General features: G+C 42.6%; 1 protein-coding gene across 3 annotated transcripts; it reads right to left on the reverse strand.

The window, feature by feature from the left end:
• Positions 1–8841: 8841 nt before the first annotated feature.
• On the reverse strand, positions 8842–97854 carry HDA2 (histone deacetylase 2). 3 transcript variants are annotated; one of them, XM_087699876.1, is made up of 13 exons: positions 97631–97843; positions 97479–97534; positions 96910–97027; positions 96762–96824; positions 58857–58925; positions 30695–30861; positions 30518–30582; positions 30314–30360; positions 30138–30182; positions 29871–29921; positions 29586–29672; positions 29373–29460; positions 8842–9103 (listed from the first exon to the last, which is right to left on the reverse strand). In XM_087699876.1, the coding sequence occupies exons 1-13, from the start codon at positions 97811–97813 to the stop codon at positions 9018–9020; spliced, it is 1125 nt and encodes a 374-aa protein (XP_087556002.1). In that variant the 5' UTR covers positions 97814–97843; the 3' UTR covers positions 8842–9017. The 3 variants fall into 3 exon arrangements, with proteins under 3 accessions (XP_087556002.1, XP_087556001.1, XP_087556003.1); XM_087699875.1 differs by lacking the exon at positions 8842–9103 and adding an exon at positions 9111–13021 and having other exon boundaries at positions 97631–97854; XM_087699877.1 differs by lacking the exon at positions 8842–9103 and adding an exon at positions 18546–19513 and having other exon boundaries at positions 97631–97849.
• Positions 97855–144179: the final 46325 nt, after the last annotated feature.

Consider the following 144179-nt stretch of genomic DNA (forward strand, 5'->3'; position numbering starts at 1 on the left):
TCAGATTGATATTGCTTTTCTAGATGAGGATAAGTGAGATATAAGAAAAAAAAAATCACAAATTGAGAAAGTACGAGGAGTCTATTTATGAGGTTAGAGGTAAAGAATTGAATTTTTCCAACTTCTTAACCTACAATTGAAAACCTTATGTACCATCAATCATATTGTTTGAAAAGGATTATGAAATTAATTTTTTGGCTATGCTCAAGGATTCAAAGGTTCAAGAAGTGGATAGTTCTTGTGCTATAGTGCTTGTATCTTGGTAGCTATTCTAAGAAGAATCCCCTATCGCAAGGCTACATGAGGCAAATATGCAAATAATAAAATCATATGTTTGAGTGGGGAGGCATGTATGAGGATGATGTTTACTTCCTTACCCTCACCAACGGTGGTCTAGAGTCATGCTCATAGCTTCCTGAGCCTCAACATGATCCCTTGTGACTTCTCTTGTCCCTTGATGGTCACCTCATAAACAAACTCCTCACATGTTTTTACCTTGTGATTTGTCCCTTTCTTTCATCACACTCATCCTCATCTAGAAAGGCGATATCAATTCAAGTATACCTAATTTGTGGAGGTGGGATATATTTGCATGACCATCTTCTCTTCTCTCTTATTTGGCTATATTTTACTTAGACTACAAGTATGGGAGTTATGCCAAGTTGTAACATTTTATTGAATTGCTCATCTAGCTCTTTAAAATATCGTTAGAATGACAAACCCCTCTCAATAGCTTCTTCCTTAGCCATCTCACTTAATGAAATTCTAACATGATTAAGTTTGAGACTAAGTTGTGATTTAGATTTGACAATGCTTATATGGCTTCTTCACACCTCTTTTCATTTTTTGTTATAGCTATTGTAACTTCTTTGATTGTTTGGCTTCCAAGAGATGGTCAAGAGCACAACTTAAACCATAGATGAGAGGGTCAACATTTACCTTTATATATGTGTCCCCACCGGACCCTATGGTGCATGGAGGAGCCCTTTCCACAACCTCGTATCCCATATCCACTTACCCTATAGGGTCTGAATGGGGAGGCGTGTATGAGGGTGATATTAGGATTTGCATCTTGTGCTTCGTAGAGTTTTAATGTAGAAGATGATATGGAAAATTACTTTCACATTGATAATTAAGATACACATTATAAATTCACATGCATCGAACGAAGAAACACAAATAATAAAACTTGGATGAACTAATAGAATGAAGCTAGTTTTAAAGCCAAAATTTGAGATACAAGGTAAAAACTAGAAGAAATAAGAGAATCCTTGATGCCAAATTTTTATGGTGACGTTTTTCATCATTCTCAAGTCATACATGCACTCAAAACGCTAGTACCAATCATTTCAAGTACAAATATGATCCCATTCTGAGTAGTGGAGTGAAATTTATGGCCTTTTTGGTAGTGCAGTCTATCCCAGACCCTACAACATGCGTAGGAGCAATCCAATTGATTGGAAGGGCCTTTTGAGCACATTTATGACCTAAGAATGATGAAAATCCTCACCGTAAAAAATTTCCATCAAGGATTCTTTTATTTCTTCTAATGTTTGCCTTGCATCTTAAATTTTAGCTCATAAACTCTCCTATTCTTTTATGGAGATGTGAAAATGTAAGCGTGCATTCTTTTTTAAATAGTACAATATCTCCACTATTTTGTGGATCCCAATAAATTTCTAAATAGGTTTCAAGAGGAGTGTGAGCTATTTTAAAGGTGCCTTAGTTAGAAAGGAATAAATAAATAACTTAATACACTCTTCAAGTTTCTCACAAACTAGACAAAAATACTTGTGGTTGGATGGAGTAATAAAGAATGCAAAGGGTTACACCAAAAAAGAATCAACCATCCCAAAGAAAGACTTAGAAGAACAACATGCAAGGAGGCACAAGATGGGATACCCCATAGGAGGATCCTAAAAGGGCCCCAACAAATGATCTTTGATTGAACTATTAGAAAATCATGTTATATTTTTATGTTGACTTTTAATTATTTTGAATATTTGCATGGATATTTTGAGTTGGATAGTATTTCAATCTTCATGGATTGAAGGTATGGATGTGCCTATCATCAAGCATATCCCAATTTACAAGCGAATTAATATTAAGTATAAAAAGTTCTTTCCACCTTCCACATATTTTTTCCTTTCTTAGAACACTATATATTGTGGTGCAAAAAATCAATTCTTTTTTACAAAGAAGAATGAATGATGGCCAAGGTAAATAAGGTAGTCAAATTCGACATGCATGATGCTCAATGCACTTTTCAATGACTTCAATGTTTTCCACTCTCACATTTGTTCATGGGACTTCATCTCCACAAAATTCTCATTGTTAGCCCTATATTTTACTTAAGCTAAAAATAATGAAAGTAGCTGGCACAATCATTACCTTAGAAGAAGGTAAAATACGCGATTGAAATAAAATGCACTAGATGAAGATATTTTATAGAATATACAAGTTAAATGTTTAGGTATCTTTTTTCACCCCATAATTAAAAGCTCCAATCCATCATTTCTTGTGAAGGTTAATATTATCTATTTTTTGTTTATTGATCTTGTGAGAACCATTGTAAGAGGGATTCATTGTTATCCAATCATGAATCTTGTAGGTTATTGTATTGCATACATCCTCTCTCTTATATTTTGATAAGGGTATACCCATATAGAGCTATATAATTTCCTAAAAAAACCCATGGAAGAAGTTTAAGGTATTAGAAATAAATAATATACATTGAAACTCAAAGCTAGTCTACAAGCTGAGTGAAACACTAAAAGAACACTAAAAGCTAAACTAGAAAGACACACTAGATATTAAACTTCCTTGAAATGTAAATTTCATTACCTTACATTGAGGTAGGATGTTGATTTATAGAAGGTGAACCAAGTGAAGATCCTTTATAGAATACGTGTGTTGAATGTTTACATATGAAATTTTCACATGTAACTTAAAAACTTGAGAATCCGTCCTTTCTAGTGAAATCTCACATTTTTATCTTCTATTTGTTGCTCTTTTTAGGACCTTTACAAGATAAGAGTATTGTTATCCAATTGTGAAGCTTGTATGTTGTTGGATACCACATATCATTCTCTCTTATATTGTAGCATGTACTTGCCTATACGAAGTTAGATAGTAGCCTAGAAGAAGCCATGGAAGAAGAAGCTTTAGAGTTTTGATAACAAATGAGGTTGGAATAGTGCAAAGGTAATGCAAAAAGGAGTTTGGAGGAGATGAGATACCATAACAATGAGAGCAATGAGATGAATGTACACAAAAAGGGTTTTTTATAAAAATATATCTTAGATAAAGATAAAAGCTTTTTAGTTTTTAAATTTTGAGGCGACTTAAAAGAATCCCACTTTTCAAAAAGTCATATCAAGGTACTAAAAGTAAGCTTTTTAGTTTTTAAATTTTGAGGTGACTTAAAAGAATCCCACTCTTTAAAAAATCACATTAAGGTGCTAAAAGTGAGAAAAAAAAAACAAAAAAATGTCATTATCAAGGATAAGTCTTTTAGCTAGAATTGTCTCATGGAGGATAAGTTTAGAGACTCCTTTTCACCTTTTTGCTAGAGGCAGATGAAGTTTGGCCGAATTAGTAGAAATTTAAATGTTACATTGGACTACACATGATAGTGTTCCATTGGCCTATTCATTAATCTTGCCAGTAGTGAACACTAATTAAAAGGCCCATTTTCCCTCAAAATTTGCCATAATGAGTAAATAGATTAGAAGCAAGAAGAAGAAGGGCTTCCACTCAAGTTTGATGCCCATCTCTCCTATTTGGCTTTTGGTTGGCGTTTCCTGATTTATGCATACATATTTAGATTACAATGACTATCACGAAAGCAAATGACAACTAATACTCACACCCTTGCTAAGTTATGAGTCTTTATTCCTGATAAAAAATATTAGAACTTGCATAGGTGTTATACCTAGCTCTCAAAATAGCATTACAATTAGTTACATGATTGGGGACATTGACAAAAAATGTGTGCCTTTGTGCCCTTCACTTGATTCGCACTTCTCCTTGCTTTTGCCACCTTTGTTCACCTTTCAATATACTCTACCATTCTATCACCTTTCCATTTTACAGTTAATATTACCCCCTCCTAGTAGTCAAGTGCTAGTCCCATGGCACTCTTTGTCAGAGGTAGCATGCTTCAACTTACACTGAAGATGCATTAGGGGAAATACAGACTCAAAAAGGGCCTCATAACAATTTGATTAGGAGAGGATTACTTTTTCTAATTCGGATAAGCTAGTGAATGTAGATGTCGTGATGAGCACCAAGAGTGGTTTTGACCAAGAGATTGGTGATTTTTTGTTAAAAAGGGAAAAAGGGGAGCTTGAGTTTATGTTTATATTTGTTGTTTTGAGCTTTCTTAAATGTGATTGGCTAGTGATTTGATGGATGGCCTATAAATGTGACACCCTAGACTCACTTCTCCATGCTTGTAGTAATGATAGTAGTGGTCCCCCATTTATGGGGATACTCAAAAAGGTGAAGGGGCTATGTACATGTGGTGCTCTCCTAAAGTTGCACTTGGGTGGGTTGCATAAATTCAAAATTTTTAATGAAGTCAAAAATTCAATTTTGAATTTTGACTTTTTTCCCATCAATCTTTACATGTAGCAATCAATGAGCTACTTCTTGAGATATATCATCTCTTTAAAATAGAAGGCCAAGATTTCTTTCGACAAAGCCACTCTAGTTTTATGGAAAACCAAGAGTGATGGGCCCAAGGTGGAAAAAAAACTAGATAAAATGTGTGCACCACCCCCTCTCCTATTGGTCCACCTCAAATCTCTTGTCATTAGGAGAGTCCTCAACTCTTAATCTAAAGGTCTAATTTTTAGTCCATATTCCCCCTAATGGAAATGTTAGGAACAGTGTGAGTTGTGGGATCAGTGTGAGGAGAGTGGTGGTTGTTGTTGGAACTTGATTTAGATATTGAAGTTTTCAAAAGCTCATTGTGGGAATCAAAGTTGTTTTTTGCATTGGATGATAAGCAAGAAGTGGTAATGGGGAGATAGATGTAGCTTATGAGATTAGGATTTTTTGGTGGGAGGCCAATTGAGCTCAAAAGAACTGGTTGAAGTTGGACACCATAGAGGATGTTAGCTTCAGTTAGACCTTGCAAGTTGCTAGATTCGCTTGTACCTATACAAGCGAAAACCTCTTATACTCTTCCCCTAAGGAAGTGCTAGTTTGTTTGTGTTCATAGGACATATGTATGGATTGGGAGATGGGTTGAACTCGAGGCAAAAGCCAAAGTGTTGTCCCATACTTGAGGACTTGATCCATGTGTAGGTTATGGTGCAATGGGTTGAACTCGAGGCAAAAGACAAAGATGTTGTCCCACACTTGAGGACCAAATCCGTGTGTAGATTATGATGCAATTACTATATGAGTGCACATGCTTACATAGTTAAAAGACAACATGATGGCTCTCATTTGTTGATTGTCTATGAAGTAAAGCACCACTTGATGGTGGATGCCTCATGGGAAGTATTGTCATTGTTGAGAAATAAAGGAGCTAATGGGGCATCATGAGATGAACCTCGAAGTGTTGTGTGGTCCATAGGGTTCACAATCATGCTTCCTTTTAATGAACAAAGACTACAATGGTGAGTAAGAATGCAACATTGAGTGATGCCTCGTTGACTTGCTGGTTGTTGTGCTTCCTATATTGTTACCACAACCATGAGGGATTGGAAAATATTGGAAGAACTTGTTCGAGTGACTTAGGGAAATAGGCCTACAAAGCTGAGAGGGGTTTAGGGATGGAGCCAACCAACCAAGGCCAGTGTGTATACGTAACTTAAGGAGACCTAGGTGCGATGCCATATTTGTGCATGCATATCTTTTTATTTTCTTCTTTTCTTTCTTTTGAAATACAATGCATTACAGAAGGACTTTTGAGCCTCAATGACAAGAATATAATGGCAAGGTCAAGAGACTTAAGGAGGCTCTTAAGGAGGGATAACCCTCAAAGAAGTAATCATGGACTGGTACCTGAGACTTGAAGTGGGGTATCACTGATATTGTGGCTTCATTAATGAAGGAACTTCCACCATTGATAAAGTCTTGTTTTCTCATTGGTATTGTGCCTTGTTTATGGAAAGAGAGAATAACTAAGAGAATGCCTATAGGTACACTTGCATATGGAGTATGATCTTTGCAAATGTAGTGTTTGATGTCTCTTTGGATGAGATGTTCCACATAGGTCCTCATTGCTTGGTGGTAATCCTTAAAGGGGATGGTAGTCCTCCTTGGTAGCTTTAAACATTCGATTGACCAATCAATATAATCATCTATACTATCCTACATTCACTTGATAGAAATATGAGAGTACATGCCATTGACATGCTTCAAACACCATTGATAGGGCTTTGTTGGAAGAAGTACTACTTGCTTGAGTCCAATTGTGTTGACCTTGATTCTAGTTACCTCAGCTTGATAGTCATTACTTGTAAGGTGTGCAAAATTTTTTCTTGTTTACTTTCACATACACAATAAGGTGCCACATGATGAAGAATGCATTATGCTCTTCTCCACACCAGCTACACTGCCTCACAAAGACCACATGCAATGCTTTGGGGTTTCCAAGCACTATAGTGGACAATGCTTGTAGACTTCATTATATTGCATCTGAACGGACCAACTCCCATAACTACCAAGCCTCCATGTGCCAATAGCCATAGGAAATAAGATACCATTTGTGGCCTCTAGCTATCACACAAGCATCACTAGATAGTGCATCTCAAAAAGCCTCTATAATGCTTTGTTCCACCCAATGCCTCTACTATGCAAGGGTGCCCAATCCATGTCCTCCTACATCAAGATGTGCCTACCAAGCGCCGAGTTACCCAAGTGCAAGTTAGACCAATACATTATGCATGTTGTGAGCGAGCTGAAGCACAGGAGGGATGTCTAAGTCGTGATGGCCTATGATGCGATACAACACGGAGGATGCATGTTGTGACATGATGACATCTTCTTGGCATATCTTTCAAGTTGGCTTTTGTTGCATGACATGACACGGTGTTGCATGCCTTGCGGACCATGTTACTTGTGTGGGTTTTCACACTGTGAACTCGTGGGATCAAGTAGTATCCATAACATTTCATTGAATAATACAAGAGTACACCTTGATTTCACATATCATGTTATCTTTCTGTCCCATGTCAAGTGAGTGATTGAGTGCAGGTGCATCACTTGGTATCAAAGCAACTCTTTCTTAGAGTGAAGAAGTGCTCATGGAAGTAGAAGAGGAGATCTAGTGTCTCGAAATCGTATCGTGCCGACCTATGTCACGACACCCCACATCTCGTTGTCCCACGTTGCATCGCCCCACATCACGTTGACCTCCAATGCAATGCCCCTCAGTGCGATGACCCCCAATACAATGACCCAATACAAGTCAACATGGGCAATGTTACTCGATGCTTTGTGAAATTGATGATATGAACTTTATGTTCCTTCACATTTGTAAGCATGTTTCAAGCCCTTGAGCTTTAGCTCGATTTTATCTAGCTATTGCTACATTGAGGGATTGTGTGAAATCAATGTAATAAATTATTATCCTTAATCTAAAAGTCAGGAAAGTCCACTAATTATACATGAGAATTGCAATCTTTGGGTTAACTTATTTGACACAAATGTATCAAGTAAATGCACAATGTTTTATCTATTGGTGCACACTACATTTGAATCAATCTTAAAAACATGATTCTCAATCATTATTTGAAACCATTCTACATAGATACCAACTATTACTAGTCCTAATTGGACATCTTTACTAAAATAATTTTGCACTACAAAGATGACTTGTTAATGCAAAACTCAACTTTGCGAGATTTGTAAGGCCAACAAACTTGGATAACTACACATCAATTCATACGCCAATCTAAGAGAATCACCAACATTACATGGCACCCTAGACCATTAAGCATTGCACAACTTGCCAACCCACAATGAAGCAAGCAATATATGGACATCCCCAAATTTTAAAGCGACATAATAACAAAGCAATATCTCCTAAAATATAAGTTAGCATTCACAAATATGCAAGTTCCAACTCACAAAATGAATCCAAAAGAAGACTAAAATTGCACATTTGTTGGCAGTGTTGTCCTTGAGTTAAGAATGGTGACATAATTAAACAATATCTCCTAATCCATAAGTTGTCATTCACCATTACATACACTACCACCCACAAAACGAATCCATGAGAAAAGCAAATGTGCACAATCACTAGCATAGTGTGCTCTTATGCTAAGAAAGTATTCATATTTGTTGCTTTTCTTGCCAACACATGATGAAATATTTTGTGAATCTCCCATCCACCATGTATCTTTGGAGAGTATATCTTTTTAGAGATCATCAAATGTGAAAACTTTTATTCACATATAGTCCTTTGCAACATTCACATATTGAAAATGACTACATTTTGGACACAATGATTTATTGGACCATTCACAACCACACATGTTAAGGCCATTCCAACGCACCCAATATTCCTATTTCACATGTGGGTTTGGTGGATCGGAAATGTATCTTGCAAAAATAACCATAGCCAAAAGGCCAACATATTTCAAAGAACATATAAGAATCCCTTCTTTCTATGCATTATTGAACCCCTAAGAATGTTTGTTCCAAGCTTTGCATAGTTGATACATTACCTAGCAACTCCCAAAATTGAGTTTATAAGCAGCCCTTGATAAATCTCAATGCCTTAAAAACTTTTGTTCAAAACTTTCCATTGTTTATCTCTACCTAGTAACTCTCAAAATTGAACTCTAAGAATCACTTAGAAGCATTGATCGAAGATTTGCATTGTTGAAAATATAAAATGTGCTCTTAAAAGAAACAACTTAGAATTACATGAGGCTCCATGTTCAACAATAGATGCTAGTCTGTTCTAAAAATACATTTTAGAATTGATGGTAAGGGAAATTGACAATAGGTGCTATCTAATTTAACTAGACTTAGTTTTGTTACACACATCCCACTCATGATTGTAAAGTTATTAATCCTTTTGCTGTGAGGTTGATTATCGAATTTGATATGACTTCAGCACTCGTCCTCATGTAACCACCTGTTCGACAAATAAAATGTATAAGTGATGCACATACTTGTAGCAACACCAATGCTTTCCAACATCAATGCTTGAAGGACCAATAATTTCAGAACCTATCTAAGAGGGCCAAAATCTCAACATGATCGTTATGCTGTTTGGTCAAAACAGTGAACAAATCAAGATTAAAATTGTTACAGCTTCTCAAATTGTAAGCCCCAAACCAATCCTCATCATGCCATGCAATTGCTACCAACAGCAACGAGAGCTGACAGATCTAAGGAGCAGAGAGATATTCAGTGTTGTCTATGAGACCACATGAGCAATGCAACACTAAAACCATGGACTCTCAGTACATTAGATCTGGTTCAAACAATGCAGCTCTTGAATGCACCCAGTGGTTTGCCCGCTCAATTTCATACAGTGACAAAACCTCATCTTTCATATGTAGTCCTAATCATGAACATTCTCTTACCCTTTCCAATAACAGTATGTGACTGAGTATCGAGATTCAATGCCTGCAGTCTTAAGACAAGTTCCTTGAGAAGCCATGCTTGTTTGAACCATATTCTCTTAACCCCCTTTCCCAACAAATACATATCATCTCTTACCGATCTTTCCCAAAGACAGTATGCCATAGTACTTCTACTTCAGCTGCAGATACAACACCATTCTAGCTACAGGCCATGAGAATGTCCTTGATAAGCCAGCAGACAGCTGTCCATCCTGAAGTACTAAGATTCATTGCCATCAATCTTAAGGCAATGTCCATGAGAAGGCAGGTCTTTTATGTATGTTTGGACCCTCAAACATGAAGTAAAGTAATCAGATTAGACATGCTTACACTTACATGGACATGGCTGGCATCCCTTCAATTCACAAGGATATCTTCAGTTTTTGCTCTTCAGTGTTCTAGTTTCCATACCATAGGAAAGAACTCAAACTACTGATGAAGAAGGCTGATACAAGGAAATCCCGTACATGTGCAAGTGTGTGGTCTATTTGGTGTCACTGGGCTAGAAGGCTGGAGATGGACGACTAAAGAAAGTCATGGACATGACTGATGTCATGTCATCCCCTACTGACAGGCTGCCCAGTGCCTAGGCCCTATAAATATACTCATGACCCAGAACACGAAAGCATGTCCGAGGTCCAATAAACTCATCACTCCATCACTGTTCTGTCAATAGCCTACAACCCTGCAAAGATGACTAGAAGCAAAATTCACTCCTCCTTACAAGATATATCATTCACAACCCCTGGCAGTGGAAATTGGAATAAGGAACACATAAATAGGAATGCAAGAACACCGAGGAGCAAAAATGAAGAGGATGAACGACCCAAACTACCAAGGAAGAAAGCCGATACAACACAGGCCCTATAAACAGACTCATGACCCAAAATATGAAAGTGTGTCCAAGGGTCAACGAAACTCATCACCCTATATCTGTCAATAGCCTACAAGCTCCACAAAGATGATTAAAAGCAAAATTCGCCTCTTCTTACCAGATATCATTTGCAACCCCTAGCAGCAAAAGAAGGAACACATGAATAGGAAGACAAGAACACTAAAGAACGAAAATGAAGGGGACAAACGACTCAAACTACTAATGAAGAAGGCCAATACAACGTAGGCCCTTGCACGAGCCACTGTGTGCAATGATAGTGGGGTTGTTAGGCTCGAAGGCTGTAGATGAAAGACTAGTGGAAGTTATGGACATGACAAATGTCACATCATCCCTACCGACACACTATCTAGGCCCTATAAATAGACTCATGACCTAAAACACAAAAGTGTGTTCAAGGTCCAAAACCTCGTCACTCCATCACTCTCCTATTGGTAAGCCTGCAAGTGTCATGAGGACGTGAAATTTTGAGATACTTTAATCTTGCTGATTCAGATCTAAACCTAGGGTAGTGATTTAGCCAATAAGTGTCAGTGGTGACACTAGGGACTAGCATTAATTAATGAATTAATTAATTAATGCCAATGTAAGGGTCAACAGAGGTTGGAAGCCACTCCAAGTTACAAATGGCCGAGCCAATTTAATTATGGATGGGCACAATTAATTTTGGGCAGGGTTAGAAGGGTTAAATTTAATTTTTTGAATTACTCAATTCTAAAAATTAACTAAATGTTTAGATAATGCTGAAAAATGGGTTTAGAAGACTGCCACTTGGCAAAAATGCTCGTGCAAGATTGAAAAACGTTTTCAGAGGCTAGAGAGAGAGATTTAGTGTATTCAAATTGAGGTAAAGAGAGAGAACATGCTGCTGGTCTGAATTTTCTATTGTGAAGGATTGTTTGCAGGCTGGAGCAGCAAGAATCAGGCCATTTAATGCAAGTGACAGCAATTCTGGGACCTCCAAGAGCTGTCAACAACTGATTGGGGTAGGTGACAGCAGTTTGAGGCCTCTTGGCAGTTGGCGGCAGCATTAAACACTGTCTCGTACGGGAGACAATCAGATTTCAAGCCTTTCTCGCATGAAAATCAGAAATCTCTCTCTTCTAGCATTTTCTCACCTTCTCCAGCTTGTGCTCAGTCATTTTCAGCATTTCTCAGCCTTTGGGATCAGATTTCAGTCAAATTTGGTGGACAGTAGAGAGACCTCTTCTGTAAACCCTAAATTTCTGCAGAAATTAGGGTTTGACAGCCACCTTAGGACCCGTGACAATTGGTGAAGGCATTGTATATAGAATTCAGCACCTGAAATTTGTGTAATTGTTAGGGGATTCAGATGCTAGCCCATTCATTGTAATTTGGGGCAGCATTTGGCCAGTTGGAAGTTCCATTCATGCAAGTCTTGGGTGAAAAATCAAGGGGCAATCAGCCCAAATTGATTGCTGATTGTTGCTGCAACAAGGGGCTTTTGGATTCCATTAGCAATTAAGTTAAAGGAATACCAAAAGGGGTGCCAATTTTGGGGCCACCAAGGTATCCAATGTCCAAGATTATGAAGGTAATTTGTGCATTTCAAGTTATGTTCATTTGCTGATTGCTGTAATTAAGTGCTTAATCAGGGAATTACCACCCTTTCCGAGAAGGAAGGCTCGTTGCAACAAGTCCTCCACAAAAGATTAGCAACTTCTTACCACATATCATCCATGACACTCAAATAGGCATTGCTCAAGATTGAAGCATCTTCGACAATAACCACACTTTCTTCAAGAGCACAATGCCAATCAATGTAACTAACAATTCAATTCTTGTATTGCCACTGTCTAATCTATTAGAGCGTTTATTACGATCTGAGAAACATTTTTCGTCAATTGGTGCCTTAGAGCAGACCACTCCTTACTGCACAGCCTGTTGTGGGTGTGGGGGCACTTTCCCACAGTGCTGTAGAGACACCTGAGCAAACACAAACCAGAGAATGGCCTGGGAATCATAGACCCTGAGTACCAAAATGAAGCCAGCCTCTGGATGAATAGAAGGGCAATGAATCTTAACTTTGCAAGCACTTAATCTTAAATACAAAAGTTCAGCAAGAGAAAAGCGAAACAAGTAGTGGGTCTAGAATGTTCCCACACCACAAAACAATGACAGATTGGCTCCAAAGCTTGGCACCTTTGTGGTATTCTTAATCCTTAGTAAAGATCAACACAATTATTCATGGATGTGTCATGCTTCTGCACTTGTCTCCAATTGCTCTCATCAGCAGCCAAGAGCAAAAGCACCTTGAACCAAAATTGCTGAGATTCCATAGAGGCTACATGAATGCCAAGCTGCCTGACACCAGATCTCATAAAAAAGACCTGATCTGATAAAATCCATCATGATAAACTCTTGAAAAAACCCAAACTTCAGCAAAATGCTAAAACCATCCCCCAGAACTTCTTGAGCAACTCTAAAACAGCTTCACCCAGCTGTAGACAGTAGAGCACCTCCACCCTGCCACAAACAGCTCCATCTAGCTTGCTATCGGCTTCTCCAGGCCCTAGCATAGCACGGACAGCAAATAGGCACCCTGGATCAGCTTTTGCATATGACTATCCTCCTTGATCAGCCACACCTTAGCTTTATGACAGCCATTGGTAGGAGAAAGGTTTTGTTCTTGCCTAACTTTTGCATCTTCCACCTTTTCTCTTCATTAAGACAACTTTCCAAAACAATAATTAAACAAAATTAATTTAGTTTTTTTTTTGCAAATAAAGTGTGGCTAATTATATTACTTCAGAAAAAACCTGAATACAAGGGCTCATGCTCAATAGACTAGCTGAAGCTGATGCAGAGTCACAGATATATCAGATGTACAAGCCTCTTAGGGCGGTCTAGGGGGGATGGGGGCAAAGAAGACGGAGGTGGGGGGGGGGGGGGTGTGTCCATCTGGGGCTGCCTACCTGTATCATAAAAAACGGGTCTTGGCCACCCCAAGTGCGCATGAAATGACAACGGAGCTCTTGACGAGCCCTGGACTCGCCCTGCACCTAGTCCCCTCGGCCGCAAAGGGAGTGGATGATGGAGATCCAGAGCTCTGCTAAGGTCACCTATATTGAAAGTCTCTCTCCACCAAAAGTCTCTTGACACCGCGCATTCTAGATATGCCATCCACTAAGACTCCCTATGATCTCCCATATCTCAGAGCGGTCTGCTATGGGCTCCAGTACCTGGTGGATGGGTAGAGCCTCCAAACCGACCACTGCGCACAACCTTGCGCCTTAATAATGAATATCGTGTCCTGCATCCTAGTCTCATATAGAAGGTGATGGCCTTGGCTGACTGTCTGCCAACAAAAGCTCCCCATGAGATACATCCAAGGTTGGGTGCTATACGGCGGAGGATGCAGCACACTCCTCTCCACACAAGCTATGCCGCCTCACACGACCAAAGGTAGTGCTTTGGAGTTTCCAGAGGCTGCTGTGTGCAGCGCTTACAACCTCCCTTCTGCATCTGGGCTAGCCAAAAACTTCCCACCGCTAGGCCTCCATGTGCCACCAGCCATAAGAAATACGATACCCTCCTCGGCCTCCAACTATCCCATAGGCGGTGCCAGAAGCTCCGTCGGAAAGCCTTTGTGATGTTGTGCTCCGCTCAATGCCTACTACGTAACAGTGCCCACTCCATGTCCTCCTTCATCAGTACGTATCTACCAATCCTGTTTGTGTACTCGAGGAACCTCGGTGGCTTCTTGGCGACCGCAATGGCCAGCCATAGCCACTCACTCGGATCCCACTCTAGCTTATCAAGTGGCCTGCCCTCCCAAATCTAGAGGCGTTACTCCCTGAGCTTCTCCCAGAAGACAAAGGTCCATTCGCTATGTCTTCCCCTGAAGGCCAATCACTGGAATCCTCCTCCATGAAAGGACAGCCATTCCCTCATCCTACTGCCCTCTCTCAAGGGCCAGACACCCCCCCTTCTGCATGGTGAAGAAGTCTCATATGGAGCGCCGCCCACTCTACCTGTCACCTGTAGGGGGATACCTGCTGGTGAGAACCTAGCGGCCCATATCTCACCGGGCGCTACCGGCTCTCGTATCAGGGGAGCAAGCCACTCCTCAGGTATTGCTGCGTCTATCTCCCTTCTCCTCAACTCAACTCCTCTCTGGCAGCCTAATACTCGTTGTAGCACATCCTTGTCCACCATCCTGTACACCTTCTGCTGTGTCCTGATGGAACGAGCCGGGCAAGCCTTCCAATCAGCCCACGGGATGTAGGGGCGCTCGCCAATCTGTGCCCTATGCCGATCTGAAACCCCCCAGTTAAGATGTCCTCTAGCTAAGGGTGTCTCACGCTGGAAAAGGTGTCTGTAGTAGCCGGTGGCAATCTCCATCACCTCGTTTGGGCTAAAACGAATCCTCCCATACTGATCCCGAAGGCTGCGTATCTTCTATTTTTAGGTACAGGGCTGGTGCACCTAGAAAAACTCCTTGCACAATTGTGTCCCCCCTTCCGCGCCCAAAAGGCTGCTGAGGTACGGAATGAGAACTCCGAGCGCCTGTCCTCTAGGCTGGCGATGGCTACTCGTGCGCGTGCTTCTTGTGCGTGGAGGGTGGAATCCCCTTGTGCCTCCTGTAATAATCTCTGCGTGGCTGCAAGGTCTCGCCGGACTGCTCTCTCCTCCTCCCAACTCTGCTACCTGGCTTGTAGGGCAAATACTACTCGACTCGGCTAGGACCTCTGCAACCTCATCTGCGATCCGGTCCCTTCTGCCCCACTCCCAGGTCCAAATCTGTTCAATCTGTCTCTTCACCTCCTCCCTCCTATAGATCGAGTTAGGGATCCGACAAGATCGTGTGTCTAAGGCAGATGCTGGGAGATCAAGTGTCAAGAGAACCGGGCAATGATCAGACAACATGGTGCCCAGCAACTGCCCTACCTGGCCTCCACGAGAGCATCCCCACTCTCCCACATAGAACCTGTCCAACTGCTCCAACAGGACTCCACCTAGCCGCTTGTATCCCCAAGAGAAGTCCAACAACCTCTCCCTCCTGTGGAAGGCAGGGTCTCTCCAAGCATCGCATACTCCTATTGCGAGTAAAAATACCTTCCATGCCTCCTGCTCTTCCCCAGCCATGCCCTAGTAGTTTCTGTCTTTGCCCTGCTCGTCCTCTAAAGTCTCCAGGTTGTTGAAGTCTCCTCCAATAATCCAAGAGTCCACCTTTGGGAGTCCTGCTACGATCTCCACCCAGAACTTGCTACGTACCCTAACCTCAGTAAGGGCATAGACATTGAGGACTCCAAGACACAAGTCCCCAATATCCAATCTGATCCATGGCACGATGAGTAGGAACCCACCGATGAGTAGGAACCCACTGATCCATAGTCTCCAAGACACGATGAGTAGGAACCCACCAATGAAGACCACACCCACTCATCATGACAACATCCTTTCCATGCAAGATTTGAATAAAAAGTAGGTTTGGGAGCATTGTGGTGCTTTGGCCATCACCTAAGGTAAAATCCCAATTATTAAGTAATATAGATAGATACATGGTGCTTGCCAAAGGCCAACTAATAACCCCTCTCTCTAATGGATGTCCATTCATCCACATTTGCACACGACTCTCATCGCCGAAGGCCTAGCAAGCACCAATCAAACTTGAAAATATAGAGGTGCATATGCCTCCACTCCTACTGTGGGCACCGATGGCGTGCTGCCATTAAGTATGAGAACTGCCCGAGAGTACCTTCCCTATCCGTTGGGCCTAGGCGGGAGTGAGCTTATGCTCTTGTTGTAGAAGTAAGATGTCAATCCGTTTAGCAAGGGCAGGCTGTAGCTCCTGCCGAACAATCAACTTTCTGGAACCACGTGCCTCACTATAATGGAGGCTATTCACATTCTAGGATGCAAGGTGTAAACTCATAGGGAGACTTGTGACTGACTGAACAAGCACGTGTTCGGTGTGGAATCTGTTGGCGAGGAGGAGCTATGAGGCATGCATATATGCTTTGTTGTCGACCTGGACAGTGAATTCCATTTCCCCATGGTAGCCCTTGGGCAGCCGGACCATGGGGGTGATGGATGTACCTAGTGGTACTACCAAGGCATCTATCAACCAGGCTAAGAGGCGAGACTCCGTACATTGGTAGAAATGGGCCGCCTATACCAGGGGCCACTCAATCACATCCATTGGCACTCTCCACTGCGGCGGGGCTTGAAAGATAATGCTTAGATGAGGGACCTCGGTCCCAACCCTCTAGTTAATGTCCATCATGCAACCTAGCCACTGCTGGGAGAAAAGTGCCAGTCCATCTTCTCCCATCCACTAGGAGATGTGGTTTGCCACCTAGCTCTTCACCTCCTCTATCTAAGTCGTTGTCCAGTCTCCTGTGTGAGAGGTCTGAAGGAAAAAGGCGTAGTTTGGTCCATCTGGTGGTGCTAGTAGATGGGCCTTGCCGCTCCTAGACTTGCATACCACGAAGATTCCCACCTCTAGAGGTAGTGGGAACTCTCCGCGCTCTGCAACTCTCAGGTAAGACCATGGCCCACTACGAAAAAACTCCTATGGTAGGGGGGGCTAGACTGCCGGTGAGTGGATGATGTCGGTGTATAGGGCTTTGCACCTCCTATGAGAGGGAGGGGGATGGGTGGAGGGGGGGTCACCTGTGCTGGGTGGGGATCAGGGGGGCTGGTCGTCGAGGGTGATGGTGGGGAGGGGAAGGAAAGGGATGGGGTGGTCGGAGACACACGACGGGTGTGGGGGGGGATTTACCCTTGGGTGAGGCGGCCTGTGACGCCTCCATGGGGGGTGGATGTGTAGGCTCGTGGTCCTATCAGTAGGGCGAGGGGGGGGGGGGGGGGCTGTGTGGTGCTCTACCAGGGGGGCGACGCTCGCCCTCCTGCTCCCTGTTGCCGTGGCTATGTCTAAGGGGCTGCTTGCGCCCCCCCCTGTCGTCTCTCTCTCTATCATCTCTATACCCGTGTAAAGCCATCCGCATCCACCTATGGGCCTGTCGGCGAAGCCGCCTTAGCTCCAAAGTGCATGCACTCTGTTGCTCGGTGCCCAAAGTCATGGCACCGTAGGCACTGCCCTGGCTGCCCAGTCACAATGACCTGCTACCTGAGAAGGAATGTCCGCCTGCCTCGATCTCTAGAAACTGTGGTATATTCTTTGTCTCTTTCATTGCCACCCGTACCTTTAGGACTCCTGCCGCTGTCATTGCGTCCGCAAAAGAGGCGGGAAGGATAGTGCCAAAGAGCCGTCCAAAGTTTTCCACCAACTGGTGGTCCAAAGTCTTCCACGAACTGTTGATACTCTATCGCTAGTCCGGGAAAGAAAAAGGTGACCGGGTGTCTAAGGAACCTATTGTGGAGCGCAAATGCCTCCACTATGAAGGCACTGTACCAAGGGACCATGTAAATGACCCCCTTCGTGGAAGCATAGGGTAAACTGGCCAATAGCTCACGGGCTATATCTACCGAGGTGATCCGTACCATGAAGATCCCTTGGCCCATAAGACCACCTCCACGATCTGTGCTATGTCGATGCGCAGCATGGAGTGAAGCTAGTCCCGAAGCTGGGCCCTGGATGGGGAATGTCCTACTACCTGACCAATGATCGCTGTTTCTTGTAGCTCCAACTCTGTGGCACGGATGGCTAAGAGTTGTTCCTCAGAGAGGACGACGCGCAAGGTGTTTGACTGGGAGGCACTCGCAGAATGCACCGGCGTCTGACCAGAGGTTTCCATTGCGCATCCCTACTGAGAACCCACCAATCACGTTGCAATGTTGCCAGTGGGGGGGTGTTGTTGCAAAAGGAGGGAGCAACAGGAGGAGGGGGGGCGGGGGGTTTCTGTTTTCCTACGGTGGGTAAAGTGTTGGTATCCACTGGTGGCCTAATCCTATCAGTGGGGGACCTGACGGGCTCAGCCACAAGGCGAGGTATGCGGGGGTAGTGTGGGGGGGGGGAGGGAGACAGTCCATCACGATAATGGAGGTGCGCATTGCAGGGGGAGGCACCAACGCGAATAGGAGGGAAGAGGGAGACGCAGTGGCGGGCAGAAAGGGGGGGGGGCACAATGGCTGTTGGGAGGAAGGAGGATCGTGATGGTGGCCAGATGGGAGGAGGGAGGTGCAGTGGGCCCAATGGCGAACAGGCGGAAGGAGGGAGGCGCAGTGGCGGCCAGGGAAAGAGGGGGACCATGGTGGCTGCAGGGAGGGAGGGGAGCGTGAAGGCGGCCAGATGGTAGGAGAGAGGCATAGCGGCGGCCAGGGAGGGAGGCGCAATGACGGCCAGAGGAGGGGGGAGGCGCTACGGCGGCAGGCAGGATGGGGGAGATGCGATGGCGGGCATGCAATGCGTCGGTAGGGAACAGTGTTATAGAGTATACTCTTCCCATGTATGGCTATAGTTTTGTTATTCTTAACTAAATTAATTTACTCATTCAGCCTTTAATTCATTAAATATAGGTGTCCCAGCCCAAAACTTTGGCCTGCATCCAAACTTAATACTTTTGATGAAATTTTTTGCATTAAGGCCCACTTAACTTGAATTAATTACACATGCACACAAACCTACACATCAATTAATTCATAGTTACTCTTGGAACCTTAAGCACTGATGGACCTGCCCATGCCCAACACAACTTGTGCAATGAACATGCACAAAGAGGAAGATATAAACCACATCCTTGTGATGCACCCCCCTCTTGAAAAATGGCAAATGTCATTGATTGCATCTAAGTGTCCAACTCATGGCCCACATTACTTGGACGTACATGCAGCCCAATGATCCCCATAATGCTTGCAACCATTGTCTCATTAGAGGCCACATCCATGTACTCCAAGCGCATGCAGTGGATTTCTCTAAGGTATAAGGTTGCTTAAACCCAAACACTCATTCAGTGGCTTGTCTAACCTTGTGGGCACTTAGACCTGTTTCCAGCATATAGTTTCTGGTTTTGTCTACAGATTCCTCTTAACCTTTGACCTTTTATCTGTGGGAAGCTCTAAACCCCTTCTCAAATACATTATGGTACTTGAATTCAGCCTGCAAGAATCAAAAGCATAGTAAACCACAGTTTAGCAAACACTTGATTCAGCTGAAGAGTAATTCAGCAAGAAAAATCCATAGACAATTGGAACTAGAATGCTCTTGTACACCACATGACACTTCTTGGCCCCAATGCTTGGCTCACGTTTTGGTATTTCTTTAGATTTGTTTTTCCCGAGAATCTATTACTAACACCTTGGAGAAAATCCCCCTGAGGTAAAATACTAAGTACAAAGAACTCCGTAAAGAGCAGTCAAGTACATCACAAATAAAATGGTTGCATGAACAACCAATCTGGTGGGGTATAATGCTAGACCATCTAAGGGGCACTATGGAAAAGTGTGCTAGAGTCCTAGGTCTGTAGGAAGGCCTCTCTCCTCCTCACCCTCTTAGACCCACCATATTCTCTTCATCTCCCATGGAGAGTGGATGACCTCTATCAAAATCCTTGAAAGAGTCTTTGCCATGGATATATCCAGAAGGTCTATATCATGGCTCACCTCGTGGTCCAAATGTAACAAGCTATGATACTAGCAATCAACTCCCATCTATGACATTGTCCTTGGGTCTACTATGCCTATGAGTAATTTGGAGTTGGGATTATGCTCAAATACTATCCAATTATTAGGAAAGCAAGGATCCCCTAAGCATCCTCATAGCGACATGTTGGGCCTTTGTCTACGACCCAAGCTACAACCTCCTAGGTCACAACCATGGCCTCTACAATGCTGTGTAAGATCATCTTTAGGGCTCTCCTCCATACCGCCTAAGCTCTAGGAAAATCCCATAGGTAGCATCTCGATGTCTCCTCTCGCTCACCACTCTCGACAAATCAAACTTGACCATGAGCTCCAAGAGTTCAAAATCACTGAGGGGTGATTGCTTGTTGATTTCACCACCATGGGCTTACCCAAGTTAGCTAATGATCAAGTCATTTTGTTCATGAAGAAATTGCTGCAAAGATATTTAAATTTCATCTAACAAGTCATCTCACAACCCTAGTTACCCACCTTCTATGAGTTTAAGTGTCAACTACTACATTACACTCAACTATTTGATCAATTTCATAGGAAACCTCAATATTCAAAGGGGGCCTTGTCTTCCCAAAAGTTCTTCCTATTCAAATGTCAGCAACACTAGCCATAGACCTACCACACCTCCAACTTGTATATTTGTTAATTCTTACAAGGCACACTCTAGTCTACCTTCTCTTTGTTGCTACACATTTCTCCTCTTACTTTCCTACAGCTTTAGTGTGCCTACCTTTTAGCAGTGGGACCATCTTCAAAACCAACCCTTTGCACTCACAAGCACTTCTCATTGAAGCTAAGACATACATGTTTTATAGACTTATGGAGTATTTTTGCTCCTAACTTGTCTTTTGCAAGTTGGCACTAACCCTTATAAGACCTACCAATTGATAGGATGGAGACTTGTATCATTTGGCACTCCTTTCCTTGGTTTCCCTTCCTTGATGGGGCATTACGCATTGGACCAACAAGGAGTCTTTTCCTCCTAAGGTTGAGTTCTGATCTTCCTCGAGACACCCTTGGAGGCCATTCATTTCACAAGTTTTCAACTGGACCTGCACTTACTCTTCTTCCTTGGATGCTTCTCCTTTCCCCCATCATCAACGACATTTTGTGGGGAGAGAGATTGCTTACGTATCCTTCCGCCGTCCAACAATAGAAGGGGGTGGTCTTCTATTCTTGGTGTCTATAGGATTTTGATCACTTCAGAGACATTATTTTTGTACTTTGATCATTATTTGTATCATCAGGATGATTATGATTGTAAAAGGGCGCTTGGACAAGTAAACAATTTTCCTATGAGAGCATTGTCCAAGAGGCACCATTGCATAGTATTTTGCATGGGCATGACACCTTGTATTACTCCATGCATTGGAATTTTGTTCTTATTAACATGCATCTATGCACATTTATCCCTTTTCGGTCGGAAAGTGGTCAGCTATAGATTCACCATATCCGTGGCAGCTCCCATGATAGTCTCCTAGGGAAATCTCTCTTATTAGCTTCTTCACATACCCCCTCTACTCTTTTCTTCACCACCAACCAATACTCACAAGTGGTCGACATAGCTTACCTATTTTTATGTTATGTTGGATCTAACCATCCCTTTTACCTCCCCTAAAGGGGATAGATTACTTAATAGAATGAAAACTATTATTTAAAACATTTAAAAAAAAAGTCAATTGTGGTTCCATCCACTTTTGTAGACCTTGGCACTGGGCAGCTGATGAGCACCCTCTTTGTTTGGTGCCTTGGTCTCTCTAGAGTGATCAATTGAGCTCCCTTGGTAAGATAACCATCGCCTCTATGGTCTTCGTAGGTCATTGCCAACTAGGCAGCCTTCGTGCACCCTTTGCCTGATGCCTTGGTTGCTTTGGGGTGGTAAGCCTTGGTTGGCGTAAAAGAAAATTTGGGCTTGAGCTATCTTGACAATCCCTCCCTCACTCTAGTTTGGGCCTAAGAGAGGTTGTTGAGCTAAAAAGTGATTAGCTCTTTATTACAGCGCCAAAACTCAAATTAACCAAAGTTCCATTGAAACGGTGCGTGGTCCTAGAGAGTGTCTATGTCCCATAAGCCAAACCCTAATTTGGGAGGATCCACAACTTCTATAAATAAATAGACTCTGTCCACCACTCGGCCCTATCTTGTTTTGCATATTGTTGGTGCCCTGTCTTTGCTGTCCACACCTCATCTTTCAAAGGATATTGAGCTACTATCTACAGCTCCGCACCTACATCTAGCCCTCTAGCACCAGCATATAGTTAATGGTGGCAGATTTCAGCCTGCTCCCAACCATCGCCATCAACTGAATGATCTACTACTGTGTTTGTTGCTGTATGGTCAGTCTCTTGTCTGCATTTACCAGCTTGCGTTTGCAGCCTCCAGCTTATAGCCAATTGCCATGTCATTAACAATAGTTGTGTTTTCAGTCTACTACAGCCGCCCACCTCATTCACACTTTTCAGCCAGATGCCTATTGTTCGAGCTGTCCCAGTCACATCCATGCATTGATCCAGTCTTTCCAGACCTGCATTTCCTGCTGACCTACATATTTTGAGGCTGTCTACAGCATTTTGGAATCTGTTAAAGTACAACACACTCTCCAGATTGTACTTTTGCTGCAGCCCTAGAGACAAGGGAGTTTGAGATTCAGTATTTCACCTTTGCATGGTGTGTTTGCTGCATTGAGCATTGTGTATATTCAACATTCATTCATTTAGCTTTTGTGCTCATTGTCTCTGAGTTACCCTAACCCTAACTGTGTTCTATATCAGTCTGTGTTTTGTCATACAATTGTGTTGTTATCTATAGATGAGTATTTATTTACAAAGAAATCATTGAAAATACAACTTGTCTATTATACCTATACATGGAGGACGATTGCAGTCAACGTTCACTAGATTTTTCAAAAGACCAAGGTCAAAGACTCAGATTTTTCAAGAGATTAGGACCACAGACTTAGGGAGGAGCTTTAAGGTCAATTTTGCAACTTATATTATCAAAGCATGGAGATCTATTTCATCTTGCCTTCATCAGCTACCACTTACTATAGCTGAAGATTAGAAGAGGTACCCTCTTTTCTTCAATCACTATTTGAGATCATGGTTAGACCACACTCTTCGACAAATGAATTACCTACCTTGGGGGAGGTCCTCTAAACAAGTTGTTGCCTTATTGGGAGACGACCTCACATTTCAGAAGCTATGTAGGAAACTCAAAGGCAAAGACTACACGATCTCAAGGGATAGGAGGCTATGATTGAGCTCGTGATAGAGGAAGTACTCCCAATTGGAGGATAGATATTGACACTTCTCAGACTTGGGTTGGTTTCTTCTCTAGAGAAGACATTCTTTTAGCATTCATTACAACTAGCAAAGACAAGAAATATACTTCTTTCATGGTTGAGGAGGATGATCGCCTCTAGTGAGAGGATTTGGACCAAACAAAACGATGCTCCAAACATAGGATCTAAGTAGTGGCACATTGTGAGAGGAAGTGATGCATATAATCGAAATCAGCCATCTTCATATTAGATGAATTGAGATATTGGTTTTATTAGAGACGGCCTCTCTAGAGATTACTGTGGGGTCTAGAACAATAGACGTGGAGGGATCCATTTCTTGATAGGCCATGTGATGTGGCCACCTTTGGCTACACTATTAGGCTAGCAAGGAGGGCTCAAATGAGCAAGATTAGAGCACTATTAATAGCCACCTCCCATTGGCATAGACAAGGCATCTCAAACCATTTCTTATTAGATTTTTGGAGGAGGCTAGATGATACAACTTTAGGCCTAGAATATATCCCTCTTTCTATGGCTATTAGCTCATAGGAGCTTAGTAGTTGGCACTTGGCTTGGATATGATAGGGACCCAGTGGCATGGTGTGTCATCTTATGTCTCTTAAGGCGAGAGCAATTGTTTGCCAAACCATCCAAGTCCTTTTGTGATTACCAAGAAAATAAGTAGTGTGTTCTATGAGTTGGACTTACCTTTGGAAATTCGAGTTCACCCTTTGTTTCACATGAGTCATTTGAAAGAGCGATTGAGGCAAGGTGAGAAAATTGTTCCGGTTGAGGACGTCCTGCAACTTGAGAATACTGCCCATTATGTTCCACTCAAACCAAAATTGGTTCTTGACCTTAAGACTAAATGATTTCGTCGAACTGTTTATCCCGAGTATTTGAGTAAGTGGAAAAACTATCCAGAGGTGGGGGCTACTTGGGAGTTGGTATGCTCATTGAAAAGTCGTTTTTCTCACTTTGTCCTTCAGGATATTGCTGAGGATAGAAATCATTCATAAGGAGGGAAGCGTTATGTCCTTGGACATCCGGATGGGCATCAATGGTTACAAAGTGACTTAGTACGAATGCACCAAGGACACTTCGGGGTTGGGGCAACGAAGTCCTATTTATAGGTCTTAAGGCCCTATTGTGCACATTCATTGTGTGATCACCACTCTTGGACTCTTGGCTCATTGACCGATGCATCCGTACACAGGGATAGTGTGGGTTGGTGGTATGGATACCAACCCTAGGGATGCAATCCTGACCCAAGGTGCTACTAGCTCCCATACTTGGAGGTGAGAGCCCGTTTGGCTCTATCGCTGGATGTAAGTCTAATGTCTAGTCCCTTTTATTGTTAGTTCAGCTTACGTTGTGTCTCGTGTGCAAGTTAGATCCTAGGGGAACATTTCACCCTCTAAAGTAGAGAGCATAGTTGCCTCCATACGTCGTACGGTATGAATCATACCGTAGAGTGACGTACGCATCCGTACGGTTTTGTACGAGAAAACAGGCTGTTTCTCACCACATCCTCCCGCATTCCACTAGCGTGGCACCTTTTTTTTTGGGGGGGGAGGGGGGGAGCCTTGGATACCTCATCTCATCCCCTTTTCCAGCTATACACTGCTCCCCCTCCCAAGCCTCCTTGGATTCCATCTAGCTGACAACCCTCTTTGGCTGTTGACCCCTCTTTGACTGTTTGACCCTTCGCTCATCTACAAAAGGTGCTCCTCTCCTCCATTCTTCCACACCAATTCAGCAAGCATTTGCCATTCTCATCTCCCTCTCTTGGATCTTGAATTGATTTGTGATTTGTCATTCTCATCTCCCATCCCCTCTTTCCCGCACCCTATCAAAGCATTTGCCATTCTCATCTCCATCCCCTCTCTCTCATTCTCGCTCTTTCAACTTTAACCCAAGGGCCAACCCTCGGGTCTCTCCCTCTCCTTCAACTTTCAAGTTCCAAGAGTCAAGACTCAAGCATCTCACTCTCCCTCCCTCTCTCTCTCTCTCTCTCTCTCTCTCTCTCTCTCTTCCCTGAGCCTCTCCATCCGTCATCGGCACCATGACTCATGAGAAGCACAAGGCCTTTAATTTGCACACAATCCATGTGGAGAGGGACACAAAAAGAAGTCCAACTCCCACATTGGACATGCAAGTATTGTGGGAAGCACTATACAAGTGGTGCAACCCGGCTTCTCCAACATCTTTCCAAGATGGGGGGCAAGTTGCTCCATGCAAGTTTCCTCAAAACATCTTGGATGAGATTCTCGCCAAGATGAGAGGGACATCCACAAGAGGAGAAGGAAGTGTCTTATCAGCACCAACTCCTATGCCTACTAATGAGGAAGTATTGAATGTGGGCATATCTTCAACTGATGCGGGAGAGACCTCTACCATTGGTGGTGGGGGCTCCACATCTGCATATGGCTCCAGTAAAAGACAGAGTGAAGGCTCATGCGGCATCGGAGAGACAATCCTCTCTCTCTAAAGCTCCCAGTCATGTGCGCGGATCGATTGTCTTTCTTAGAGAAAGGCAACAACTTGTAGACATTGAAATTGCATGCACATTGATTGAGTGCAATCTAAGCAAGAGCAATGGAAAAAGATAGTAAAAGCCATTGCCAATGTGGGTCCATGTGAAGGATGGACCAGTGTCACATACAACGACATAAGGACAAAAAAGATTGATAGAGCCCTTGATCCTATTCGGGCCGCATGGATAAAATATGGTTGCTCCATTCTCACTAGCGGATAGAGTGATTGTAAGAAACACAACATCATGAACATACCTGTCTCATGTCCACTTGGCACTCACTTTCTTTCATTATGATAATTGATTTATGCATAACAGTCTATCTCCCTATTCTAATTTCTGTCTAATATCTATCTCGATTCTCTCTTTTCCCCCAGGCACCAACCCCCATCTCTCTTCATTCTTGAATCTTGAAAGTTGAAACTTGAAAGGCTCAACACTCTCTTTCTCTCTCTAACCTCCAAGTATTGTTACTTGTAATTTGTAAATTGTGGTTGTAGGTGGGCCCCTTGAATGTGGAGCAAGTTGTTATCGACAATGCATTGAATTGTCGCCGCATGGGCTGTTTGCATGAGGCCGAGTTTTCCACAATTGTGTGGACTCCATATGTAAGTTATTGTTTGGACTTGCCCATAGAGAACATTGGGAAGCTCAAGTGGGTGAAGAGGGTGGTTCACAAAGCTACATCAGTTGTCACCTTCTTCATGGTAAAGGTAAAGGTTCTTGCGATGTATTGTGAGCATAGCACACTTGAGTTGAAGAAGCCTTCTTCAACTCGGTTTGCTTACATGTGGTTGTTGCTGGAGTGCCTTTATGAGGTGCGGTCCGACCTTGCACCACCAAACAGTGGTGCCCACTCTATGGAATGAGTGGGATGAGCATAAGACAAAGAAGGTCAAACATGCAGTGCTTGTGCCTTAATGAGTAGTTTTGGCAGAAAGTTCATACTCTTGTCATTGTCCTGACTCCCTTTTATAGAGTCTTACGTATGAGTGATTGCGAGGGGTCCACTATGGGCCTTTTCGTTCACTTCTTTAGAGCAACATTGATGGAGGCACGTGCTTGTACAGTGATCATAGAGACACAACATACACATATTTAAGAGATAGCAGAGAGGAGATGGACATGGATGCATAAGCCCATCCATGGATTTGCTGCATTGATACATTCGGCATACAAGTCGCCGGCGGTCATGAATGATAGAGAGCTCCATTCAGACCAACTTGCTTATTTGACTCATGTGGTCCCTATGGATGACCACAATGTAGTGCCGGAGGAGCTAAGATATTATGCAGATCAGAGAGGGTATATAGCTTTTACTTCTCTCTTTTGTTGGAGGAGAGAGTCGCTTGTCAAGCCTTTATTTTGGTGGCAAAACTTTGGAGACCCTTCAGCCCTTAGCCATGAGAATCCTTGCCCCAGATTGCTCTTCGAGTACATGTCAGAAAAACTAGAGTGCCTATTCTCTCATTCACACAGAAATTTGCAATCAGCTTAGCACACGACAATTAGAGCAGCTAGTCTATTGCCGCACTAACTTACGCATGATGAGGGCTATGATGAGCATGGATAGTCCGAAGTAGGTAAAGTTTAAACACTTAACTATAAAATTTAAAATTTATTGTTTTAAACTTTGAACTTTGAAGTTTATACTTTATAATTTAAACTTTAGTATTTACAATCTTACGTACATTGTGTAGGTGAATATTGATACATTCAAGTTGACGGGCAACACTCTTTCAAGTGTATATCAAGAGGTGGACAAAGAGGAGGAGATGATTTTTACAAAGCTCTATAGAGATCTTATAGCAATAGATACTCGTGACACTCGTAGTCAACGTGCTCATGGGCAAGGAGTTCGAGTAGGTGGTAGCAAGGATATGGTCATTCGACATCTTCAACATTGAGGAGGGGTGATTCGAGTGGCTTGTAGACATATGTAAGGTGGGGCTCTAATAGCTCACATCCTGTGCCTTATGATAACATCCCCCCCTTGCCTACACAACCACCATCTAGGGAGCTATCATTTGATAATGATGGTAACCTCATCAGTGAGGATGAGTATGAGTGTGTCTCATCATTCAATGCTGAGGAGTCATCTTCAATCTCTCTTGACGAGCACTCGGATGGTTCTAATAATGATGATGATGACGACGATAGTGATGCCTCATCATAGATTCATAGGTCTCTCTCTTTTTTGTATCTACTATCATTATATCCATATGCATGATGCCAATATGATGCACTAGACTCTAGTTGTATTGCATATTTTGCGTAGCCCATACGACTGCAATGGTCACCCTCATGTATTCATCTTATTTTGTAATGAAATGGCTATTTCGACTTTAAATATGTATTCTATCATTTAATGATTTATGGTTTTTTTTTTTAAATCGCGTTTTTTTTTTGGGTACTAATATCATACCGTACCTTATAAAATCATAAGGTACCATTTAGTACCGTATTTTATCATACCGTACTATATCGTACCTAATAACTATGGTAGAGAGGGAGTCCTTTCTTTTGCACTTGATCAAACAACCTTGCAAAATGCAGGAGTTGACACTTAAACTCATAAAAGGTGGATAACTAAGACTATTGTAGAAAGTTGAAATACTTTGGGGGAAGGTTGTTAAGAAACAAAGTGATTTAGTCGTCATCTAATGTTCAAGGGCCAGTAGTAGCAAATTCAGTGAATAAGCATCAATATTCAGTCAACTTCACTATCAAGTCATCCATTTTCTTTAACTCTTGGAGTTCATGGTCAAGGTTTATGTGACTAGTACAATCACAAGCCATAGAGAGATTAATCAAATGTAACCAATATCATGCCAGGTCAAAGTGTTGGAGTTGGGGATAGAATTCAGGCATAAGACCCGCATCAACTCAGTTATAATATTTCAGTTCTTCAATGAGTACCTCATATGAACACCATTGAGGACCATGTTGAGGTTCTTGTCTTAAAAGTAGGTCCTGTAATTCTTGGGAACCCAACACATGCCACTTTATGTTAGACCACGTTGTATAATTTAACCCATTGAAACAACTCTTATCACTAAATGTGTGCTTAGCCATAGCAATAGGGTGGGATGAAAAGTGAGGTGGGGGATGTCCAAGAGGCAAAACATAATCAGGCTTTCCATGTGGTACCAAGGTGCTTGTCATAGACACTCCAATATTGTGACCAGAAATGGAAGGAATTGCAAAAAATAAGCCAAATGGCAAGCTACGTGGCCAAGTGAGTGATACTCAGGGCTTGATATATGTGGGATGGAGACCCTTGCCTTTGAGCTCCAAGAGTTCATGGTTTGGAAGCAGAGCTCCCACCATCATGGCACCATTAGCACACAGCTAAAATATGGGATTTTGACCTACATGACTTGTGCCCAAGTCAATAGGACCCCTGCAAAAGAGTCTCATTGCTGCATCCCATTCTCTTGAGATGTTTTTCTTTTTTTTAATTATTTGATTTTCCTCAAAGAGCGATAACATAATATTAGCCCAAACCTGAGGTGACCATCAAAATAGGAATCTTTCGATCAGCTGCAAAGCGAAACACCATCTCATCACGTTGTTTGACTCCATCTGGAGATACCTGTGAAGTGTGAGATAATTAGCTCATGTTCAAATAAATCAAGGTACCATATTAGTGTCCCATTTAGAAAAATGGATGAGGGTTGTAATTAAGTCAAAAAAAAATTATTGATTGATTTGACTGACCAGCATTCCACCAAGAGGATCCCCAGATAAAATATCTGTGCCTGCATTATATACTATCAGCTGTGGATCAAATGCATTTCTAGCCACCTGCTCAGGAAGCACAAGCATGCCATAAGGAGTTAGCACATTGAATACAATCGCAATCTCAACATTGAAACATACTGCCTGGTGTTTATGGTGAAATTAATCGTCACATCCAACATGAAGGCTCCAAAAAGTAAACAATTTGTATGTTGTCTGAATTGTTGCACCAAAAACAACCACACCACTAAGATCGTGCTATACCTTCAATGCTTCTTGCAGTCGTTGCAAATAGACTTCAGTTGTTGTTCCACTCTTTGGATCACAATCATTTCCAAAGTTCCATATAATGGGCACAACGGAGGCCAAGAAAAGACAGTTAGAGAAACAGAAGTGAAACTTCTAGCCAAAAACTACATAGACCATGACAGACTGTTCAAAAAGTGCATGGCTTAAAGCACAATGAAGCTCAAAGTACAGGGATTTAAAAATGCACTGCCATGAACTCAACATGCATTAGCATCGTCTTACTTGCAGCTCAACCTGATGGTTGATCCACTTCTTTGCTGCTATATCCTAGAGACTCCATCCACCAATGATAATGAAAGGTAAGGATAACGAGATCCCAATATTTGCATGAAAGGTAAGGATAACGAGATCCTAATACTTGCATAGAAGAACTATTAAATCCTATCAGCATACATTACCTGAGGATAGATCTGATAATTGTACATGTCTAATATGTAAACTCGTTCTGTGAAACAACTAAATCACATCAACAATTTCTCAGTTTTCTCAAGATTTGAAAAGTTTTCTCAAGATTTGAAAAAGAAACATAAAAAGATGTCAGAAGGGGTTGATTGATGCTGTGGCTGATTTGGAGTTGCAGTACACAAAAGTTTGAAACTTACTATCACCAGCAAAATCTGTCTCGTGACCATTTCCTTGGTGTGCATCAAGATCAATTATCATTGCCCTGACCAATGATTGAAGATACCTCAGTGACAAGTTTCCATCAAGTTTCACACCTCTTCATCCTGATTAAAAAGGTTCCAGAAAAGAATGGATTGAATCAAAGAGTTTCTTACCTTGATATAGACAACTCGCTAAATGCAAACTGCAGGCAGAGTGTGATATCTGCATAGGCACAAAATCCACCTCCATTGGTTCCTGAACAATGATGAAATCCACCTCCCAAGTTTATGGCCCAACCCCGCTCCACTGCTAGTTTCCCTGCAAGGACCGTCCCACCCACCTGTCACATAGAATCAGTTTAAAAATTATATCTAGAGTGTAGCTGCTGTTTAGATGAAGGCCAAACATGTTTAGACCTTTATCCCACCATGTTTTTTTTTACCCAAGAAAAGAGAAATCTATTAGTAACACCTAGGAGAAAAATCCCCTTGGGGTAGATACAAAGTACAAGGAACTCTGTGAAGAGTAACTAAGTACATAAAAAATACAACAGTTGTATGAACGAAGATTGGTGGGCTAAAATGCCAAAACATCTGAGGGGTAGTATGAAAGGTGTCCGAATCCCAAATCTGTAGAAAAGCCTCTCTTTTTCTTCCTCCTCCTCTCAGAGCTGCCCTGCATCCTCTCCCATCTCCCATGGAGAGTGTGGACTATCTCTGTTCAAATCCTCAATAAAGACTCCTCAGTGGATATATCCCAAAAATCAATGACCTAACTACATCTTGCAGTCCATATCAACCAAGCTTTAATGCTGGAAATCAGCTCCCATCCATGACAATGCCTTTGAGTCCATTGTGTCCATAAGTAGTCTCGGGTAGGGATCCTGCTCAGATGTTGTCCAATGATGCGAAAATAAGTACTCCCGTGAATGTCCTCATAGCCATATGCTGGACCTCTGTTGATCACCCAAGCTACAGTCCACCCATGTCACCATGGACCCAGCAGTGCCATGAAATACTATCCTCAGAGCTCTCCTCCAAACCTCCTAGGATCTAGGACAGTCCCATAGGCAATGTCTTTGCATCTCCTCTAGCCCACCACATCGTGCACATGCCACTCGGTCCCTGCCATATCCAAGCTAAAAGCCAATTGCTAAACTTCTATGGGCTAGAAGCCATAAGAAGAGAGAGATCTTCCTAGGCCTGAAGCTGTCATGTAGCTGTCTCCAAAAGTCATGTAGGAACACATCAGAGATTCTTGCCAATGGGGGGTAGCTGCTAGCAATGCTCCAATCCTACTCATTTGTATCCTCTGCCCCAATGTAGTAGTGCAGCCAAAATAGTATGCATGACATAGTCTGTCAACGACGGGATCCCTTCATACCCACTCTGTTGGATCCCATTCTCTGTAGAGGCCTCCTATTGTATGCCTAGTATCTCAACCCATCTATAAGACAAGTGGCTAGGTCTAGGTCTATGTGCCACTACTCTGATCCTTTGCTTGGAGCAACCACCAAGTGCTATAAGGTCAAGATCCTCTCGCTGGAGGCGGCCATCCTACTCGACTATGAAAGTGAATGTCTTGTCTCTCCTAGGTAATAACTGCTAGAAGGATATCCCCTCTGAAATGCAAACCAATCCTCCACTAACGTAGCGACATGTATAGGGAATCTCCCCCATGACAATTGTATCTGGCCTGGCTCTAATTTCAAATAGTGTAGTCAAGGGGAGATGGTAAAGCCCCAAAGATGCAAATCTCCATGCTCTAATAATGGCAACCACAAATTTGACCTCAAAGCTCCTCCCCAAATCTCTAGTGCTAATCTCCTGAAATATCCAAAGAATGCTACGCTGCCATGGTCGTCGATGTGTAGGTGCCATACCCTATAGCCTCCCCATCAAAAGTTTCTTCCATGGCTCCTTGCATGTAAGCAAACCACTAAAGGTAAGCTTAATCAATAAGGCTTTGCTCTAGCTATTTGGGCCTATGATCCCCAATCCTCCTCTGGATCTAGGTTGTATAGTGACATCCTAGAACACCTTCATTCTAGCTAGACTCCCATCTCCCCCCAACCAAATGAAGTTCCTCATGAGGCGCTTCACCATGGCCGATGCACAACCTAGAGAATGCCCAACAAGAAGTGATGTACCACATGGTCACCAGAAGAACTTAGTTGGCAACCACTACTCTCCCGGCTAATGAGAGTCTCATCAAGCTCCGATGTAGAAGCTTTTGTCTAATGCTCAGAAGGAGAGGTGCCAATTGCTGCTCTAAGGTAATGTTAATCCTCGCTTGGCATCTAAGATATCTCACAACTGTCCTGCAAGGAACCCACATGAAACCCTTAGGTGGTTGTCACGGGGACGTGAAATTTTGAGATGCTTTAATCTTGCTGATAACATTTGATTAAGTTGTTTATCAAATGTGCAAGGTTATTTAGCACTTGTGATGCACATGGCAATTATTTCATGATAATAGGCCAAGGACTCTGAGAATGCAGTGAGTGTCAAAGGCAAAAGTTGTGATAAATTATGTGAGCTAGGCTTTGGGGGTTAGTTGGTGTCAGTTTCGACCCTAGGACAATTTTTTGGCCAATAAATATTAGTCATGACACTAGTAGGGACTAGCATTAATTAATTAATTAATGCCAATCTAAGGGTCAACAAAGGTTGGGAACCACTCCATGTTGCAAATGACCTAGCAATTTTAATTATGGATAGACACATTTAATTTTGGGTAGGGTCAGAAGGGCTGAAATTAAATTTCAAGATTATTTAATTCTAAAAATTCATTACATGGCTAAAAATGCTGAAAAATGGGTTTAGAAGACTGCAACTTGGCAAAAATGCCCATGCAAACTGAGAAAACGTTTTTGGGGGCTGGTTCTCAGCCATTCAGTTAGTTTACAGCTTGAGAGAGAGAGAGAGAGAGAGAGAGAGAGAGAGAGAGAGAGAGAGAGCTATGCTGGTCCATTTTTTGATCAAAGAACAACAATTTGCTACATAAGACAGCCATCTGGGTGCCTCAGCAAGCAAGGGACAACAAGGAGCCACCTTTCAGGGGCTGGCAACAGCATTGCTAATCAGGTGATAGCATTTTGGAGGTGTCTGGCGATAGGTGATTGCATTAGATGCAAGCTGGAGTAGGTGGCAGACAGCATTTAGGGTTTTCTTGCGAAGAAAATCAGATTTCTCTCTCATCTTGGCTTTCTCTCACCTTCTCCAACCCATTCTCAAGAGATATCAGCCATTTCAAGCAAATCTCAGACAAATTTGATGGACAATAGAGAGATCTCTACTGTAAACCCTAAATTTTTGCAAAAATTAGGGTTTGACAGCCACCTCAAGACCCATGCCAATTGGTGAAGGCATTGTATACAGAATTCAGCACCTGAAATTTGTGTAATTGTTAGGGAATTCAAATGCCAGCCCATTCATTGTAATTTGGGGTAGCATTTGGCCAATTGGAGGTTCCATTGATGCAAGTCCTAGGTGAAAAATCAAGGGGCAATTGGCCCGAATTGATTCCTAATTGTTGTTACAGTAAAGAGACTTTTGGAACAGCAAAGGAGATTGTAAATCTCAGCTTGTCCTCATTCCATTAGCAATCAAGTTAAAGAAATACCAAAAGGGGAACCAATTTTAGGGCCAACAAGGTGTCCAATGTCTGAGATTATTAAGGTAATTTGTGCATTTTAAGTTATGTTCATTTTCTGATCACTGTAATTAAGAGCTTAATCAAGAAATTACCAATCTTTCCAAGAAGGAAGGCTGGTTTTAGTGGTCATCACTCCAATGATCTAGTGTGGCTCACCCAAAATCCGTAGGATTTGCGCCAATTAATGAGGCCTCTTGATGCTCTACAAAATGTCTCCACAGCCATAACAAAGGTACTAAAGTTATCCTCATCCCCATCCAAAGTAAACTGATGTATCATCAGCAAACTCCACAACATCAAGAAGCTCCTCAAACTCGAGGATGGGTAGCTTGATGCCTTTGATACCTATGGGTCTCTCTCTCAAAAAGGAGCTCATGGCTGTTGCCACAAATAAAAACAAGAAATGAGCTAGTGGATATCCTTCTCTGATTGATCTATGAATGTTGAATCTATCTTCTCTCACCCCGCTAGCCATGACCTAGTTGTGTATTGAAGAATAGAGAGCCATTACTCCTCTAACCCACTACTTTGGAAAGTCCATCCTCAGCATTGTGCCCTCCAAGCACTCCCAATCCACACACTCATATGCCATCTCGATGTTGAGGAGGACAATAAAATTCTTGCCTCTTGGATCTAGCCAAAGTTGTGATCTCCCAAAAGGTAAAAATATTGTCCAAGATGCTACACTCTTTGGACAAAATTTGTCTAAGTGGGGTGTATAATATTTGACATCAAAGGTGCTACCCTAAGACTAATTGCTTTGCGAGAATCTTGTAAGCAATCCCAAGCAAGGTGATTGGTCTCCACTATGTGATCTCCAATCTATCTCTATTTCTCTTGGGAATGAGATGAATCAGCCCCTTAGAAAGTCTCCCTGGCATAGCCCCTAATGCCATAATCTCTTGAAAGGTTGAGTGAAGGCCTATACTAATAAGATCCTAGTAACTCACAAAGGACTTATCTAGTCCATCTTCCCCTAAACACTTGCTTGAGGACAATGCTCGAAGTGCCTCCTGTAATTCCTCCTTTGTAAAATGAGCCATCAAATGTATGCTCATCCTGTCTGTAATCGTCCTTCAAGTGCTCTACGAAACCGGTCTCTCCATCTCTCTCATATCCAAGGGGTCTAGTGGTGGATCCTAGTAGGGCCGTGTAATATTGTGAAGGCCACTTGTCTCACCTCCAGAGAGCCCTGTGCAATGGATCCATCAACTCTCATGAGTCTCTAAACACCCTATCTAGAATGTTTAAGCCCTATTGTGAGGAAAAAATCCCTATAAACCCTATTGCCAAACTGAGTCTAGAAAGAAGCTCTCGCATGGAAAATGTACTTTGATCTAGCTTCCTTCATGGCATCAATCTCTGCTCTGGTAATATGCATTCTCTCGGTTGTCCATTCACATCCTGGCCATCTTGCCTCCTTCATAAGGCTGCCAATGATGCTCTAGCAGCTCTTTCCTTCTCTTAAAGGCTCTATCTCCTCCTTGTAGCCTCTGTAAATAAGGAAGTAATCTTCTATAGGCTCTCCTCCAAGTCATTAGCTGCCCGCACAACTAAGAAGGGTCTAAATCTCCAACTCTATGTGACTCTCTCTCTGAGATGATCCTCATAAGTGCTCTGGAATCCTCACATTGGAGTGGGATCCCCCTACTCTCTTAAAAAGGAGTATTTGAATCAGTGAGTGGTCCAAGAAGGTTGTGCTAGGTATGATACCGATAAGGTCGCCTCTAACTCATAGGCCTCCATGGATAAAGGGAATCCTGATAGTACAAGGAAGGGAGTGTAGGGACTCTCTGCACTTGTGTCAAGCGACCTTTCAGAACTGACGTGTTAGAACTGTTGAGAAACCACTTCTTTTTTACACACTTTATTTAGGGTTTCACACTAACAATCCCAAAAAGGGTTGGTATCCACATTTTGGCCACTTTTTCAGTGGACACCCACACAATGATGTGCCACCATAGACAACTTATGCCTATAAATAGACAATCACTTCATTCATACTTCTACTACCCCACCACTCTCTTTAATCATTCTTCACTATCTTCTTCGGTCATCACCACCACCACTTTCCTTCCCTTCACCAACCCCTTTCGCTGCCCTTACACCCCTTCGGGAGGACATTGCAGTTCTGGCTTGTGGTTGTCTTCAACCTCCCTCTTCTACTTCAGGTGCCCTATTCCATCATTAGGCCTTGCGTTTGGAGCATCTTTCACCTAGTGTCACCATCATCAGCTTGGCATCAACATCCTTCTCCATCAGGCTCCACCTTCACCTATGTTTTTCAACGTGGAGATCTCCTTGCCTGGCATCATCATCTCTAGCTTAGCATCAACATCCTAGCCTTTGAAGATAGTCTACATCACCAAGCGTTAGTGATTTCATCACTCGTTTATCACAGGGGCTGCTAGGACCTGCATTTTGTAGCCTAGCTTCTCCTCCATTACCTAGGGTCACTCATTTATCACAAGGGCTGTTGGGACCTACATTTATGTAGCCCGGCTCCTTCTCCATCACCGGCGTCACTCATCTATCACAAAGGCTATTGGGACCTGCGTTTTTGCAGCCCAGCTCATCCTCCATCATCTGGTGTCATCATTATCCACCTGGCATCGGCATCTGGACTGCTCTTCCTGCGTCTGATAACTCCGAAACTTTGGGATTTGCATTTTGCTGCCCACGTCACTCCCCAGCATCAAAGAACTACGGTTTGCTCCCTCGATAGCTGGTGATCGCCTTCCACACCTCTGACGACATCAGAGGACTGCGGCCCGCTCCCTCAACAATTGTCTTTCACCTTCTAGTGATTACTTTAATAGCCCACTGATCTCAGAGGACTACATTTCTCTCCCTTCACTATGAAAATTTCCCAAAGATACTACCGCCTGATTCAGACAGGACAATGCAGCTATCTTTTGAGCTTCGGTTCCAATGTATCAACTTTTCTTCTCATAGCATGATTCAGTGCATCATCACCGTATTCTTCTTATGTTTCTAAGTTTCTAAGTTTCTCCTCTCTCAATGTTTGCCATGCATCATCACCATATTCTTCTTGTGTTTCTAAGTTTCTCCTCTCTTAGTGTTTGCCATACACACACTGTGTTACTCTCCGCAAACCCTACTATCTCTCTGCACTGTCGCTTATTTTGACATGGTATCAAAGCATACCTATTATTTTTTACAAGAACTTCACGCGATGATTGTTTTGGATTCAAACTAACTATACACTAGAACAGAAGGAGCCAAATTGTCTCTTTATATTCCTCTGTTGTATTGTGCACACATCAATTTCATTTTACATATTCATTGCTCCCTCCATCTTTCTTAGTTAAGTGTGAGTGAGTGTTCCATCACTTGGTTTTCTTTCAGTATGCAACACATCGATTTGAGCACTTTTATAGATTGTTTTCCTTCCATTCGCCATCATCAACAAAGCTATTTCTTAAGGCATCTCATTGTTCGCAACCTTTGGCACTGCCCTCTATTCATTTGGGGCTAAGAAGTGAAGAGTGGAAGATATCCTGATGTTGAAGGGATTTTGTAATGTGATGCTTGGAGCTTGTTTGCTCCTATGATCTTAATTTGATTAGTACATTATGTCAAGAAATGAGGTATGCTTTGATACCACATCAAGAAATGACTGCTATGAAAGCAAACCAGAGAGACAATAGGGTTTGTGGGAGAAATACAATGTGTGTACGACAAACACTGAGAGAGAAGAGAAACTCAAAAAAACACAGTAGAAGAAGGTTATGAAGTACTGAATCATGCTAAGTGAATAAAGCTGATACAGCGCAGCCAAAGCTTAAAAGATGATTGCACTATCTTGTCTGATTAGCCATCAGCACCTAAAGGGAATTTGCATAGTGAAGAGAGTGAAATGCCTATGGCAGTAGGATGTCAAAGATGTATACTAAAGGTGAAAGACAACTATTGAGGGAGCTGAACACAATCGCTTGATGCCGTCGAAGTTGAGGAAGAAGATCACCAGCTATAAACACATACTCTTGAAGATACGGATCAACAGGATGGCCTACTAGATGAGGAAATCCAACCCCCTCATGGAGCAAGAACTGCAAAAACGAAGGTATCTGAGGTAGTAGGTGCTTGCCAAAGCCGTCCTGATACCAAGGAGGTGTCAACTTGTGAAATACAGCCTAAGAGCTTGACACCAGGTGGAGAGCACTATTGCTAGGTAGAGAGAGGTGATTTGGTAGCAAAACACAAGTGTCTACTAATGCTGAATGGAGATGATGGTCACCAAGTGGAGGAAGAGAATCTGAAGTCAAAAACACAGGTACAATCTAACAGTAGATGGTGGAGATGGTTGGAAAGTGGAGGAAGAGAATCTGCAGCCAAAACATGCGACCTAGAAGGTATAGAAGAGAGGGTCCCCGGTGCAAGGAGAGACAATGGTGGAAGCTGACCACGAGCCACAATGTCCTCTAGAGAGGTGAGTAATAGTGGAGAAGCTAGAGAGAGATGATGGAGAGAGAATGTCAGAAGGAAGAGTCTGAGGGTTGAATGAATGGGTGGAGTCAATGCGGTATATGTATGCATAGATTGTCTAGAGTGTTGCCCACTAAAGTCTCTTGGGTGGCACCCCAACTCTCTCGAAAGGCACCCAAAAGGCCTTTTTGGGATTGTAAATGGAAACCAAAAATACAAATGGAGGGAAACTATACTAAATGTATAGTTTCTCGGCACCCCCTCTTAGGCCCAAAAAGGAGCACAAAAGAGGAGTGAGAGAGAGATCAACTCAAAAATCCCAATATTCCATATGTAACGTAACCTGTAGTGAAGAACAATAGACATGATGAGCTAATAGAGCTTGAAACTCAACTGCAGGAGAGAAGCCACAAGATTTGTTACTCCATACTGGAGCGTATATACAAGCCATGGCTGAAACAACCAAAGCCCCAAACTAGGAAGAACCTATAGATCTTGGATATCATTGGGAAGTAAGAGAAAGGGAAACCAATGGGTGAGATGGCATGGAGATGTCAATCACACTAAGAAGGTAAGGGGCTGTCAACAGGTGGATGAAGAACTGCAGGATGAGGAGGGACCCCCTCTGATGCTGAAGGAATGGGATCCCCCTCTGAAGTAGAAAGATGAGCCCCCTCTAATTCCCCTATTGAATCCCTCTCGGAGAGAGAGAGGGAATCAAGAAGCTCATGGATCGTAGCCTCCAAAACATCGAAAGATGAAGGAAACGCTGGTGGTGGTGGCAAAGAAGGTATCTGAGGCTCCAATGGAATAGAAGCTAGGCAACTCCCAAAGGTGGCCTCTTGAACCTGAGGAGAAGAGGGAGTGGAGGGAGATGTATCACACAAAATCTCCTCAATGCCTAAATCAAAGTCACTATCCGTGGAGCAATCCAAGGGAGAGGAGGTAATAGATAGCTCCTATGGAGCCATGGGTGGATAATAGGTAATGTCTCTCAGTGGAGTGAGTTGCGGAACAAAAGAAGAGGGAGTCGAAAAGCCTCTGTCTCTCTAAGGAGTAGATTGATGAGACAATAGTATCCAACAATCATTCTCTCTCAGTGAAGTGGATTGTAGAACCATAGGCCGTGGCTGTGGAAGCCATTGGATCTAATAATAGGTTGGGAAAACTGTTGTAGTGCATTGTGGCAATCTCTAGGAGGTCATGGCGCTTACTGATCCTACTTTTGCTTGGAAGAACTTAGTGCGCATTGAATGTGTGCCTTGAGTGTAATACTCTAATAGCCTATGCATAACAATCTCTATGGCCCAGAAGTGAGATGTGGCACAAGGAGTGCTTGGTGGTAGATACATATACTCTAGTGGTGTGGGGAGCAAAGGTCAAAGTTGATAGTCTTCGGTAGTATGACACTTCTTGCCACAATAGAAGCACCCAATAGAGTTTCCATTTGTCAAGGGCGAGGCTATGGTACCGGTGTCAACCTGGAAAAGGGAGGGTGGAAGAGAGAAGAAGAGAAGGGTATCTCCCAATGATGCAGTGGAAATAAGGGGGAGAATCAAAAGATGATGTTGAACTTGTTAGAATTTGCCAATTCTATGGGTAATGCCCAATGCTTTAGTCTTTAGTTCTTTTTCAGTTCTTAGTGTGAACATAACTAAAGTTATAAGTTGTCACCACTCTTAGAGTTTAGAGTTAGTTAACTCTAGTTGAGTTAGAGCTAGGTCTATCTTAGACCTATCTTGTACTTTTCATTCTCATTCATTCAATTCAGCAAGTACACTCTACTCTTTTGCTTCATCACACCCTCATTGTCTCTTTTTTTTCTCTCCTCCATAGCTGGCTATCATTTTCCAACATTTGGTATCAGAGCAAGTTCTACACACAGATTCAGTTCAACCACTGTCAACCGGTGACGCCTCGCCTAAGATCCTATTCTTGTCAGTCAGCTCTTCGCCCGAGGAAGTGAAGAATGAGCTGCTGCTGTTTTCAGCCTACGTGCAGTCCTACATGCAGTCCCATACACAGCCCACACATAGCCCAAGGAGCTACTGTTTTGGAGGAGCTGCTGCTTTTTTCAGCTATGTCCCCTATTTTCTCACCTCTGCCTGCCATATTCTCAGCCCTGCCTGCGATTTTTTGCAAACCCTAAAAAGTGCAGAAACCCTAATTTTCAGATTTGGGGTTTTTTCCAAATTTCTGCAATTTCCCATCCATTTTGGCCATCTCTTTCCGAATCTCAGCTTGTGCTGCCCAAAATTTGGGGCTTTTGTCAATTTTCGCTCCCAGAGTTCAAATTGACAACCAATTTGAAGAAATTTCATAATTTTTTTGACATGCCTGCCAAAAATTTTGGGCCTTTTGCCTGATTTGCAATCCCACATGCAAATCTTCATTGGAAACGCCGACATTGCACAATTTCATTGACATTTGTGCAAGAAATTCAGGGCTTTTTGTGCTACAATCTCCGGCACATATAATGAGGTAGATTCTAGCTATTGTTCGCTGTTGGCACACACCCCGAGGTGCATTACTGTAGAAATTCAAGCTATAAGGTACAAATTTATTCAATTTCCTTGAAATATAGGAAGAAATTTGGGGCTTTTCCCAGACACACATTCCAAGGCAGCAAACAAGTGGTACAACAGCATTTAATTGCTCTTACAGTCAGATTGATCCGAAAATTTTGAAAAAATTCAGTAAATTCTGGTAAGAATCGGCATTAAATTGCTATAATTTGTACATTTGAGGGCAAGCATCATGAGATAGGTGTGGTACAACAGTGCATTGCTATTATTTCTTGGCTGAGAGTGCTGATTTGGGCCAAATTGAACACACTTTGGCATTTGTGTGACAATTTGGTACTTGTTGCATAATCCTGAGGGGATTTTTGATACTCTGAGGAGTACAATCTATACTTCAATAGAGAAATATTTAGCTACAGATTTTTGTCCATGACTCATAACATAGCACGTTAGGGGACTAATGATCAGAGTAACATCCTTAGTGTCCTCATTCAGGAGGACAAACTTAATGGATCAAACTACCCGTTTTGGAGTTTTATAGTTCACAACCTTCTTGTAGCGAAGGACTTGTGGGACTATGTTATAGGTGATTTGTAGTGACCAGGAGGTCTTGCACCTCAAACACCTCAACGTAGCGCTAGAGGACAGGTTGTTGGTGCTACTGCCTCTCCTCCCCCTCCTACTAAGAATCAGAGAAGATGGAACTCCAAAGATACATAGGTACTTTCTTTGATTGCCTTGTCAATGAAAAAATCAATCGTTCCACACATCCGGTCTTGTAAGACCTCAAAATCGGCATGGGATATACTTGAGCATATATTTACAGCACATAATGAGGCCAGAATATCTTATCTCTATAGAGAGTTGGCCAATGTGAACATGGATGAGGATGATAGCATGACAGATTATCTTACTCACATACATGATTTGCACGAGCAGCTGTCCAATGTGGATGAAATCATTCAGGATGCTGAATTGGTAAACATCACATTGAACTCTCTTCCAAAGTCGTATCTTGGTTTTTACACCTCTTTGATGTTGTCTTTGAGGGGGGGGAGGGGCAATAGCCCCTTACATTTGTGGAGCTGGAAGGTCCCTTATTGCAAGAGGAACAGACTCCGAAGAATGTTGAATTGCATTCAGGAGGTGTGGCTATGCTTTCCAAGTTCAAAGGCAAAGAAAAAAACAAGAAAAATACAAAAAATCAGCAAAAGGGTGATGTTGGATAGCAATCAAATAAGGTTGTCCAAGACATAGAAAAGTCTAAAAAGAAAGAGAAATGTCATTATTGCAAGAAGTCAGATCACTATATTGATGAATGCCATAAGAGATTAGCCAAAGAGAGGAAAAAGGACTCCGGTTCGGCTGTCCAAGAGACATTAGCCAACAAATCTACTGATGATGATGCTTCAGCCAACTTTGTGGAGGAGAACTATGCATTTCTGACTTGCAGTTGTGATTCTTCAATGGTTGATTCAACATTTAATGCTGCTGAAATGCACCAAACATGGTATTTTGACAGTGGAGCTTTAAAGCACATCACTTCTAGGAAGTGTTTGCTTTTCTTTTTGAATTCAACCCCTGTGGGAAAGCATGTTACATGTGCAAACAGCAGCAATTATGATGTTTGTGGCATTGGGATAGTCACTATTACTGTTGCAGATGGTTCTAACTTCATGCTTCTAGATGTCTTGTTTATACTTGGCATTACAAAGAACTCATTGTCTATCTTTGCTTTTAACAAGCATGGTTTTCAGGTCATCTTTGAGGATGAAAAATGCGTTGTCAGAGACAGGGAGATGAATTATGTACTCAAGCTGTCTGGGACCTTGTATAAGGGTTTGTTTTTATTGGATACCTATGATGCACAGTCTCATGATGCTCTGGCAGTCACTACTCTATCGCTCACTATGCAAAATGCGGAGCTATGGCATGCCTGCTATGGACATATGAGTTTTGGGAGTTTGATGACCCTTCAAAGGTGTCATATGGTAGATGCATTGCCTCCACTGGAGACTCCACCTCCTCATGCATGTGAGGAATGTATTTTGGGCAAGATGCACACATTTGCCTTCAAAAAGGATGTAGTGCGCGCTGTCCGAAAATTGCAGCTTATTCACTTGATGTTTGTGGTTCCATGAGGACATGTGCACTTGGAGGTCATCTTTACTTTGTTACATTTATTGATGACTACTCTCGGTATACATGGATGTATGGGCTAAAAGCAAAATCTGATGTGTTTATGCATTTTAAACATCTTGTTGCAAAGCTTGAGGCTGAAGTTGGCTTGAAAGTGCAAAGCCTTCGCATGGATAGAGGAGGAGAATACATGTCTTATGCTTTTGAGACATATTTGCTAGATCGTGGCATTATGCATCAAGCCACTATTAAAATGACTCCTCAACAGAATGGTATTGCTGAAAGAAAAAACTGCACTCTTATGGTGATGACTTGTTGTATGCTCAAAAGCAAGGGGCTGCCTCATAAATTTTGGTTAGAAGGCCTTCAGTGTGCAAATCATGTGTTGATTGTGCACCCACTTAAGGCACTAAAAATGATCACCCGTTTGAAGCTTGGAATGGCAAGAAACCCAAGGTTGACTACTTTTCGATGTTTGGTTGCATAGCCTATAAACATGTTTCAAAAGAGCTTCGTGGAAATCTTGATGACAAGACTATAAAATGCATATTTACTAGCTACAGTTTGGAAAGCAAGGGCTATTGCTTGTATGACCCACGCATAAAGAAAGTTTTGTCAGTAGAGATGTCATATTTGCTGAAAATATTGCATTTTCACATTATCAGTTTCAAATGCCAACCACCCATGACATTGGTGATGTCTTTGAGGGTCTCTTGCCACTTTCTTTGGAGTTCGTGCTTGCTGTAAATGGCCGGACAGACATAATACAACAAGTTGTTGCTGCACCATATGCGCCTAAATAGCAAGGTATTGATGATGGTTTTCCACATGCAGTGCAACATGAAAGGGCTGCTGTAAATGCAGCAAAAACAATCCTGAGATGGCTGTTACAAACTCTCCAAGAGAGTAAAATGGATGCTCCTTAGCTCAACACACTAGAAGGGTTGCTTGACATGCAACACATGATGCAAGGGGAGCCCATTTGGCTGATTTTACAAAATTAGATAATTATGATGAGCATATATTTATGAGCTCACTGTTGGATGATGATGAGCCTACTTCCTTGGACGAAGCTCAGCAAGATGTACATTGAATATAGGCCATGCAGGATGAGTTAGAATCTATTGCCACTAACTCTACATGGGATCTTCTAGATTTACCACTTGGCAAGAAGGCCATTGGAACAAAATGGGTTTTTAAACTCAAACGCAAGGCTGATGGTACCATTGACAAGTACAAATCACAGTTGGTAGCAAAAGATTATGCATAGAAGAAGGGCATAGATTATGAAGAGACTTTTGCTCCTACATCCCGTATAAGTACGGTGAGATGTATAATTGCTATGGCTGCAAATTACGGTTGGAAAGTACACCAGTTGAACATTAAGACAGCATTCTTGAATGGAAATTTGCATGAGGATGTTTATGTGTCACAACCTCCAGAGTTTGTGGTTAAGGGAAAAGAGTATATGGTATGTAAGCTAAGCAAAGCTCTTTATGGTCTCAAACCGGCTCCTCATGCATGGTACTCTAAAATTAATGACTATTTGGTCAACAAAGGGTTCAAAAATAGTCCAACTACTCCCACTCTATACATTAAGAATGAAGGGGAGGGGGGGACTTGCTAATTATCATTCTTTATGTAGATGATATGCTGCTCACTAGACCTTCAAAATCAAAAATTGCAGATTTCAAGGCTAAATTAAAACATCCACTTAATATGTTATATATGGGTTGTCTACACTATTATTTGGGGATTCAGTTCACCCAAAATCAACATGGTATCATCATGTCACAGTCATAGTATGTGGATAAGCTGTTACATAGGTTTAATGCAAGATTGCAAACCTATATGTACTGCTATGGAGCCAAGCTTAAAGCTATCTATGCATGATGGTGAAAAGATGTCTAATGTTGCAATTTACAACCAAGCTATTGACTATCTTATTTATCTTTGCAACACATGCTCTCACATTCAGTATGCAATATCTCAGGTGAGTAGATATATGCATAGCCCATGGACTATACACTTGCAAGCTATTAAGCGGATCTTCAAATACTTGCAATGTACTCAATCACATGCATTATTATTTTGCAGGGGAGGAGACTTATAATTACAGGCTTACAGTGATTCAGATTGGGCTGGTGATGCAGACACTAGGCAGTCTACTAGTGGACACTGTTTCTTTCTCGGCCATTCATGCATTTCATGTCTAAGCAAGAAACAACCTACAATGGCTACCTCGTCCTATGAGCCTGAGTATAGGGCAGCCTTCACAGCAACAATGAAATGTGTATGGTTGCGCAGATTGTTGGCTGATTTACATTTACCATTGAAGGGTCCTACACCCATTCTTTTTGATAGTCAGAGTACTATTGCAATTGCACAAAATCCTGTATGTTTCATGCTGCTCGCATAAAACATATTGAGGTGCATTACCATTATGTCAAAGAGAGATACTACGTAGTAGAGATCAGCTTGATGTATGTTCCAACATAGGAAAATGTTGCAGACATTTTCACCAAGGCACTACCTCATGAGAAGTTTCAAGCTTTTTGCAAGTCCTTTAACTTGCTACCCTTTGGTGACTAATCATTCTTATACTTTACCACATCGGCATTGTAGAGGGATGTTAGAATTTGCCAATTCTATGGTGTCACAACTTTATAGAAACAGAATTTGTATCCTTTTTCATTAATTTGTCTATATAATGATTTATTAAATTTATTTCCTTTGCACTAATTAGATATAAAGAAAAGTGCATTGGAGCTGGCCACTAATGAGTGGTCACAGGTTATGGTGGACCCACGCGGTGGGTTAGAGAAAAGATAGTTCACACTTCCACCTATATGGCCCGATTGGGCGCTTGTGACCAAAACTCACGCATATCAAGGTTAGACTCGCACACAGAAAAGATTGATGCCTTGAAGTGTGGGCTAGATCCACCCGAATAGACAGTTACAATCAACAAGATGGCATGATCATGAAATGCTTGTATAATGTGCATGTGTGGGCTGAAAGCTTGAAATGCACATTTCTTTGCATAGGAAAGTCACATGAAGATTCGGATACTGTTTTTGCGATGTACACGGAAAAAGATTTCATATGACACCCATATTGGGAGGTCCCTAAATTTTAGGAGATCCCTAAATTTTAGGAGGTCCCTAAATTTTAGGAGCCTCGAATTAGCCTAAAAATGCTAGTCCTAAAAAATAGGGATGTCATTCTAAAAATAGTAAGTTCTGTACTCTGACTGTGCTTACTAAATTTGGTTGTTTCTATTCTTGACAGTATTCAACCCAAAAGGAAGGCCATAGAGAAGAGACAAGTGTCAAGACACTTGTCACATAAGTTTCCAAGTCTCCCACCACTTGTCACATCTCATGACATGTGGTTGGACACTTGTCTTGTGCTACTCCACTTTCCCCTTTTGTACTAGCTCTTCCCTCTCCTATAAATAAGAGCTCGTTTTTCTTCATTCAGCATCATTTTTCTTTGCTGTAAACTCATGTACAGCACCCACAGATAGCCAGAAATTGGCCCCATCCATCCCCATCATCATCCCCCACTTCTCTATTATCAAATTCCTCCATATTCCCTCTTCTATCACTGCTGTTTTACAGGACAACAAGCTTGTAAATTCATTACAACACCTCATTCTCAAGCTCTTTCTTCCATTTTAGCAACAAGAAGCAAGCCCTATCCATGTACTACTGTTCAACGATGGAGAAAGGCTGATTTTCCCCTCTTTCTTCCCTCATACTGTAAAGAAATCAGTTCTTATCATTGCATAATAGATAATGCATGTGTGTTTGTACATCTTTGCATGATCTTGTGAGAGTGAGAATTACTTCTCCTCACTCTCAAGTTGATTGTAACTGAGCTCTTCCCTAAGGGACTTGGGTTGAGCAGAAATACATTCCTTCGGGGGGGGTTGCCCATCTTCAACCCTCAATCTTGTCTCCATTACTTTTACATTTTCATGGCTGTAATTTTGTGAGTAATTTTCATTTTCAGCTTTAAGTGTTCATTCTCTTTTATATTAAATCTCGAAAACAAGCGAATATCATAATTGTTAAGCATACTATGTTGTTCGGGGCGTTTACAGTGGTATCAAAGCTTTGGCTCGGTCCTCACCTTAACACTGGTAGTGCTTACAATTATAAGTTTGTTTGTTTTCAGCCCTTGCACTGAGTGCTTGAGCATATTTTTTTCTTAAGAGTCTCAATGGATCAGTCGGGTGCTATCCTTCAAGCCATTCAAAGTCTTAGAGAGGAGAATTAGCAAATTTGTGACCAACTTCTCAAACTAGAAAAAGTTGAGAATCCCAAAGAATTCAAGGAATGAAGCCCATCTGCTTCAAGGAGACAAAGCCATACCAATGAAAGGAGCCGATCAAGAAGTTCAACTACTTCTAAGAGGCAGTCCCATTCTACTTCAAGACAAAGAAAGAGATCGCGTTGAAGCTCATCCTCTTCTTCAAAGTCATCTGGCGCCTACTCTGATGGACCCTCTTCTAGTAACGAAGAGTCACACCCTTCTCGTGGAAGACCCCATCATCGTCAAAGGCGTCGACATTCTTCACCCTCGTCTCCATCTTCATTCCCATCAAGCACTTCATCATCTTCAACCTTAAGATCCGGGCATGGACGAAGGCAAAAGAAGAAGAAGAAGACTAAGTCACTATCTCAACTTGAAAAGAAGATCAAGTTCAGTATGTATGATGGTTCCCGAAATCCTGATCTTTTTCTGAAATTTATTCATCAATTTCAAATTTTATATGGTCGTGACAAGTATAAAGAAAAAGAAAAGATTAAGTTTGCAGCTTTACATTTAACCGACTTAGCCCATACTTGGTGGATGGGGTTGGAATATGATCATGCTGCCCCAAAATCATGGCGGTCCTTTGTTCGCATGATACAAAGCCAATTTCTTCCTGTTCATTTCAAAAGAGATGTAAAAATGGAATGGGATCGGCTTTGGCAAAGGAAAAATGAGTCACTTGGTGACTATACCAAGAGATTTTGGGAGCTACTTTTGAAGGTCCAACATTTCAAGAAGATCAGCAGTTCGGAAAAGCTTAGGAAGTTTCAAGGAGGTTTGCATTTTAAACTTCGTACTGCTCTTAATCATTATCATTGTTCTAGTCTCAGGGAACTCATTGACCATGCTAAGACATAGGAAATGGAGCACAATGGCAACAAATCATTCCAAAAGAATGATAAGAAGAGAGTAGCTGATGATGAGGAGTATTCAGCCCCAAATGAAGGACAAAAACAGTGGCAAAAGCAGCCATCAAATCAAAAGAAGATGAAGCCCTATGCACCTCTTAATGCTCCTCAATTTCGCTCCAATCTATACCCACAAGCAAAGCAACTTTCCGAAGAAGAAAAGCAATGCTTCATAAAAGAAGGGAAGTGCTTTAAATGTGGACAAACAGGCCACATAGCGAAGCAATGTCCAAACAAGGGACAAAGCAAGGTTTCTGACAACAAGCCTAAGTCGCCAGTGAAAATCAATGCTATCAGTGATGTAGTTGCAAACACAACTCACACTCCAGAGACACGCAAATTATTAAAAGCTTGGGAACAGTTGCAAGGTAAGCAAGCACTACTCTTGATAGATCTTGGGGCGAATGAAAATATCATTTCCTTGCAATTAGCTAAAGAGCTTGGATTAAAGAATGAAGAGATGGACACTCTGGCAGAAGTTTGCCAAGCTTTAAATGTTGATGAAGGTGACACAGTGAAGACTGTGACACCCTACATTGGCAAGCTCAAGTTTCAAATTCAAGGCTACAGTGACAAAGATACCTTCTATATCGGAGATCTTGATGGTTGCGATGTGATTCTTGGCATGCCCTGGAATCATAGAGTAGATTCAACCATCTTCTCTCAGAAAAAGAAGGTAGAACTCACCAACAAAGGCAAGAAGTATGAGATCCAAGCTGGAGTTTCTGGAGACACCATACCTATGGTAAGCCATATGCAAGTCTCTAGAGCAATTAAGGATTGTGTTCAATGTTGTTTGCTTTATGTCACTAATGTAAAAAATAATATGAATGCTGAAAACCAAGAGCAACTTCAGCTCTTGGAAAAGTATAAAGATTGTTTTTCGGAAGATCTTCCTTATCAGCTTCCCCCAGAAAGGCCAGAAGACCATCATATTGATATTATCCCGGGCAGTTCTCCTCCTAATATAGCACCATACCGTGTGAGCCGTCCTCAACAAGAAGAAATCAGAAAGCAAGTCAAAGACCTACTCAACCGTGGACTAATTAGGCCAAGTAGCTCACCATTTTGTTCACTGGTTCTTCTTGTTCAAAAGAAAGATGGCACATTCAGGATGTGCATTGATTATCGAGCCCTCAACAAAATCATTGTGAAGAATCGGTTTCCTATTCCCAGAATTGACGACATTTTGGATCGTCTAGGAGGCTCCAAGGTTTTCAGCCGCATTGATCTAAAGAGTGGTTATCATCAAATTAGGGTAATACCACAAGATGTACACAAAACTGCTTTCCGCACTTCATACGGTCTTTATGAATTCTTGGTGGTTCCTTTCGGATTAACCAATGCACCAGCCACCTTTAATCAAATGATGGAGCGCATCTTTAGAGAGCATCGACAATATGTCGGTACTTTCTTTGATGCTATTCTTGTCTTTAGCAAGAATGAAGAGGAGCATCATCAACACTTGGAAATTGTTCTACAACTACTTCAACAAAATCAACTCTTGGTAAATTGTAAAAAGACCGAATTTTTCATACATAAAATAAATTACCTTGGGCATGTCATCTCTTCTGAAGGGATTCAGATGGATCTTGAAAAGATCAGGATAATCCAAGAATGGCCTCATCTTCATGATGTACATGAGGTGCGACCGTTTCTTGGCTTATGCTCTTATTACCGCCGCTTCATCAAGCATTTTGCACATATGGCTTCTCCACTTCATGACCTTACAAAGAAGAAGATCTATTTCCAATGGAAGGAAAAAGAGAAGGCAGCCTTCACAAGGCTGAAAACAGCTCTTACTTCTGGACCTGTTCTTATCATTCCAGATCTGGTAAAACCATTTGTGGTGGAAGCAGATGCTTGCGGTGATTGTATTGGTGCAATGCTAAATCAAGAAGGCCATGCCGTAGCCTTTGAAAGCCGCCGTCTAAATGATGTGGAGAAAATGTATGACATTTATGAAAAGGAGCTCTTAGCAGTGGTTCATGCTTTAAAGATATGGAAACATTATCTTTTAGGCAATGAATTTCTTATTAAAACCGATCATCAAAGCTTGAAGTATTTCAAGACTCAAAAGCATTTGCAAGAGAAACATGCAAGATGGGAAAATTTCTTGTCTATGTTTCATTTTCAAATTATGTACACTCCAGAGAAACAAAATGTAGTTGCTGATGCACTTTCTAGAGTGCCTCGCATTGCAACTATTACAGTGGCTCATCATGAAGATTTTCAAACGATGAAGAATACTTATGATGAAGATATTGATTTTGCAGCAATTTGGTCAAATTTACAACAAGGAGGTTCTCATCCAGATTATTCCATCAAAGACGGTTACCTTCTCATGAACAATCACCTTTGTGCCACTCTTCCTGTTCGACAAAAGGTGCTTAAAGAAAGTCATGAACCCCCTTACGCAGGGCATAGAGGGAGGGCAGCCACTCTAAGTGCAATTGAGCGCTACTTTTATTGGCCAACATTACGAAGAGATACACATAACTTCATTGAGGCTTGTCTGGTATGCCAAAAATCCAAATATGATAGGCAAAAGATTCCAAGATTGTTGCAACCTCTTCCAGTGCCCAAAGATCCATTGGAATCTATCACAATGGATTTCATCTCAGGTATTCCAAGAACACCTCAAGGTCATGATATGATTTGGGTCATAATTGATAGATTCAGCAAACAGTCACATTTTATTCCATGTCATAAAACATTGAAATCCGCACAAGCTGCAAGACTTTTCATTCAACATATCTTCAAATTACATGGTATGCCTTCTGAGATCATTTCAGATAGAGACTCCAAATTCACAAGTAACTTTTGGCGTGCTTTATTTGAGAATTTGGGAACCACTTTAAAGTTCTCCTCAACTTTTCATCCTCAAACTGGGCCAAACAGAGGTGATGAATCTCACTCTTTTGGATATGTTGAAAGCTTATGTTAGTGAACATAAGTCACAATGGGAGAAATATCTTCCATTATTAGAGTTTGCTTACAACAATATAGTGCACTCATCCACAGGGAAAGCTCCAAATGAAATAGTACAGGGTAAAGTGATTCCTCCTCCAATTATTCGCACTCAAGATAATATTTTTGTTGCTGATGAGTTTGCTTCAGATTTAAAAACCGCAATGGATCAAGTTCGAGCCACTATCAAAGTTGCCCAAGGCGACAAAAGAAGCAAGCAGATAAACGAAGAAGACCTTTGGCTTTTGAAAAATGTCAATATGTCTTGCTAAAGTTTGATAAAAGCAAGCTCAAACAAGGTTCCGGTCAAAATTCATCTTTTCCAAGCTCTCCAGTAGATACTTTGGACCCTTTAAAGTGATTGAGAAAATAAATGAAGTTTCTTATCGACTTGAGCTTCCTGCTCATTGGAAAATACACAATGCTTTTCATGTAAGTTTGCTAAAACCTTACATAGGACCAAAACCAAAGGAACCCATTACTGAAGATCCCCCAGAAGTTGAAGAAACAGAGCAACTCTTGGAACCTGAAAAGATTTTGTTTCTCAAGGATCGAACCACGAGAAGTGGCCTTGTGACACGAAAATTCTTACTAAAATTCAAAAATCTACCCACAACAGATGCAAAGTGGGTAGATGAAAAATTCATGAAGGATTACCCAAATATTCTTCAGCCATATCAAGAAGCTTTTCAACTGAGGACAGCTGAATAAAAGCCAGAGGGCTGTCACAACTTTATAGAAACAGAATTTGTATCCTTTTTCATTAATTTATCTATATAATGATTTATTAAATTTATTTCCTTTGCACTAATTAGATATAAAGAAAAGTGCATTGGAGTTGGCCACTGATGAGTGGTCACAGGTTATGGTGGACCCACGCGGTGGGTTAGAGAAAAGATAGTTCACGCTTCCACCTATATGGCCCGATTGGGCGCCTGTGACCAAAACTCACGCATATCAGGGTTAGACTCGCACACAGAAAAGATTGATGCCTTGAAGTGTGGGCTAGATCCACCCGAACGGGCAATTACAATCAACAAGATGGCATGATCATGAAATGCTTGTATAATGTGCATGTGTGAGCTGAAAGCTTGAAATGCACATTTCTTTGCATAGGAAAGTCACATGAAGATTCGGATACCGTTTTTGCGATGCACACGGAAAAAGCTTTCATATGACACCCATATTGGGGGGGTCCCTAAATTTTAGAAGATCCCTAAATTTTAGGAGGTCCCTAAATTTTAGGAGCCTCGAATTAGCCTAAAAATGCTAGTCCTAAAAAATAGAGATGTCATTCTAAAAATAGTAAGTTCTGTACTCTGACTGTGCTTACTAAATTTGATTGTTTCTATTCTTGACAGCATTCAACCCAAAAAGGAAGGCCATAGAGAAGAGACAAGTGTCAAGACACTTGTCACACAAGTTTCCAAGTGTCCCACCACTTGTCACATCTCATGACATGTGGTTGGACACTTGTCTTGTGCTACTCCACTTTCCCCTTTTGTACTAGCTCTTCCCTCTCCTATAAATAAGAGCTCGTTTTTCTTCATTCAGTATCGTTTTTCTTTGTTGTAAACTCATGTACAACACCCACAGATAGCCAGAAACTGGCCCCATCCATCCCCATCATCATCCCCCACTTCTCTATTATCAAATTCCTCCATATTCCCTCTTCTATCACTGCTGTTTTACAGGACAACAAGCTTGTAAATTCATTACAACACCTCATTCTCAAGCTCTTTCTTCCATTTTAGCAACAAGAAGCAAGCCCTATCCATGTACTACTGTTCAACGATGGAGAAAGGCTGATTTTCCCCTCTTTCTTCCCTCATACTGTAAAGAAATCAGTTCTTATCATTGCATAATAGATAATGCATGTGTGTTTGTACATCTTTGCATGATCTTGTGAGAGTGAGAATTACTTCTCCTCACTCTCAGGTTGATTGTAACTGAGCTCTTCCCTAAGGGACTTGGGTTGAGCAGAAATACATTCCTTCGAGGGGGGTTGCCCATCTTCAACCCTCAATCTTGTCTCCATTACTTTTACATTTTCATGGCTGTAATTTTGTGAGTAATTTTCATTTTCAGCTTTAAGTGTTCATTCTCTTTTATATTAAATCTCGAAAACAAGCGAATATCATAATTGTTAAGCATACTACGTTATTCGGGGCGTTTACATATGGGCAATGCCCAATGTTTTAGTCTTTAGTTCTTTTTCAATTCTTAGTATGAACACAACTAAAGTTATAAGTTGTGTCACCACTCGTAGAGTTAGAGTTAGAGTCAATTAACTCTAGTTGAGTTAGCACTAGGTCTAACTTAAACCCATTTTGTACCTTTCATTCTCATTCTTTCAATTCAACAAGTATACTCTACTCGTTTGCTTCAGCCCACTCTCATTGTCTCTCTTTTTCTCTCCTCCATAGCTAGTTGTCATTTTCGAATAGAACCCGCAACCTATCTTTGCCTTCTCTGATGTAGAGAATCTTCGTGGCTCTCTAAGCGCCTTTGGATTTCATACCATGTCAAGAAATGACTGCTATGAAAATGAACTAGAGAGAGAGAGTAGAGTTTACAAGGAGGAACACAGTGCGTATAACAAACACTGAGAGAGGAGAAACTCAAAAAAACACAGTAGAAGATGATGATGAAGCACTGAGTCATACTAAGTGAACAAAGCTGATACAATGGAGTCAACGCTCAAAAGATGACTGCACTGTCCTGTCTAATTAGGCGGTAGCACCTAAAGGGAATCTGCATAGTGAAGGGAGCGAAATGCAGTCCTCTGGCAATAGGATGTCGAAGATGTATGCTCAAGGTAAAGAACAATTATCGAGGCAAGTGAATGTAATCCTCTGATGCCACCAAAATCGAGGAAAAAGATCATCAACTACTAGGAATTCATACTCCAGAAGATGAGGATCAACAAGACGGCCTGCAAGATGAGAAAATCCAGCCCTTGATGGGGTAGGAATTGCAAAAACGCATGTGTGGAAGGTAGTAGATGCCTATCAGAACTGCCACCACCATGCCAGGGAGATATCAAACTGTGAAACACAACCTGAGAGGCTAACACCAGTTAGATAGCATTGTTGCTAGGAAGAGAGAGGTGATCTAACAACAAAAACGTAGGCACTTGCTGACACCAAATGGAGACGATGGTCACCAAGTGGAATGGAAGACAAGGCACTTGGTGCAAGGAGGAATAAAGGTGGAAGCCAACCACGAACTGCAATATCCTCCAAAGGGATACGAGCAGCAGTGGAGAAGATAGAGAGAAATGATGCAGAGAGAATGCTAGAAGAAAAGAGTGCGGGGGGGTAAATGAATGAGTGGAGTCAATCCCGTATATATAGGCATAGACTTTCTAGAGTGTCGCCCACTGAGGTCTCTCAAGTGGCACCTCGACTCTCTCAAAAGATGCCCAAAAAGCCCTTTTGGGACTGTAATGGAAACCAAAAATAGAAACAGAGGGAAACTATAGTAAATGATATGGTTTCTCAACAAATTATAGAGACCACAAGAAAAGTTATCTTAATTTAATCAATAAAACAATGGAATCATATCTTAGTCAATTGCAACTAGTATGGTCTCTATATAGTGTTGAAATGGCAAGTTGAATATGTGCAAACATTGATGATAGACCACCTGGTTAGAAGGGTCCACACATCTACACTTAGCACATCGATGCTCATTATGATCCTCACATGGCCACTGACTTATCACTTATTATATTTGGTTAGTTACACCTATCTATAGTTGGCATAGTTATAGCGTAAGTCGATTAGTCAATTATACATTGTTTGACTTAGAAGGCCACTTTCTTTTATGTTATATATTATCTATACTTTGTGTACACATTGTATTGGGAGAGAGAAGGAAAAAAAATCAAGCAAACGTTCTGGCCTCATCTCTCTTCTTCAATTCTTGAGTAAGCTTCTTATTGCATGTATTGTGTGTTCAACAGAGTAGCTCAAAGCAAGTACCCCCGCCATGCAATTTGTAAAATAGTATCAGAGCAGTGCCACTGAGAGAGACTAGTTTAGAAAGGTGAAGTAAAGGAGAATGAGCAAGGATTCAAGTAAGCAAGCAACCAATAAGAAGCTCTCCCATCTCTCTCTCTTTCCCTTCATTCTATATATATGCCCTTCAAGGCTTTTCCACTATGATTTTGGCCACTTGAGACTATTTCAGGCCCCGTTTAAGCTTTGCAAGACAAACAACAGTTTTAGGATATACTGCAATTTCATTTGTGTTAGCCGTTCTTGGGTGCATAGATTACAGATTTTAGATCTATATATTCTGAGGTGTTTATCAGGAAACATACATAAGGTTTATCTACATTTAAGTTGCAGATTGGATGTATTATTGAGTAGTCAATAAAAAAGGTTGCTTGGTTCATTGCTATGTATATCTTGTGAAAGGTTGCAAAAGGCTTACTCGTTTGATTCTCAATTTTATCATAAGAACAATGGAGATCCTATTATTGATAAGCTAGACAATAACAAGTACCTATCATGGAAGTTCCGTGTGACAAACTTTCTTATTGACAAAGATCTCTACGAGTTTGTTTCAGGTTTTAAAAAAACAAACTAGACCAAAGTGATCCTACGACTGCAAAAGAATTAAAGGCATGGAAAAAACAAAGTACAAAAGACAAAAAAATAATGTATTGGTAGTTTGCAATCATTGATAACACTATACTAGGACATACCAAGAATGCAAAGAATTTGCATGCATCTTAGACAACCCTCAACAATATGTTTTTAATAAATATAAAGACATGGAAGATTCTACTCAAGCAAGAGTTGAATACTTCAAAGAAAGGAAAGATATCTATAAATGAATATATTCTAAAAGTGAGGAGCGTTACAAATACCTTAGCAACTATTGATACAATGCCAAACGATGATGATTTTGTTTCATTTTCTTTGGGTGGCCGTAATAAGGAAAAGGCTTGAAAACCTTTTAATGAGTCGGTCTCTCTCATGATCACTAAAGAGATTATGATGCACAATGAATCATTTAAAAAAAGAGGTGAACAGGCCCAAACATTATACTCAAGTTTAGAAAGAAGATGTGGCAAATCCTCTTCAAGAGGTCGCGGTATGGTCATGTTGGTGGTAACCAATAGGACAGGTTAAATCGACAGTTTAGTGACATGTAGATTTCAAGAGATCGTGGTAATTCTAGAGGAAAGACAAGATCTAAAGAAAGAGATGGATGGAAAAACAAAGGTTTTAGCAATTCTGAAATTTTCTATTATTATTGTTGAAGAACATATCATACTACAGCTCACTGATTTGATAAAAAGAATATAAATTGCAGTAAGGAGATTAGGCATCGTCTTCGAGACAGAATGATAATAAAAATAAGCATTTGTTTATTATGCAGTATTTAATGAATGTTATAATATGAGAGAGGACATATAATGATGCATGATACGTTGATTCACATGCATCTAATCACATGACCAACTATGTTGAATGGTTTGGAGAGATGAAAGATTTAAGTCTAGGTTATGCAGAGACGAATGATGATTCGTGTCATCCGATTTCACACATTGAAAAAGTTCCCTTGTCCTTGTATGATGGTCAAAAAAAGTGTTTATCATATATATTACATGTGCTCTCCATCACAAAGAATTTAATATCAATTGGTTAGATGATAGAGCAAGGGCTACAAGTTATAGGTCGATTGCAAAAGGAAGCAAAGTTGGCCACATGTTTACTTCGGATATTAGAATTCTTGCTATAAATGCTACTATGTATGCTAAAGACATAGATGTGGTCACAAATATTAAAATATGGCACAAATGTATTGAATATGCAGATGAGAAAATGCTTAAATTAATGCAATCCAAAGAGCTTGCCTCCATTTGGTTGCATTAGAGGTAAACAGGACTTGGGATCTAGTACCACTACCCAAGGACAATAAAGCTATTGGCTATAAGTGAGTCTATAGAATAAAGCATAATGCAAATTATTCTATTAGCAAGTACAAGGTTAGGCTGGTTATGAAAGGCTATGCACATACATATAGAATAAACTATAAAAAGATATTTAATCTAGTTACTAGGATGGGAACTATCAGATGTGTGATTACTTTGGTAGCAGCCAAAGGTTGGAGTTTATAGTAGATGAAAGTAAAGAATGCCCTCTTGTGGAGCATCCCACATATATGTGCAGGTTAAAGAATGCGCTTTATAGGCTAAAGCAATCATCTAAAGCATGATCTGATAAGATTAGAGAGTACCTTGTCAACATTAGCTTTTATATTTCTCATACAAATCACTCACTTTATGTGAGGAAGGGCAATATAGGTTTAGTCGTCATAATCATTTAGATGGATGATTTGATTATTGGAGGTGATAGTGATAATGGGATTGCCAATGTCAAGGGTTTTTTGAAGCAGAAGTTTGAGATGAAAAAATCAGGTGAGCTGAGGTTCTACGTATGGTACAGTGTGTAAGCCTCTTTTAGTGCCATTGAAGCAAAATATAAAGTTAAGTACTGATGTTAGGGATGAGATAGAAGACCCTACTATGTTTAAGAGGATAATAGGAAGTTTGATTTATATAACTATCACAAAGCCAGACTAGAGCTATGCTATTAGACTTGTGAGTCAATATATGTATATACCTAGAAAGCCTCGTTTGGGTGCAGTTAGAAGTATCATTGCTGCATAATTACAAATGTCCAGATGATCTCACTACAAGCGAAAAGGATTTCGAAGGAAGGTGGGTCCCCATAGAAATGTTTGATTCCATTGTGCCAACAACTCAAATCTTGTAAATCTATGAACCCTAATCTCTGACAGAACCACCTAGAACAGAGGGGGATGGACTCAAACCTCTTTTGACACCAGATACTTCTTACTCCAGAGATTACTATGCTGCAGATAAAAAGCATATGCATTGGGATGACTTATGCACACAAGTGAACTCAAACAGCTTTAAAATCAGATGCCTTTTACTCCAAAGATCCCTAATGATGCAGATAGAAAACATCTGCAATGGCATAACTTACATCACATTTGATCATCAACCTTTTGCACTATTCAAAACGAGCTCTTTGGATTTCTTCAAGTATGTGGAATTCTTTATAAAGAGAAGTGAATGATCTACAATCTTTGAAAATATGAGACTGACAGTTCTCAACTTTCTTTTTACCAGGATCTTAAGCTTTCTCCTCACAAACCTCATGCATATAAAATGTGTGGTCTGATATGGTTGCAATGTCATTGTGCTTTACAAATCACCAGATAAGCATTTTTTTCAAAAATTAACCACCGAGGAGTCTTCACCTTTAGCATCACATTTGGTTGTATACAAATTGTTTGATATGGAGTAGCCAGAATTTCTAAACCTGTTTGCGGAATGGTTGAAGAACCTTCTGTTGGACAATAAAGTTGGGCAGCAGTGCAACAGGAGGAACCTATCCAAAAAGAAGGAAGGTACAGGAGATCAGTACATAAGAGAAATACTTGCCTCTGCAGCATTGCTTCAAAAACAGTCTTATAAAACACTCATGTCCCATTGCCATACAAACTTTAACGCAGGCAACTTATTTGAGCCCCACAGGAGAGAATTCAAGCCATATAAGACATAAAATATAAATCATTGCAACGCTCCACTATCAAACCAAAAAATTAGCAATTCCAACAACTAAATTAGAGTGAAATATACACAGAATCTTCCTGCTTCTTTGCAACAGTATATCTGACTTTGGCCTTCTTATTCCCCTTTTGCTCACTCGGCTTAAATTCTGGTAGCCTATTATCGATATCACAGAACTGTCGTGTCACCATCATCAGATGGGCAGAGGTCTGAGGAGGGGACTTGAGTTGTGCATCCTCAGCCTTTGATGACACTTCTTGTCAAGATGGCATACCTTTTGGCACTGCTGGTAAAACCTTTTCTTCTTCTGTATATTCTGCCATCCCAGCTTTACTCCTAATTGGGAACTACTTGTTGGCCTAGGTGTGAAGTAATTTCATGATCAATTGATAGAGAGAGAAAGATAATGCAAGACTTAATTGATGCACAATAACTCAATTACAAAATGAGAGGCAATGTACTAATGTACAATGCCCAAGGTGATTGCAATGACAAACACCATACTTAGGTGCTAGTGATACACCAAGTGCCTTTTCATAATAGAAGCTAACCCTAAATGGCTTAACCGTCATATGAAACCTTAACTAAAACCCTAACCCTAGTGTCACTTAGTGTCTTGGACAGTAGGGGTAACAACTACGTTTAGTGACATTTCAAACGCCTAGGGAGCCCCGTTCATGGATCAAATGGCATCAATGAGAAGCCCATGAGATAGCCTACAAAACCCCCTCCATGGAATGGGCAAACGTATCTAGAACGTATAACAAAATCCTAGAAAATAGAAATGACATATAAGGTCATGGTTGCACAAGTTCATTCAAGTGGATATAGCAACCTATGACAATACAGAGTATGACAAATCATGGAGCAAATGGAATCAAGTTCAAGGCTTTCTAGAAAGCCTAGAACTTTGGTTGAGAAATAGCCTTCGTGAAAAGATCTACCAAGTTGTCTTCAATGGGTACATAAAGCAGCTCTATATCTCCAGTTGATATCCACTCACGCACACAATGGTAATGAACTTCTCTATGCTTTGTGCAGGCATGGAAAAAACTAGGTTTCATAGAATGGCCAAAGCACTGTAGTTGTCAATGTAGATAAGTAACAGGGCCATCTAGTGCACATGAAGATCTGCAACTAGTAATTGGTGGAGCCAAACATACTCCACTGTGGCTATGAACACTACTCTATGCTCAGCATCACAACTATAAGTAGCAACTGTAGTTTGTTTTTTGTTGAGCCAAGAAATAAGAGATATACTCAAGAACATGCAATTGCTACTATGAGAGACATAGGAAATTAAATATTCAGCCCAATCACTATTTGAATATCCATGCAAAGAGAGCAAAGAATCATCCTTGTAGAAAATGTTGAGATCCTGGGTGCCTTTAAGATAAGACACACTTCTCTACCTGCCAATGAAGTACTTAACAGTTGTGCATTGCTCAACTAGGAGACAGCAAATTGAAGATCAAGTCTTGTGTGACATAAATAGATCAAGCATCCAACAGCCTGCTAATATAAAGTACCTTCAAAGGATCCACTACCATCATCAAAAGCAAATCCAGGCTCAAAGGGAGTAGACATGGTCTTGCAATCCTCGAGCCCAAAGTGCTAAAGAAGTTGTCCAATATATATGTCATGATGATGCCTCCCTCAATGGTGGCAAATTGGATACCCAATTAATAATGAAGTAGACCAAGATTTGCAATGGCAAAGGTCTGCTATATATAAATCAGTCGTAAATGTTGCAATTTGGCCAGCATTGATCCCAATGATAAGCATGTCATTAACGTAAAATATAACAATAATAAAATCAAATCCATGATGTCAAATGTAGAGAATAGCATCAATTTTTTCCTTCATTGCCCATCCAACAATCATCTAGAGAAGCATCTTTGTAGCATAAAGGTTCTTCATTGCATGCTGTAGCCACCAACGTATCTGCAAGAAGATTACCTTGTTCTTTGCGAGCAGGAGCTAATGTGCAAGCAACCAAAGGAAGAGACTACTTGCCGTAATGAAGAGTATCGAACAGCCAACAGGGAACTCTTTTAGGATGCTGAATTTCAGCCCTTATGAGCTCCGATCATCAATAGTGGATGTCCATGGGACAAGGTATTGGGCTGCTGTTGTGGCTGTGAATCAGGCTGATTCAACTATGGTAATGTACTTGTAGATGATGGAAATGAAGGCTCAATAGAAGGATCGTCCATGGAACTATTATGGAAGAGCTGTAGTAGGCTGTCAAAGATATTGGAAGCATCAATAATAGGCTGTTTTTGATAGTCCAACAAAGAATGAGAAGCATTTTCGATAAAGCTAACATCTTAACTAACAATAATCTTGCGTACAAAAGGTTGATAAAGCCAATACCCTTCACTTTCATTACCATATCCAATAAATATGCAGCAAACAACCTTATCATCCAACTTAAGCATCTTTTGAGAAGGTACATGAACATAGGCTAATGAGCCTAGAGTCCTTATATGAGAGATACAAAGCTTGGAGCCAGTCCATGCCTCATAAGGAGTGATGGTGTGCAAAGCTCTTATGGGATACCTGTTCAAAACATAAGCAGCATGTAGAATAGCATCAAACCGAAAAGCATTGGGTAAATTCATACTCATCATTATGCATCTTACCATCTCCATTAGCAATCTATTCTTCCATTCCACTACACCATTTTGTTGTGGGGGAGTAAGGAACGGTGCACCGATGATGAATACATTGAGATGCACACACTCCCCAAAGGTCAGTGCAAAGGGTCCAAATGTGAGAGCCTCTTTGGTTCACCAACCATGGTAATAAAAGTCTTAAAGCAAGAGAAGACTTCATTTGGACTTCAGCCTATGTACCCAAGTGAGTCGGGATTTGTCAAGACTAATCTATAAAGGTAACAAAATAAAAGAATCCACCAAGAGATTTGGTCCACATAGGACCATAAACATCATTGTGAAGGAGATGCAAAATAGATGGAGAATCAACATGAGAATCCTTGGAAAAGGAAAATCTGTGCATCTTACCTAATGGGCAGCCTTTACAAATGTGATATAATGGTAGGTGGATTTTGGGAAGATCTTTGACCATATCCTTAGACCAGATTTCATCAATGCTTGATAGTTAAGGTGGCCAAGACCTTGGTGCCATAAATGTGTATCTTGAAAAGATTCCTTTGTTAATAAGGCATGATCAATAGGAGTTTCAGTAAGCTACTGATTGTATGAATCGAGATGATAGAGGCCTTTAGTGAGAGGCCTATCAAGGCAATGAAAAAAGAAACTTGGTCATCATATACCGCACATCCAAGGCAATCGAAAATGACTCAAAACCTTGGCATTGCAAGGTTGAAATAGAAATAAGATTCTTCTCGATGCCAACAAATAGAGAACATCCTGCAGTGTTAAAGGAGTGCTCGAAACAAAGACAACCTACACATGACCAATGCCTTTAACAACATGAGTGGCATTGTTGTACATGACTATGCCCCCCTTAGGTTATGAGAGAGAGATGAAAATAATACTTTTTAAATGAAAAAAGTATAACCTTGAAATCAAGTACAATTTAGGGTCTCGTGTGATAGCAAGACTAGACTCTTTCTTCTTTTTCTCTGATGCATAGCGCTTTCGACATTCAGAATTGTCATGCCCCATCTTTCAATAGTAATTGTGCCTCTTGGGTTTGTTGAATTTACCTTTTGAAGGGTTGAAAGAGGATGCGCTAGCATGGGAGGAGATCTTTGATTCAGAAGGTGTGAAAGTAGAAGGATGACCAACATGAAGGCTTGCTGATTTTTTACCAATAAGTTTATTTTGGCTTTGGGTTTGCCCTTACCATGATGATGGGTGAAAAAGGCCTATTCAGTCGCTACCAATGTAGCGTTGTGGTTGGCACGGCTTTGTTCTTCTTGCAACCAAAGAGACAAATGCTAGTCGAAGGAATAAGTAATTTGGCTGCCCATACTTACCAACTACAAAGTAGTAGTGAAACCTTGATAGGATTCACCATTCAAAGTGATAGAAACAAGTTGATTATTTGGCACTACTTCATTAATATTTAACGATGGCTCTTAAAGATCTTTGATACCAGGAAGATAGACATCCATGTTACCTCCTTCCATGCAAACATCTTTCAATTTCCTATGCAAGGAAGCAACTTGCACTTCATTGTGCACTTGATATAATGATGCAAGTTGATCCCATGTATCCTTGGCTATTTTGCACGATCACATATATGGAATGATACCCCTCTTCACCAATACGGCAATTAAGGCATACATTTGGGCATCTCAGCCATCCCATCAAATTTGCTTGAGTAGGGGCAATGTGAAAGAGAAGGATGATTCGTCAACATAAGAGCCACCACTTCATGTGGAGGCAGAAGGAGGTGCCAACGTTGGAGAAGCCGGCCTCAGCTTGGTGCTGCAAGAATTGGCACTCAAACTCATAAAAGGTGGGTAACTAAGGCTGTGATATAGTCTGCTGCATAAAATTGCCATACTTGGAGGCAACTTGTTAAGTAACAAACTGACTTGGTCATCATCTAACTTTGGAGGGCCATTGAGGATCATGCTAGGATTCTTGTCCTTGAACAAGGTCCCATCAATCCTAGGAATCCAGAACATACTACAGTAGATTAAACCACATCATGCAATGCAACAAATTAAATGAGTCGTATCACTAAACATATTCTTGGCCATAGCAATTATCAATAGTTCAATGTGACATGATGATGAAACACTAGAGAGTTCAAATGTTCATGTATTTATTATAAACATATGGGGTTCATGGGGCATGACTATCATGCACATGTAAGTTATTCGTTCAACCACAAGCTAAGGCTAAACAACCATGAATTTTTAAGGCAATTAATGTGTGTGAACAAGGGCTAAGGCGAAGTAAGTTGGTAATAAAGCAAGTATGCAGTAACTTACTAAGGATTAAGATACAATCACTAAAATATAGTCATTTGAGGCTGGGAGGTAATTTGAGACAACTTTCTCCCACTTTTCTACCATTTGGGTTTCTTGCTAGCTAAAACCAGCCTTCCTTCTTGGAATGGATAGCTACAGGAGTCCCAAAGGTACAAGTGGCCATGAAAGACACAAAGAGTATACCAAAGTTCCTGGAGATTGAGGCAGGAGGTCACTCCTTTGGGCAACAGGTCATTGTGACTGGGCAACCAGGGCAGTGCCTACGCTACCACAACTTTGGGCATCAGGCAACAAATTGCACATGTTTCAGAGCCAAGGCGGCTCCGTCGACAAGTCCCCAGGTGGAAGCTGATGGCTTCACACGGGTCCAGAGACGACAGAGAGGGAGACGGTAAGGGGGGCCGCAGCCAACTCCTTAGACACAGTCTCGACAACAGGGAGCAAGAGGATGAGCAACGCCCTCTTGGCAGAGCACTCCGCAGCCCCCCCTTGCCCGCCCCACCCGGCAGGACCGCAGTCCCCCACATCCACCACCCGCACCACAGACTACCTCCCCTAAGAGCCTATAGTCCCCCACACTCACACCCCCCCCCCCCAAACCTCCCATAACCCCCCCACTAACCCTGGCCCACAGCCCCCCCCCTCCTAGGGCCACCAACTCCCCCCCACACCTGCCACGTACCTCCGACCATTCCACTAATCCTCGATCCTCTTCCCCCCCACCACCTCCCTTGCCAAGCACCCCCCTTCGCACCCGTTTTAGGTGATCTCCCCCAGACCCACCCCCCTCCCCCCCCACAGGAGGTGATGAGCCACACACGCCTTCATCCTCCTCGCACCAGCAATCTTCCCCCTCCCACACAGCCACCAGCTTATCTACCCCTTCCGCCTGTCACACTTTCCTGAGACAAGCACAACTGTTGCCACAGTTTTTCCGCAGTGGCCCATGGTCCTAACTGAGAGTTACGGAGCGCGGAGATTTTCCACTACCTCTAGAGTTAGGGATCTTCGTGGTTCATAAGTCAAAGAGGGGCAAGGTCCATCTACTAGCACCACCGGATGGACCAAACTACACTTTTTTCCTTCACTTATCTCACTCAAGGGATTGGACAACAACGCAGATAGAGGAGGAGTTGAAGAGTCACGTGGTAGACTACATTTCCCAGTGGATGGGAGAAGAAGGACTAGCATTGTTTGCATAGCAATGGCCTGGTTGCATGATGGACATTAACTGGTGGGCTGGTGCCGAGATCCCACACTTGAGCATTATCTTTCGAGCCTCTCCACAGTGGAGAGCTCTGAGGGATGTAATCGAGTGGCCCCTAGCCCAAGCGGCCCGTTTCTACCAGTGTACAAAGTCACGACTCTCAACATGGCTGATAGATGCATTGATAGTACCACCTAAAGCATCTATCACCCCTATGGTCCGCCGGCCGAGAGCCACCATGGAGGACTGGAGTTCGCCGTCCAGACCTACGGCAAAGTGTACTTGCATGCCCCATAGTTTTTCCTTCTCATCAACAGCCTCCACACCGAACAAATGCATGTTTGGTCAGCCGCAGACTTCCCCATGAGCTTACACCTTGCATCCTGGAGTGTGAATAGTCTCCACTACAGTGGGGCACATGGTTCCAAGAAGTTGATTGTTCGGCAAGAGCTACAACCTGCCCTTGCTGGACGGATCGACATCTTACTTCTACAGGAGCGCAAGCTCACTCCCACCCAGGCCCAGCAAGTAGGGAAGATACTCCTGGGCAGCTAGCACACCTACTGGGAGCACGCCATAGGTGCCCACAGCAGGAGTGGAGGCGTATGCACCTCTATTGGCCCGAGTCTCACTGCCTATGTATGAGACCACGGGACGATAGTGGCAAGGAGGGTTCTATGGATCAGATTGGATATTGGGGACTCGTGCCTTGGAGTTCTCAATGTCTATGCCCCTATGGAGGTTAGGGCACGCAGCAGGTTTTGGGTAGAGATCGCAGATGGACTCCCAGAGGTGGACTCTTGGATTGTTGGAGGAGACTTCAACAACCTGGAGGCTTTGGAGGACCAACAGCCAGAGGCAGACACTACCAGGGCATGGCTGGGGAGGAGCAGGAGGCATGGGAGATCTTTCTACTGGCAGTGGGAGCACGCGATGCCTGGAGAGACCCTGCCTTCCACAGGAGGGAGAGGTCACTGGACTTCTCTTGGGGATACAGGTAGCTAGGTGGAGTCCTGCTGGAGCGGTTGGACAGGTTTTATGTGGGAGAGTGGGAAGGCTCTCGTGGAGGCCAGATTGGGCAGTTGGTAGGCACCACGTTGTCCGATCATTGCCCGGTTCTCCTAACACTAGATCCCCCATCATTTGCCCTAGACCCACGATCCTATCGGATCCCTGACTCGATCTATAGGAGGTAGGAGATGACGAGACAGATAGAGCAGATTTGGACTAGAGAGTGGGACAGGAGGGACCGGAACGCAAAGGAGGTTGCAGAGGTCCTAGCCGAGTCGAGCAGAATCTGCCAAGAGGCAGCCATACAAGCCAGGTAGCAGAGCTGGGAGGAGAGAGCACTCCAGCGGGACCTTGCAGCCATGCAGAGATTATTACAGGAGGGGATCCCACCCTCCACGCATAGGAGTGTCAGAAGTGGAGCAGCGGTGAAAGCATAAACATGTACTGAAATAAACTGCTGAAACACAAGACAAAAAGAGAAAAGAAAGAACACGATACAGATGAGAACTCAGATGTATGCACGGGAAATGGAATCCATATATCTGAACACGAGACAGTCGCATACAACAGTGAGTCACAGGCTGCGTGGGCACTGGCACTGGCTCCTCTCTCCACAGAGTCTGCAGATGGTGAAGATGATGTGTCTGACTGAGGAGGAGCCACTGAGTATAAATAGGCTGAAAAAGTGGGGAGCAATAATGCTGGTCGGACAGCATTTAATGCAGGCCGACTGATGCATAAAATGCCCCAATGGCATAAAATGCCACACCAGAAAAATACCTAAAATACCTAATAAAAATGCCCAGCCCAGATCAAGCTCAGACTCACACATGAGCTGACAAATACTCTGCTAACACCCTCTCTCAGATCATGAGTGATCTGATACAATACAATAGTACAATGAAAAGGGATCTGAAACTATATAACATAGAACCACCAAGTAGAACCATGGATACCCAAGCAATGGGTGATCAAGCCACCACCAAGGTGCCTCGGAGAGAACCTGATGTCGATGTCGATCGTACCAAACACTTGAAAATAGAGAAGATCATAGCATGTCTCTGTGTCCATCATCAGTGTCTCGCAGGAGCATACAAGACCATCCTGTCAAAAATGCCTCTGAACATATGTGACCATGGAGTCCCCGCCTTTGGCCAGACCGCCAAAGTGTCCCCTCATGTGAGCTCCAGACGAAACCTCCCGCTCTCTGTCAGATAACCAGCTCAGCATGAACCTGGATGTCAATCCCAACTCCAGGATTTGATTCCGCCAGACTGAAGTCGATGCGTCAGGGACGTCCCTCGCTGGAACCTGTGCACCTGTATAAAAGTATAGATGAGGCGCGGCTGCCCCATCTGAACACCCGCTCACACTCCCTCTCTGGCACAAGAGAGTCATGAGGGATGACCTCATCACCACCACTAGAAAGCAGCGAGGAAGGGGCCACCAAGCCCTTCCCGCGATCCAAAGAAGAGGATCCCTTCCGCACCTTGGACTTCTCCTTGGTCGGAGGATCGGAGTCGGAGTCTGATGAAGGAGAGGACTCATCGGTAGAGTCAGCATCCCGCTTCGTCTTCTGCTCCTTCTTCCTGGAAGCCGCTAACTTCTTGCAGTCCTTCCGCAAATGTCCCTTCTTGCCACAGTGGTAACACTGGGCCTTCGACTTCTTCTTCCCGTTACCCCTCTCTGAAGCTACATAAGCCTCGCCTCCATAATGTGCCGGAAGCCGCCCCTGTAATCTCAAGGATGCCTCATGCTCAAGAAGCATCGAGGTCATATGTGTAAAGCTGACAGGAGTCGATGATGTCTGCGCTCGCAAAGCATTGGCCACTCCATTAAACTCCGGGGGGAGCTTGTAGAGGACCGTCCTGACGAGATGCGCCTCGGGAAGAGCAGATTGCATGTGCCGAAGCTGGTCCTGTACCTGCGTAACACGAAGAAGAAAAGACTGAATAGTATCTTTCGGCTCAAACTTCATCTGTTGGAGCTGGCCATAAAGTGTGACGGCCCGCATGGTGGAAGGTGCCTCGTACATCTACTGCAACTTCTGCCATACTTCAGGAGATGTCCTACAGGAGGTAACCGCCGGTAAGACCGCTTTAGAAATACACCGAAGCAACGCCGAGTAAGCACGGGCATCGTCCGAGTCCCATGTGAGCACCGCTTCCTCATGGTTGTCCTCATCAAAGTCTTCAGGAAGAGGAAAAGGACGGAGAGGTCGAGCAATAGCTCCACAGACGATGTACCATAGCCGCTTCTGCACAAACCAAGCTTTCATGACAGCACTCCATGTGAGATAATCAGGTCCATGTAACTTATCATCAGTGGAAGTGCACGGAGGAGCCATATGGAGAGGATAAGAAGAGAAGTAATTTAGAGAGGAAACACAGCCAAAACACAAGCACAGACTACAGAAAATGAGAGTTCACATGCAATATAACCCAAAATCTGATCAATAGAAGACAAAATCTGCTGCAGAAAGTCAAAAAATCAGTCAAAAACTGCCAAAAACAGAGAAAACGGCCTGAAGTAACAGTCACCCAGCCACGAAATATGCTGAATCAGCAAAACGCAGGCTGTAAACTGGAGAAAAACAGGTAGAAAACTGTCGCCAGCAGTTGTAGATGAAAAACGCACGCAGCAGAGGGTGCGTAGGCAGCAGAGGGTGCGGAGGCAACAGGCGATGGCAAAACTGCAAAAAACGCAGGCTGAAAACAGCCCCAAAACAGGTCGCCTGGCTGCGATAGCAGTCGTCTGATCAGCAAGGGTAGAAGACAGTCCTGAAATCAGCAAGAAAACACAGCAGAAACACAAATCCTGAAAACTGATACCATGTCAGAAGTGGAGCAGCGGTGAAAGCATAAACATGTGCTGAAATAAACTGCTGAAACACAAGACAAAAAGAGAAAAGAAAGAACACGATACAGATGAGAACTCAGATGTATGCACGGGAAATGGAATCCATATATCTGAACACGAGACAGTCGCATACAACAGTGAGTCACAGGCTGCGTGGGCACTGGCACTGGCTCCTCTCTCCACAGAGTCTGCAGATGGTGAAGATGATGTGTCTGACTGAGGAGGAGCCACTGAGTATAAATAGGCTGAAAAAGTGGGGAGCAATAATGCTGGTCGGACAGCATTTAATGCAGGCCGACTGATGCATAAAATGCCCCAATGGCATAAAATGCCACACCAGAAAAATACCTAAAATACCTAATAAAAATGCCCAGCCCAGATCAAGCTCAGACTCACACATGAGCCGACAAATACTCTGCTAACACCCTCTCTCAGATCATGAGTGATCTGATACAATACAATAGTACAATGAAAAGGGATCTGAAACTATATAACATAGAACCACCAAGTAGAACCATGGATACCCAAGCAATGGGTGATCAAGCCACCACCAAGGTGCCTCGGAGAGAACCTGATGTCGATGTCGATCGTACCAAACACTTGAAAATAGAGAAGATCATAGCATGTCTCTGTGTCCATCATCAGTGTCTCGCAGGAGCATACAAGACCATCCTGTCAAAAATGCCTCTGAACATATGTGACCATGGAGTCCCCGCCTTTGGCCAGACCGCCAAAGTGTCCCCTCATGTGAGCTCCAGACGAAACCTCCCGCTCTCTGTCAGATAACCAGCTCAGCATGAACCTGGATGTCAATCCCAACTCCAGGATTTGATTCCGCCAGACTGAAGTCGATGCGTCAGGGACGTCCCTCGCTGGAACCTGTGCACCTGTATAAAAGTATAGATGAGGCGCGGCTGCCCCATCTGAACACCCGCTCACACTCCCTCTCTGGCACAAGAGAGTCATGAGGGATGACCTCATCACCACCACTAGAAAGCAGCGAGGAAGGGGCCACCAAGCCCTTCCCGCGATCCAAAGAAGAGGATCCCTTCCGCACCTTGGACTTCTCCTTGGTCGGAGGATCGGAGTCGGAGTCTGATGAAGGAGAGGACTCATCGGTAGAGTCAGCATCCCGCTTCGTCTTCTGCTCCTTCTTCCTGGAAGCCGCTAACTTCTTGCAGTCCTTCCGCAAATGTCCCTTCTTGCCACAGTGGTAACACTGGGCCTTCGACTTCTTCTTCCCGTTACCCCTCTCTGAAGCTACATAAGCCTCGCCTCCATAATGTGCCGGAAGCCGCCCCTGTAATCTCAAGGATGCCTCATGCTCAAGAAGCATCGAGGTCATATGTGTAAAGCTGACAGGAGTCGATGATGTCTGCGCCCGCAAAGCATTGGCCACTCCATTAAACTCCGGGGGGAGCTTGTAGAGGACCGTCCTGACGAGATGCGCCTCCGGAAGAGCAGATTGCATGTGCCGAAGCTGGTCCTGTACCTGCGTAACACGAAGAAGAAAAGACTGAATAGTATCTTTCGGCTCAAACTTCATCTGTTGGAGCTGGCCATAAAGTGTGACGGCCCGCATGGTGGAAGGTGCCTCGTACATCTACTGCAACTTCTGCCATACTTCAGGAGATGTCCTACAGGAGGTAACCGCCGGTAAGACCGCTTTAGAAATACACCGAAGCAACGCCGAGTAAGCACGGGCATCGTCCGAGTCCCATGTGAGCACCGCTTCCTCATGGTTGTCCTCATCAAAGTCTTCAAGAAGAGGAAAAGGACGGAGAGGTCGAGCAATAGCTCCACAGACGATGTACCATAGCCGCTTCTGCACAAACCAAGCTTTCATGACAGCACTCCATGTGAGATAATCAGGTCCATGTAACTTATCATCAGTGGAAGTGCACGGAGGAGCCATATGGAGAGGATAAGAAGAGAAGTAATTTAGAGAGGAAACACAGCCAAAACACAAGCACAGACTACAGAAAATGAGAGTTCACATGCAATATAACCCAAAATCTGATCAATAGAAGACAAAATCTGCTGCAGAAAGTCAAAAAATCAGTCAAAAACTGCCAAAAACAGAGAAAACGGCCTGAAGTAACAGTCACCCAGCCACGAAATATACTGAATCAGCAAAACGCAGGCTGTAAACTGGAGAAAAACAGGTAGAAAACTGTCGCCAGCAGTTGCAGATGAAAAACGCACGCAGCAGAGGGTGCGTAGGCAGCAGAGGGTGCGGAGGCAACAGGCGATGGCAAAACTGCAAAAAACGCAGGCTGAAAACAGCCCCAAAACAGGTCGCCTGGCTGCGATAGCAGTCGTCTGATCAGCAAGGGTAGAAGACAGTCCTGAAATCAGCAAGAAAACACAGCAGAAACACAAATCCTGAAAACTGATACCATGTCAGAAGTGGAGCAGCGGTGAAAGCATAAACATGTGCTGAAATAAACTGCTGAAACACAAGACAAAAAGAGAAAAGAAAGAACACGATACAGATGAGAACTCAGATGTATGCACGGGAAATGGAATCCATATATCTGAACACGAGACAGTCGCATACAACAGTGAGTCACAGGCTGCGTGGGCACTGGCACTGGCTCCTCTCTCCACAGAGTCTGCAGATGGTGAAGATGATGTGTCTGACTGAGGAGGAGCCACTGAGTATAAATAGGCTGAAAAAGTGGGGAGCAATAATGCTGGTCGGACAGCATTTAATGCTGGCCGACTGATGCATAAAATGCCCCAATGGCATAAAATGCCACACCAGAAAAATACCTAAAATACCTAATAAAAATGCCCAGCCCAGATCAAGCTCAGACTCACACATGAGCTGACAAATACTCTGCTAACACCCTCTCTCAGATCATGAGTGATCTGATACAATACAATAGTACAATGAAAAGGGATCTGAAACTATATAACATAGAACCACCAAGTAGAACCATGGATACCCAAGCAATGGGTGATCAAGCCACCACCAAGGTGCCTCGGAGAGAACCTGATGTCGATGTCGATCGTACCAAACACTTGAAAATAGAGAAGATCATAGCATGTCTCTGTGTCCATCATCAGTGTCTCGCAGGAGCATACAAGACCATCCTGTCAAAAATGCCTCTGAACATATGTGACCATGGAGTCCCCGCCTTTGGCCAGACCGCCAAAGTGTCCCCTCATGTGAGCTCCAGACGAAACCTACCGCTCTCTGTCAGATAACCAGCTCAGCATGAACCTGGATGTCAATCCCAACTCCAGGATTTGATTCCGCCAGACTGAAGTCGATGCGTCAGGGACGTCCCTCGCTGGAACCTGTGCACCTGTATAAAAGTATAGATGAGGCGTGGCTGCCCCATCTGAACACCCGCTCACACTCCCTCTCTGGCACAAGAGAGTCATGAGGGATGACCTCATCACCACCACTAGAAAGCAGCGAGGAAGGGGCCACCAAGCCCTTCCCGCGATCCAAAGAAGAGGATCCCTTCCGCACCTTGGACTTCTCCTTGGTCGGAGGATCGGAGTCGGAGTCTGATGAAGGAGAGGACTCATCGGTAGAGTCAGCATCCCGCTTCGTCTTCTGCTCCTTCTTCCTGGAAGCCGCTAACTTCTTGCAGTCCTTCCGCAAATGTCCCTTCTTGCCACAGTGGTAACACTGGGCCTTCGACTTCTTCTTCCCGTTACCCCTCTCTGAAGCTACATAAGCCTCGCCTCCATAATGTGCCGGAAGCCGCCCCTGTAATCTCAAGGATGCCTCATGCTCAAGAAGCATCGAGGTCATATGTGTAAAGCTGACAGGAGTCGATGATGTCTGCGCCCGCAAAGCATTGGCCACTCCATTAAACTCCGGGGGGAGCTTGTAGAGGACCGTCCTGACGAGATGCGCCTCCGGAAGAGCAGATTGCATGTGCCGAAGCTGGTCCTGTACCTGCGTAACACGAAGAAGAAAAGACTGAATAGTATCTTTCGGCTCAAACTTCATCTGTTGGAGCTGGCCATAAAGTGTGACGGCCCGCATGGTGGAAGGTGCCTCGTACATCTACTGCAACTTCTGCCATACTTCAGGAGATGTCCTACAGGAGGTAACCGCCGGTAAGACCGCTTTAGAAATACACCGAAGCAACGCCGAGTAAGCACGGGCATCGTCCGAGTCCCATGTGAGCACCGCTTCCTCATGGTTGTCCTCATCAAAGTCTTCAGGAAGAGGAAAAGGACGGAGAGGTCGAGCAATAGCTCCACAGACGATGTACCATAGCCGCTTCTGCACAAACCAAGCTTTCATGACAGCACTCCATGTGAGATAATCAGGTCCATGTAACTTATCATCAGTGGAAGTGCACGGAGGAGCCATATGGAGAGGATAAGAAGAGAAGTAATTTAGAGAGGAAACACAGCCAAAACACAAGCACAGACTACAGAAAATGAGAGTTCACATGCAATATAACCCAAAATCTGATCAATAGAAGACAAAATCTGCTGCAGAAAGTCAAAAAATCAGTCAAAAACTGCCAAAAACAGAGAAAACGGCCTGAAGTAACAGTCACCCAGCCACGAAATATGCTGAATCAGCAAAACGCAGGCTGTAAACTGGAGAAAAACAGGTAGAAAACTGTCGCCAGCAGTTGCAGATGAAAAACGCACGCAGCAGAGGGTGCGTAGGCAGCAGAGGGTGCGGAGGCAACAGGCGATGGCAAAACTGCAAAAAACGCAGGCTGAAAACAGCCCCAAAACAGGTCGCCTGGCTGCGATAGCAGTCGTCTGATCAGCAAGGGTAGAAGACAGTCCTGAAATCAGCAAGAAAACACAGCAGAAACACAAATCCTGAAAACTGATACCATGTCAGAAGTGGAGCAGCGGTGAAAGCATAAACATGTGCTGAAATAAACTGCTGAAACACAAGACAAAAAGAGAAAAGAAAGAACACGATACAGATGAGAACTCAGATGTATGCACGGGAAATGGAATCCATATATCTGAACACGAGACAGTCGCATACAACAGTGAGTCACAGGCTGCGTGGGCACTGGCACTGGCTCCTCTCTCCACAGAGTCTGCAGATGGTGAAGATGATGTGTCTGACTGAGGAGGAGCCACTGAGTATAAATAGGCTGAAAAAGTGGGGAGCAATAATGCTGGTCGGACAGCATTTAATGCTGGCCGACTGATGCATAAAATGCCCCAATGGCATAAAATGCCACACCAGAAAAATACCTAAAATACCTAATAAAAATGCCCAGCCCAGATCAAGCTCAGACTCACACATGAGCTGACAAATACTCTGCTAACACCCTCTCTCAGATCATGAGTGATCTGATACAATACAATAGTACAATGAAAAGGAATCTGAAACTATATAACATAGAACCACCAAGTAGAACCATGGATACCCAAGCAATGGGTGATCAAGCCACCACCAAGGTGCCTCGGAGAGAACCTGATATCGATGTCGATCGTACCAAACACTTGAAAATAGAGAAGATCATAGCATGTCTCTGTGTCCATCATCAGTGTCTCGCAGGAGCATACAAGACCATCCTGTCAAAAATGCCTCTGAACATATGTGACCATGGAGTCCCCGCCTTTGGCCAAACCGCCAAAGTGTCCCCTCATGTGAGCTCCAGACGAAAGCCTCCCGCTCTCTGTCAGATAACCAGCTCAGCATGAACCTGGATGTCAATCCCAGCTCCAGGATTTGATTCCGCCAGACTGAAGTCGATGCGTCAGGGACGTCCCTCGCTGGAACCTGTGCACCTGTATAAAAGTATAGATGAGGCGCGGCTGCCCCATCTGAACACCCGCTCACACTCCCTCTCTGGCACAAGAGAGTCATGAGGGATGACCTCATCACCACCACTAGAAAGCAGCGAGGAAGGGGCCACCAAGCCCTTCCCGCGATCCAAAGAAGAGGATCCCTTCCGCACCTTGGACTTCTCCTTGGTCGGAGGATCGGAGTCGGAGTCTGATGAAGGAGAGGACTCATCGGTAGAGTCAGCATCCCGCTTCGTCTTCTGCTCCTTCTTCCTGGAAGCCGCTAACTTCTTGCAGTCCTTCCGCAAATGTCCCTTCTTGCCACAGTGGTAACACTGGGCCTTCGACTTCTTCTTCCCGTTACCCCTCTCTGAAGCTACATAAGCCTCGCCTCCATAATGTGCCAGAAGCCGCCCCTGTAATCTCAAGGATGCCTCATGCTCAAGAAGCATCGAGGTCATATGTGTAAAGCTGACAGGAGTCGATGATGTCTGCGCCCGCAAAGCATTGGCCACTCCATTAAACTCCGGGGGGAGCTTGTAGAGGACCGTCCTGACGAGATGCGCCTCCGGAAGAGCAGATTGCATGTGCCGAAGCTGGTCCTGTACCTGCGTAACACGAAGAAGAAAAGACTGAATAGTATCTTTCGGCTCAAACTTCATCTGTTGGAGCTGGCCATAAAGTGTGACGGCCCGCATGGTGGAAGGTGCCTCGTACATCTACTGCAACTTCTGCCATACTTCAGGAGATGTCCTACAGGAGGTAACCGCCGGTAAGACCGCTTTAGAAATACACCGAAGCAACGCCGAGTAAGCACGGGCATCGTCCGAGTCCCATGTGAGCACCGCTTCCTCATGGTTGTCCTCATCAAAGTCTTCAGGAAGAGGAAAAGGACGGAGAGGTCGAGCAATAGCTCCACAGACGATGTACCATAGCCGCTTCTGCACAAACCAAGCTTTCATGACAGCACTCCATGTGAGATAATCAGGTCCATGTAACTTATCATCAGTGGAAGTGCACGGAGGAGCCATATGGAGAGGATAAGAAGAGAAGTAATTTAGAGAGGAAACACAGCCAAAACACAAGCACAGACTACAGAAAATGAGAGTTCACATGCAATATAACCCAAAATCTGATCAATAGAAGACAAAATCTGCTGCAGAAAGTCAAAAAATCAGTCAAAAACTGCCAAAAACAGAGAAAACGGCCTGAAGTAACAGTCACCCAGCCACGAAATATGCTGAATCAGCAAAACGCAGGCTGTAAACTGGAGAAAAACAGGTAGAAAACTGTCGCCAGCAGTTGCAGATGAAAAACGCACGCAGCAGAGGGTGCGTAGGCAGCAGAGGGTGCGGAGGCAACAGGCGATGGCAAAACTGCAAAAAACGCAGGCTGAAAACAGCCCCAAAACAGGTCGCCTGGCTGCGATAGCAGTCGTCTGATCAGCAAGGGTAGAAGACAGTCCTGAAATCAGCAAGAAAACACAGCAGAAACACAAATCCTGAAAACTGATACCATGTCAGAAGTGGAGCAGCGGTGAAAGCATAAACATGTGCTGAAATAAACTGCTGAAACACAAGACAAAAAGAGAAAAGAAAGAACACGATACAGATGAGAACTCAGATGTATGCACGGGAAATGGAATCCATATATCTGAACACGAGACAGTCGCATACAACAGTGAGTCACAGGCTGCGTGGGCACTGGCACTGGCTCCTCTCTCCACAGAGTCTGCAGATGGTGAAGATGATGTGTCTGACTGAGGAGGAGCCACCGAGTATAAATAGGCTGAAAAAGTGGGGAGCAATAATGCTGGTCGGACAGCATTTAATGCTGGCCGACTGATGCATAAAATGCCCCAATGGCATAAAATGCCACACCAGAAAAATACCTAAAATACCTAATAAAAATGCCCAGCCCAGATCAAGCTCAGACTCACACATGAGCGGACAAATACTCTGCTAACACCCTCTCTCAGATCATGAGTGATCTGATACAATACAATAGTACAATGAAAAGGAATCTGAAACTATATAACATAGAACCACCAAGTAGAACCATGGATACCCAAGCAATGGGTGATCAAGCCACCACCAAGGTGCCTCGGAGAGAACCTGATATCGATGTCGATCGTACCAAACACTTGAAAATAGAGAAGATCATAGCATGTCTCTGTGTCCATCATCAGTGTCTCGCAGGAGCATACAAGACCATCCTGTCAAAAATGCCTCTGAACATATGTGACCATGGAGTCCCCGCCTTTGGCCAAACCGCCAAAGTGTCCCCTCATGTGAGCTCCAGACGAAAGCCTCCCGCTCTCTGTCAGATAACCAGCTCAGCATGAACCTGGATGTCAATCCCAGCTCCAGGATTTGATTCCGCCAGACTGAAGTCGATGCGTCAGGGACGTCCCTCGCTGGAACCTGTGCACCTGTATAAAAGTATAGATGAGGCGCGGCTGCCCCATCTGAACACCCGCTCACACTCCCTCTCTGGCACAAGAGAGTCATGAGGGATGACCTCATCACCACCACTAGAAAGCAGCGAGGAAGGGGCCACCAAGCCCTTCCCGCGATCCAAAGAAGAGGATCCCTTCCGCACCTTGGACTTCTCCTTGGTCGGAGGATCGGAGTCGGAGTCTGATGAAGGAGAGGACTCATCGGTAGAGTCAGCATCCCGCTTCGTCTTCTGCTCCTTCTTCCTGGAAGCCGCTAACTTCTTGCAGTCCTTCCGCAAATGTCCCTTCTTGCCACAGTGGTAACACTGGGCCTTCGACTTCTTCTTCCCGTTACCCCTCTCTGAAGCTACATAAGCCTCGCCTCCATAATGTGCCAGAAGCCGCCCCTGTAATCTCAAGGATGCCTCATGCTCAAGAAGTATCGAGGTCATATGTGTAAAGCTGACAGGAGTCGATGATGTCTGCGCCCGCAAAGCATTGGCCACTCCATTAAACTCCAGGGGGAGCTTGTAGAGGACCGTCCTGACGAGATGCGCCTCGGGAAGAGCAGATTGCATGTGCCGAAGCTGGTCCTGTACCTGCGTAACACGAAGAAGAAAAGACTGAATAGTATCTTTCGGCTCAAACTTCATCTGTTGGAGCTGGCCATAAAGTGTGACGGCCCGCATGGTGGAAGGTGCCTCGTACATCTACTGCAACTTCTGCCATACTTCAGGAGATGTCCTACAGGAGGTAACCGCCGGTAAGACCGCTTTAGAAATACACCGAAGCAACGCCGAGTAAGCACGGGCATCGTCCGAGTCCCATGTGAGCACCGCTTCCTCATGGTTGTCCTCATCAAAGTCTTCAGGAAGAGGAAAAGAACGGAGAGGTCGAGCAATAGCTCCACAGACGATGTACCATAGCCGCTTCTGCACAAACCAAGCTTTCATGACAGCACTCCATGTGAGATAATCAGGTCCATGTAACTTATCATCAGTGGAAGTGCACGGAGGAGCCATATGGAGAGGATAAGAAGAGAAGTAATTTAGAGAGGAAACACAGCCAAAACACAAGCACAGACTACAGAAAATGAGAGTTCACATGCAATATAACCCAAAATCTGATCAATAGAAGACAAAATCTGCTGCAGAAAGTCAAAAAATCAGTCAAAAACTGCCAAAAACAGAGAAAACGGCCTGAAGTAACAGTCACCCAGCCACGAAATATGCTGAATCAGCAAAACGCAGGCTGTAAACTGGAGAAAAACAGGTAGAAAACTGTCGCCAGCAGTTGCAGATGAAAAACGCACGCAGCAGAGGGTGCGTAGGCAGCAGAGGGTGCGGAGGCAACAGGCGATGGCAAAACTGCAAAAAACGCAGGCTGAAAACATCCCCAAAACAGGTCGCCTGGCTGCGATAGCAGTCGTCTGATCAGCAAGGGTAGAAGACAGTCCTGAAATCAGCAAGAAAACACAGCAGAAACACAAATCCTGAAAACTGATACCATGTCAGAAGTGGAGCAGCGGTGAAAGCATAAACATGTGCTGAAATAAACTGCTGAAACACAAGACAAAAAGAGAAAAGAAAGAACACGATACAGATGAGAACTCAGATGTATGCACGGGAAATGGAATCCATATATCTGAACACGAGACAGTCGCATACAACAGTGAGTCACAGGCTGCGTGGGCACTGGCACTGGCTCCTCTCTCCACAGAGTCTGCAGATGGTGAAGATGATGTGTCTGACTGAGGAGGAGCCACGGAGTATAAATAGGCTGAAAAAGTGGGGAGCAATAATGCTGGTCGGACAGCATTTAATGCTGGCCGACTGATGCATAAAATGCCCCAATGGCATAAAATGCCACACCAGAAAAATACCTAAAATACCTAATAAAAATGCCCAGCCCAGATCAAGCTCAGACTCACACATGAGCTGACAAATACTCTGCTAATTAGGAGGTGCGCACACGAGCAGCCATTGCTGACCTAGAGCACAGGCGCTCGGAGTTCTCTTTCCGTACCTTAGCAGCTTTCTAGGCACGGAAGGGGGGCACGATGTGCAAGGAGTTTTTCCAGGTGCACCAGCCTTGCACCTTAGGAGAGCAGATACGCAGCCTTCAAGATCAGTATGGGAGGACCCATTCTAGGCCAAACAAGGTGATGGAGATTGCCACCAACTACTATAGACGCCTCTTCTAACACATGTTACACAGACAGGATTTGTCCAGGATAGGAGCATCCTAGACAATGTATTCACCTTCTTTGAGGCGACGGAGTGGACCCAGCACAGTGGGCAGAGATTGGCCGTACTACTCTTGGATTTCAAGAAAGATTATGACAGGGTGGACTGGGATTTCCTAGAGGGCACCATGGTGAGGCTGGGTTTCCCCAGACTTGGATTCACGGGGTCTCCGCAATTTACAGATCGGCCACCAGCAAGGTTCTCATAGGTGGTAGACGAGGGGAGGAGTTTCGTCTGGAGAGATCGGTCCAACAAGGCTGCCCCCTAGCCTTGCACCTGTTCTTCCTACTCTTTGCAAAGGCGATGTCTCACTTCCTTAGGTCACGTATGAGCGGATTACGCAGCCTCCAACTTCCAGTGAGAGAGGAGATTGAGTTGTTAGACTCAGAGTATGCAAATGATACAACACTCTACATAGAGGACGATGAGTTGATGTTGGAGAGAGTGAGGTTAGCTCTTGAGGTGTTCTATTCTGCAGCGGGAGCGAAAATCAACTGGCGAAAGTCGGTTGGTTTCCTCACAGACCCGGACTCTAGCACAGAGTGGGATGTCCACCTGAGATTTAGATGGTTGAGTAGAGGGCAGCCCGTCCGGTACCTAGGGTTCAAGGTGCAACCCGACATCACTCCCGCCCAACAATTTCTTCCAGTCCTCGATTCTATTCAGAGGAAGCTGACCTACTAGAGCACGGCTCGCCTCTCACTAGCTAGGCCAAGCCCTGGTGGTTAACCAGGTCCTCCTAGCGACGGCCTGATACATCGCCTCGTGTTGGTGCTTCTCCTTATCCTGCATAGTACAGCTTCGCCGCCTAGTGCGGAACTTTCTTTGGTCTGGGTCAGACGGCTCCAGGGATTCCAGGGCCAAGGTGGCATGGGCACCCATCATATGGCATCGGTCAAAGGGAGGGCTTGGGATCATAGACCCAAAGTATTAGAGTATGGCCCTCTTGAGCAAGCTAGTTGTCCGCGGCCTCACACCGAGAGGGCAAACCTGGAAGGTCCTATTGCAAGAGGGTCTTAAGGATTGTAGACCAAGGTTTGGCAGTGAGTGGAGGCCGTCCCTGAGATGGATCTTCACATCAGCCTAGATCACCCTTCCTACGCAGCTTGCTCCGCGTGTGGCAAGGCCTCCGTAAGGCCCTAATCCATAGCCCCCCAAGCTACCAGGAGGAGATAGACCATCAGCCAATGATCTAGAACCCCTAGGTCAGGGATCGAGAAGGGACACAGATTGGCGAGCGCCCCCACATCCAATGGGCTGGTTGGAAGGCTAGCCCGGTTTGTACCATCAGGACATGGCGGGAGGTGTACAAGATGGTGGACGAGGAGGTGCTGCAGCGAGTATCAGGCTACCAAAGAGGACTGGAGCTGAGGAGAAGGGAGATAATGTTAGAGATCAGTTGCCTGGTCGGACTGTAGCCAGTCTGTACAGTCGGACTGCCACGTGGTAGTCCGATCTGGTACAGTACAGTCGGCTGCATTTAATGCAGCCGACAGGCAATTATTTGGCGCCCAGTTCTTGGCTATTTATAGCCGTGATTTCCAGCAGTCTCCCACATTCTTATGCTCGCAGATTACAGGCTAGAGGCTCGCGCAGATTCCGTCTCTATTCGCAGATTTCAGACAGGAGATCGTGCAGACTGCAGCGGACTTCGAGGTGAACAGCAGGTTGCATCGTCGAGGTGGAGACACGCAGTCCAACGCACTGCGCCCGTGTATATATCTGCATATCTTTGTATACAACACACTTTATACAGCAGATCTTCATCTTCCACTCTCTTTCTCTCTCTTCTCTCTCTCTGCGTTCTCTCTCTCTCAGTCCTATGCTTCCGCACCACTACACTCTGACATGGTATCAGAGCAATGTAGAAGGGCTGACTGAGTGCAGAACTAACCTGAAGAGGAGTTTCCATCGCGACACAAGGCTGCGTTTTCAGCGTTTGAGGACAGGCAGGAGGGTTGCGCCTCGGAACAAGGCTGAAGCGAGCGTGGGCACACGGGAAAGGAGTCCAGGTGGTGAATTTGCTGCTGTTTTCTGCTGTTTGACGAGGAGGAAGTTTGAGTTTTCAGCTTTCAAGTGCAGGTTTTGCTTTTTCATCGCCTCTGGCGGGTGAAGAAGTTTCGGGACGCGGAAGAGCCCTAGCAGGTTGCGTTTTCACAGTCAGAGGGGGCTGCTTTTGCGTTTGTAAAGGCATTACAAGTGAATGTCTATAGAGATTGACTTGGAGTTCCAGACGATCATGGACCGGAAGGTGCCTGTCTTACCGGCTCTTCCCGCAGATCAGAAGCTCGATGGCGACAATTACCGCATTTGGCGCGTGATGATATTGGCTATCCTTGAGTCCTACGATTTGGCGGAGCTTGTACAGGAGGAGATCGGCCGGCCCTCGGTGAGAGATGAGTCCAAACTCTCTTCCGATGCTCGTGTGGAGTTGGCCAAGGCACAGTCTCACTGGGACAAACTGAATGCCAGGATTCGTTCCTTTCTTTTTTTGTCTTGTACTACGGCCGTGATAGCCCACATCGAGCACCTGACGGTGGCTCGGGAGATATGGCTGGACCTTGATCAGATGTATAACCGGATGACCCTTGTGAAGCGGGTTTCTTTGGAGGTGCAGATGCGGACCTTGTCCATGAACAAGTCTTCTTCGTTGCAGGAGCATATCAACAAGCTTAGACAGCTTCAGATGCAGGTTTAGAATGCGGGGAAGCTGATTTCCTCCGAAGACATGGCAATCACACTCTTGTCCCAGTTGCCGCCACGATTCGGTGCTTTCTACTCCGCCCTTATTGCTTCGGGGCAAGAGTCCACTCTTCGGTGGGAAGAGTTGGTTCCTATGGTCTTGGACCAAGAGGAACAACTGAAGGGACAGAATGCTTCCAAGACGGAGACACTGACAGGTCAAGCCTCTCAGAAGAAGGGGAAGGACCAAAAGAAGAAGAAGGGGAATAACAAGTCAAAGAATGACAAGGACAAGGACAAAGAATCCACATGCCATATTTGTGGAAAGACCGGCCATTGGAAGAAGGATTGCCCTGACAAAGACAAGAAAGACACCAACAAGAAGGACACGAAGGATTCTGGAGCGGTGGCTGCATCCTCGTCAGCTGCGTTTCTTCATCTAGCTGTCATTGCGGACTCCACACCGAATGCTTCTGATGCTGCGATGACAGCTCCCCAGGCTCGAGAGTGGATCGTAGACAGTGGTGCCTCTCGGCACATGACTCCTTCATCAGATGGTGTTGCCCAGTTGCGCCCTTCGCGTGGGCAAATTCTCATTGGAGATAGCTCTTCGGTGTCTATTGCAGGACGAGGTGAGATACAGCTTATTCCAGATGGACGTGGTGGCACCCATACCTCAGAGGTCTTGCATGTACCAGGTTTAGGGTATCATCTACTGTCAGTTCATAAGATTTGTTCCCTTGGCCTTATGGTGGAGTTTGACAGTGATTCGGTGCGAGTCCTTGATCGTGGGTCAAGAAAGGTTCTCTCATCAGGATATGAGGAGAATGGCATCTACAAATTGAAGTCTTCCACCGCCCTCTCTACTCTTCTTCTTACCTCTCAGACACAGTCAGAGCTATGGCATGCTCGGTTTGGTCACCTCAACTATGATTATCTTCGGAGGGCGTCACGTGGACAGCTTGTTCGAGGGTTGCCGGACATAGTGGTGAGCCAGCAGCCATGCGTCTCCTGCATTCGTGGGAAACAGCATAGGGATGCGATTCCTAACAAAGCTTTGCGGCGGTCTACTTCACCGATGAAGCTTGTATCTACGGATCTTTGTGGCCCTATGAGGAACGAGTCCTTGCGAGGGAGCTCGTACTTCATGTTGATCGTAGATGACTACAGCAGGATGACATGGGCCTATTTCTTGGCATTGAAGTCAGAAGCTTTCTCCCACTTCAAGAATTGGCTTCTCTTTGAGGAGAACCGATCAGGCCGGAGATTGAAGACCTTGCGATCCGACAAGGGTGGTGAATTTGATTCTAATGAGTTTGCTCGTTTTTGTGCAGATAACGGTATTCACCACGAGTTTGCTAACACCAACACTCCTCAAGAAAATGGCATTCTTGAACAGAAGAACCGAAGTGTGATCAAGATGGCGCACACCATGATGGAGCACCGACAGACACCTCAATTTCTGTAGGCCAAGGCTGTGGCTACTGCAATCCACATCCTTAACCGATCCCCCACTTCGGCCATTGATGGGATGACACCTTTTGAGGCTTACTTTGGGACTAAGCCCGATGTTTCTTATTTTAGGGTTTTTGGGTGTGATGCCTATGTTCACATTCCCAAGGCTCATCGTGATAAATTTGAAGCAGCTTCCCGAAGACAGGTATTTGTTGGCTACAGCTCCCAGTCCCAAGGCTATCATTTGTATGATCCCGTCAAGCGGGATGTGTACACCAGTCGAGATGTGCGGTTTGTGGAGGTTCCGGCCATAGCAGCGGGTAAGGAGCATCCCGTTCTTGGAGATCCAGGGGAGAGTTGGGCTCCCGCAACAGTTCCTTTGGAGCCCGTGCCTTTTGATTCTGATTCTGTTTCTGACACAGAGTCTACTGTTCCACCGGTCTCCCCCGAGGAGTTACCACCGGTGGATATCCCAGAGTCTTCAGCTGATGGAGAGAGCCGAGGAGAGGTCCGGCCTCCTCCTCGTTGGGCCCATGACACACTCCGTGATTCAGGGATCGAGGGGGTCCCTGAGGAGTGGGGACTGCAGGATGGTCCGCGGGCGGCACCAGGCACATTCTACGGAGCTTGTTTGCTCTAACTATTGTTTGATGACCCGTGTTATGCAAGATCGAGAGCCCACCTCCATGAAGGAGGCTTTACAGTCCGCACCATGGAAGAAAGCTATGGAAGTCGAGTTGGAGGCTATTGAGAGGAATGGCACTTGGTCACTTGTGCCTCGCCCCCAGAATAAGAAGGTGATTGGCGTCAAATGGGTCTTCAAGACCAATTACCTTAGCGATGGTTCTTTGGACAAGCACAAGGCTCGCCTTGTTGCTAAAGGTTTTGCTCAGCGCTGGGATTAATTGTCATGACACTTTTGCCTCCACTGCTCGTATGGCGACTATTCGAGCTGTTCTTGCCTTGGCTGGCCATAGAAGATGGCCTGTCTACCAGTTGGATGTGAAGTCGGCCTTCCTCAATGGTGATTTGAAGGAGGAGATCTATGTCGAGCAGCCTCCTGGCTTTGGATCTTCAGATGGGAAAGTCTACAGGTTGAAGAAGGCCTTGTATGGCCTCAAGCAGACTCCGCGTGCATGGAACGAGAAGATTGATTCGTTCCTTCAATCACAGTTGGGATATCGGCGTTCCAAGGCCGATCCACAACTTTATGTACACACTTCCGAGGCTGGTTGTGTGCTTTTTGTGTTGTATGTTGATGATTTGATTGTCACAGGTGATCATGCACAGAAGGTCCAAGAGACGAAGGCAACTTTACATTGGACGTTCGAGATGACGGATTTGGGTCTACTCCATTTCTTCTTGGGCCATGAGATTTATCAGTCTCAGAGAGGGATCTTCATCTCTCAGCAGAGATATGTACAGGAGCTCTTGGTTTCTTTTGCGATGGAGGATTGTCGGACCATTTCTACTCCTATGGATCCGAACTGGAAGGCCACTTCCCATTCAGCTTCTCCCATGGCGGATGCTTCCCACTATCGTCAGTTGATTGGCTCATTGATTTGGCTCCTCAACACTCGTGTTGATCTTTGTTTTGCTGCTGGGCTCTTGGCGGGGTTCATGAGTGAACCTCAAACGGTGCATTGGCAGGCTGCCCAGAGGATACTTCGGTATTTGAGGGAGACGTTTGATTTAGGGATTCATTATCCAGCAGGCACAAGCGGTTCAGATCTTGTACTTGCAGGTTGGAGCGACTCGGATTGGGCTGGTGATATGGACCACAGGCGGTCTATTACAGGTTACTGTTTTACCTTGGGTGCAGGTGTTATCTCATGGAGTAACAAGAAGCAGCCACCAACCTTCATTGCCGATGACTTGACTGAGGAAGAAGAAACGAGTCTTGTCGTTCTCTTGCGAGAGTATGTAGACGTATTCGCTTGGTCCTTGGAAGAGCTTAAAGGGGTAGATCCGAGTGTAGTGACTTATAATATACCTATGACACCAGATGCAACGCCGGTGAAGTAGCCCGGTAGCCCTTTCGTCTACTGAGGCGGAGTATCGGGCCGCGTCTTCCACCACATGTGAGGCTGTGTGGCTTCGGAGATTGTTGGAGGAGCTTGGCTGCCCCCAGACTCGTCCCACTTTGCCGCAATGCGACAATGAGAGTTGCATTGCCTTGGCACGGAATCCTGTTTTTCATTCCCGAACGAAGCACATAGAGATCCAGTACCACTTCATCAGAGAGAAGCTTCTGGATGAGACCATCACCGTGGAGTACTGCAAGACGGAGGACAATCTTGCAGATTTGTTTACGAAGGCGCTTCCCCAAGCTCTACTTTGGAGACATGCCAGATCCCTCAGGCTTCTGCCCCGCCCAGGCTCTGAGAGGGGGTGTTAGAGATCAGTCGCCTGGTCGGACTGTAGCCAAGTTGTACAGTCGGACTGTACAGTCAGACTGCCACGTGGCAGTCCGACCTGGTACAGTACAGTCGGCTGCATTTAATGCAGCCGACAGGCAGTTATTTGGCACCCAGTTCTTGGCTATTTATAGCCGTGATTTCCAGCAGTCTCCCACATTCTTCTGCTCGCAGATTACAGGCTGGAGGCTCGCGCAGATTCCGTCTCGGTTCGCAGATTTCAGACATGAGATCGTGCAGACTGCAGCGGACTTCGAGGTGAACAGCAGGTTGCATCGTCGAGGTGGAGACACGCAGTCCAGCGCACTACGCCCGTGTATATATCTGCATATCTTTGTATACAGCACACTTTATACAGCAGATCTTCATCTTCCACTGTCTCTTTCTCTCTCTCTTCTCTCTCTGCGTTCTCTCTCTCTCAGTCCTACGCTTCCGCACCGCTGCACTCTGACAGATAGACACAGCAATACCTCAGGAGTGGCTTGCTTCCCCCATACGAGAGGTGATAAAGCCCGGGGAGGTATGGGCCGCTAGGTTTTCACCAGCAGGTATCTCTCTATAGGTGGTAGGTAGAGTGAGCGGTGCTCCACCTGGGACCTTCTTCACTGTATAGGAAGGGGGGCATCTGGATCTTGACAGAGGGCAGCAGGATGAAGGGATAGTTGTCCTTTCATGAAAGAGGATCCAGGTGATTGGCCTTCAGGGGAAGACATGGCGGCTAGACCCTTTTGTCTTTTGGCAAGAGCTTAGGGAGTGGCATCTCTCAATCTGGGAGGGCAGGCCACTTGATGAGCTGGAGTGGGATCCAAGAGAGTGGCTATGGCCAGCCACTGTGTCCGCCAAGAAGACACTAAGGTTCCTGGAGTACACTGCCGGGATTGACAGACACATACTGATGCAACAGGATATGGATTGGGCGCCATCATGTAGCAGGCACTCGGCGGAGCACAGCATCACGGAGCCTTTCTAACGGACCTTCTGGCGCTGCCTATGGGATAGCTGGAGGCCGAGGAGGGTATCATATTTTTTATGGCTGGTGTCACAAAGAGGCTTGGCGGTGGGAAACTGGCTTGCCCAAATGCAAGAGGGAGGTCGTAAGTGCTGCACACAGCAGCCTCTGGAAACCCCAAAGCACTGCCTTTGATCGTGTGAGGCGGGGCAGCTTGTGTGGAGAGGAGCATGCCGCATCCTTCACCATATAGCACCCAGCCTTCTTGGATGTATCTCATGGGGAGCTTTATGCTGGCAAGCGGTCAGCCTAGGTTGTCACACTTTGTATGAGGCCGGATGCAAGGTCGTGCGCAATGGTCGGTTTAGAGGCTCTACCCATCCGCTAGGTACTAGGGCCCACAGCAGACTGCTCTGAGGTATGTGAAATCATAGGGAGTCTTACTGGTTGGCATTTCTAGAAGGCGCGGTGTCAAGAGACTTTCGACGAAGAGAGACTTTTAGTGCAGGCGACCTTAGCAGAGCTCTAGACCTCCATCATCCACTCCCTTCACGGCCGATGGGATCAGGTGCAGGGTGAGTCCATGGCTCGTCACGAGCTCCGATGTCATTTCATGCGCACTTGGGGGGGCCAGGACCTGTTTTTCGTGATGCAGACAGGCAACCCCAGATGGCAATACACCCCCTCCATGGCTTCTTGCTCCCATCCCCCCCAAACAGCCTTGAGAGGCTTGTATACATGATGTATTTGTGACTTTTATCAGCTCCAGCTAGTCTATTGAGCATGAGCACTCCGTTGTAATCAAATTTTTGAGTAATATAATCAGCCACATTTTACTTGCAAAAATGCACTTGATTAACAGGTATCGTGATCTCATAGGTAGTTTTCAGCTTCTCCCATATTGCATAACCTGTATCTAAACCCTTAATGTCTGTCAAGATGTCATCAGTGACACCCATCTTAATATAAGCCACAGCCTTTTTATTTACTCTGGCCCAATCTGCATCAGACGTTAGTGCGGGTTTATCTTTCTGCAAAGCATCCTCACAATCCTTCAGGAACAAAATGCCCTCCATACGGTTTTTCCAAAGGTCAAAGCCATGACCATCAAACCGTTTGATTTCCATCAAACTCTTGATGTCTGAACTGGAAGAAGTTGCAGCCATTTTATCACGAACACAAGAGTAAATGCCCCTGAAATGCAAAAGCACAAGCTGAACCAGCAAACACACTGTTGTTCTTCCTCAATCAGAAATAAGTCTCTGCTATTTGTACATGAACCAGCCACCACACGGGCAAAAATGCAGAAATTTACCAAATTTTGCACAAACCCCCAAAATTTCAGGTCCAAAATTGCCTAAATGTTAGCCAATCTGACCTAGCTGCTGAGAAAAATTTTATCAATACATGAAAATCCCCAATTTTCTGGGATCCAATGTCAATAAATTTTACTCAAAAGAGTAAAATTCTGACAAATTTGGCCAAATCCCCAATTTAATTGAGGTCACCACACACAATGTCTACAAGTTCTGACTTGAATATCACTGCCAGGCATAAACAATGTCAAATCTGGGAAAAGCCCCAAATTTTTGGGCCAGATTTGCACAAATCTAAGTTTTATGCCTCCAGCGCGTGACCTTCGGTTAGAGGAAGGAGTTTCAAAAAAAAATTTGAAGAAAATAATGGTTTTTGCAAAGAAAAGAAAAGGAGAACCACGAAATGACGGGTCCGTTGACCCATCAGGTCTGATGGTGCCTGATCCAACTGCGTGGCTCCCGTCGACTGCCCCATCCGTCAGTTGTGCACTGCGTCAACACCCCGCTGGTCCCGTTTGTAGCGTCAGCCCCGCTGGTCACGTTTTCAAGCCGTCTGTCCCTGTCGCCCAACTACTGCGCCTGCTAGCACCCGACATGCTTAGCTCATTGACTGTCCGTTACTACACAGCAAGTCACCTGCAACCGTTGCAATGTCACCTACAACTTGGATGTCGTCTGCTGACGTTTATTGACTGGGAAAGAGTTGGGAAGCGTGCACAAAACCTTAAGCTATGATACCAGTAGTTGGATTTCAGTAGGATGCAGTGCAGGAGTTCGAGGAATGAGCATGAGAGTGTGACGGCTGATGAGAGAGAGCAGAGTGAAAGTACTATTTGATATGAGTGTACCAACAATGTGTTAGTACACAAAGAATAAAATGTATTTTTACTTAGGGCACATAAGGGTGCATTCACATGTACAACTAAATAATGTGCGTGTACTTTACATGGAGGTCAAACGGGCCTTTATCCCAACAATGCACCTCCCTCTAGCCTCATGAAAGGAGTAGTGGATTAATATACCAAAGATGGTGGAGGAATATAATGAGAACAATTCAATGTGAAAGCATGGCTTGCTTCTATTGATTGCCATCCTATCTCCATCTTAGGACATCAATGTATTCTTCCTAGGATATGGGGTAGAAACCGTCATGAGAGTCAACTTCCCTCTTAACCATGATGAGGGTACGTTGAAAGATGGGACAATATGCACTAATACCTTGTTGAGAGACAATAGGGTTTGCAAGGAGAAACACAAAGTGTACGGCAAACACTGAGACAAAGAAAACTCAAAACACGGAAGAAGAACGAGAATGATGAACATTGAACCATGCTAATACAATGGAGCGAAGCTCTAAGATGACTGCACTATCCTAACTGATCAGGTGGTAGCAACTAAAGGGAATTTGTATTGTGAAGGAAGCAAAATGCAGTCCTACACACACACACACACACACACATCAAGCAATAGGATACTGAAGAAGGTGCATAGAAGGAAGGATAGCTATAGAGGGAGCGAAACGCAGTCCTCAAAGGTTGTCATGTTGGTGAGAATACAAAGGCCTAGCAACCAAGACATGGTTGAAACATCCAAGGCCCCGAACTAGGTAGAACCTTTAGATCCTGGGTATCAATAGGTGGGATGGCAACTCGATGTCAACCATCCCATCCAAGGGAAGATGAAGAATGCAAAGGCTTTTTGCCAAGGTGTGAGAAGGACCACAAGATGAGTAGGGATCTCCTCTAAAACTAGAGGAAGTAGATCCCCTTCTAAAGACGAAGAAACAATATCCCCCTTTGAATCCCCCTCTAAATCCAAAAACTCATGGATCATGACTATTGAGATATGCTAGAGTTTGTATAAAAAACATTATGACCACAATTGAAACACAGAGAACTCAAATACAAACATAATATGCAAAGCACACAAATGCACAATGCAAAAACACAAACACAAATAGAGAAGAAAGAGAACTCTAAAGTGAATGAATTCATGTTATAAATTAAGGAAAGAGTGTACAAGATGCTCAAGAAAAGTTTAGGGAGGTATTGGTGTGTGTTGTCCATTGGAGACGGGTCCCAAGTGCTATAACCACCAGCTGGAGCTGAGATGATGCTGAAAGTGAAAGGCCAGCAAGTTGGAAACCAAAACACACAGTCTCTAGGGTTGGAATTAGTAAGTGCAGCAATGTAACACCCACTAATACCTATCCAATATAGCTTGTAACAACTTTTGTCAATATCCTACACTACCCAACTTGGATTTTGGACTATCACCATGCCAAGAATAGCTTACACTTCATATATACACAACTTAATTATGCCAAAGTGAAAGCAATAAAAATACACGTCCTCATGACAAAATCAGCCCTTCTTTATGGGGTTGATCAACTATACATTGACATGGCCTTCTTCTTGATCTTGAAGGGGAAGAAGAGCTCAAAAAAAGATGCTATAATGAATTTACAAGTCTATTGTCTTGTAAAACAACAAAAAAGAAGAGGGAAATTTGAGAAATTTGATGACGAAGGATTGTAGAATGATGGTGGAGATAGCTAGCACTGTCTTTGGGTTATCTTTAACTATTGTAAATGAGTTTATAGGACAGAAGATTGATCTAGAATAAAAGGAAATGAGCTCTTTTAAAATAGACTTAGTGCAAAGAGAGAAAGTGAAGTAGCACAAGACAAGTGTCCAAACACATGTCATGAAGTGTAACAAATGGTGAGACACTTGGAAGCTTGTGTAACAAATGTTGTAACTCTTAACAATCTCTTCTTTATGACCTTGCTTCTTAGCTTGAGAACTGTCAAGAATTTAAAAAACAAAATTTAATGAGCAATATCAAAACACAAACTTAATATTTTTAGAAGTGTCATCTCTATTTTTTAGGATAGCATTTTTAGGCCAATTTGAGGCTCAATTGCCTATTATGTGACACCTTATTAGGTGGCAATATTTCTAGGTTAATCTAAGGCTCTTTCCAAGTGCACTACAAAAACAATGCTAGAATCCTCATCTAAGCTTTTTATGCAAAGGTATCTACATTTAAACCTTTAGTCTGCATTTGCACCATGTACAAACTTTTCATGATGATACCATTTTGCTAATTATAGTTTATCTAATCTGGTAGATCTAACCCACACTTGAAGGCATTAATCCTTTCTATGTGTGGATCAGACCCTGAAATGCTTGAATTCTAGTCACAAGTGTCCAATCAAGTCACATAGATGAAAGTGTATACTATCTTTCTTCTAACCCACTACACGCGTCTAATAAACTATGACTACTTATTAGCCGCCAGCTTTAATGCACTTTTCAAAACATCTATTAATTGTACAACAGACAAATTCAATAGACAATTGATGCAAACTAATCAAAAGAAATACGAATTCTTTTTCACTTGCATTGTGACACAACTTTTAGGTTGTTGTGATGCTAAATCCCACCTAGAACCCACAGTATTTGATTGTTTGCTTCTTGTTCACCTATCAAAAATCCAAGTGAGCTCCCCAATCAGTGCTAGAGTCAAAATAATCTATAAGAAAATGAACAAACTTCCACCACTTGATTTTCACATCCATTGCTGTGCAAAACACCGCCAATGCTGGTCTCACTCTCTCCAACAACAACTCAACATACAAGGCATTATTCTCTACACATTCTTAAGTCCAACAACTCTGTCTCCATGAGCACTGGCAACCTAAGGTCCCTCATCCCACTAGCTTTCACATGAAGAAAATAGGACATCATCTCCACATGAGCAAGAAGAGATAAGGAGCTAGGGTGCAACCAAATCTTACTAATCGTTTTATATAGCACTCCGCGTCTTTCCTCCCACCAATAAATCGCATTGCTACTCGTTGACTTGTAAAATGATAAGATCCACTACCAAGGAAAGCCTGACCAAGCCATGATGCCCTCCAAAAGTCCCAATCAGCATGTCATAGACTTTCTCAAAATCCAACAAAAACACATGTCAAAAGATGACGTACCAGCGAGACAATAGGGTTTGCAGGGAGGAACACGAAGTGAACTCGGCAAACATGGAGAAGAGAAAAGAAACTCTGATGGATACCACGAACCGCAATGTCCTCCTGAAGGGATGTGAGGGCAGTGGAAAGGCTCAAGAGAAGAGGTGACGGACTAAATGAATCAGCCGTGTCTAATGAATGACAAAGGCAGCCTATAAATAAGCAAAAGACTGTCTAGGGTGGTGCCCGGAGGGAGAGTACCATCTGTTTAGGGTGGTGCCCCATTGTGGACGCCCAGCCCCTTTTTGGGATTGTCCACTATGAAACCATGGGTAAAGGGTTTCTCAACACCCCCTCTCAGGCCCAAAAAGGGGAACAAGAGAAGAGTGAGATAGAGATGGAATGCTACATGCTGAAGAATACTCATGCAGCAGGTGCCACTTGGACAGTGTCTCTCATAGGGAAATTGCTCACTTGCCCAAGCACCCTAGTACAAAGATGATGAAATCATGCAATTCATAGGAGGAATGTCGAACTTTGTGTGGTGCCGAGAACCATAAGGATATGCCTGTACTCAATCTCAGGAGTAGGCTCCATGCTGACCAAGGGATAAAGAAGATCCACCCTGGAAGCTGAGAATACCACTTGAAAGGAGACCTTGGAAGATAGTCAAGAGGCTGGATGAGCTATAGAACGCGAAACTCAACCTCGAGAGAGAAGCCACTAGCTCCGTGACTCCATGCTGAAAGGAATACAAAGGTCTAGCCACCAAGTTGCTGCTAAGGACCCAAGGACCCCAATCTAGATAGATCCTCTAGATCCTGGGTATGAGTAGAGAAAATGACTGCTCAAAGGAGAGCCACTCCTCAAAAGTGAAAGGTGGTGATGTGTGAAGAACTTCATGGCACATAGGGTCCCTCTTTGAATCAAAAGGAGTAAAAGTAGGAGTCCCCCTCTGAAGCCAAAGAAGAACTAGAAGCCCCCTCTGAGGGCGAAGTAAGAAAATCCCCCTCTGTTGCCGGTCATACCAAAGAAGGTATCTGGGGCTCGAAAGAAGAAGCCGGAAAGCACCCAAAAGTAGCCTCTCAAACCTGAGTGGAAGAGGGTAGGAAAGAAGGAGGCTCAGGATGAGCCAAGGGTAGGAAACAGTCGCAGGCTCTTAGGAGAGTGGACTATGGAGGAGATGTAGGCCATGGAAGCCACTGTACCGAGAAGTGGGTGGGGAGAACCTCCACGCAGTGGGGTGGTCTCCATAAGGGCTTATCGCCTCGTAAGGTCTTAGAGCCTCCATGTGCTCGAAAGGACTTAGTGCGTCTCGGTTGCAACTTATTGCCTTGAGTATAATACTCCAATAGCCGATACAGAACGATCTCTGTGGCCCAGAAAGGAGAGGTGGCATAGGAAGTGCCAGATGGGAGATGCATATACTCCGGGGGGTGGGGAGTAAAGGTCGAAGCCGGCAAGCATCGGTGGTGTGTCCGGTGATGCCACAATAGGAGCACCCAGTAGATTGGTCATCTGTTGGTAAAGAAGCCATGGGTACCAGTATGCCTTGCTGAAGAAGGAAGAGGTCAGCCAAGAACCATGAACTGCAATGTCCGCCTCAAGGGCTGGGAGGGCAGTGGAAGGGCTGAAAGAGAGCTGCCCTGCAGAAGGGAGGAGCTGCCAACTACCAAGGAGGAGCCGCCAGCTGCAAACGCAGCCTGCAGCAGTGAGGGAGGAGCCACCAGCTGCAGAATATCACCGCCAGCAGTTTGGCTGAGCCACTAGCAGCAGGGAGGAGCTGCCAGACACCAGCAGAGAATAGCTGCCAGTAGTCTGGCTAAGCCGCTAGCAGCAAGAGCCCGCAGGCTGACTGGGAGGTGCTGCCAACAGTCTGGCTGAGCTACCAGCAGGGAGGAGCCTGCAGGCTGACTAGGAGGTGTCGCCAACTGTCAGCAGATAACAACAGGCAGAAAACAACAGGTGCAGGGGAGAGCAGCCGCCAAGTAAGCTATTGATGCAGCGGAAGAAGAAAAGAAGTGGATGTCGAACCTACCACCGGTCTTCGCCTTAACTGGAGTGGAGGACCTTTGCCGCTGTTTGAGGAGACCTAGCTCAAAAGAAACTCTGATGAATGGAATGATGAAGTTCTAAATCATGGAGTGAATGTGATACAAGAGAACAAGGGTGCCATAGCACAAGGAAGATGATGAAGACAGCCACGAATCACGAACCGCAATGTCCTTCTGAAGGGGTGTGAGGGTAGTGGAGAGGCTAGAGAGAAGAGGTGACGGACTGAATGAATCAGCCGTGTCTAATGAGTTCCATTAAATGGGGCCCTTTTGTCATTACCACATGTTTTGATATTCAATATGTTGTCATACTTGGCTCTAAATGGAGAGTTAACAAGATAAAATTATTCTGTGTGGTCACATCTTCCATCATCCACCATATCAATAGGAAACCAATGTCACTTGCAACAACTATAACTGGATCCTTGGTTGGGTTGCATATTGAAAATCCCCACCGTAAGGTTTCTCAATCATTATACTTCCTATGCTATCATATTTTGTATCAATAGTCTTGAGAACTCACAAAGGACTATCAAAGTTCATTGAGCCCATTCACTTCATGCTTTGGAAGAAGAATAACCAAAACATTGGTTTGACTTTAATTGGATCTTGGGTTGGGTTGCATATCTTGAAAACCCCAAGCATGACCTTTTCATATTCCCCTTAAAGTTGCTCAATCCTTATGCTTCCTATGCTATCATACTTTGTGTCAATACTCCACAAAGCATATCAAAGATCACTAAGTACATTCACTTCATGCCTTGGGAGAAGAATAACCAAAACACTAATTCGACTTGGATAGCTTGGAGTCACCTACATACTCCCTTCTTTTTTACTTTTTCCTTCTTCTTCTTCTTTTCTTTTTGTGTTGCAAGGGGGAATGGATGATGGATGGGTGGGTGGCGCCGTGGTGATAGCTATCCATGACAAATTTATTCATATGCTTGCTAGAGCATAGGCCTCCCTCCAAGCAATATGTAAGGACAAGGATTGTTCAATCCACTGAGAGCCAATGTACTCATCATGGAAACACATGCATTCAAGCATCTTGGTGGCATGTTATCAATGCCAATGAAAAACTTCAGTCTTAAACTTCATATTGCTCAATGAGTCGGTTAAGTCGTGGCAAGAAGTTTTGCAAATGGCTTGCGGAAACCACCAAAGAACCATCAAGATGCCAACTCTATACTATCAAAATGTTTGCATTCTCCAAAGCAATTATATGGTTGAATAAGTGTCTCATGAATAAGCAATTCCATCGCATGGCAAGACTTGTTAGCCTCTCCAATGCATCTCTTCCTCCAAGAACAGACTCCTATCTTTTCATTCAGTGTGCCACATTTTTCGAATTCCATGCGAATACAGAGCAGCTCCAAGGTAGCTTGATGTCATTTCCAGCCATCCCACATGTAAATTCTACTCAGCTAGGGATAGATTGGGTACTTGACACAACTTCAGCTAATAACATTTATCACATGCTGATTAGAACAAATAATTGGGTGGACAAAAACGCTATCAAAGCATGGCATTTAGATAAATCAGCCTCGTAGTGGAAGGCAACAATCTTTCATGGTTGGTACTCCCTATTACAAGTCAAAGCTAAGGCTTTTATATGGAGAACTATGGTGGGAGGTTTAATGCTCGGGGATACACTTCAAGAACAAGCAATAATGCATGGGACATGCTTCTTTTGCACTACATGCTGAGAGTCCCTTCATCAAGATATACAGGATACGTTGTAATGTATCATACTTGGTCCTTTGTTTCAGTTGTCCAGCCCCAGGTTGCTCTAGTGAGAACATTTACCCATGAAGTTGGATCTGTGGATTGCCCTTTGCTGCTCAGCATCCATCACATTTCAGATTGCCCTTTGACATACTCCAAATACAGGGGACCATGGCAGTATTGGACTCTGCAAAAGTCCTTTATTTTTCAAGCTAGCACTGGAGTGAAGGGACACATTGCAAAGCATGCTACTTTGGCTAGTCCCTAATACATTATTAGCAATATTTTAACCAAGGAGCGTGCTGACCCTTGGATTCTAATTCTTCGTTCATCTCTTTTTCAGTTTTGAGACCTTGGTCTTTTATGATGAGAGCCACCCTTCATCATGTAAAAAATATTGGACCAAGGTGTCCATCCTCCAGATGATCAGGAAGGACCATTTTCTATGATTTAATCTGAAGATAAATCAATGTCATGCCCAGCACACTTCATGAAGATATGTACCCAACAACCAATAAATTAGACAAATCTCCTGGCAAAATACATCTCACTCTTACAAAGGACAATATACAACAAAGATTCCCACATTGACACATTTTATTCCATCCAGAATGGCAATCTCTTGATTGCATGTTGCTTATTCCAATTTACCTCAATAATGTAAGCAACTTTTGCACTCCAATTCAAGCTTTGCAAATACTGTTTTGTGTGCACCTAAAACAAAACTTGGAACATGAGATTAAAGTGATACAGCACGTCAGAATTATCCAACCTATAGAAAGCATTGAGACTTCATTACCAGAAGAAGGTCTTCTTCTGCAGCAGCATTAGGCTCAACAATTTTCTTCTGATTTAGAGCACCATTTTTCACAAGTAAATCCTTGATCCGCCCCCATTTTGAGGAGTCAAACGGGTGTCTTCCATCAAAAATTCCAAAGCAAACGTGAAAATTATTAGAATGTTCACTATCATACGCATTGTAGCAGATGGACCTTAATTAGAGTGCATCCCATCGTGCTTATAGGAGTAAATAAATAGGGCTCTAGATCAAACAAGGTGCATGGGTCTACAAGTTCGGATTAAATGACAAGAGTACTCATTGGCTAAGTGGATTTTGTTTCTTCAAGCCAATCAACTAGAATTTGAAACCATGGAAGCCGTGCTTGCGAGAGCTCAATTCTTCGAGAAACCAATCTGTAAGATTTGAAATTTGACGGACTATTTCATAGTAATCAATAATTTTCTATTCCAGGGAAAATGGATATTTATGTACGTAATCCTCTCCGCAAATGCAACGGATTCTTTGTCCTCCGATCACACAACAATTGAACACAAATCCCTCTGGCATAGAAGGACAGGCAAGCTTACAATTTTTCCAGGCCAAGGAAAGAAATGTTGTATGCTGAAGAGTATATCAACGGAACCTGTGGTAACGGGGGAAACACGCCATGAGTCTGTGTAATCAAAATGCGTAAAACCACAGGAAGAAGGAGGGGGGAAATGGAAGAAGATGATGATGCCTTGTCGGGTGGCACGGTAAAGTACAGCTTGCTTGATTTGATGCGCCGCGAGCGCTCGGAATCCATGGTTGCACCAGAAGAAGATGAGGAGGAGGAGGAGGCGGACGATGCCTGCATACCATCGATTGCCGGTCCGAAGGAATGACAGCAAGAGTAGAGAAGAACAAGACTAGGAATTGACATTAGGAAAGCTTATTCTACGCTACATAGCCATAGTTTAATATTATACATACAAGTGGCAAAAGAATTTACTTCAAAGGCGTAAAGTCACCGAGAGGGCTCTTTCGTAAGAGCAGCTACGTAGTGGTGATATACTGCATAAGATACTTACATCATGTTTTCCATTTTATATATTATTTGCGTTGGGATTTTTAACCAACCAAAACCTCCCACACTTACGTGACAAGGAAAAGTTTGGTAATTTCTAAGAAGTTTAACCCTCGTTCACTTTTCTTTTAACTCTCTTTTATTGTACATATGGAATGAAATATTTATTTTAATAGTTAAATGTATTTATATGATATATATTTTTTATTTTATTTTATTTTTATATTATTTTTATTGTAAATTCGAAAAGCCCCAAACCTTCACCAGAGGGCTCCCCGGACCTATCCCATTTTCCAAACCTCCCTTTTACAATTAAAACCCCCTCCTTCCCCTTTCTCTCACCTATTATCTCTCATTTTCTCTTCCTCCTCCCCTTTTTAATTAAAAATCCTTTCGACCCCTCCCCCTCCCCCCCCCCCCCCCTTTTCCTTCTCTCTCACATTGTAGGGTCTAGGCTCTCTCTCTCTTTCTCTTGAATTAAAACCTCATCCCCTCTCTCTCACTTATAATCTCTCTTTTTCTTTTCCCCCTCCCTTTTTTAATTAAATTTCTCCCCCCTCTCCCCTTTCTCTTTCATGTGTAAGGCCTGGATTCTCTCTCTCTCTCTCTCTCTCTCTCTCTCTCTCTCTCTCAAAGTGTTTGAAAAACTATGTCCGAAAAACTTTAAATTAACAAGTTTAAACTAAGAGACAGAGAGAGAAAAAGAAGAAGAAGAAAAAGACGGAGAGGGGAGGAAAGAGAAAAGATAATAGTCTTTTTTAAATTAAACATTTTTCTTCTCCCCCCCTCTCTCTCTCTCTCTTTAAATTAAATAAAACTTCTTTTTAAATCAAAAGTTTCTCACTCACTCTCTCTCTCTCTCTCTCTCTCTCATAGTTAGATTAAACTTTTTTAATTAAATATTTTTTAATTTAAAATTTTCTTGATATAGTTTTTCACACACTTTGAGAGGGAGATAAAAGAAGAAGAAGAGAAGAAGGATAAAAAGAAGAAGAAGAAAGAGAAAGACGCGGAAGATAGAGGAGAAAGAGAAAAGAGAATAGTCTTTTTTAAATTATTTTTTTTAATATAGTTTTTAACTTAGAAAGAGAGACAAAGAGAAAATATATAATTTGAAAGAGAGAGAAAATAAGTGGAGAGAAAAGGAAAGAGAGAAAATTAAAAAAGAGAGAGAGAAGAAAAAATATATAGAGAGAAAAGAGAGCAAGAGAAAAAAACTTAAAAGAGAAATAGAGGAAAAGAAAAATAAGGAGAGAGAGAGAGAGAGAGAGACTAAAAGAAATATACAAAGAGAGCAAAAAAGAAAGAAGATAAGAGAGAGGGGGAACAAAGAGAAAGAGGATTATAGAGAGAGGAAATATAAAATGTGTGTGTGTGTGTGAGAGAGAGAGAGAGAGAGGAAAAGAAAGAAGGAAAAGAGAGGAAAGAGAGGGGAGAGAGAGAGAGAGAGAGAGAAAAGAAAAGCGGTGAGAGAAGAAAAGGAGAAGAGAATAGAGAATTTGAACACACATAGAGAGAATTATAGAGAGAGGAAATATAAAATTTAAAAGAAAGAGAAAAGAAATTTTTTAAAAGAGAATAAGAAAAAAAAGGAAAAAAGAGAACGAGAGAGAAGAAAAAGAGAGGAGAGAGGGGGGAGAGAGAGAAAAATAAGAAGAAAGAGGAAAAGAGAGACATGGAAAAAAAGAGGAAAGAGAAAAGTATTTTTTAAATTTAAATGTTTTTTTAGAAAGCGAGGAAGGGAGAGAGAGAGAGAGAGAGAGAATATAAAATTTAAAAGAGAGAGAAGGAGAGAAGAAAAAAATGAAAATTAGGAGAAAGGGGAGAAGAAAAGGGGGCGAAGAGAGAGAGAGAGAGAGAGAGAATTATATATAGGGAAAAGATTAAATTTATATACTTAAAGAGAGACTGAGGGGGGGGAAAGAAACTGAAAGAAGGAGAGAGAGAGAGAGAGAGAGAGAGGGAACATGGAGAGAGAATTATAGAGAGATGAAAGATAAAATTTAAAGAGAGAGAGAAACAATAAAAAATAGAGGAGAGAGAGAAAGAGAGAAGAAGAGAGAATATAAACATAGAGAAATAAAATATAAAATTTAAAAGACAGCGAGAGAGAGAGAGAGAGAGAGAGAGAGAGAAAAGTAAAAATTTAAAAATAGAATAAAGAGAGAAGAAGAAGAAAGAAAAAAAGAGAAGAGGGAGAGAGAAGGAAAAGAGAGGAGAGGGGGGGAGAATAAAAGGGAGGGAGAGAGAGAAAAAAAAAACAATTAGACGGCGAATTGGGGGGGGAGAGAGAGAGAGAGAGAGAGAGAGAGAGAGAGAGAGGGTAAAGAAAAAAATTAAAAACAAAGAGGGAAAAGATGAGATAAATATGAGAAATGGCTTGTTGAGTGAAGTTAACTTCGCTTGCCGTGTGGTATTCTAAAACCACACACAATGCGTATAGACTATAAAAACACATGAAAAATACATTCACACAAATGCATGTATTCATGTGCACACATATATGCAAACACATACATACATATATGCATACATACCCATATACACACAGATATATATGAGAAAAGTTTGAGTTCCATATATATATATATATATATATATATATATATATATATAGAGAGAGAGAGAGAGAGAGAAAAGTAAATGGATATACAATTGTAAAACATACACTTACAAGAATACACACATGTACATACGTATACACATGTGCATCTCTGATGTGCAAATCTTTTTTCTCTTTCGCAATAGAAAGCATCCTCCTATATTTTGGCACCGGAAACAAGAGGTGTGGGGAGTGGTTGTTTGTAAGCGTCATTCTCATCCCTCATGTTGGCTATGGTAGAAGCCTAGGGAACAACAATTAAGGAAAGGGAAAAGAGTATAGGGATAGAAAGGAGGTGAGGGGGCAAAGAAGGGAGAAAGGAAAGTGGTGCAAGCCAAAGGCAATTGGCAAGTATATAATTGAAAACGTGATTTTAATTGAGGGAATGTTGAAATTGAGTGGTGGGTGAGGGGGACATCAAATAAAAGGAATCCAAAGGATAACTAAAATAAAAGAAACAAGTAAGAATATGGATTGTGTGATGGAAGGAGGGTGTAAGGTCAATGATGTACTAGATGGCCAACAATAAGATCATTGGGCATTCTTGGGCTTGAGAGATCATGTAATCTATTCTATAGATAATTTGCCTCGGGGATCCTTAACCAACTAAAGGCTCCCACGCCTACGTGATGCAAAGAGGAGAAGTTTGGTATTGAACGCACACACACACTCACTCACTCACTCACTCTTTTTTTAAATTGAACATATAATATGATCATGAAAAGGGAAAATATGAGTCTTTGAAAAATTGTATGTGGCTCTCTCTCTCTCTCTCTCTCTCTCTCTCTCTCTCTCTCTCTCTCTCTCTCTCTCTCTCTCTCTCTCTCTCTCTCTCTCCTTTTCCTAGAGATGAATTTCTTCTTTTATCATACATATAACATGATATGATATTTTAATGGTTAAAAATGAGGATGCAATGGATATATGTTCTAAAACCACACGCAATGCACATAGACTATAAAAACACATGAAAAATACATCCACACATATGCATATATGCATGTGTACATGTGTGTGTGTGTGCGTGCGTGCGTGCGTGTGTGTGTGTGTGTGTGTAAAAGAATGTATTACTATAATATCTATAAGAAATATTATTATAATATAAATCATTAAAAGTATATATAAAAGTATATTTAATATTTATAATATTGAATAATAATGATTATATATATGATAAAATTGTATATCAATTCAATAATATATGTATTATTTATCATTGTTATATATTATCATAACAAATTAGATATTAATTATTAACTAATTATATATCAAGTAATTATTAATGAAAGATACATAATATATATGTACATAATAAATAAGATAATGTATATATGTTTTAGGTATATATGATCATATATAACTATAATTTATAAGATTAAATAATATATTATTATTTTAACTAATTACTATTATACGTAATAATCTTTTATGTATTATTTGTATTAATGATAATTGTGATGTACGCATTATAATTAGTAATATTTTAATATATTTTATTATATATAATAATTAATATATAATGATATAACAATGTAAGTATTTATATATTAACCATTAATTATTAATAAAATGTATACTTGCATATATGTTATTAATTATTAATTATAAGAGCAAGAGATGAACTATATTTCCATATAATGCATTAAGTTAGTAGTTGGACATGGAGATGGGAGAACTCGACATGGCGATGGGACATGCATCAAGTCAATTGTTTGGCTTAGCATGTTCTCTCTCTCTCTCTCTCTCTCTCTCTCTCTCTCTCTCTCTCTCTCTCTCTCTCTCTCTCTCTCTCTCTCTCTCTCTCTCTCTCTCTCTCTCTCTCTCTCTCTCTCTATGCACATCAACAACTCTCCTCTCTTTGCATATAGAGCAATAATTCTCCTCTTTGTGTATGCTCAACATGTCCTCATATTCCTCCATCTCCTTCCTCTATCTACTCCTCTTTGTGCATACATAGTAGAGAATTGCTTGCCATGGGAGACAAATAGGGGTAGATTTGGGGGCAGCATACTGTAGAAGGCTAAGCATGCAGGTTTCTATGTGAGATATATATACATGTGTGTGTGTGTGTGTGTGTGTTAGTAGATAAGCATGCAAGTTTTTATGGGGGGAGAGAGAGAGAGATGATCATTGCTTGGTCAGGGAGAAAGAGAGGTAGATTTGGGGAAGAATTGACACACACATCTCTCATCCTCTTGGGGTCTATTGTGGGATAAAGGAACTCTCATGAATGGCCAACTGCAAAGTAGGACATGTTCCCACACTTTCTTTGGATGTGCTATAGAGGGTTGAGCATGTAGGCTTATGTGAGAGAGAGAGAGAGAGAGAGAGAGAGAGAGAGAGAGAGAGAGAGAGAGAGAGAGAGAGATGGATGCACAATAGATGAGCATGTAGGTATTGATGTATAGCTCCTTGAATGTGGAGAAACATGGGTAGATTTAGGGGTGAAATGGGGGATCTTGTTAAGATCCTTGTAGTCAATACACATCTTGAAAGATCAATCTTTCTTTTTAACTAACAAGACCGGATGCATACGTCTCTCACCCAATCTAAACACACATAATCTAAGGATGTGCTCAGTCCCCCACTCACGAAACTTAGTCTCATGCTCACAGAAAGATAGGCACACATATCTCTCGCCCAATTTGGGCGCACATAGTCTGCATTGTGCTTAGGCCTGCACCAACACAAAGACAAGTGCACACATCAAATGATCTCATTTGTTGCACACACACACACACACACACACACACACACACACAGAGAGAATGTGCGCGTGTGTGTGTGTGTGCATGTTGTAGACATACATAAAGAGAGAAAGAGAGGGGGCATGGACAAAACATTTTTTTAAAATGCTTAGGGAGAGAAGGGTTCAACAACTTCTTGCACAAACAACATTGGTGAAATCTTTCTTTGTTACCTTCTAGCTCTACCTCTTCCAATGCCTCTACAAAATCAAAACAAAACTAGGCCATGAGAGAGAGAGAGAGAGAGAGCGATTACCTTGTATCTTATTGTAGATAATGAGGTGAAGAAGATTACATGGGAGAAGCTACCTCTTATAAAAGGCAAGGATTTTGGAAGATCGTTTCCTTACTTGAATGCTAGCATAAGGAACAAATTCAACTATCAATTGCGACCCATTTACTCACTCTTGTCGATCGTAGTTGTACTTCTCAATCCATTGCCTTGTTAGTCCTAGTTGTACTTCCAAATACACACCCTTTCAGGATATGTAAAAGGTTATTGGTCCTACTTGACCATCCTTTTTGGGGTGGCAACATTTTTTCAAGGATGCAATCTTGTGTTGTGACTCCTCTTTGAGAAATAAAGCATTTATTGTTTTTTAAGAATAAATCTTTTTGAACTTTTTTAAGAGTCCAATTAAATTCCAAAGCGTACATTTCGAATTTTGAGAAGGGTCATTTATAGTTTGTATTTCTTTGAAATTATTAATTTGAAAAAAGTAGAGTCTGCCATGTAGGATTTGGAAAAAGTAAAGTTTGTCATGTAGGATTGGGGTTTCCCTTCGTTGCATTTCTCTTAGATTGTCTAAGGGATTAGACAAAGGCTTAATTTCCATGAAATCTTAATCTTTATAGTCTAATTATCTTATCTCTTACTATGGCCACATTAAAGGGTTTCCCTTTAAAAAGAGCTTGAAAGGGTGCATCTACATAGCTCCATCTCAAAAAAGGCATTGGTAAATCACCTCTTAAACTATGACTCTTGCCTTTGACCCCTCTATATATGCAATTTGGCATGCATGTTTCATTGTCCAATCCACACAAAAGAAGAGATTGTAGCATTATCAATGCTAGAAAAACGAGACTTCTATCATGATTACTAGGTGCTCCATGCCTAGATTCTCTTGACGCTTCACACCAGTATTCTCTTGGTGCTTCACATCGGGGTTCAAAAGCATATTTCATGTGGGCAAGATAGTTCATGGAAGGTTGCTATGAGTAACATAATTCAAACTTTGAAAGCTTTGGCAACTTGGAGTAATACAATGTCGAATTCATAAAAATGCAATATATAGTTATGTGGCACTCATAGAGAGAGAGAGAGAGAGAGAGAGAGAGAGAGAGAGAGAGAGAGAGAGAGAGAGAGAGAGAGAGAGGATTAAAGGTGGCCCATCCAAAAATGACTATGTACTTATTGCCCTTGCTTTTTAAAAGTTTGAGCTAGGGGAGGCCTTTGCCCTACCACATGAGAGAGGGATCCCCTAGCTCAAACTCATAAGGCCCAAGCCCTACTAAGGTCTAAGGGTGAGCCAAGGGTGATCAGTGTTCAAATACTTTTGTTATCTTAATATTTCCATGCAATGATTTCAAAATGCATGTAAGCCATTTTCATGTGTTGATTTTCTAAACTATGTTTTCTAATCCTAATTTCCTTTTGTTTCTATTTCATAATTTAAATTCAAGGTTGACTGCATTTACTTAATCTTTGTGAAGTTAATCCTACCATTAGCCATGTGTGTATATGCATATGGACATTTAAGCATGTGGGTATATCTAATTTATACTATTGTTAACTTTCCATGTCAAGGGTGATTTAAACTAGCCAAAAATATTTCAATGTTCTAATTTCTAAATGTATGCTAATGTTTTTGTTTTGAAATATAGATTTTCTAAACTATGTTTTCTACTTCATAATTTTCTTTTTATAGTTTTGTGTGGTTTGTTGAATGCTGAAATGACTAGATTTTTTGTTGATTTTTGTTGTTTTAGAGGCATGAATGGTTGATTTTTGATGGATTTTGAGTGATGTTTGGTTGTTTTGGAAGTGTTTGAAAGTGTTTTTGGATTATATTGATTATTTTTTGGAAGCTCATGATGTTTCTCAGTAAAAATATGAAGCTTTGTGATGTTCTGATAGGTTCTGTTGAGGTTTTGATTGGTTCTGATATCTTCTGTTTAGCTTCTGTTTTGTTCTGATTTTCTTCTGTATGAAGCATGGATTGATGATTGATGAAGTTTTAGGTCTTTTGAAAGCTTATTGAATAGTTTTTGATAGTTTGGAATGGTTTTAGTATGAGTTATGAGGTTCTGATGACCCTTTGTTGAGTTTCTGTAGAGCCTCTATTCCTCCTTTGTTTCTATTCTGTAAATTCTCTGTAGATCTTCTATAAGTGTTATGTGATATGAGGGTGTACTTTGAAAAAAAAATTTAAACTTTTGGAAAGGATGAATCTAAGTTCAAAAGAGCTAAAACAAATGGAAGAAGCAGTTGCTGAAGACTGAAGAGAAGACTGAAGTGAAGTGACATTAGTGAGCTATGAAGAGACACTGTAGTGGCTCTGGTGCCTTTTCATACCTCCCATGTCTCTTGGGAGGTGCATTCACAACCTAAGAAGGATTATTATGAGTGATTATTAAGTATTGTAGTGAGGAGATGATGTACTATTGAGAGAGAGAGAGAGAGAGAGAGAGAGAGAGAGAGAGAGAGAGAGAGAGTCAGAGATAGCCAATTCTATCAAAACAATGTATCTATCTATGAGAGATTGAGAGAGAGAACTATGAAGACAATGAAGATGAATACTATGTGATTATTTCTATTAAAAATTAGTGTATCCTTTTGTTTTTCTTATTCTATTGATGGATTCTATGAAGATGTTGAAGATTATGGTTGATTCTATCAAATCCGTGGGAGATATCTACTATGATGCTACGTGAAGATTTATTCTTTTCCTTGTTTTGGTTCTCAAAAGAATAAAACAAAAGCTTGTTGATGTTACAATATAGATTTTCTTGCAGTAGAAACCCCTTTTCCTTGGTGTTCTTCTTGGGGCTTCATGTTTTTAGTGCGTAGTCGGGGAAACTTGCCATCAACAAGCATCAGAAGAGGCTGAAAATGAAGGAAATGGTATTGCCACAAGAAGAGGAGAATTCAATGGATGCTTGCAAAGTTCTTTCTTCCACTGAAGAGTTGGAGATTCTTATTGCCAAAGCCACTTTCTACAAGAAGTTCATCCCACAATGGCGGAAACATATTACCATCATGATGCAAGCTCTATGTGGTGGACTATTTCCTCTTCCTATTGAAGCAACAGAGATGCGTATCTTGGTGGTAAAATACTTGGGAACAAACTGAAGAGCAGAAACAGAGATAATGACCATCCATGGAAGATTTGGCATTCATTGAGAAGTTTTCAGATATCATCAAGTGGGATATCGTGAAGAAGCTTCAGGAGTTGTAGTCAGTGGAGATTCACGAAAACATGAAAGAAAAGAGTTGAAATTCGTTCGTGGATGCTCAACAGCAACATACATGGGATGCTTGGTGTTTTGAGTCCAATTAGCAACCCATTGGAAGTTGGTAGACAGAGTGTTCTTTACAACATACACTATTGAAACCATCAGAAGTTGGCATTATGATGATGATGGCACAACAATGATCCTAAAAAGAATGAGTTTTGATACTTTCAGAACGGAATATCTCCCTCTTTGTAGTGGTTTGAAAGCTGAATTTAGAGATGTTGAAAAGAAGGAAGTAGAAGAGATGTTGGCCTGAGAATCCTCCAGAGAGCAACTGGTTGGAGCTAACCCCCTGATGAATGACACAATCAAGAGGCAAGTGCTAGAACGAGTCCAGAGATACGTGAGAAGAGAGAATGCAAGAATCAAGGCTGAGAACGAGCTTGCAGTAGAAGCCTTCTTTGACACCTTAAAAGCACTCTTTACAGAAGTTCCCATGGCGACTCAAGGTCCCCTTCCTAGTCAGATTCGTCCTGGAAATATTGATGATAGGCCAGCAAATATAGTCCCATTGCCAATTTTTCAAGGAGAGTACAATGAAGACCCTAATCTTCATGTAGCAAAGTTTATGGTAGCATGTGTGGCTAATAATGCTAGAACCCCTGAGCATTGGTTAGCGATATTCCCTGCCACTTTCAAGGGTGCGGCATTTCAATGGTATGAGAGACAAGCAACAAGAACTTTTGGCACATGGGATGACCTGAATTTGGCCTTCCTCACTAAATTTAGGTGTGAAGGTTTTGAAGAGCGGATGCGAGAGGAGTTCATGAACCTAAGTCAGTCCTTTGGAGAAAGAGTAGAAGCTTATGTCTCGTGAATGGAATCCATCCTGAAGAGATTGACCAATTATCATTTGGATGAAGGTATCTAGAAGGGAGCGTTCCTCAGAGGCCTACAACCAGAAGTTCACAAGTTCGTGGAATTGTGAACACTAGTCAATATGCAAGCTACAGTGGAAGGTGCAAGACTGTATGACGAAGTTGAAGCAAGACTATCAATGACTCCAAGAATAGGAGTCTTGCCTTCTCTTATGCCAAGAATGGTATACCCACCAAATGTAGTTCCAGGGATAGTTCCCTACCCCTACCCCTAGATGCAAACAATGCCATAGTACAATGCACCTAATCCACAGTGGCCGCCACAGACTATAGTGTCTCAAATGATGGTTCAACCACAACAACAATGGCCTCAAACAGTTTCTCCAATGGTGACCCAACAATAGTGGAACCCTGCCAACTGGAATCAATAACCCCAAGTCTTAGTAGGAGCTATGAATCAGAATGAGAACAGAGGACCTCCTGGATCAACCCAACAAGTGTATGCAATAATCAGAGGACCTCTTGGATCAACCCAACAAGTACTTCAGGAGGCGAAAATCTGAAGGACTACCTATCTAACTCAGTCGTGAGTATTAAGAAAGAGCTAATGGATGTGATTACAGAATAGCTACAGACACTGAAGGTAAATACTGCCAATATATCCACTCTTGTGGGAGGTGGGAGAGATGTGATACGTTCAAATACATGGTGCGAAAAGTGCCATCAAGTGGGACATTAAGTCACTGAATGTACTTGAAAACCAACCATTCTTGGAGCCTTTTGTTCATATTGTTTGAGGAAGAATCATACACAGGATACCTGCTCTCTGAAAGAGATGCACAAACGAAGAAAGAAAGATGAAGATGCAAGATTCAACCTGTTAGAATCCAAAATGACAACGTAGGACACTAGACCAAAGTCTAGCGAGTTTGGTCCTAATTTCAATCCAAGGAGGTTTCCCTCTCAAAGTTACAAAGGATGATAGTTTGGCGGTGGTTAGTAATCAGAGGTCGAATGTTACAAATGTGGAGAAAAGGGTCATATCTCACCCAATTCTCCAAACCCTAGAAGACCTATGGATTACAAGCCCTTATGCAGTCGATGCAAAGGAGAAGTCCACACTAAAAAGATTGTCCAAGTCTAGCCCTGTGAAATCTACTTCTGATACTCAACAGAAGACCCAAGAACCTGCTTCCAATTTGGTGGAATTGGAAGTGGCCGCAATAATGAGAGCAAAGAAAGGAGAACCTATAGTTCCAAAAGACCTCCCTCGAGAAAAATAGAACAATGCAATCCAGAATAAGGAAGTACAGAACACTACAGAGCCACAAAGAGCTACAGAGACAGAAGCAGAGACAGGACTAGAGGTCCAGGATATAGAGGATGTGGAACTCCCTCCTCATGAAGAAGAAGTGCATATGCTTCCACTCCTAGAAGAAAAAGGGAAGATAAAAGTGGGCGTGGATTCATTTCCTAGTCGATTGGAAAAGCCTGTGGATGCTATCAAAAGTATGATTTGGTCAAAGATTTAGACACCTTTAAACCAAACCTAACATTTCGACAGTTGCTGATGATGTCCCCTAATTTCCAAAAAAGATTCAAAAGCATCTTGACAAGAATATGCGGCCTGAGGATTGTTCCCCCAACAATAACAAAGTCCAATAGAGCCTCAGAACCTATGAAGGAAGTGGATGAGGCTAACGCCTTCCTAGATCCTGGAAACCCAGAGATTAGTTCATGGATAGAAGGATGCTTTATTTCAGATGCATTGATTGATGGAGGCTCATAAGTAAACATAATGACGGATGTGACAATGAAGGATCTAGGTTTGCAAGGAATTCAACCTACACAGTGGCTTATCAGATTGGCAGACCAAAGTAGAATCAAACCGTTGGGCATCCTTCCATACGTAAAAACAACCCTTGCAGGAAGCAACTATTGACTGATATATTTGATGGTTAAACTAAATTCTTACGGGACCTCACACCCTTTGCTGTTGGGAAGACCTTGGCTTTTTGAAGCAAGAGCAAGGATGGACTGGTTCAAAGGAACCCTAACCTTAGGCAGAGGATTCAAAAAAGTGGTATTGAAGTTGTATGGATCGCAAAAAGGCAATGGATTCTCATCCATCAAAGTCATAACTGACTCCTCCAATGAAGTAATAGATGGTACATCAGGAGATGAAGAGGCTATCAAACAGATCTTTCCCAAGAAAACATAGGCACAGTCCCTAACGGTGGGCACTGTAAGCCAACTACTGAAGGAAGCAAAGTCTTTGACCATGGGAGAATACCTCCTGCCTCAACGTGAATTGACTTTTGAAATCACATCTGATAGCAAAATAGAAGTGTGGATGTATTATTCTCCCTATTACATGGCAGTCGCAGAGTCAAAGACCGAGTCAGAAGCAGAGACAGAGCCAAAGACAGATGCAGAAGCGGAAGCAGACACAAAGACGGAGGATCTGTTCTTCTTCTACAGAGCCTCTACAAAAACAACGATAGAGCCTCCAGAGGAAGAGGATGAAAATGATGAGAAAGAAAAAGAAGCAGGTTATGAAAGTGCAGTTGAAGAGGTTTCTCTGATAGTGGACGATCTTGTTGATGTCCCTAGAGATCTCAGAGGCCAAGGATCTCGGGGTGTTGGATGGAATGACCATGGTTCCATTTGGGTTGACCAATGGATCAAAAAGCATGCAGAATCTGCATAAGCAACGGAGTAAAGGTATTAAAATTAAGTTCACCAATGGCTCCTGTCGCCCTGACCATTTATTCTGGAGAAAAGATGATGATGATGCCCCTTGTCAACAGAAGCCAGAGCCATTAGAACCACGGCTTATAGAAGGTCCGTGCTATGTGACATTCCTGGACGCATCCTTTGAAGTTGAATCCCTACGTCTTGAAGAAATCACCACTCACACAGAAGTAAACAAAGCTCTTATACCCTTCCAGCAATCCCAACAGACAAATGAGTCATTTGTTTAGAAGGAGGACACTGGTTCTAGTGGAACATTAGACGATGATACTACTCCCTTGAAAGAGTTAGACCTCTATCTAGAAGCAATCCGTGGGACTTTTATCTGTGAAGTGGAAGGTGAAAGGAAATTGACATTCGTGGATGCTGACGGTACTGAAAATCACCTGAAAGTGGGTCTCAATCTTGCAGAAGAAGAACTACTGGTCTTACGAGACCTACTAAAGGAGAACTTAGATGTGTTTGCTTGGTTATACAAAGACCTGAAGGGGATTGACCCTACAGTCTGTCAACATTACATTGACCTAGAGCCAGATGCCAAACCTGTGAGGCAAAGACAAAGGCGTATGAATCCCAATTATTCTACTCTAATCAAGGCTGAATTATTGAAGCTTCTTGAAGCTAAGTTCATTTATCCCGTGGCTAATAGTGAATGGGTTTCACCCATTGTGGTCGTATCCAAGAAGAATGGGAAACTTCGAATATGTGTGGACTTTCGAAAGTTGAACTCCAAGATGAAGAAGGATCATTTCCCTATCCCTTTCACAAACCAACTGTTGGACACAGTGGCATGCCATGAGCTCTATTCCCTCTTGGATGGATTCAGTGGATACAACCAAGTCCAAATTGCAGAAGAGGACCAATTCAAAACAACCTTCACCACAAAATGGGGGACCTATGCCTACAGAGTAATGCCATTTGGGCTCTCCAATGCCCCAACTACTTTTTAGAGAGTGATGATGGATGCCTTCCAAAACTATCTACATGATTTCATTGAGGTGTATCTCGATGACTTCTGTTTCTATAGCCTAATCCGGGAGCATTGGGGATACCTAGAGCAATGTTTTGACAAATGCCGAGAGTATGGGATTTCTCTCAACCCCGACAAATGTGTATTTGGCATATCATTAGGAGTTCTTTTGGGCCATATTGTCTCTGCACAAGGGATCACAATAGACCCGGCGAAGATTGAGAAGATTGTCACCTTGACAACACCAACAAACTTCAAGCAATTGAGAGGATTTCTTGGCCATGTGGGTTACCACAGAAGATTTATTGCACATTTTGCAACCAAGGTAGCCCCTTCGCACAAGCTCCTAAGGAATGATGTAGATTTCCTTTGGACCGATGAGTGTGAAGAAGCTTTCAATACCCTAAAACAGTGCCTCATCCGAGCACCCATCCTGCAACCTCCTGACTTTTTCCAAGTTGGATCAACCAATCTATTATGCAACTTGGAAAGTAACCGACAAAGAGCGGAACTACACAGTGAGACAGAGCTTGAGTACTTGGCAATGGTGTTTGCATTGGAGAAGTTTCGACACTATCTACTGTCGATACATTTCAAGTTCTATGTGGACCATGAAGCCCTGTCCTTCCTGATGAAAAAAGCAAATGTGAAAGGACGAATGATGAGATGGTTGCTCCTGTTTTAGGAGTTTGATTTTGAAGTGGTCACTAAGCATGTCCGTTCCCATGTCCTAGCCGGATCCCTCAAACTACACAAGAGGAACAAGAAGATCCAGACCTCCCTGATGCTTCTTTATTCTTGGTTGAGACTGTAACTCCATGGTATTCAGACATAGCCAACCTCCTGGCGACTCAACAATATCTCCCTAGCATCTCGAGCCGTGAGAAGAAGAAGATTCTGTTGGAATCAACCCCCTACACCTTGCTAGGCGGTGCACTGTACAAGAGAGGCAAAGATGAAGTATTGCAAAGATGTGTTGCAGGAGATGGAATCGGCATAGTATTGAAAGCATGCCATGATGAGCCATGTGGTGGACACTTTGCAGGAGAAGTGACAGCTAGAAAGGCTCTACTCACAGGATACTGGTGGCCGATCCTCCACAAGGATGCCTATGACTACTGCAAGAGATGTGATGCTTGTTAGTGCATGGGAAAGCCTACCAAATCCAGTGCCATGCCATTGCAACCTGTCCTTTCCCTAAAGCCATTCGAGAAGTGGGGGATTGATTTCGTGGGTCCCATTGATCCGCCCACCAGACGGAAGCAGAACATATACATCCTAGTATGTACGAATTATGTCACCAAGTGGTGTGAGGCTAAAGCTCTGAAGCGGGATGATGGAAAAACATAGCCCTATTCATGTATGAGAATATCCTCACCCATTTTGGCAATCCCCTAGAGCTCATAAGTGATCGAGGTACTCATTTCCTTAACAAGATCATGGAAGAGTTGACAGAACTGTATAAGATCCGCCATCGCAAGTCCACCCCCTATTACCCTAGAGCCAACGGCCAAGTTGAAGTCACTAATCACATCCTTTGCTTGATCCTGACAAGGATGATTGCCACACATCATCGCAATTGGGATGACCGACTTACAGAGGCCCTCTGGGCATACAAAACTTCTTATAAGGTAGCTACAGGGCAAACCCCTTTCCAGTTGGTGTATGGCATAGAAGCCGTCTTCCCTATTGAGCTGGAGTTGCCCTCTTTGTGAGTGGTAGTCAAAGAACGTCTCAAAGATGATGAGTCTCTCCAACACCGCCTGCTGCATTTGGAATGTTTGGATGAGATTCGGTAGATGGCTCTACAATGCATGGAAACCACTCAAGCACAACACAAAGCTTATCATGATAGCTTCATCAAGCACAAGGAGTTCAAAGAAAGTGATCTTGTCCTGGTCTATGATTCCTGATTTGGCAAGTTTCCTGGCAAGCTACAACGTTGGATGGGTCCCTATAAGGTACTTGCCGTTAATCTGATGGCTCCTTCCAAGTCTAAATAATTGATGTCTCTAATGATCCCTTTCTGATCAATGGCTATTGCCTGAAGAAGTACTTCCCTCCTTGGGGAACTTGACAATCACAGTAGACCCACCCTTTCCCTTTTGGGTGTCGCACTATCCTTCTTTTCGTGCTCCCGATAGCCCTTATGATCTTCCTCATGAGGCAGTCTCGTTTTGCTAGCTCCTCCTAGAAACCTCCCATCCTTACTCTGTTCTCCTCTCATTTGATCCAGCAGTGGTGATGAGGATGGTCCTGCCACATGGTATTTCTACCATTCTCTTTATTAAAAGGAAAAAAATAAGAAAAAGAAAAAGAAGATGAAGAAAAAAAAACAAACAAACTGTTGTGGGAGAAAAGGGAGCAATTCCATGTCATAGCACGCCTCGTTCCAAGAAAAGGTGACAAACACTTTTGGGCAGGAAGCTGGCTGTGGAAAATGTGGTAACACCCCACAATTTAGGATAGTTGACTCACTAGTAGAACTTCTTCAGATACAATTTCAAACCACCTCCCTTGATGCGCTGTTCCTGCAACTTCATTAGTCCGTCTGATCCTCTTTAACAGATGATCTTTCATACAACCCAATCGAAGTACCAGACGTATTGACTGCCTCCCTGGGTATGCCTCATCTTCAACAACCCGATGACAAAGCGATCTTCATCGACAATCCCTTGAGTGCTGCGAGCTTTCATCCTAACCGGATGGGGATGTGAGTATAGTCAGCTCTCCATATATCAATGAGTGTGGAACAGAGGGTGAGGTGAGCAACCAGTCCTTTCCCTTCAATTCAAATGAGAGATGAGATATGTGAATGGAGTGTTACATACGTGGGTTGGGCCTCTCGATGCACAAAGCATGATCTGTTCATGTGCACTGTACTATAAGGCTCCATGGTCTTCCTTCTCGCACTGTATGCCAACATAGGGCGGGATGCATAGTTGCACCATCAAATGCACACAAGGCATACAACCTTTGCACAAGTGACTGTGAGGCTTAACATCAATGGTGTAAGGAACGAGCTGCCCTCCTGTATTCTCTAACAGAGTGTTAGTTAGAGGGGGGTTAGAGTGTGATTGGTGTGTCCTCATAACAATCATTGAGAGATGTGGATTGAGAGATGTTATGACATTGGAGTCAAGTACACTTTTTATTTCCCTATGCACCCACGGGATGGGTCTCTACCACCATCAAAGGCCACGTCACCTTGTTCTATACACTGCACAATAAGGCTCCCTGGCCTTCCTTCTCCCACTCTATGCCGACACAGGGTTGGACGCATGAATGCACCATCAATTGTGCACACTGGCATACTCCCTCCAAATTATTTTTTCTATTTTCAATTCTAAAACAGGTATGAGTTATGGGATTTCATGTTTATTCGTTGAGTGATGTGCGTCATGGGATGAACGACTGTTCTATCATCCTCTTGAGTGCCCATGAGCTGAGAATTGTATTCTTCATCATCGACATTTGAATCGACGGACTCTATCGACAAAACTATCTCCCTGGGTGTTGTTGCATGGTCCTTGCCCCCTGTTGGATATGTTCTGTGGCGAGTCCTAGTACTTCCTGCCAATGGCTTCAATCTTCCTACATCAACAATGACTATTCTCTTCAACCATATCTAAAATGGGCCAAGTGTTCCTAACCCTACCTTTTTGTTTGTTAGTGCATGTTATGTTTTAAGTGTGGGAACGCCAACATCCAATTGCTTGAAAAGTCCTAGGCCGTGTTGATCAATCTACCCTAACTCGTAAGGTCTTAAGTATTGGGACGTGTCCCTGTGCGTCTGCTGTGTATACCTACTGCATATGTCATTACCCAATCATATGTGTCTACTACGTACTAGTTCTGCCGCGATGGGGTCCTTTCCCCACTCACCCACCCTCGTACCCCCTGTCATCGAGGCCATTTTCCTTGCGGTTGCTTTTATTGTGCCATTTTTTTCCTTTCTATGCGAACTCCCCTTGTGTTCACCAGACTCCCGATCCCCCCTTATAGCCATGTTTGTCCCTTTGCAAGCTACACTTTTCCTTTTTACATCCCCCTATTCTGGCCTATTGTTTTTGCGTTATTAATTTTTGAAGCTTTTCCCGCTTATTTGGATGTATTTTCATGCGAACACGCTCTTATTGCTTTGAAACAATAATCTGACATCCCAACCTTGTCCTCCACCTTGCCTTGGACATTTTTCCTTTTAACTACGTGTTATTCCGATGTACGGTTTATCCGTTATTAAGTTGTGCAGATTTTCGTGTCTTTTTTGTGTGTATTTTTACTCTTTTTCCATGTGAACCTACCCTATTCTCCTCGGCATTCACTTCTGAATGGATATTCTTGTTCAGCCACCCTTCTTGCCCATTTTTCCATTTTCATCTGCCCTGTTTCGACCTCTAGATTTTTTGTTATTAATTTTTATTGGAGTTTTTAAGCTTAATTTTCTTGTTTTTTCCATATGAATGCCCCCTGAACCCCTCAAAACTGCCTTCTAATGTAATAGTCCTGTGAAACACTATATTTTGGACATTCTTCCTTTCTTCATTTTGGTGCTCGGTTCTTTTTTTATTAGTTTTTGCGTCCCATTTCGAGGGTCATTTTTTGGTTTTTTCCATGTGAGCATGTCTTATCTTCATTAGAATTGTGTTCTAACATGATCGGCCTGTCCAACATCCCTTTTTGCACATTTTTCTTTTTCTCGCGCTTCATTTTAGAGAACGAATTTTTCTATATTAATTTTTGTATGCTTTTTTGGGCTCATTTTTTACATTTTTCCCATGTGAATGCCCTGAATTATTCTCGGACACCTCGTTACACTTTTCTGTTGTCTTCCCCTCAACTTTCAACATAGTTTTCCTTTTTATTGCATTTCATTCTGGTGCACGGTTTGGGTTTTATGAAATTTTCTGTCTATTTGCACCTGTCGTGTCTCTTGCGTCACATGTGATCGCCATTTTTTCAAATTTTACTCATGACGTCGGGTCCATCGCATCATCCTGCACCTGTGCCATCATCTTGGCCCTGTTGCTTCCCGTTACTACAAATTTTTTTACCCCCGCCCTGTGCATGTGCGTGGGACGGGGGCATCCCTCTATTTTTTCTTTATTTCTTTCTTTTTCTTTCTTTCCAACCCATTTTTCTTTCTTTATTTTATTTATTTTTTCTTTTCAAACACCCCCCCTCCCCTCCCCTTCTCCCCTTTCTCTCTTCTTATTTTCTTCTCTCTCTTCCTCTCTTTCTCTCTCCTCGACCCCTCCCTCTCTCTCCCCTCTCTTCCTTCTTCTTCTTCTTCCTTCTCCTCCTTCTCCTCCTTCTTCTCTCTTTTTTTTTTTTCTTCTTCTTCTTCTTCTCCTCCTTCTCCTCCTCCTCCTCCTCCTCCTCCTTCTCCTCTTCCTCCAACTCTTGCTCCCCCTCCTTTTCCTCCTTCTTATTCTTGTTCCTCCTCCCTTACCTGCGCTTGCTGTCCGCTGTCCACCTGCCACCGCCCGCTGTTCGCCTGTTGTTGCCGTCGCCACCTGCCACCCCCCTTTACCGCCCCCCTCCCACCATCTCCTTACCCACCACTGCCGTCGCCCCTCTCACCACCCCTTGCCCAACCCTCCTTGCCCCACCCCCTTGCCCGCCCATTGTCCACCCCCCAAACCCAAAAAAAAAAACCTCCCTTGGCCCCTGTTCCCTTGTAGCACCCTTCGAGCCCCCTTTCCTCTCGTTCTCCTGCGAAAATTTGCTGCCACCCCGCTGATGACCCTATCTCCTTTTCCATGCACCAATAGGTCCACACCCCTAGCTTGTCCCCCCACCTTGTTTGCGGGTGTTCGCGCGCCACCGTGTGTTTGTGTTCATGTTTGTGTTCGTGAGTTGCTCGTGGGTATTCACGCACAAGGATGTGTGTTTGGATTTGTCTGTGTGGTGGTGCATGCCATCTGAGCACAAGCTACTGTTCATACTCAGCATTGTAGTGGCTTTTGCTTTTTTTTTGGACTCATTGCATCTTGGGACCCATCCATGCGCCCTCAGTGTCTTGCATATACACCCCTACCACGCATTCATTGTGATTGTATATGTGTGTGGTGTGTGTAATCTATTTGAATGGTGCCTCAAGCTCCTCCTCTAGTCTAGTATGTCCCATTGGTATTGAAAGGTGAGAAGGATCGAAGCTTGCACGCGAACTATGGCGGGAGGGCAAGAGCAAGAAAGAGAGAGACAAGAAATGGGAACTCCAACAGTCACAATGTGTGACCGGGCCTTCCTTTATTCAAACTGTCACTAAAAGAATAAAGAATAAAGTGACGTGACAGGCGCCCGCCACCTGCAGTGTGCAGTGGTGGGTACTGTCAGTGTAGTAATACATGGGGCGGCATGGCGGAGGCGCCTTTATCCCCAACAACCTCCCACTTAAAGGTGAATCTGCCCTAGTGAGAGAGAAAAGAAAAAAGAAAAGACAATACAAATGTACATAGGTACAAGGGATGAGGAAAGGCGACATCTCATCCAAGGCCCATCAACCTCCTGAGGAAGGCAAAGCGCTCAGTAGTGAGGCTCTTCGTGAGTAGATCTGTAGGATTCTCGTCAGTGGAGATCTTGACAAGGTTAACAGACTTGTCCTCCAAGACACCACGTATGAAGTGATACCTCACCTCAATGTGTTTCGTCTTCGCATGGAAGACCGGATTCTTAGCCAACTGAATGGCACTCATAGAATCCGAATGCAGTGTAGGTGTAGCATCAATCCCAAGGTCAGCAACTAGACGGCCTAACCATATGGCCTCCTTGCAAGCCTCAGTGGCTGCAACATACTCGGCCTTAGTGGTAGACAAAGCCGTACACTTCTGAAGCCTGGACATCCAAGAGACAGCCCCTCCAGCATAGGTGAATACATAGCCAGAAGTGGACTTCCTACTATCTGCATGTCTTGCATAATCGGAGTCAGTGTACCCCATGACCCCTGTATCCTGGCTGCCATAGAAAATACACATATCTGCTGTGCCCTTTAGGTACCTCATGATACCCTTCACGGCATCCCAATGTCTGCTGCCAGGTGTAGCCATATAGCGTGCCACAACACCAACTGCATATGCAATATCTGGACGAGTGGCTATCATGGCATACATTAAACTGCCCACGGCTGAAGCATAAGGGATCTTGGCCATCTCGGCCCTCTGCTCATCTGTCTGCGGACAATCGGCCTGTGATACCTTCACATAAGAAGGTAATGGACAGCCAATAGGCTTTACGTCCTGCATGCAGAAGCGCTCAAGGACTTTATGAATGTACTCCCGCTGTGAGAGATACAAAAGCCCCTAATGCCTATCGCGCTTAATGCGCATCCCAAGTATATGTGAGGCCTGTCCCAAATCCTTCATCTCAAAGCTTTTCTTCAACTAAGATTTAAGAGCATCTAGCTCATCATGAGCTTTCCCTGCTATCAGCATATCATCAACATAGAGTACCAAGATAAGCAAACTGCCATCACGGGCTTTCTTCGTGTAAAGACACGGATCCATAGCACTCCTGTTATAGCCCTGTGACTGCATAAAGGCATCAAACTTATGATACCATTCCCTAGGTGCCTGCTTCAAGCCATACAAGCTCTTCTTCAACTTGCATACTAGGTGCTCCCTGCCAGGTTCTGCAAAGCCCTTAGGCTGATCCATATAGATCTCATCATGCAAGTCCCCATGTAGAAAAGCCGTCTTGACATCCATCTGATATAGATCTAAGTCAAGCTGTGCAACCAAAGCCAAGACCAAGCGCAGGGTGTCATCTTAACCACAGGAGAGAAGACCTCATCAAAGTCCACACCATATTCCTGCTTAAAACCCTTTGCTACCAATCTAGCCTTGTATGCCGGCTTGGGGTGTCCAGGGGTACTTTTCAGCTTGTACACCCACTTGCATGGCAAAGCCTTCTTGCCCTTAGGCAAGGCAACCAAATCCCAAGTCTCATTCTTATGCAGGGAGTCTATCTCAGACTGCATAGCCCTCTCCCAGGAGTGACTGTCACCCCTGCGCATAGTCTCATCATAAGTGAAAGGCTCTCTTGCATCTGTAACCAAAACATAATGCATAGAAGGCTGAAATCTGTCAGGTGGACGTCTGTCTCTAGCAGACCGTCTCACCGCAGGCTCTGCTGCCTGTCTAACTGCCTGTCCAACACCCTGGCCCTGTGGAGGAACTGCTGCAGGCTGTACTACTGGCTGTGCTGGAGCTCTAGGCTCCTCCTGAAAGATCACTCTGCTGATCTCAACCACCTTCTCAGGCTGCCTGTGCATCTTGTCTTCATGGAAGACGACATCATGGCTGCATACTATTTTCCGCGCCTGCGGATCCCATAGGCGATAGCCCATCTCTCCTGACTCACCATAGCCAAGGAATATGCATTTAATGCTCTTTGGATCCAATTTACTCCTCTTGTCCTTGGGCACATGGCAGAATGCCTCACATCCAAAGACACGGAGATGCGCATAAGAGGGTGGCTTACCAGCCCAAACTTCCTCTGCAACCTGGGAATCCAATCCACTGGAAGGCGATCGGTTCATGACATGCACTGCCATACTAACTGCCTCAGCCCAAAAACTCTGGGGTAGGCCTGCATGGCTAAGCATAGAGCGCACACGCTCCTGAATAGTCCTGTTCATGCACTCAGCCAAACCATTTTGGGGTGGGGTGTAAGGGGCGGTCAACTGACGCTTAATACCCCTGTCATCACAAAACTGCTCAAAAGCACATGAGACATATTCTCCCCCATTGTCAGTCCTAAGGCATTTCAGCCTATACCCAGTCTGGTTCTCAACAAGAGCAAGCCAACGCTGAAAGACTGCCAAGACATTGGACTTTTGCTTTATGGGATAAGCCCACACTTTCCTAGAAAAATCATCAATGAAGGTAACAAAGTACTTCGCGCCACCCATAGACATGCAAGCCATAGGCCCACAAACATCGGAATGCACCAATGCCAAGGGCTCACTCATGCGTGGCCTACCCGATTTCTTATGCGTAGACCTATTCTGCTTACCATAAAGACAATGATCACACGAGTCAAAACGTGCATAGTCCAAAAGCGGAAGATACTGCAAACCAGATAACATTTTCATTCCCTTCAAAGGCATATGCCCCAAACGGGCATGCCAAAGTGATACATGTGGGATAGAACCCACTACCAAAACATGGTCAACTGAGGACCCAGATACAACAAGAGGATAGAGGCTGCCAGCCTTGGAGCCTCTAGCAAGCACAAGTCTGCCACGAGTAATCTTCCAGGCAGAATCCCCAAAACAGACATGAAATCCTGCATCATCCAGCTGTCCTGCAGACATAAGACTGCGCGTAAGCGCAGGTACATGACGTACATCCCTAAGCAAAAATGAACTGCCAGTGGAAAACTGCAACTGAATATCACCCATGCCCACAATGTCAAGAGACCTCTCGTCTCCAAGTCTGACTGAACCAGATATAGTGCGGTAAGAGTGGAACCACTCACGATAAGGCGTCACATGGAAGGATGCTCCTGAATCCAATAACCAGCACTGTGCATACATACTAGATGTCTCAGTCAAGTGTGAATCATCAGAAGAACTAGCTGCAAGTATAAACTCATCACCACCATCGGACTCCTCAGTCTGCGTGACATTAATTTCCTCAATCTTGACGCTGGACTTCGCAGGTACTATGCTGCGATCAGAGGACTTCTCCTGTACTTTATCTTTCCCCTTATCCTTGCGCTTCTCATTGCGCAACTCATGACACTGTGGTCTAATATGGCCCTTTTTCCCACAATGATGACAAGTGACATTTTCATTGCGCCCACGCGACTTACTACGCGACTTGCCACAAGATTTAGACTGACCCTTCTGCGAGTCACGGCCATGGTTATTACCACGATCATTCTTGTCATTCCTGCCTCTAACTGTCAAAGCATGACTACCACGAGAGGCATCCAAGTTTTTGCGATTCACCTCTTCCTGAAGAAGAGCACTCTCAACATCTGCCAATTTTAGAGTAGCACTAGAGGCACAAAGAGCAATGCGGAATACATCCCATGACTCATTCAGAGTCCCAAGCAAGAAAAGAGGAGTTACTTCCTCTCCAAAGGTGATATCCTGCGAAGTCAGGTTCTTCAATATAGCATGGAACTGGCTCAAGTGAGCAGACATAGTCGCATTATCCTTCATGCACAGATCCATAAGCTGCTTCAACCAATACATCTGACTCGCCGGACTTTTCTTATCATAAAGATTCTTGATCTTATTCCATAGATCCCATGCACTCTATGCTTCCTCAAATACATTATAATGTACCTGTTCAGTGAGAGACAATACAATCGTGGACTTGCATAGCTCATTAAGTTCAAGCCAGTCGTCATTGTCCATAGTTTCAGGCTGCTCCCCACTCAACCGAAGTGGCTTAATCTGAGATTTCTGCACCTTGACCTGCCAAATTTGACTCTTCCAATAAGAGTACTTGGTATCATCCAACTTTTTAATGTTAAAGATGGCACTATCATGCAAAGATGATGCCATTATGCAGGCTGGAAATGCCCAAACAGTGCAAAACTGCTTGCTGTTTTACTGCAGAAACTGCCCAAAAATGACCAAAACGGGGTCCAAAGGGCGAGCAAAGTGTGCCAAAAGTTGCTGTGTACTTAGTACTAGGTGCGGTACACCAAATCAGGATATTTCAGCATGAAAAGTACACCTCAATCCACCAATAACTTCTTGCTGTAATAAATTGCAGGCATGCAGTCTAGAGAGCAAACTGTCCCAAAATAGGATCCAATGTCACGCAAACAATGCTAGGTCCAAAGACGGCATGAAACGGACATAAGCAAGGCCAATGACAGTGAAAAGAACATGAGCTCAACACCGAAGCATGTCAAAATAACATCTGCCAGTGAAAGGCACACCCCCAGACACTCTAGGCAAAGTGTTCCTGTAACTGCTAAAACCTGACACAAATAGGTGTCTGCTCAAAGAGAAAGATCCAAATATGAGACTCAGCTCATAAGCATCCTGTGAACCAAGAGTACATCAACGCATATCCATAAAGATCAGAGTATGATCCCAAAGTCTCAATGCGTATGTAGCTGCTCAAGACATAAACTGCTCCAAATACATGTAAGTGCTCCAATAGCATGCAACTATCAAAGGTCAAGCAAGCATGTAAAATGCTCCCACTGGCACAAAAGGCATACAAAGTGAGCTCAGAAGCTCAAGCAACCCAAGAGAAAGCACCAGTGATAAGTGACCCTGTCAATCCATCAAGCGCATCCAAGAGAGCATGACATACATGAAGCACCGGTCGTATTAACCATGAAGCAATACATAAACCCAAATAAGCTCTCGGTCAACTCAATGACATCCAAATAGCAACCAAGATCAGTGATCAAGTAAGCCGGGAATGCTCAAATACATCCAAATCCAAGCTCCAAATGTCGGTATGGCATACACGAACCAAATAGCATATGTCACGAACCAAAGCATGTAATGCAAAAGCCTAACTGTCAAGCAGAGACATGAGGCATAGGTGGTCCACGAGCATGCCAAGTCGGTCCAAATGCCAGTGAAGACGGAGCTAATGCGAAGCTCAAAAGCATCCCATAATCTCATACATATGCTCCAAGTCGTCCCCAAATGTTAGAGACATCAGGCCAAAGCTCAAAGCATACATCCGATATCGGTAGGTAAGTGCCAAAGCATGTAAAGTACCTTCAGCCCACTGTTATTCCAGCATGTATTTACTGTTCTAAATAGTAGATTTCAGCCCCGAATTCAAGCCAAAATCATGGTCAAACCAAATGCATACATCCCCAATACATCCGGGTAGGAAGTAGACCACATACGGGCATCAAATAAGGTAACCGGAGTAGAGTATAAGCATCAAATGCCAATGCCAAGTGTGGCTGCCCTGTTTCCAGCACTGTATAATAGTAAATAACAGTCCCAAATCAGCCAATATTTCAAGCCAAAATCATGGCATAATCATGTGCATACATTCCCAAGGCACTAGGCATCATGTAGACCGCATACGAGCATCAAATAGCACAACCGGAATGGAGTATTAGCAATAAATGCTAATGCCAATGGTGCTGCCCTGTTTTCAGCCTGTTATGACAGTTTATGACAGTCCCAAATCTGAAGAAATCAGCCCCGAATGATCAAGACCAATGCCCAAAGCTTGAATGACATCAAACATGAAGTCTATAGCCCTCTTGATCAAGGTAGAGAGCAAGAAGCAATGGCCAAGTGTGGAGCTGAAGTAGATGAGTGCTCACAGCCTGGGAAAAAATGATGCAATCTGCCCTGTTGGTGCTGAACTTGCTGCTGCTCCACATGGGCTGAAAAGGGGGTAATGGGGGGCTCAAGAAGGGCCTATCAAAGGCCTATGACAAGCCTCTTTGAGCCTTGATAGGTGTAAGGCACAATATGAGGGGAATAAGCTTCAAGGGTTTGAAGCCATGGCTGCCCTTGCTGTTTGCAACCTATAGACTGAAATAAAACCTTGAAAGAATGATCAAATACCTCAGTATCAATGCCTTGAAGGTGCCTCAATAGGCTGGGAAGGTGCTCGGGAAGCCGGGGAGTGACAGGAGCTCGGGGAGATCGAATATGGCTGCCGGGATGGAGATCCAATGCGTGAAGCGAGTCGATGCGAAGGTCAGGAAGCACCGAGTCGAGCTCGAGCAAGAGAATGCCAAGCTCTGATACCAGTTGAAAGGTGAGAAGGATCGAAGCTTGCACGCGAGCTATGGCGGGAGAGCAAGAGCAATAAAGAGAGAGACAAGAAATGGGAACTCCAACAGTCACAATGTGTGACCAGGCCTTCCTTTATTCAAACTGTCACTAAAAGAATAAAGAATAAAGTGACGTGATGGGCGCCCGCCACCTGCAGTGTGCAGTAGCGGGTACTGTCAGTGTAGTAATACACAGGGCGGCACGGCGGAGGCGCCTTTAACCCCAACAGGTATCTCATGATTATTGTTTATTGTTGGAGTCTGAACTTATTGGCAAAGCAGGCTTAGCCAAGTTCATCACACTCTCATTACTACTCATCCAAGAGGATACAGATACTTGTGGTCAGTTTCTAGCCTCTTACAGTAAGAGGTTTAGTCTTGTTAGAGGAACAATTGTCCAATTGATACCTAAAAGTTTGGGTAAGGCTATGTCTTTACCCTATCAAGGCGACTCTTTCCCTACTGCTAGACAATTGTTCTCGAATTAGGATATCCTTAAATTGTTGCAGAAGCAGACCCAAGATGTGTTGGATCCCAAGAAGGTTCTTACCACCAATGTCTCCATGATCTCCAATCTTGTGTGGAAGCAGCTATGCTAGTTCTTTCAGAACAGGTTTATGCCTACCAAAACACCCTCTACCTTTCAAAGGAGTTGTTTACAGCTTCTAGAATGGTGTTGAAAGGCATAACAATTGATTAGAGTTCCTACCTTCTATCCAAAATGGATCAACACTTTGTCAGAGCCACCAGGGGTAATGTAACTAATGTTACATTTGGTTCCTACTTTGATAGTTGATCCACCAGATAATCCTCCCCCTACTGAACACTCTTATGTCATCATTGAGGATCTTGATTCTATCCCTCTTGTGGTAGTTCAGAGGAAACGCTTAATATGAGTGGCTGAATCAATCCCAACTCCTCCTCTAGTCCCATTCTTGATCAATCTAGCAGTCACCTACCAGCTTTCCTCACAATGCCGAATCTTTTCAGAGCACATCGTGAGGGTACTCTGGAGATTTCCATCCCTTCAATACAACACTTGGTAGCTGGAGATGCAATTCCCTTCCTATATCAAGATGTTCAACATTCTATTGAGCTCTCAGTGACTGCATGTATCCAACAGCTCTATTCCTCTTGCTACGATGAAGTCCAACAGACCAAAGAAGAGCTGAAAAAAGCAAATGCAGAGCTAGCTTGTGCTCATGAATGCTTTTCCAATCTTTGTACCCAAATGGAGCTACAAACTAAGATCATTGATGCTCAGAAAATGGAAATTTCTAGTTTGCATACTTAGTTGGATGACACTAACACCCAAGTGGTTAATATAATTGAGGAATGAGTTAGATTGTTGAAGGAATCTCACGAGCTTCATGCTTTGCTAGCTGCCTAGATAGAGGAGCTTAAGATAGCCAATACCACCTTAGACCAGAGCCAAAACCATATTCGGCACCTTGACAAGCAACTGGTCTAGTCACGTTCTTCTGCACTAGGTCTTGAGCAACCAGTTTCTACTTTGACCCTTCCGGACTTGGCAGTTCTCCAAAGACAAGCCACATTATGTTCGTTGTTCCAAGCTAAAGTGGAAAGATTGCAGTCCAGGATAGATTTATTATGGTCTACATTTGAGCAATTTTAGGAGTATGTTCCTCTTGACCATTCCTTTTTTGTCCACTATAAGTTGCAGAATTTGGCCTTCTATATTAAGCTCTCAACGATGGATCTACCTCAACCTGAGGATTGGAGTGGAGCGCGGTCTTCTGATTTGCTGACAGAAGTTGTCTGTATGGTCTTTGAAGATTCTGTGACTTTGGATACAATGCTGATGTATATCTACGAGGTGATTTGTTAATTCTAGATGATGTAGATCTGGCTTGGTATATAGGGGATGTGGTCTTACAAGCTGCCTTATATGTTAACCATTTGGAGTGGAGGATAGATGAAATGTTCTAGTGCTATTCTTCTAAAGTGATTGCTTGCCATGACACTTTATGACATTCAATGATTGATTCTGTAGTCCTAAACCAACGACCGAATAAAGCCTCTACTCATGTGCAGAACACTAACCAATTGAGGGTGGATCTTTTAGCTTATCTTTTCAAGAACCATCCATTTAATTCATCATTCTTTGATACCTACCATCGACAATCTGTTTTAGGTCCCTTTGTTCCTAGCTTATTTTATTATCCACAAATGGCCCATCATTATGATGCTTATTTTTCCCTTTATCAATCCAACTCAGCACCCATCTTACCTCTCCTTTTTCAACCTCAGGGTGCTCCTCAAATTCCAATCTTTACCTATTGTTCTTTCATTGAAGATAGAGTCTTTTCCCCTTCTTCGCCTTGTCCTTTCCCATCTATCCATATTCCTTCCACTTTTCCTACTTATCAATTAACACCTTTCTTAACTGATTCACCTAAATTTTTAGCTAATCCTTCTTTAGCTTATTCCTAATTTTATGATTTTGCCTACCCATCTCTTTATCATCTTTCACTCATTCCTCTTCCATCTCCTACCACTTCTATTTCTCAACCCCCTCAGTTGGTTAGTGGATATGAAGGATTTGATCAGCAGATTCCAAGAAGACGAGGATGGAGCTCAACTGATTCTCTTACAGGACCACAAATTAATTGGCCATTTATTCTAGGGGACTGGACAACTGCTAGTCAAGTGTACCATTTTGCCCAACAATATTCACAATCTCCAGATCCTTCTGTGAGATTGATAGCCCATTTTGCTTGGTACCCTAGCATATATGCATAGGCATTCCCATAATGATCAAAAGGCCATTCCAAAGTTATGTATGAATGCCAATGTGAACATTGATTCCCAACAATTGGATGTCCTATTTTTTCATATCCTTTGTCTACCTAATAGATACCTTGTCTTGCTAGAAAGGATGTGCTGCCTTCAATTATTTCAGAATCCTCCAAAATCTTTTGTAGATGAATCCTTATCCATGAATCGTTTTCGTAATCATCAAGCTTTCGAGAGGGATCATCTTCATTGATACCCCTGGATGTATCTTATATGCTTCTTAATGATATATCTCTGTTTTGGAGGTGCCATTCAGATGGTTGTTTTGTGTTTGTGCTGTATTAATTTTTATGTGATGAGTTCGTGATGGTTGAATATTGGATTTGTTCGAGATCTCTCTCTTTGACTATTGACACTGATGGTGATGGTGGATGGAAAGCCTACAATGCAAAGCTGAAGAATCTCTTATATCCTTTACAAATTCGTCATGATTTTCTATTGTTTATAATATGTGGTACTAGATAACGGTATTTTCTTTTAGTTGTATTCTTTCTTAGACACATGTGATATGTTGGAGTCGTGGTTGGGTGATTATTGAAGATGCTAAAGAAGATCGAATTGAGCTCTTTATTGAACTTATATTCTTCTTTTCGTTAGGTCACGAGGACGCTTCCTTATTAAGTGTGAGGGTATGTTGAATGCTGAAATGACTAGATTTTCTGGTTGATTTTTGTTGTTTTTGAGGCTTGAATGGTTGATTTTTGATGGATTTTGAGTGATGTTTGGTTATTTTAGAAGTGTTTGAAAGTATTTTTGGATGATATTGATTATGTTTTGGAAGCTCATTATGGTTCCTAGTGAAAATATGAGGCTCTATGATGTTCTGATAGGTTCTGTTGAGGTTCTGATACCTTCTGTTTAGCTTTTGTTTTGTTTTGATTTTCTTTTGTATGAAGCATGGATTGATGATTGATGAAGGTTTAGGGCTTTCGAAAGCTTATTGAATAGTTTTTGATAGTTTGGAATGGTTTTAGTATGAGCTATGATGTTCTAATGTTCTATGATGACTCTCTGTTAAGCTTCTATAGAGCCTCTATTCCTGCTTTGTTTTTATTCTGTAAATTCTCTGTAGATCTTCTGTAAGTGTTATATGTGATATGAGAGTGTACTTTGAGAAATTTTTCTAACTTTTGGAAAGGATGAATCTAAGTTAAAAAGAGCTAAAATAAATGGAAGAAGCAACTGCTGAAGACTGAAGTGAAGTGACAGTAGTGAGCTATGAAGAGACACCGTAGTGGCTCTGGTGCCTTTTCATACCTCCCGTGCCTCTTGGGAGGTGCATCCATGACCTAAGAAGGATTATTGTGAGTGATTATTGAGTATTGTAGTGAGGAGATGATGAGAGAGAGAGAGAGAGAGAGAGAGAGAGAGAGAGAGAGAGAGAGAGAGAGAGAGAGAGAGAGAGAGAGAGAGAGAGAGAGAGAGAGAGAGCCAATTCTATCAAAACAATATATCTATCTATGAGAGATTGAGAGAGAGAACTATGAAGACAATGAAGATGAATACTATGTGATTATTTCTATTAAAAAGTGGTGTATTCTTTTGTGTTTCTTGTTCTATTGATGGATTCTATGAAGATGTTGAAGATTATGGTTGATTCTATCAAATCCGTGGGAGATATCTACTATGATGCTGCGTGAAGATTTGTTATTTTCCTTGTTGTGGTTCTCAAAAGAATGAAACAAAAGCTTGTTGATATTACAAGACAAATTTTCTTGCAGTAGAAACCCCTTTTCCTTGGTGTTCTTCTTGGGGTTTCATGGTTTAACTTCAAGGTTACCCATTATCCTAATCTTTGTGAAGTTAATTATACTATTGGCCATGTATGTTTATGCATGTGGACATTTAAACATGTGGGTATAGTAAGGTGGCTTGAGAAAATTTCCAATTAAAGTAGACATATATATTTTTAAAGCTTAAGATTGATAATTTGTTTTTCAACATTTTCTAAGTGGTGATTTCATACAAACATAGTTTTTAAAAACAAGTTGTGAATAATTCATTTGCATATGAACTACTTATATGTTATGCTTCATTACATTACACAGAGGCCTAATAGAATGGCAAAAGGAAAAGTGTCTGACACAAACCACTATGCTAACGTTACTCAAGTGTTGCCATGCTCTTCCCATGCATGCAACAATGTGCATTGAATGAAATCCATAACTAGGGCAAAGAGGCCTTTGTGTTTTGCACATTGTACTAAGCCATTGCATCATAGTTACAAGGGGAGCCTCTAGTGCTTGCAATGGTTGAAAGCCATCCAAAAGCAATTTGATGCTTTGAGTGTAAGGGAAAAATACCTAAGTTGGAATATGGAGGTGTCACATGATAGATTATTGTCTAAAGTCTGATGATTGATGGGGTCTTTAACAACAATAGTTAAGGAGACAAATGGCTTTGCACATACCATTTTCAATGATATGTGGAAAGTTCTTTGGGGGACAATCATGGATGTGGTCCTATTATTTGTTGTGCAAGTTGTTCTTTGCTCTTTGCACAGTTTAAGGATGATGTGACCTTCGTGCATGAGGAGGGTGCATCTTTAAAAATGGTTGGGGGTCAATTGAATCCCTTGCTTTCTCAAATGGGTTGCAAGTTAGATGGCACTAATGGCATGTCTTAATGTGCTAGAATGTCACATTTGCTATGCTAAAAGACTTATTTCTAATAGAATTCAAGGGTTGTTTTGAGGTAGTGTGCTTCTTTGACTCTCTTGAGTATGGTGTTTTGAGTATGAGTTTACTTGGTGCACAATCCTATAGCATGTTTTTTTTGCATTATAGTTTGTTCAAATCTCTCTCTCTCTCTCTCTCTCTCTCTCTCTCTCACTATGATAATATATATAACCCTTATTAATTAATATTTACATAAAATAATCATGTAACTTTTACAAAATATATTTTTATTATAAATTAAATCTTTAATTTATTGTACCATAAAATGTTTTTTCTCACCATGGTTATTTTTTCCTCTCTCTCTCTCTCTAAGTTGAAATTTCAAAAAACATAATAACGTTTCAATAGTTTTTATGGTCATTCATCTCTCTCTCTCTCTCTCTCTCTCTCCATTGGATTTTTAAAAATTTATTAAAATATACGTGCCTTTTATAAAAATTATTTCTATTACACTTTATTTTTTTGAAACTTGAAACTCTAATTTTGATATGCTTTGTTGAATTTTGGTAATATATACCAAGCACTCCATGCTTACATTCTCCCAACACTTTGCACTAGTGCTATCTTAGTGCTTTGCATTGGATTAGGATACTTCATGTCTTAGGTTATGCTTGATGTGGCAAGAGATTTTACACAAAGCTATCATATCTTGATATCTTGTCCTCACAAAAATTCAAAAGAGTCCAATACTTCCTCCATATTTCATAATACAATCACTAAATACATCAATCTTCATGATTAATCATGCTTGTCCAATTTGACGCTGTAATGTTATAGATCTATCAAAGAGAGAACTAAGAAGTGAGAGAAAGAAGAGTAGAGGAGAGAGAAATACTAGAAAGAATAGAGAGAAGCCATAGAAGCTGTAAACAAGAAGGTGAGACAAGAGACACTAAATGTGTTAATATTCAAAGATGAGAAAATTTACATGTATCTCCCTTTTATACTTGTGTCAGTGTGATAAGGTATTATTAATACTTCCATACTAAACATATATTCATCCCAACTTCTTACAATCCATCCCGTCCCAAAGGTTATTGCCCACAAAAACAAATTTACGAGAGTTGGAAAGGATGGATGAAACAAAGTACTACTCTGTTTTTGGCTATACAAAGTATGAAAATGAATGAAAGATTGAAGACACATAGACTAAAATGAAGATATGAAAGTAAGCCTCAGCTATATATATGATCTTGAGTTCTTCAAAAGAGTTTGGAGCCTTTTAAGTCTTCAAGAAATAGACTCAAAATGAAGAAGACAACTTGATATAAAAAACAGACCCTACCAAACCAAATCTACCATAACTTCCGGTAGAAGTATCCAAATGAAGTGTGCCACATGTCAAAATGTAGCTCTTGAATAATACTTTGACCTTATGCAGGTGGCATATTTCTGAGAATATGGTAGAATAAAAATTGTTTCAAAACAGACTGCTATCAAGACCTTGTCAGCACCATAACTGGCTCCATGATAAGTATGCTTCAACCCCACCAATGTATCTCGTAGTTAAGGAAACTCATCTAATATAGATTCAGGTCTCTAAGAAGCTTCTTTAGGTGGTAAACCTCTCTATCTAATAAAATATTCAATGATAGGACAATAGCGAAGTTTCTTCTCACGTCGTTGACCTATGATACCCTTAGGGATGTATTAAATAAGACCTTCTTCATCTATAGGTGACAACTGATCAACCATATCCACATGAGCACCATAGAAATACTTGAGCTGACTAACATGGAATGCATTATTAATCTTAGTTGAAGAGGATAGTTCCAATCTATATGTCAAGTCTCCAATGCACTTCAGGATCCTATAAGGTCCATAAAACTTGTGAGCAAGCTTGTTATTACTGGATCCATCCTTCAAGGTAGAGTAACAAGACTTAGGTACTTTCAACAAAACTAATTCTCCTTCTTGGAACTCTAAAGGTTGCCTCTTCTCATCTACATATATTGCCATCTGAGCTTGGGTCTTCCTAAGATTCATCTTACATTGATGAAGAAGGGTTTGAATTCTTTCTAATTCTTCTTTCCCACGAGGATTGATTTTCTCATTGAAAATGATTGTGGGTAAGGGCACCTTACAACCATACATAGCCTCAAAGGGTGAAACTCCAATACTAGCACGAGTAGAGTTATTGTAGGCAAACAGCCAAATGTAGCCAAGAATCCCACATATGTTACATATCATGACAAAAATGGTGAACATAAGTCTCCAACCACTTGTTTACCCTTTTTGTTTAGCCATCAGTCTGTGGATGATAGACTATAGAAGGAGCCAAATTAGTGCCTATGAAGTTGAATACCGCTTGCCAAAAGTTACTCATGAACTTTGAATCTCTGTCATGTACAATCACTTAGGTAATCCATGTAATTTAAAGATATGCTGCATAAATTGATTAGCTACTGATTAGCTACCTGCGAAGCAATGAACTATGTCTTGGTAGAAATAAAATGGGTTGCCTTGGTGAGTCTATCCACCACCACATAGATACTATTCCATCCCGTTTTGGTAGTAGGCGAACCAGTAATAAAGTCTATGGTAATGTGTGTCTACTTGCCCTCAAGATAAATAGGTAGTGGTTGCAACAAATCACCTGGCTTATGGGTGTTGTCCCTATTTTGCTAATAAGGCATACACTTCACAACAAAATTTTTAACATCTTTTCACAGTCCTTTCCAATAAAAGCTTTTGCTGATCTTATCATAGGTTTTAAAAACTCCAAAATGTCTAGCTAAAGGCAAAGAATACAACTCCTCCATAATTTTTTGTGTAAAAGAAGAAGTAGAGGGAATAACAATCTTGCCATTTAATTAGATTAGGCCATTTTTAAGCTGATAATGTGAGTTTTTCTCTATTAGACCTTGCTGTAATTTTTATAAGACATAGTTGATCTCATCATCCAAAATATAGGCTTCATGTAATTCTTCAATCCAGTCACTATGTAGCTTAGTCTCATCATAGTTGAAACTTCACATGCCCACATGCAAGAAAGAGAATAAGCTACTATATTGTCTTTGCCCCTCGTATGAGCAATGTCAAAATCATAATTTTGTAGTGTAGCTACCCACCTATACTGCTTAGGAGTGAGATTGGAGTGAGTGAGGAAATACTTGACCCTGTGATCACTTTGCATTCTAATTTGGCTGCCATACAAATAACGGTGCCACTTCTTTATTACATGTAAGATAGTGAATATCTTTTAGTCATAGTCATTTCCTTATTTGCAAGCTTGCAACTTTCAAAGGAAATAACTCCATGCTCATGTAACAAAACAACCCCTATGCAAGGGCCACTTGCATCACACTGGATGGTAAACTCTTTTTAAAAATCCGGGTATACTAGAATATGAGCACAAGTAAGGAGTTCCTTTAACTAGTTAAGGCTACTATCTGCAAGTGCATCTTAAAAGAAAGCTTCCTTTTTCAACCTGTCAGTCATCAAAGGAGCTATAATAGCCGCATAATGCTTAATGAATCGGTGATAAAATGCGGATAAACCAAGAAACCCTCTAAGTGAAGTAGTGTGGTAGGTGTTGGCCAATCTTTAACATACTACGTCTTCTTAGGGTTGGATGTATTCCTGGCCCAAATACTCCATCTCAATTTGGTTGAAAGATAAAATTTTCTCCTTATCAAAGAGTGCGTGATATCTTAGTACATCAAAAACCTTCCTCATATGTGATAAATGGTCTTATAGAGTCTTGTTGTAAATTAGTATATCATCAAAGAATACTAGGACAAACTGAAAGAGGAAAGGTTGCAAAATCTTGTTCATTAGACTCTGGAAGGTAGCTAGAGCATTAGTAAGTTCAAATGGCATCACTAGAAAATGGTATAGCCCTGAATTAGTCCTAAAGGCAGTCTTAACTGCATCATCCTCTCGCATACGGATCTGATGATACCCTGAGCTCAAGTCAATCTTGGTAAAGAATCTAGCCCCCTTAAGCTCATCAAGCAAATCATTAACTTTGGGTATTTGGTACATGTTCTTCATTGTGATCTTGTTTAGATCCTTGTAGTCAATACATATCTTGAAGGATCCATCTTTCTTCTTTACTAACAAGACTAGGGAGATGCATAAGGTGAAGAACCAGGCTCAATGAATGCCATATGTAGAAGCTCCTTGATTTGCTTGGCTACTTCTTTATGCTCACAGTTAGACAATTTGTAGGGCGGCTTATTGATCTTTGAGTTTGGCTCCAAATCCATAGGGTGATTTATTGCTCTCTTATGAGGTAATGAAGTAGGTACTTCAGACGAATCCCTATACTCCTCAAAAAGAGCTTTTAAAGGTAGATGATCTACTGAATTTTGGACTGATCTTCAACCTCTTTATTCAGGTGCAAAAAAAAAATCTGTGAGCACCTCTTGTACTATGAGTTGTTGAATGGTGATAAAGCTAAAAACCAGATTTACTAGAAATTACCTGTAAATGGATAGGTTGTCCATCAAAGATAAACTCCATATACAATTGTGAGAAATCCATAGTAATATTTCCTAAGGTCATCAATCAATCACATCTGAGTACAATATCTATGGGGCCCATTTCCAGAGTAATCATGTTTACTTTTACTTCATAATTTTTAGGCAACTCTGAAAAAACTTGTGGGCCTATTTGAGTGTTGATTTCTTCTTCACCATTTGCTATTTGAACTCTTATGGGCTATTGTAGATCAGTGGGAAGATAATTCAATCTATCTACAATGGACTTATTCACAAAACTATGTGTATTGCCACTCTCTATCAGGATAAACACATCCTTCCCATGAATATTGCCCCTCATATGAAGTGTATTAAGGATCTTAGAACTTGTCTCCAAGCATCCATAGAAATGGAATAATTAGTGGCAATATGTGGCTCATCATGAATTCCTCCTAGATGATCAAAAGGAAAGGTATCAACACAATCATAAAAGTATTCTTGCCTAGCTTTCTCGTCAACATCCTCGTTTATAGTGGTAGTCACAAATGCATTGGTCTCATCCTAACATACTATGGACCTTGGCTTTTGCATTTTTGTATACATACTTTGTTATATGATCAGTTGTATGCTTCTCCCACATTTGAAACATAAGCCTTTTTCTTTCCTTTCTTTGTAGAGGTCCACAGGAATAGACTTTGGATTAACATTGGTTAAAGTAGATCTAAAGTTGTTGTCTCCTTTTTAAAAATCTACTCTTGGATTGTTTGCTACCTTGAAATTACCTTGAGGTCTTGAAGCATTGAACGATGGATAAGTTGGCACTCTTAAGCTTCCACTTGGTGCATGATTGTTGCTATATACATTGCCAACTTGTCCCTATTTTAAAACAGTCCTTGCTTATCCATAACTAGGCTAAAATGAAGACTCTTTTCTATACTTCCTTCCATAACATTCTGCAAGCTCAATAGATTTGAAAATACTGGTGGGGTTTTGTGGCATAACATTAGCTAAAGAAGATTCTAAACCATACATAAGATATGGAGTTTAGATTTATCACATATGTTCTCTATATACATGGTAAGTTGAGGAATTCGTTGTATAATCCCATACACTTAGGTCTCTTTGCTCTAATCCATACCATTTTAGTGCCAATTTCTCTTTTTCAAGAGGAATGTCTTGAATACATCCCAACTCTCTACCAGTATGTTCTCTTTCTTGATGTATCTCCACCAAGTATGTGTAAACCCTTTCAAATATAATGATGCAAAATGAATCTTCATATCGTCAATTCTAGGGAATACATCAAAATAGGATTCTAATTTTGAAATCCATTCCTCTAGATTGGATGGTGAAGATGACTACCCATTGTACTTTGCCAAAATGATTTTATCCTTCAGCTCTCTTTCATGAAAAGGTTGCTATCCCAAAATAGAATGCTTATGATTAGTAGGCATTGTACCTACAAAATGAGATGGTACTCTTCCAAAAGGTGGTTGAGAACTAGTGTGGAAGCTTCCTGATGGTAGAGGAACTCTAGAGAGTTGAGGATTCAGCCCATAAGCTTGAGTATTTGTACCATTCATATTATCCAAATAGTCATCATACCTTTTTGAAGTCTATCCTACTTCATATTGACTATTGGGAATGCCCCTTTGTCCAATGATTCCTTGACTTTGGCCATTTTGGATAGGTGGCTGAAGTGGGATTGATGGATCATTGTTTGAATGAGCTTTCTCCCTAGCTTTCTTGGTTCCCATTTGCATTTGCATCCATTGGGGCAATTGAGCCATTATTTGAGTATTGGATTCTACTAAATTGTCAATCGAAGCCTTTGTTTGGATAGTGGAATCTACCAACTCCTCAATGGAAGACTTTGTTTGATTAGTAGACAATACCATTTGTTCAACTCTAGATAGTATCTCCATATGCCTTTGAGCATGTCTACTCTCATTTTCACACATGGTATTATTAAGTGCAATAAATTTTCCTTTCATTTGAGGATCTTCAGGTCCCCTTGGGTTAGTTGGTTGTATCCCCTCGAGATCTTTAATAGTGGGGGAGGGTCACCTCTCTGTTGTTCCACTATCTCCCCCAGCATCCACCTTTTTCCTTGATTGGAATATTGACATGGTAGTGATATGATACTTTAATCAATCAACATAATATGCATTACTGAAATTTTCATTCATCTCCTCCCATGAAATGCAAGAGGATTAAAATTGGCGAAATGAATACGGAGAGGGTCTTACCATGCAGTGACTCACTACTCACTTACGCTTTACAATGGATTATGATATATTTTGCCATGAATCAAACAATCATTAGCAAATTAATGGATTAGAGCAAGCAATCTAATCAATCAATTGGGTTTTAATTAGTGGGATTGAATGTAATGCACAAACTTCAAGCAAGAGCTTCTAATTCACTATTTGAATCAAGTAATCAATGCATTCCATGAATGAGCTAATTTAACTAATAATGAGCTGAAGTTTGATGGAAAATTTTCAATTCTTTAATCTCTCAAACAATTGAATGAAGCTCAACAATTGGACGAATGAGAGAGATTAAGCATTGAAGATAACTATCTCTTACTAGCTTGATGAAGGCTTAAATAATCCCCAAATGCTTCATGAAGCTTTCGATTACTCAATGTTGCTGAAATAACATTCAATCCTTGTGCATTTAATGGTTAAAAGCAATCTTGAAACTTCAGAAGCTTAAGATTATAGCATTGAATCCATTTCCCCCAAATCTTGACTCCATAGAAGCTCTTGAAGTTGAATCATTGGCCATTCTTGCTCAATCCTTTGAGAATCTTTACTAAAATACATTCCAAGGTTGAAGTGATAAAGAGTCTTCAAGAAATCAAAGAGAAATTAAAGCTTGAGTTGAAGTTTTCATGGCTATCCATGGCTAGGGTTTCTTATAAGTTGGAGAAGAAGAGAATGTAAACAAATTCGTATTGAAGTTTTTGCATGCCAATGACCAACAACCAAGCCTAAAGTTGAGTGATGACTTGTAGCAAGAGAAATCAGCTTGAAAATTGTTCCCCAATTTTGGGGGCTGTTTACTACACTCCATAGCTCAGCACTTGGCCTATTTGGTATTCCTCTTGTTGCTGAGAATGAAGAATGGAAGAAGATTTAAGTGTGTAATGGCTGGAATAGTTCATGTCCTGAGAGGTAGAAGGAGATCTTGACTGAAAACTCCATGGAACCTATAGAAGAGGTCCAAGAAAGGGAAAAGAGAGGCTGTCCTTATGATAGTCATATAGATCAAACTCCCTACTATCTTCCTAAACATAGTAGGGTCTTCTTGTTGAGAAATGAAAAATGATGTATGCTCCAGGAAGAGATTGTCCCAAATCCCACATACATAGTGAGAAGAGTGAATAAAGATCAGAGACTACATAATGATATACTTGGTTCATTTTTCAATGTAATGTCATAGTACTTTTTTCCTTCAATCAAGTATCTGTGCCATTGTCAAACACACAAGATTGTGTAAATGAGTCCAAGTCTCAATCTTGGAACCTAATTCACTTGTGTGATAGTTGATCTTGTCCATGTCTATGTCTACATGAGTCCTATCTACATCTTTCATTCTCCATAGCTCATGCCATGCTCTAGATCCATGTCTTTTGACATAGTATCAGAGCTCAGTTGAGCAGGGCCCAACTTAATCTAGCTCTCCTCTCTGCTCTCTCAAGCTTTCTTAACTTCAGTCCAGCTCAATGCTAGCTTATGACCTCATTTTCACCTCTACCTTCATTCTAGCTTTCATGGCTGCCATAGCTAGAACACTACCTACCGTACTTTGAGCAGTTAGATCTCTCTCTACAAGCCATATCTTCTAGTGCTTCCTTCTGGAAAGTGTTTTTGACTTCCAAAGCTTCTCTGTGCACATCAAGCACCAATGTTGCCCCCAACATTGTCAAAATTCAAGCTCACTATTCAGAAATGTGTAGATTCCAGTTCATATGTTGATTTGCCTCTTGTGCTGTGCGATTTATCTTGCAACTATAGGGATTTGAAAGAGCCATACCTAAGCTCTCTCGCACTTAGAGGGTTCCCTAAATGATCACCTTTATGAGCTGCAATCAAAATAAAATCAAGTCCTTGTTTGCAAACCCTAAAGGGCAACCATAGCCAAAGCTTCAAAACATTCCATCTTCACTATTTCTTCTCACTAAAGCTATCAGCAATGATTTTAATCACTGATCTACACTCTCTGGAGCTCACTACAAATCTACAAGTGCTCAAGTAAGCTTAGAAGTCATCCACAAAGATTCAAGAGAAGACCAAGACTCCATACCCATTTCACCTCAAGCTTTCTTTTCACTTTATTTTCACACCTCTCTTAACACAAGGAAGTTCCTACAATTCTGATTTGGTGATTCACTCAGTTTTTAGCAAGTTCTTTCCCATCAAATAAGAAAGAACGGGAGAAATCACCAGCAACATCAAACTCAACATAAAGATATTCAAATCTTCAAGCATAGTATTTATTGATACTCAACTAGTGTTATTTGGCACTAATCTACTTGTGTTCTTGGGCAACTCACTTTCTGGTATTATCTCAGGTATGTGAAATTGATCAACATGGGAAAATTTGAGCAAATAGCCAAGTTCAGTGGAGAAGGCTTTCATCCCTGGAAGGAGAAGACCATGTACCACCTTATGCAGAAGGACTTGTGGGACCTATTTGAGGATGATGTAGAAAGCAAGAAGGAAGATGGGTTCGTTGAAGAAGACTAGCTCAAGACAAAGGAGTGGAAAAAGATGAACAATAAGGCTCTAAGCATAATTGCTTGGGGACTTTGGAAGTCAAGTAAAAAACTTTGAAAGTCGAGCTTGACAGAATCTTTGGAAGTTAAGTCAAAAACTTTAAAGTCAACAAGTTGTTAATGTAGTTTTATAAGCTTGACATAAAAAACGACACTTCAATGACTATGCATATTAACAAATTCAAAAGTCTAAAAACTCAACTTGCCACTTTGAGAAAAACAATAGATGAAGATGAAGCCATTGATGTACTCCTTGCTAGTGTAAACCATGATCCTTATGAAAATCTTGTCTCTACTCTCAGCAATGTACCTAATTTGTCACAGAAAGATATTGAGCACTCTCTTCTTGATAAAGAGAATAAATATAAGAACAAGAATACAAAAGATAGTGTCCCATCATCTAGGGAAAATCTCTTATACACCAAAGGAGCTGCTGGAGCTAAAGATCGAGGCCGACGAAGTTGAGGCCAAGGATTCAACTTCCATAACAAAGATCAGATGACATGCCATTATTGTGGTAAGACTGGCCATATAGCCAGTGAATGTTTCCACCGTAAAAGAGCACAATTGGTGCATAATGGTAACCATCAAAATCAGTTCATGAATGAAAGAGAAGAAGAAGAAGATGCTTCATCCATCAACAACTCTGACAGATTGTTTTGAAGAAATTATCTTTTCCATAATGGATCTTATGTTTTTCCATAGTGGATTTTGTTTCTCTTAGTGGATTTGGTTTGTAAAACAAAACCCTTACCAAAGATGTAAAGTTTCAAGCTTTAACTTGACTAGGCTGCCTATGAGCTAGTCTCTCGGGCCATGTCATCAGGTAGGGGGGGCAAAAGCCAGCAAGTGTAGAAACTCATCATTTGAGGGGGGTGTTGAGAAATGACAAACGATGTATGCTCCAGGAAGAGATTATCCCAAATCCCACATGCATAGTGAGGAGAGGAGAAAGGTCAGGGACTATATAATGATGTACTTGGTTTATTTCTCAATGTAATGTTATAGTACTTTTGTGCTTCAATCAAGTATTTGTGCCATTGTCAAACACACAAGATTGTGTTTATGAGTCCAAGTCTCAATCTTGGAACTTAATTCACTTGTGTGACAATTGATTTTGTTTATGTCTATGTCTACATGAGTCTTGTCTACATCTTCCATCCTCCATAGCTCATGTCATGCTCTAGATCCATGTCTTTTGACACTTCTATCTCATCCCCAACATTAGCGCTCAACTATACATTTTACTCCAATGGCACTAAAAGAGGCTTACATGCCATCATACTATAATTGGATAAGATATCAAAGCCATACTATCTTTGGGATAGCCATATACCATCAGGACATCTAATCACCTCAATGCCAAGGAAGTATCTTAGCTCACCCAAATTCTTCATCTCAAAATTTTGCTTCAAAAGGCCCTTGACATTAGCGATCCCATTGTCAGTATTACCTGTAATAATCAATTCATTCATATAGATGACTATGATGACCAAACCTGCATCACCCTTCCTTACATAAAGTAAGTGATCTACATATAAAACATAAAAGGCAATGTTGACAAGATACTCTCCTATTGTCAAATCATGCCCTAGCCACTTGTTTTAGCACATAGAACATCTTCTTTAACATGCATAAATATATGGGATACTCTAATCCTCAGAAGTTGCTAGCTGCTCCATATACACCTCTTCTTGCAAATCACTATGCATGAAGGAAATCTTCACATCCATTTTTTATAAACTCCAACCTTTGGCTGGTGCCAAAGCAATCACACATCTGATAGTTGGCATCCTAGCAACTGGACTAAATGTCTCTTCATAATCTATGGCATATGTCTGTGCATAGCATTTTGCGACCAACTTGGCCTTATACCTACTAATAGAACAATCTGCATTATGCTATTTTTTACAAAACCACCTACAACCAATAGCTTTCTTGCCCTTGGGCAATGGTACTAGATCCCAAGTCCTATTGGCATCTAATGTAACCATCTCCTCATCCATTGCTACATCCCAATGAACATGATGAACAACCTCCACAAAAAAGTGGGCTTAACATTCTCAACTACCTTTACCATATAAGTATAATGGTGGTTGCATAACCCTCAAAACCAAATTTTCTAATAGGGTATTTTACCTTGCTAAACTTGTGTACCACTAGATCACTCAATGGAGCCTTTACATTACTATGTGCTCTCTGTACACCTAGTGTCCTGACTGAAGGAATACCAAGCTCATTATCCAAACTCTCTCAACCACTAGAGTCTCCATCAAGTACCACATGACTAGTAGATGCATTATTAGCATCTGTCACTTTTTTTTTTCCCTTTTTCATTACTTGCCACACTAGTGGCTGTACCTAAAGATGTGGAACCACTTCTAAGTCTCCTATAGCTGGCTATAGATCTACTACTAGATGATGTTTCTGGTCCAATAAGAGTCTACGATTCCTACTTTTCTATCTGCATATGACTATCATGATCATGGACATTGTGGGAGCCTTCGCTCATTTGCCAAGACCCACGGGCTGCTTATTGTTTCAAGCGTTCCAAGCCGAGCACTAATGGCTACCTCTCACATAGCCGACGGGCCATCCATATCTACGGGTGTAGTGAGCTTACCTCCATGCCGTTCGAGTTACCTCCTCTCCCGCGTACTCTGGTAGCTCCACGATCCAAGTGCAAGCTTCAAGCAAGCTCCATCCTCCAAGCTCCATCACCGCGAGCAAGAGAAGAGAAGAGAAGAGAAGAGAAGAGAAGAGAAGAGAAGAAGAGAGGAGAAGATGGAGAGCTTCTCCACCCCACGGTCCCTCACCCTCACACACTCACTCGCTCATACTCTCACACTCCCTCTCTCAAGCACAAGCTCAAGCAAGCAAGAAGAAGAAGAAGAAGAAGAAGAAGAAGAAGAAGAGAGCCACTTTTTGCCACACACAAGAATGAGCTTCTCATTCACTTTTCAACTTTATATACAAAACCCTAAATCCCTTTTGGGCGGTCATCCCCTTTTCCCTTTTTTTTACATGGCCGGCCGTAGCCTAGGCCCTTTTTCCATTGTTCTTCTTTCTTCCGGGCTTCCTTTCCACCGCCCGTCTATATTTACAAGTTGCACGGGTGAGAGCTCGGCACTCCTTGAATTAAACCGTGATGCGCTTGTGCTCTTTTACAAAAGTTTTGTCTTGCGCTTTTTCTCGTGTGCCTTTGTCTTCCATTTCTCTTGCCTTCGCCTTTGTCTTTGTCTTTTATTTTAGCTTTTCAGATTTTCCACCGCATGGCACTCTTTTATAAGATTTCAAGGTGTGCCTTTGTATTTTAAAATGCACCTTTCCCCTTTTGCATTTGCCTCGGACTTTTTAAGGTTGCCCTTGCGCTTTTGGCCTTTTCTCATCTTCTTTCTTCAGTCGAGCTACCTTTTTTTCACCTTTGCCCTGCGTCTTTTTTATTTCCTTTTGCTTTCTTTGTGTTGGGGTTAACATTCCCCCCCGCCTAGACGAGTGCCAGTCCCATGGCACTCACCGTCGTAGGTAGCAGGCGTTAGCATGCACCGAAGATGTGGGTGGCAAGGACTGTTGTGGTTGGCCTTGGGGGAGTTCTGATGTTGGTGCGGATGAAAGTCATTGGTGGCATTGTGTTGTTCCGATTGGCTGGTGATATGGTTGTTGTAGGTGGCGATAGGGCTACTCTTTGTTGGAAATGGCATTCATAGCTGGCACGGGGGTTGGTGTTTGTGGGATGCTCATGGTGGATTTTGCTCGTGATGATTCTCTGGTGGTTGGCATGATGAAATGAAGGACAATAATTTAGAGTTGAGTATTGATGTAGAGCTGACGGCGCTTTCGTTGGAGCTTTAATACCTGCAATTGGAAAACCTTTCAGGTGGTCTCTCCCTAAGGGGTAGTGCTAGTCTTCGTAGCATGCATAAGACATATTTGGATTAGTTTGGGAGACAGGTGCCTGGAGTATTGTCCTGCACTTGAGGACCCAAATTGTGTATAGACTTTGGTGCAGATATTATGTGAGTGCTCGTGCATACTTAGATATTACGTAGGTAGAAGACTGCGGCTTGGTTGCTCATAACGTCGCGTGGATGAAGCAAAGTGGTTTATGACAGAAAGAAGTACACGTGAAGGTGGGTGCAACATCCTGTGCATTGTGATTGCATGACGTAGTAGGATAGAACCCAGGGATAGTGTACTATTCTTAGGTGGTAGACATGGGGCCGGTGCAATGAGGACGGTGTACTGTGCATGGCCATTCGTGCGGTGCATGCCCCACTTGATTGCCATGGTTTTAAGGCAGAGTGTAAGAGGGAATTGTATGAATGGTTTAGGGTGATAGGTCTAACCACAGGCGAGACAAGCTCCCTAGGGCTATCCTGCCCTTGATGTGCCCTGAACTATTGTGGGTGATGCTAGGGGGCTAGGGGACTAAGGACGGAGCCAGCCGACGAAGGTCACTGAACGCACCTAATTTGAGGACCCCTAGGTGCGGTGCTGTGATCGTGGGTGCTTTTTATTTTTTCTTCTTTTGTTTTCTTCTCGTTTTTTTTTTCAGTACAACCATTGCAATATGCGGAGGCTATGAGCGTTTCAATGGGTCGGGACATGTCAAGCCTCGGAGGCTCAGGAAATGGATATGACCTTGATGATTTTGCCCTAGCCTCATTGTTAGGGGAGCCGTTGTTGCGATATTGGTGCGATTGCAGCGACACCCGTCGTGAGCTCACTGTAGAGCTTGGCCCAAGAAGAGAGTGTAGCCCATGACTATGCGTTGGTTCGTGCGATGGGGGCACTCGCAAGGGTGATTGTTCATGTTCAATGGTGTGGCTTTGTTGTGGTTCATGCACGTTTGCTGGTTTTGCAGTGACCCAGGCGTTGAACACGTTTGCACGAAGACCTGTGTTGCCTTGCATCCACTTGTCACTTCGTGAGAGCACATGCTTGATTTCATTAAGTAATTCAACAGATGCAGTTATGTTAAGATATAACTTTTCGAAATGCTATGATGTTAATTGCAATGCCCATGCGATTGCTTGTCAAAGACATGGCATACATTAGCGATTGGCAGAAGAAGTTGTACAAGTGGGGAATTGCCCTTTTACCCATCAAAAGACAAAAAGTTATGTCGTGATAACTTGTCAAGCTACTTGTACATCATAGGGGCTTAGTCAATTTGTACTAGGCGGGGCGAGTCCGATTGGTTAGGCGACTGGGGTGGTGCTGGTGCGGGACTCTTATGAGGTCGGGCAGGGCACATGTCGACCGAGACATGAATGGTGTAGTCCTGGTCCGCCACCGTTTCCAAGATGCCTTTAAATAATTCATTGGACTCTTCCCTGTCCCAGGCTGCCTTTTCTGCCCTTGAGCATTTGGTGCTTGAG

This window comes from Lygodium microphyllum, chromosome 19, assembly GCF_053477565.2.
Source record: "Lygodium microphyllum isolate KBCC chromosome 19, Lygodium_microphyllum_v1.1.10, whole genome shotgun sequence".
Taxonomy (NCBI): domain Eukaryota; kingdom Viridiplantae; phylum Streptophyta; class Polypodiopsida; order Schizaeales; family Lygodiaceae; genus Lygodium; species Lygodium microphyllum.

Coding starts and splice junctions, on each gene's coding strand:
- HDA2 (XM_087699875.1), bottom strand. CDS start 97,813: ATGTCAATTCCTAGTCTTGTTCTTCTCTACTCTTGCTGTCATTCCTTC. Junction 58,926..96,761: donor AAGTTGCTTACATTATTGAG/GTAAATTGGAAT, acceptor CTTTTTGGATAG/GTTCCTCCTGTTGCACTGCT. Junction 30,183..30,313: donor ATTATCAGATCTATCCTCAG/GTAATGTATGCT, acceptor TGGAGTCTCTAG/GATATAGCAGCAAAGAAGTG.